Source organism: Telmatherina bonti, assembly GCF_933228915.1.
Source record: "Telmatherina bonti genome assembly, chromosome: 12".
NCBI lineage: Eukaryota > Metazoa > Chordata > Actinopteri > Atheriniformes > Telmatherinidae > Telmatherina > Telmatherina bonti.
This window is the reverse complement of record NC_136610.1, coordinates 1265929-1409736: the sequence shown is the minus strand read 5'-3', so window position 1 is coordinate 1409736 and position 143808 is coordinate 1265929. Positions and strand designations below refer to the sequence as shown.

Genomic DNA, 143808 nt, shown 5'->3' with positions numbered 1-143808 from the left:
GTCCACCAGTAGAAAGGGTCTGGGTCGGTCCAGCAGTAGAAAAGGTCTGGGTCGGTCCACCAGTAGAAAGGGTCTGGGTCGGTCCAGCGGTAGAAAGGGTCTGGGTCGGTCCAGCGGTAGAAAGGGTCTGGGTCGGTCCACCAGTAGAAAGGGTCTGGGTCGGTCCAGCGGTAGAAAGGGTCTGGGTCGGTCCACCAGTAGAAAGGGTCTGGGTCGGTCCAGCGGTAGAAAGGGTCTGGGTCGGTCTAGCGGTAGAAAGGGTCTGGGACAGTCGAGCGGGTCTGGGTCGGTCCAGCAGTAGAAAGGGTCTGGGTCGGTCCAGCAGTAGAAAAGGTCTGGGTCGGTCCACCAGTAGAAAGGGTCTGGGTCGGTCCAGCAGTAGAAAAGGTCTGGGTCGGTCCACCAGTAGAAAGGGTCTGGGTCGGTCCAGCAGTAGAAAAGGTCTGGGTCGGTCCACCAGTAGAAAGGGTCTGGGTCGGTCCAGCGGTAGAAAGGGTCTGGGTCGGTCCACCAGTAGAAAGGGTCTGGGTCGGTCCACCAGTAGAAAGGGTCTGGGTCAGTCCAGCAGTAGAAAGGGTCTGGGTCGGTCCAGCGGTAGAAAGGGTCTGGGTCGGTCCACCAGTAGAAAGGGTCTGGGTCGGTCCAGCGGTAGAAAGGGTCTGGGTCGGTCCAGCAGCAGAAAGGGTCTGGGTCGGTCCACCAGTAGAAAGGGTCTGGGTCGGTCCAGCGGTAGAAAGGGTCTGGGTCGGTCTACCAGTAGAAAGGGTCTGGGTCGGTCCAGCAGTAGAAAGGGTCTGGGTCGGTCCAGCAGTAGAAAGGGTCTGGGTCGGTCTACCAGTAGAAAGGGTCTGGGTCGGTCCAGCAGTAGAAAGGGTCTGGGTCGGTCTACCAGTAGAAAGGGTCTGGGTCGGTCCAGCGGTAGAAAGGGTCTGGGTCGGTCTACCAGTAGAAAGGGTCTGGGTCGGTCCAGCGGTAGAAAGGGTCTGGGTCGGTCTACCAGTAGAAAGGGTCTGGGTCGGTCCAGCAGTAGAAAGGGTCTGGGTCGGTCCAGCGGTAGAAAGGGTCTGGGTCGGTCTACAAGTAGAAAGGGTCTGGGTCGGTCCAGCAGCAGAAAGGGTCTGGGTCGGTCCAGCAGTAGAAAGGGTCTGGGTCGGTCCACCAGTAGAAAGGGTCTGGGTCGGTCCAGCTGTAGAAAGGGTCTGGGTCGGTCCACCAGTAGAAAGGGTCTGGGTCGGTCCAGCTGTAGAAACGGTCTGGGTCGGTCCAGCTGTAGAAACGGTCTGGGTCGGTCCACCAGTAGAAAGGGTCTGGGTCGGTCCACCAGTAGAAAGGGTCTGGGTCGGTCTACAAGTAGAAAGGGTCTGGGACGGTCCAGCAGTAGAAAGGGTCTGGGTCGGTCCAGCAGTAGAAAGGGTCTGGGTCGGTCCAGCTGTAGAAAGGGTCTGGGTCGGTCCACCAGTAGAAAGGGTCTGGGTCGGTCCACCAGTAGAAAGGGTCTGGGTCGGTCCAGCGGTAGAAAGGGTCTGGGTCGGTCTACCAGTAGAAAGGGTCTGGGTCGGTCCAGCAGTAGAAAGGGTCTGGGTCGGTCCAGCGGTAGAAAGGGTCTGGGTCGGTCCACCAGTAGAAAGGGTCTGGGTCGGTCCAGCGGTAGAAAGGGTCTGGGTCGGTCTACCAGTAGAAAGGGTCTGGGTCGGTCCAGCAGTAGAAAGGGTCTGGGTCGGTCCAGCGGTAGAAAGGGTCTTGGTCGGTCCACCAGTAGAAAGGGTCTGGGTCGGTCCAGCGGTAGAAAGGGTCTGGGTCGGTCCAGCAGTAGAAAAGGTCTGGGTCGGTCCAGCAGTAGAAAGGGTCTGGGTCGGTCCAGCAGTAGAAAAGGTCTGGGTCGGTCCAGCAGTAGAAAGGATCTGGGTCGGTCCAGCAGTAGAAAAGGTCTGGGTCGGTCCACCAGTAGAAAGGGTCTGGGTCGGTCCAGCTGTAGAAAGGGTCTGGGTCGGTCCAGCGGTAGAAAGGGTCTGGGTCGGTCCAGCGGTAGAAAGGGTCTGGGTCGGTCCAGGGGTAGAAAGGGTCTGGGTCGGTCCAGCTGTAGAAAGGGTCTGGGTCGGTCCAGCGGTAGAAAGGGTCTGGGTCGGTCCAGCGGTAGAAAGGGTCTGGGTCGGTCTAGCGGGTCTGGGTCAGTCCAGCGGTAGAAAGGGTCTGGGTCAGTCCAGCGGGTCTGGGTCAGTCCAGCGGTAGAAAGGGTCTGGGTCGGTCCAGCAGTAGAAAGGGTCTGGGTAGGTCCAGCAGTAGAAAGGGTCTGGGTCGGTCCAGCAGTAGAAAGGGTCTGGGATAGTCGAGCGGGTCTGGGTCGGTCCAGCAGTAGAAAGGGTCTGGGTCGGTCCAGCAGTAGAAACGGTCTGGGTCGGTCCAGCGGTAGAAAGGGTCTGGGTCGGTCCACCAATAGAAAGGGTCTGGGTCGGTCCAGCGGTAGAAAGGGTCTGGGTCGGTCCAGCGGTAGAAAGGGTCTGGGTCGGTCCAGCAGTAGAAAGGGTCTGGGTCGGTCCAGCGGTAGAAAGGGTCTGGGTCGGTCTACCAGTAGAAAGGGTCTGGGTCGGTCCAGCAGTAGAAAGGGTCTGGGTCGGTCCAGCGGTAGAAAGGGTCTGGGTCGGTCCAGCGGTAGAAAGGGTCTGGGTGGGTCCAGCAGTAGAAAGGGTCTGGGTCGGTCCAGCAGTAGAAAGGGTCTGGGTCGGTCCACCAGTAGAAAGGGTCTGGGTCGGTCCAGCAGCAGAAAGGGTCTGGGTCGGTCCAGCGGTAGAAAGGGTCTGGGTCGGTCTACCAGTAGAAAGGGTCTGGGTCGGTCCAGCAGTAGAAAGGGTCTGGGTCGGTCCAGCAGCAGAAAGGGTCTGGGTCGGTCCAGCAGTAGAAAGGGTCTGGGTCGGTCCAGCAGTAGAAAGGGTCTGGGTCGGTCCAGCGGTAGAAAGGGTCTGGGTCGGTCCAGCTGTAGAAAGGGTCTGGGTCGGTCTACCAGTAGAAAGGGTCTGGGTCGGTCCAGCGGTAGAAAGGGTCTGGGTCAGTCCAGCGGTAGAAAGGGTCTGGGTCGGTCCAGCGGTAGAAAGGGTCTGGGTCGGTCCAGCGGTAGAAAGGGTCTGGGTCGGTCCAGCAGTAGAAAGGGTCTGGGTCGGTCTACCAGTAGAAAGGGTCTGGGTCGGTCCAGCAGTAGAAAGGGTCTGGGTCGGTCCAGCAGTAGAAAGGGTCTGGGTGGGTCCAGCAGTAGAAAGGGTCTGGGTCGGTCCAGCGGTAGAAAGGGTCTGGGTCGGTCCAGCTGTAGAAAGGGTCTGGGTCGGTCCAGCTGTAGAAAGGGTCTGGTTCGGTCCAGCGGTAGAAAGGGTCTGGGTCGGTCTACCAGTAGAAAGGGTCTGGGTCGGTCCAGCGGTAGAAAGGGTCTGGGTCGGTCTACCAGTAGAAAGGGTCTGGGTCGGTCCAGCGGTAGAAAGGGTCTGGGTCGGTCCAGCAGTAGAAAGGGTCTGGGTCAGTCCAGCGGTAGAAAGGGTCTGGTTCGGTCCAGCAGTAGAAAGGGTCTTGGTCGGTCCAGCAGTAGAAAGGGTCTGGGTCGGTCCAGCGGTAGAAAGGGTCTTGGTCGGTCCAGCAGTAGAAAGGGTCTGGGTCAGTCCAGCAGTAGAAAGGGTCTGGGTCGGTCCAGCAGTAGAAAGGGTCTTGGTCGGTCCAGCAGTAGAAAGGGTCTGGGTCAGTCCAGCAGTAGAAAGGGTCTGGGTCGGTCCAGCGGTAGAAAGGGTCTGGGTCGGTCCAGCGGTAGAAAGGGTCTGGGTCGGTCCAGCGGTAGAAAGGTTCTGGGTCGGTCTACCAGTAGAAAGGGTCTGGGTCGGTCCAGCAGTAGAAAGGGTCTGGGTCAGTCCAGCAGTAGAAAGGGTCTGGGTCGGTCCAGCGGTAGAAAGGGTCTGGGTCGGTCCAGCGGTAGAAAGGGTCTGGGTCGGTCCAGCGGTAGAAAGGGTCTGGGTCGGTCTACCAGTAGAAAGGGTCTGGGTCGGTCCAGCGGTAGAAAGGGTCTGGGTCGGTCTACCAGTAGAAAGGGTCTGGGTCGGTCCAGCGGTAGAAAGGGTCTGGGTCGGTCCAGCGGTAGAAAGGGTCTGGGTCGGTCCACCAGTAGAAAGGGTCTGGGTCAGTCCAGCGGTAGAAAGGGTCTGGGTCGGTCCAGCAGTAGAAAGGGTCTGGGTCGGTCCAGCAGTAGAAAGGGTCTGGGTCGGTCCAGCAGTAGAAAGGGTCTGGGTCAGTCCAGCAGTAGAAAGGGTCTGGGTCGGTCCAGCAGCAGATAGGGTCTGGGTCGGTCCAGCAGTAGAAAGGGTCTGGGTCGGTCCAGCAGTAGAAAGGGTCTGGGTCGGTCCAGCGGTAGAAAGGGTCTGGGTCGGTCTACCAGCGGAAAGGGTCTGGGTCGGTCCAGCAGTAGAAAGGGTCTGGGTCGGTCCAGCAGTAGAAAGGGTCTGGGTCGGTCCAGCGGTAGAAAGGGTCTGGGTCGGTCCAGCTGTAGAAAGGGTCTGGGTCGGTCTACCAGTAGAAAGGGTCTGGGTCGGTCCAGCGGTAGAAAGGGTCTGGGTCAGTCCAGCGGTAGAAAGGGTCTGGGTCGGTCCAGCGGTAGAAAGGGTCTGGGTGGGTCCAGCAGTAGAAAGGGTCTGGGTCGGTCCAGCAGTAGAAAGGGTCTGGGTCAGTCCAGCGGTAGAAAGGGTCTGGGTCGGTCCAGCGGTAGAAAGGGTCTGGGTGGGTCCAGCAGTAGAAAGGGTCTGGGTCGGTCCAGCTGTAGAAAGGGTCTGGGTCGGTCCAGCTGTAGAAAGGGTCTGGGTCGGTCCAGCAGCAGAAAGGGTCTGGGTCGGTCCAGCGGTAGAAAGGGTCTGGGTCGGTCTACCAGTAGAAAGGGTCTGGGTCGGTTCAGCAGTAGAAAGGGTCTGGGTTGGTCCAGCTGTAGAAAGGGTCTGGGTCGGTCCAGCAGTAGAAAGGGTCTGGGTCGGTCCAGCAGTAGAAAGGGTCTGGGTCGGTCCAGCAGTAGAAAGGGTCTGGGTCGGTCCAGTGGTAGAAAGGGTCTGGGTCGGTCCAGCAGTAGAAAGGGTCTGGGTCGGTCCACCAATAGAAAGGGTCTGGGTCGGTCCAGCAGTAGAAAGGGTCTGGGTCGGTCCAGCAGTAGAAAGGGTCTGGGTCGGTCCAGTGGTAGAAAGGGTCTGGGTCGGTCCAGCAGTAGAAAGGGTCTGGGTCGGTCCAGTGGTAGAAAGGGTCTGGGTCGGTCCAGCGGTAGAAAAGGTCTGGGTCGGTCCAGCGGTAGAAAGGGTCTGGGTCGGTCCACCAATAGAAAGGGTCTGGGTCGGTCCAGCAGTAGAAAGGGTCTGGGTCGGTCCAGCAGTAGAAAGGGTCTGGGTCGGTCCAGTGGTAGAAAGGGTCTGGGTCGGTCCAGCAGTAGAAAGGGTCTGGGTCGGTCCAGTGGTAGAAAGGGTCTGGGTCGGTCCAGTGGTAGAAAGGGTCTGGGTCGGTCCAGCAGTAGAAAGGGTCTGGGTCGGTCCAGTGGTAGAAAGGGTCTGGGTCGGTCCAGTGGTAGAAAGGGTCTGGGTCGGTCCAGTGGTAGAAAGGGTCTGGGTCGGTCCAGCAGTAGAAAGGGTCTGGGTCGGTCCACCAATAGAAAGGGTCTGGGTCGGTCCAGCAGTAGAAAGGGTCTGGGTCGGTCCAGCAGTAGAAAGGGTCTGGGTCGGTCCAGTGGTAGAAAGGGTCTGGGTCGGTCCAGCAGTAGAAAGGGTCTGGGTCGGTCCAGTGGTAGAAAGGGTCTGGGTCGGTCCAGCAGTAGAAAGGGTCTGGGTCGGTCCAGTGGTAGAAAGGGTCTGGGTCGGTCCAGCAGTAGAAAGGGTCTGGGTCGGTCCAGTGGTAGAAAGGGTCTGGGTCGGTCCAGTGGTAGAAAGGGTCTGGGTCGGTCCAGCGGTAGAAAAGGTCTGGGTCGGTCCAGCGGTAGAAAAGGTCTGGGTCGGTACAGCAGTATAAAGGGTCTGGGTCAGTCCAGCAGTAGAAAGGGTCTGGGTCGGTCCAGCAGTATAAAGGGTCTGGGTCGGTCCAGCAGTAGAAAGGGTCTGGGTCGGTCCAGCAGTATAAAGGGTCTGGGTCGGTCCAGCGGTAGAAAGGGTCTGGGTCGGTCCAGCGGTAGAAAGGGTCTGGGTCGGTCCACCAGTAGAAAAGGTCTGGGTCGGTACAGCAGTATAAAGGGTCTGGGACGGTCCAGCGGTAGAAAGGGTCTGGGTCAGTCCAGCGGGTCTGGGTAGGTCCAGCGGTAGAAAGGGTCTGGGTCGGTCCAGCGGTAGAAAGGGTCTGGGTCGGTCCAGCGGTAGAAAGGGTCTGGGTCGGTCCAGCAGTAGAAAAGGGTCTGGGTCGGTCCAGCGGTAGAAAGGGTCTGGGTCGGTCCAGCAGTAGAAAAGGTCTGGGTCGGTCCAGCAGTAGAAAGGATCTGGGTCGGTCCACCAGTAGAAAGGGTCTGGGTCGGTCCACCAGTAGAAAGGGTCTGGGTCGGTCCACCAGTAGAAAGGGTCTGGGTCGGTCCAGCGGTAGAAAGGGTCTGGGTCGGTCCAGCTGTAGAAAGGGTCTGGGTCGGTCCAGCGGTAGAAAGGGTCTGGGTCGGTCCAGCGGTAGAAAGGGTCTGGGTCGGTCCAGCGGTAGAAAGGGTCTGGGTCGGTACAGCAGTATAAAGGGTCTGGGTCGGTCCACCAGTAGAAAGGGTCTGGGTCGGTACAGCAGTATAAAGGGTCTGGGACGGTCCAGCGGTAGAAAGGGTCTGGGTCGGTCCACCAGTAGAAAAGGTCTGGGTCGGTACAGCAGTATAAAGGGTCTGGGACGGTCCAGCGGTAGAAAGGGTCTGGGTCAGTCCAGCGGGTCTGGGTAGGTCCAGCGGTAGAAAGGGTCTGGGTCGGTCCAGCGGTAGAAAGGGTCTGGGTCGGTCCAGCGGTAGAAAGGGTCTGGGTCGGTCCAGCAGTAGAAAAGGGTCTGGGTCGGTCCAGCGGTAGAAAGGGTCTGGGTCGGTCCAGCAGTAGAAAAGGTCTGGGTCGGTCCAGCAGTAGAAAGGATCTGGGTCGGTCCACCAGTAGAAAGGGTCTGGGTCGGTCCACCAGTAGAAAGGGTCTGGGTCGGTCCACCAGTAGAAAGGGTCTGGGTCGGTCCAGCGGTAGAAAGGGTCTGGGTCGGTCCAGCTGTAGAAAGGGTCTGGGTCGGTCCAGCGGTAGAAAGGGTCTGGGTCGGTCCAGCGGTAGAAAGGGTCTGGGTTGGTCCTGGGGTAGAAAGGGTCTGGGTCGGTCCAGCTGTAGAAAGGGTCTGGGTCGGTCCAGCTGTAGAAAGGGTCTGGGTCGGTCCAGCGGTAGAAAGGGTCTGGGTCGGTCCAGCTGTAGAAAGGGTCTGGGTCGGTCCAGCTGTAGAAAGGGTCTGGGTCGGTCCAGCGGTAGAAAGGGTCTGGGTCGGTCCAGCGGTAGAAAGGGTCTGGGTCGGTCCAGCTGTAGAAAGGGTCTGGGTCGGTCCAGCTGTAGAAAGGGTCTGGGTCGGTCCAGCGGTAGAAAGGGTCTGGGTCGGTCCAGCGGTAGAAAGGGTCTGGGTCGGTCCAGCAGTAGAAAGGGTCTGGGTCGGTCCAGCGGTAGAAAAGGTCTGGGTCGGTCCAGCTGTAGAAAGGGTCTGGGTCGGTCCAGCTGTAGAAAGGGTCTGGGTCGGTCCAGCGGTAGAAAGGGTCTGGGTCGGTCCAGCTGTAGAAAGGGTCTGGGTCGGTCCAGCAGTAGAAAGGGTCTGGGTCGGTCCAGCAGTAGAAAGGGTCTGGGTCGGTCCAGTGGTAGAAAGGGTCTGGGTCGGTCCAGCGGGTCTGGGTCAGTCCAGCGGTAGAAAGGGTCTGGGTCGGTCCAGCGGTAGAAAGGGTCTGGGTCGGTTCAGCGGTAGAAAGGGTCTGGGTCGGTCCAGCAGTATAAAGGGTCTGGGACGGTCCAGCGGTAGAAAGGGTCTGGGTCAGTCCAGCGGGTCTGGGTCGGTCCAGCGGTAGAAAGGGTCTGGGTCGGTTCAGCGGTAGAAAGGGTCTGGGTCGGTCCAGCAGAAGAAAGGGTCTGGGTCGGTCCAGCAGTAGAAAGGGTCTGGGTCGGTCCAGCAGAAGAAAGGGTCTGGGTCGGTCCAGCGGTAGAAAGGGTCTGGGTCGGTCCAGCTGTAGAAAGGGTCTGGGTCGGTCCAGCTGTAGAAAGGGTCTGGGTCGGTCCAGCGGTAGAAAGGGTCTGGGTCGGTCCAGCGGTAGAAAGGGTCTGGGTCGGTCCAGCTGTAGAAAGGGTCTGGGTCGGTACAGCAGTATAAAGGGTCTGGGACGGTCCAGCGGTAGAAAGGGTCTGGGTCGGTCCAGCTGTAGAAAGGGTCTGGGTCGGTCCAGCGGTAGAAAGGGTCTGGGTCGGTCCAGCGGTAGAAAGGGTCTGGGTCGGTCCAGCGGTAGAAAGGGTCTGGGTCGGTCCAGCGGTAGAAAGGGTCTGGGTCGGTCCAGCGGTAGAAAGGGTCTGGGTCGGTCCAGCGGTAGAAAGGGTCTGGGTCGGTCCAGCAGTAGAAAGGGTCTGGGTCGGTCTGCAGTAGAAAAGGTCTGGGTCGGTCCAGCAGTAGAAAGGATCTGGGTCGGTCCAGCAGTAGAAAAGGTCTGGGTCGGTCCACCAGTAGAAAGGGTCTGGGTCGGTCCAGCTGTAGAAAGGGTCTGGGTCGGTCCACCAGTAGAAAAGGTCTGGGTTGGTCCAGCGGTAGAAAGGGTCTGGGTCGGTCCAGCGGTAGAAAGGGTCTGGGTTGGTCCAGCGGTAGAAAGGGTCTGGGTCGGTCCACCAGTAGAAAAGGTCTGGGTTGGTCCAGCGGTAGAAAGGGTCTGGGTCGGTCCACCAGTAGAAAGGATCTGGGTCGGTCCAGCAGTAGAAAAGGTCTGGGTTGGTCCAGCGGTAGAAAGGGTCTGGGTCGGTCCAGCGGTAGAAAGGGTCTGGGTCGGTCCAGCAGTAGAAAGGGTCTGGGTCGGTCCAGCGGTAGAAAAGGTCTGGGTCGGTCCAGCTGTAGAAAGGGTCTGGGTCGGTCCAGCTGTAGAAAGGGTCTGGGTCGGTCCAGCGGTAGAAAGGGTCTGGGTCGGTCCAGCTGTAGAAAGGGTCTGGGTCGGTCCAGCAGTAGAAAGGGTCTGGGTCGGTCCAGCAGTAGAAAGGGTCTGGGTCGGTCCAGTGGTAGAAAGGGTCTGGGTCGGTCCAGCGGGTCTGGGTCAGTCCAGCGGTAGAAAGGGTCTGGGTCGGTCCAGCGGTAGAAAGGGTCTGGGTCGGTTCAGCGGTAGAAAGGGTCTGGGTCGGTCCAGCAGTATAAAGGGTCTGGGTCAGTCCAGCGGGTCTGGGTCGGTCCAGCGGTAGAAAGGGTCTGGGTCGGTTCAGCGGTAGAAAGGGTCTGGGTCGGTCCAGCAGAAGAAAGGGTCTGGGTCGGTCCAGCAGTAGAAAGGGTCTGGGTCGGTCCAGCAGAAGAAAGGGTCTGGGTCGGTCCAGCGGTAGAAAGGGTCTGGGTCGGTCCAGCTGTAGAAAGGGTCTGGGTCGGTCCAGCTGTAGAAAGGGTCTGGGTCGGTCCAGCGGTAGAAAGGGTCTGGGTCGGTCCAGCGGTAGAAAGGGTCTGGGTCGGTCCAGCTGTAGAAAGGGTCTGGGTCGGTACAGCAGTATAAAGGGTCTGGGACGGTCCAGCGGTAGAAAGGGTCTGGGTCGGTCCAGCTGTAGAAAGGGTCTGGGTCGGTCCAGCGGTAGAAAGGGTCTGGGTCGGTCCAGCGGTAGAAAGGGTCTGGGTCGGTCCAGCGGTAGAAAGGGTCTGGGTCGGTCCAGCGGTAGAAAGGGTCTGGGTCGGTCCAGCGGTAGAAAGGGTCTGGGTCGGTCCAGCGGTAGAAAGGGTCTGGGTCGGTCCAGCAGTAGAAAGGGTCTGGGTCGGTCTGCAGTAGAAAAGGTCTGGGTCGGTCCAGCAGTAGAAAGGATCTGGGTCGGTCCAGCAGTAGAAAAGGTCTGGGTCGGTCCACCAGTAGAAAGGGTCTGGGTCGGTCCAGCTGTAGAAAGGGTCTGGGTCGGTCCACCAGTAGAAAAGGTCTGGGTTGGTCCAGCGGTAGAAAGGGTCTGGGTCGGTCCAGCGGTAGAAAGGGTCTGGGTTGGTCCAGCGGTAGAAAGGGTCTGGGTCGGTCCACCAGTAGAAAAGGTCTGGGTTGGTCCAGCGGTAGAAAGGGTCTGGGTCGGTCCACCAGTAGAAAGGATCTGGGTCGGTCCAGCAGTAGAAAAGGTCTGGGTTGGTCCAGCGGTAGAAAAGGTCTGGGTTGGTCCAGCGGTAGAAAGGGTCTGGGTTGGTCCAGCGGTAGAAAGGGTCTGGGTCGGTCCAGCGGTAGAAAGGGTCTGGGTTGGTCCAGGGGTAGAAAGGGTCTGGGTCGGTCCAGCTGTAGAAAGGGTCTGGGTCGGTCCAGCGGTAGAAAGGGTCTGGGTCGGTCCAGCTGTAGAAAGGGTCTGGGTCGGTCCAGCGGTAGAAAAGGTCTGGGTCGGTCCAGCAGTAGAAAGGGTCTGGGTCGGTCCAGCTGTAGAAAGGGTCTGGGTCGGTCCAGCTGTAGAAAGGGTCTGGGTCAGTCCAGCGGTAGAAAGGGTCTGGGTCGGTCCAGCAGTAGAAAGGGTCTGGGTCGGTCCAGCAGTAGAAAGGGTCTGGGTCGGTCCAGTGGTAGAAAGGGTCTGGGTCGGTCCAGCAGTAGAAAGGGTCTGGGTCGGTCCAGTGGTAGAAAGGGTCTGGGTCGGTCCAGCAGTAGAAAGGGTCTGGGACGATCTAGGAGTAGAAAGGGTCTGGGTCGGTCCAGCGGGTCTGGGTCAGTCCAGCTGTAGAAAGGGTCTGGGTCGGTCCACCAGTAGAAAGGGTCTGGGTCGGTCCAGCAGTAGAAAGGGTCTGGGTCAGTCCAGCGGGTCTGGGTCGGTCCAGAGGTAGAAAGGGTCTGGGTCAGTCCAGCGGGTCTGGGTCGGTCCAGCGGTAGAAAGGGTCTGGGTCGGTTCAGCGGTAGAAAGGGTCTGGGTCGGTCCAGCAGTAGAAAGGGTCTGGGTCGGTCCACCAGTAGAAAGGGTCTGGGTCGGTCCATCAGTAGAAAAGGTCTGGGTCGGTCCAGCGGTAGAAAGGGTCTGGGTCAGTCCAGCGGGTCTGGGTCGGTCCAGCGGTAGAAAGGGTCTGGGTCGGTTCAGCGGTAGAAAGGGTCTGGGTCGGTCCAGCAGAAGAAAGGGTCTGGGTCGGTCCAGCAGTAGAAAGGGTCTGGGTCGGTCCAGCAGTATAAAGGGTCTGGGTTAGTCCAGCGGGTCTGGGTCGGTCCAGCGGTAGAAAGGGTCTGGGTCGGTTCAGCGGTAGAAAGGGTCTGGGTCGGTTCAGCGGTAGAAAGGGTCTGGGTCGGTCCAGCAGAAGAAAGGGTCTGGGTCGGTCCAGCAGTATAAAGGGTCTGGGTCGGTCCAGCAGTAGAAAGGGTCTGGGTCGGTCCAGCAGTATAAAGGGTCTGGGTCAGTCCAGCGGGTCTGGGTCGGTCCAGCGGTAGAAAGGGTCTGGGTCAGTCCAGCGGGTCTGGGTCGGTCCAGCGGTAGAAAGGGTCTGGGTCAGTCCAGCTGTAGAAAGGGTCTGGGTCGGTCCAGCTGTAGAAAGGGTCTGGGTCGGTCCAGCGGTAGAAAGGGTCTGGGTCGGTCCAGCGGTAGAAAGGGTCTGGGTCGGTCCAGCAGTAGAAAAGGGTCTGGGTCGGTCCAGCGGTAGAAAGGGTCTGGGTCGGTCCAGCGGTAGAAAGGGTCTGGGTCGGTTTAGCGGTAGAAAGGGTCTGGGTCGGTCCAGCAGTAGAAAGGGTCTGGGTCGGTCCAGCGGTAGAAAGGGTCTGGGTCGGTCCAGCGGTAGAAAGGGTCTGGGTCAGTCCAGCGGGTCTGGGTCGGTCCAGCGGTAGAAAGGGTCTGGGTCGGTTCAGCGGTAGAAAGGGTCTGGGTCGGTCCAGCAGAAGAAAGGGTCTGGGTCGGTCCAGCGGTAGAAAGGGTCTGGGTCGGTCCAGCTGTAGAAAGGGTCTGGGTCGGTCCAGCGGTAGAAAGGGTCTGGGTCAGTCCAGCTGTAGAAAGGGTCTGGGTCGGTCCAGCTGTAGAAAGGGTCTGGGTCGGTCCAGCGGTAGAAAGGGTCTGGGTCGGTCCAGCGGTAGAAAGGGTCTGGGTCGGTCCAGCGGTAGAAAGGGTCTGGGTCGGTCCAGCAGTAGAAAGGATCTGGGTCGGTCCAGCAGTAGAAAGGGTCTGGGTCGGTCCAGCAGTAGAAAGGGTCTGGGTCGGTTCAGCGGTAGAAAGGGTCTGGGTCGGTCCAGCAGTAGAAAGGGTCTGGGTCGGTCCACCAGTAGAAAGGGTCTGGGTCGGTCCACCAGTAGAAAGGGTCTGGGTCGGTCCAGCTGTAGAAAGGGTCTGGGTCGGTCCAGCAGTAGAAAGGGTCTGGGTCGGTCCAGCGGTAGAAAGGGTCTGGGTCGGTCCAGCTGTAGAAAGGGTCTGGGTCGGTCCAGCAGTAGAAAGGGTCTGGGTCGGTCCAGCAGTAGAAAGGGTCTGGGTCGGTCCAGCAGTAGAAAGGGTCTGGGTCGGTCCAGCTGTAGAAAGGGTCTGGGTCAGTCCAGCAGTAGAAAGGGTCTGGGTCGGTCCAGCAGTAGAAAGGGTCTGGGTCGGTCCAGCGGTAGAAAGGGTCTGGGTCGGTCCAGCGGTAGAAAGGGTCTGGGTCGGTCCAGCGGTAGAAAGGGTCTGGGTCGGTCCAGCGGTAGAAAGGGTCTGGGTCGGTCCAGCAGTAGAAAAGGTCTGGGTCGGTCCAGCAGTATAAAGGGTCTGGGACGGTCCAGCGGTAGAAAGGGTCTGGGTCAGTCCAGCGGGTCTGGGTCGGTCCAGCAGTAGAAAGGGTCTGGGTCGGTCCAGCGGTAGAAAGGGTCTGGGTCGGTTCAGCGGTAGAAAGGGTCTGGGTCGGTCCAGCAGAAGAAAGGGTCTGGGTCGGTCCAGCGGTAGAAAGGGTCTGGGTCGGTTCAGCGGTAGAAAGGGTCTGGGTCGGTCCAGCTGCAGAAAGGGTCTGGGTCGGTTCAGCGGTAGAAAGGGTGTGGGTCAGTCCAGCAGTAGAAAGGGTGTGGGTCAGTCCAGCAGTAGAAAGGGTCTGGGTCGGTCCAGCGGTAGAAAGGGTCTGGGTCGGTTCATCGGTAGAAAGCGTCTGGGTCGGTCCACCAGTAGAAAAGGTCTGGGTCGGTCCAGCGGTAGAAAGGGTCTGGGTCGGTTCAGCGGTAGAAAGGGTCTGGGTCGGTCCAGCGGTAGAAAGGGTCTGGGTCGGTTCAGCGGTAGAAAGGGTCTGGGTCGGTCCAGCAGAAGAAAGGGTCTGGGTAGGTCCAGCGGTAGAAAGGGTCTGGGTCGGTTCAGCGGTAGAAAGGGTTTGGGTCGGTCCAGCGGTAGAAAGGGTCTGGGTCGGTCCAGCGGTAGAAAGGGTCTGGGTCGGTCCAGCGGTAGAAAGGGTCTGGGTCGGTCCAGCGGTAGAAAGGGTCTGGGTCGGTTCAGCAGTAGAAAGGGTCTGGGTCGGTCCGGCAGTAGAAAGGGTCTGGGTCGGTTCAGCAGTAGAAAGGGTCTGGGTCGGTCCAGTGGTAGAAAAGGTCTGGGTCGGTCCAGCGGTAGAAATGGTCAGGGTCAGTCCAGCGGTAGAAAGGGTCTGGGTCGGTCCAGCGGGTCTGGGTCAGTCTAGCTGTTGAAAGGTTCTGGGAAAGTCCAGCAGCAGGAAGGGTCTGGGTCAGTCCAGCAGGAGGAAGGGTCTGGGCCAGTCGAGCGGGTCTGGGTCGGTCCAGCAGTAGAAAGGGTCTGGGTCGGTCCAGCGGTAGAAAGGGTCTGGGTCGGTCTAGCGGTAGAAAGGGTCTGGGTCGGTTCAGCAGTAGAAAGGGTCTGGGTCGGTCCAGCGGTAGAAAGGGTCTGGGTCGGTCCAGCGGATCTGGGTCAGTCCAGCGGTAGAAAGGGTCTGGGTCGGTCCAGCGGGTCTGGGTCAGTCCAGCGGTAGAAAGGGTCTGGGTCGGTCCAGCTGTAGAAAGGGTCTGGGTCAGTCCAGCAGTAGAAAGGGTCTGGGTCGGTCCAGCGGGTCTGGGTCAGTCCAGCGGTAGAAAGGGTTTGGGTCGGTCCAGCGGTAGAAAGGGTCTGGGTCGGTCCAGCGGTAGAAAGGGTCTGGGTCGGTCCAGCAGTAGAAAAGGTCTGGGTCCGTCCACCAGTAGAAAGGGTCTGGGTCAGTCCAGCTGTAGAAAGGGTCTGGGTCAGTCCAGCGGTAGAAAGGGTCTGGGTCGGTCCAGCTGTAGAAAGGGTCTGGGTCGGTCCAGCGGTAGAAAGGGTCTGGGTCGGTCCAGCGGTAGAAAGGGTCTGGGTCGGTCCAGAGGTAGAAAGGGTCTGGGTCAGTCCAGCGGTAGAAAGGGTCTGGGTCGGTCCACCGGTAGAAAGGGTCTGGGTCGGTCCAGCAGTAGAAAGGGTCTGGGTCGGTCCACCAGTAGAAAGGGTCTGGGTCGGTCCACCAGTAGAAAGGGTCTGGGTCGGTCCAGCTGTAGAAAGGGTCTGGGTCAGTCCAGCGGTAGAAAGGGTCTGGGTCGGTCCAGCGGTAGAAAGGGTCTGGGTCGGTCTAGCGGTAGAAAGGGTCTGGGTCAGTCCAGCGGTAGAAAGGGTCTGGGTCGGTCCAGCGGTAGAAAGGGTCTGGGTCGGTCTAGCGGTAGAAAGGGTCTGGGTCAGTCCAGCAGGAGGAAGGGTCTGGGACAGTCGAGCGGGTCTGGGTCGGTCCAGCAGTAGAAAAGGTCTGGGTCGGTCCAGCAGCAGAAAGGGTCTGGGTCGGTCCACCAGTAGAAAGGGTCTGGGTCGGTCCAGCAGTAGAAAGGGTCTGGGTCGGTCCAGCGGTAGAAAGGGTCTGGGTCGGTCCAGCGGTAGAAAGGGTCTGGGTCGGTCCAGCGGTAGAAAGGGTCTGGGTCGGTCCACCAGTAGAAAGGGTCTGGGTCGGTCCACCAGTAGAAAGAGTCTGGGTCGGTCCAGCGGTAGAAAGGGTCTGGGTCAGTCCAGCGGTAGAAAGGGTCTGGGTCGGTCCAGCGGTAGAAAGGGTCTGGGTCGGTCTAGCGGTAGAAAGGGTCTGGGTCAGTCCAGCAGGAGGAAGGGTCTGGGACAGTCGAGCGGGTCTGGGTCGGTCCAGCAGTAGAAAGGGTCTGGGTCGGTCCAGCAGTAGAAAAGGTCTGGGTCGGTCCACCAGTAGAAAGGGTCTGGGTCGGTCCAGCGGTAGAAAGGGTCTGGGTCGGTCCAGCGGTAGAAAGGGTCTGGGTCGGTCCAGCGGTAGAAAGGGTCTGGGTCGGTCCAGCGGTAGAAAGGGTCTGGGTCGGTCCAGCGGTAGAAAGGGTCTGGGTCGGTCCACCAGTAGAAAGGGTCTGGGTCGGTCCACCAGTAGAAAGGGTCTGGGTCGGTCTAGCGGTAGAAAGGGTCTGGGTCGGTCCAGCAGTAGAAAGGGTCTGGGTCAGTCCAGCGGGTCTGGGTCAGTCCAGCGGTAGAAAGGGTCTGGGTCAGTCCAGCTGTAGAAAGGGTCTGGGTCAGTCCAGCAGTAGAAAGGATCTGGGTCGGTCCAGCGGTAGAAAGGGTCTGGGTCGGTCCAGCGGTAGAAAGGGTCTGGGTCGGTCCAGCTGTAGAAAGGGTTTGGGTCGGTCCAGCAGCAGAAAGGGTCTGGGTCGGTCCAGCGGTAGAAAGGGTCTGGGTCGGTCTACCAGTAGAAAGGGTCTGGGTCGGTCCAGCAGTAGAAAGGGTCTGGGTCGGTCCAGCAGTAGAAAAGGGTCTGGGTCGGTCCAGCAGTAGAGAGGGTCTGGGTCGGTCCAGCAGTAGAGAGGGTCTGGGTCGGTCCAGCAGTAGAAAGGGTCTGGGTCGGTCCAGCTGTAGAAAGGGTCTGGGTCGGTCCAGCAGTAGAAAGGGTCTGGGTCGGTCCACCAGTAGAAAGGGTCTGGGTCGGTCCAGCGGTAGAAAGGGTCTGGGTCGGTCTACCAGTAGAAAGGGTCTGGGTCGGTCCAGCGGTAGAAAGGGTCTGGGTGGGTTCAGCGGTAGAAAGGGTCTGGGTCGGTCCAGCGGTAGAAAGGGTCTGGGTCGGTCCAGCGGTAGAAAGGGTCTGGGTCGGTCCAGCGGTAGAAAAGGTCTGGGTCGGTCCAGCAGTAGAAAAGGTCTGGGTCGGTCCAGCAGTAGAAAGGGTCTGGGTCGGTCCAGCGGTAGAAAGGGTCTGGGTCGGTCCAGCAGTAGAAAGGGTCTGGGTCGGTCCAGCAGTAGAAAAGGTCTGGGTCGGTCCAGCAGTAGAAAGTGTCTGGGTCGGTCCAGCAGTAGAAAGGGTCTGGGTCGGTCCAGCAGTAGAAAGGGTCTGGGTCGGTCCACCAGTAGAAAGGGTCTGGGTCGGTCCAGCGGTAGAAAGGGTCTGGGTCGGTCCAACGGTATAAAGGGTCTGGGTCGGTCCAGCGGTAGAAAGGGTCTGGGTCGGTCCAGCGGTAGAAAGGGTCTGGGTCGGTCCAGCGGTAGAAAGGGTCTGGGTCGGTCCAGCGGTAGAAAGGGTCTGGGTCGGTCCAGCGGTAGAAAGGGTCTGGGTCGGTCCAGCGGTAGAAAGGGTCTGGGTCGGTCCAGCGGTAGAAAGGGTCTGGGTCGGTTCAGCGGTAGAAAGGGTCTGGGTCGGTCCAGCAGTAGAAAGGGTCTGGGTCGGTCCAGCTGTAGAAAGGGTCTGGGTCGGTCCAGCGGTAGAAAGGGTCTGGGTCGGTCCAGCTGTAGAAAGGGTCTGGGTCGGTCCAGCTGTAGAAAGGGTCTGGGTCGGTCCAGCGGTAGAAAGGGTCTGGGTCAGTCCAGCGGTAGAAAGGGTCTGGGTCGGTCCAGCGGTAGAAAGGGTCTGGGTCGGTCCAGCGGTAGAAAGGGTCTGGGTCGGTTCAGCGGTAGAAAGGGTCTGGGTCGGTCCAGCAGTAGAAAGGGTCTGGGTCGGTCCACCAGTAGAAAAGGTCTGGGTCGGTCCAGCGGGTCTGGGTCGGTCCAGCGGTAGAAAGGGTCTGGGTCGGTCCTCCAGTAGAAAGGGTCTGGGTCGGTCCAGCAGTAGAAAGGGTCTGGGTCGGTCCAGCTGTAGAAAGGGTCTGGGTCGGTCCAGCGGTAGAAAGGGTCTGGGTCGGTCCAGCGGTAGCAAGGGTCTGGGTCGGTCCAGCGGTAGAAAGGGTCTGGGTCGGTTCAGCGGTAGAAAGGGTCTGGGTCGGTCTAGCGGTAGAAAGGGTCTGGGTCGGTCCAGCGGTAGAAAGGGTCTGGGTCGGTCCAGCGGTAGAAAGGGTCTGGGTCAGTCCAGCGGGCCTGGGTCAGTCCAGCGGTAGAAAGGGTCTGGGTCGGTCCAGCGGTAGAAAGGGTCTGGGTCGGTCCAGCAGTAGAAAAGGTCTGGGTCGGTCCAGCGGTAGAAAGGGTCTGGGTCGGTCCAGCGGTAGAAAGGGTCTGGGTCGGTCTAGCGGTAGAAAGGGTCTGGGTCGGTCTAGCGGTAGAAAGGGTCTGGGTCGGTCTAGCGGTAGAAAGGGTCTGGGTCGGTCCAGCTGTAGAAAGGGTCTGGGTCGGTCCAGCTGTAGAAAGGGTCTGGGTCGGTCTACCAGTAGAAAGGGTCTGGGTCGGTCCTCCAGTAGAACCGGTCTGGGTCGGTCCAGCAGTAGAAAGGGTCTGGGTCGGTCCAGCTGTAGAAAGGGTCTGGGTCGGTCCAGTGGTAGAAAGGGTCTGGGTCGGTCCAGCGGTAGAAAGGGTCTGGGTCGGTCCAGCAGTAGAAAGGGTCTGGGTCAGTCCAGCGGTAGAAAGGGTCTGGGTCGGTCTACCAGTAGAATGGGTCTGGGTCGGTCCTCCAGTAGAAACGGTCTGGGTCGGTCCAGCTGTAGAACAGGTCTGGGTCGGTCCACCAGTAGAAAGGGTCTGGGTCGGTCCACCAGTAGAAAGGGTCTGGGTCGGTCCAGAGGCTCTGGGTCAGTCCAGCGGTAGAAAGGGTTTGGGTCGGTCCAGCGGTAGAAAGGGTCTGGGTCGGTCCAGCGGTAGAAAGGGTCTGGGTCGGTCCAGCAGCATAAAGGGTCTGGGTCAGTCCAGCGGTAGAAAGGGTTTGGGTCGGTCCAGCGGTAGAAAGGCTCTGGGTCGGTCCAGCGGTAGAAAGGGTCTGGGTCGGTCCAGCGGTAGAAAGGGTCTGGGTCGGTCCAGCGGTAGAAAGGGTTTGGGTCGGTCCAGCGGTAGAAAGGGTCTGGGTCGGTCCAGCGGTAGAAAGGGTCTGGGTCGGTCCAGCGGTAGAAAGGGTCTGGGTCGGTTCAGCGGTAGAAAGGGTCTGGGTCGGTCCAGCGGTAGAAAGGGTCTGGGTCGGTCCAGCAGTAGAAAAGGTCTGGGTCGGTCCACCAGTAGAAAAGGTCTGGGTCGGTCCAGCAGCAGAAAAGGTCTGGGTCGGTCCAGCAGTAGAAAAGGTCTGGGTCGGTTCAGCGGTAGAAAGGGTCTGGGTCGGTCCAGCAGTAGAAAAGGTCTGGGTCGGTTCAGCGGTAGAAAGGGTCTGGGTCGGTCCAGCTGTAGAAAGGGTCTGGGTCGGTCCAGCGGTAGAAAGGGTCTGGGTCGGTTCAGCGGTAGAAAGGGTCTGGGTCGGTCCAGCGGGTCTGGGTCAGTCCAGCGGTAGAAAGGGTCTGGGTCGGTCCACCAGTAGAAAGGGTCTGGGTCGGTCCACCAGTAGAAAGGGTCTGGGTCAGTTCAGCTGTAGAAAGGGTCTGGGTCAGTCCAGCTGTAGAAAGGGTCTGGGTCGGTCCAGCGGTAGAAAGGGTCTGGGTCGGTCCAGCGGTAGAAAGGGTCTGGGTCGGTCCACCAGTAGAAAGGGTCTGGGTCAGTCCAGCAGTAGAAAGGGTCTGGGTCGGTCTAGCGGTAGAAAGGGTCTGGGTCGGTCCAGCAGTAGAAAGGGTCTGGGTCGGTCCAGCAGTAGAAAGGGTCTGGGTCGGTCCAGCAGTAGAAAGGGTCTGGGTCGGTCCACCGTTAGAAAGGGTCTGGGTCGGTCCAGCTGTAGAAAGGGTCTGGGTCGGTCCAGCGGTAGAAAGGGTCTGGGTCGGTCCAACCGTATAAAGGGTCTGGGTCGGTCCAGCAGGAGAAAGGGTCTGGGTCAGTCCAGCGGTAGAAAGGGTCTGGGTCGCTCCAGCGGTAGAAAGGGTCTGGGTCGGTCCAGCAGTAGAAAGGGTCTGGGTCGGTCCAGCAGTAGAAAGGGTCTGGGTCGGTCCAGCGGTAGAGAGGGTCTGGGTCGGTCCAGCGGTAGAAAGGGTCTGGGTCGGTCCAGCGGTAGAAAGGGTCTGGGTCGGTCCAACCGTATAAAGGGTCTGGGTCGGTCCAGCAGGAGAAAGGGTCTGGGTCGGTTAAGCGGTAGAAAGGGTCTGGGTCGGTTAAGCGGTAGAAAGGGTCTGGGTCGGTCCAGCGGTAGAAAGGGTCTGGGTCGGTCCAACCGTATAAAGGGTCTGGGTAAGTCCAGCGGTAGAAAGGGTCTGGGTCGGTCCAGCAGTAGAAAGGGTCTGGGTCGCTCCAGCAGGAGAAAGGGTCTGGGTCGGTTAAGCGGTAGAAAGGGTCTGGGTCGCTCCAGCAGTAGAAAGGGTCTGGGTCGGTCCAGCAGGAGAAAGGGTCTGGGTCGCTCCAGCAGTAGAAAGGGTCTGGGTCGCTCCAGCGGTAGAAAGGGTCTGGGTCGCTCCAGCGGTAGAAAGGGTCTGGGTCAGTCCAACCGTATAAAGGGTCTGGGTCGGTCCAGCAGTAGAAAGGGTCTGGGTCAGTCCAGCAGTAGAAAGGGTCTGGGTCGCTCCAGCGGTAGAAAGGGTCTGGGTCGCTCCAGCGGTAGAAAGGGTCTGGGTCAGTCCAACCGTATAAAGGGTCTGGGTCGGTCCAGCGGTAGAAAGGGTCTGGGTCAGTCCAGCGGGTCTGGGTCGGTCCAGCGGTAGAAAGGGTCTGGGTCGGTTCAGCGGTAGAAAGGGTCTGGGTCGGTCCACCAGTAGAAAGGGTCTGGGTCAGTCCAGCAGTAGAAAGGGTCTGGGTCAGTCCAGCAGTAGAAAGGGTCTGGGTCGCTCCAGCGGTAGAAAGGGTCTGGGTCGGTCTAGCGGTAGAAAGGGTCTGGGTCAGTCCAGCGGGTCTGGGTCGGTCCAGCAGTAGAAAGGGTCTGGGTTGGTTCAGCGGTAAAAGGGTCTGGGTCGGTCCAGCGGGTCTGGGTCAGTCCAGCGCTAGAAATGGTTTGGGTCGGTCCAGCAGTAGAAAGGGTCTGGGTCGGTCCAGCAGAAGAAAGGGTCTGGGTCGGTCCAGCGCTAGAAATGGTTTGGGTCGGTCCAGCAGTTGAAAGGGTCTGGGTCGGTCCAGCAGGAGAAAGGGTCTGGGTCGCTCCAGCAGTAGAAAGGGTCTGGGTCAGTCCAGCAGTAGAAAGGGTCTGGGTCGCTCCAGCAGTAGAAAGGGTCTGGGTCGGTTAAGCGGTAGAAAGGGTCTGGGTCGGTCCAGCAGGAGAAAGGGTCTGGGTCGGTCCAGCTGTAGAAAGGGTCTGGGTCAGTCCACCAGTAGAAAGGGTCTGGGTCGGTCCAGCAGTAGAAAGGGTCTGGGTCAGTCCAGCAGTAGAAAGGGTCTGGGTCAGTCCAGCAGTAGAAAGGGTCTGGGTCGGTCCAGCAGTAGAAAGGGTCTGGGTCGGTCCAGCAGTAGAAAGGATCTGGGTCGGTCCAGCAGTAGAAAGGGTCTGGGTCGGTCCAGCAGTAGAAAGGGTCTGGGTCGGTCCAGCAGTAGAAAGGGTCTGGGTCAGTCCAGCAGTAGAAAGGGTCTGGGTCAGTCCAGCAGTAGAAAGGGTCTGGGTCAGTCCAGCAGTAGAAAGGGTCTGGGTCAGTCCAGCGGTATAAAGGGTCTGGGTCGGTCCAGCTGTGAAAAGGGTCTGGGTCGGTCCAGCAGTAGAAAGGGTCTGGGACGATCTAGGAGTAGAAAGGGTCTGGGTCAGTCCAGCGGGTCTGGGTCGGTCCAGCGGTAGAAAGGGTCTGGGTCGGTCTAGCGGTAGAAAGGGTCTGGGTCGGTCCAGCAGTAGAAAGGGTCTGGGTCAGTCCAGCGGTAGAAAGGGTATGGGTCGGTCCAGCGGTAGAAAGGGTCTGGGTCGGTCCAGCGGTAGAAAGGGTCTGGGTCGGTCCACCAGTAGAAAGGGTCTGGGTCGGTCCAGCGGTAGAAAGGGTCTGGGTCGGTCCAGCGGTAGAAAGGGTCTGGGTCGGTCCAGTGGTAGAAAAGGTCTGGGTCGGTCCAGCGGGTCTGGGTCAGTCCAGCGGTAGAAAGGGTATGGGTCGGTTCAGCGGTAGAAAGGGTTTGGGTCGGTCCAGCGGGTCTGGGTCGGTCCAGCGGTAGAAAAGGGTTTGGGTCGGTCCAGCGGGTCTGGGTCAGTCCAGCGGTAGAAAGGGTTTGGGTCGGTCCAGCAGTAGAAAGGGTCTGGGTCGGTCCAGCGGGTCTGGGTCGGTCCAGCAGTAGAAAGGGTCTGGGTCGGTGCAGCAGTAGAAAGGGTCTGGGTCGGTCCAGCGGGTCTGGGTCAGTCCAGCGGTAGAAAGGGTCTGGGTCGGTCCAGCGGGTCTGGGTCAGTCCAGCGGTAGAAAGGGTCTGGATCGGTCCAGCAGTAGAAACGGTCTGGGTCGGTCCACCAGTAGAAAGGGTCTGGGTCGGTCCAGCGGGTCTGGGTCAGTCCAGCGGTAGAAAGGGTCTGGATCGGTCCACCAGTAGAAAGGGTCTGGGTCAGTCCAGCGGTAGAAAGGGTCTGGGTCGGTTCAGCGGTAGAAAGGGTCTGGGTCGGTCCAGCGGTAGAAAGGGTCTGGGTCGGTCCAGCGGTAGAAAGGGTCTGGGTCGGTCCAGCGGTAGAAAGGGTCTGGGTCGGTCCAGCAGTAGAAAGGGTCTGGGTCGGTCCAGCAGTAGAAAGGGTCTGGGTCGGTCCAGCGGTAGAAAGGGTCTGGGTCGGTCCAGCGGTAGAAAGGGTCTGGGTCGGTCCAGCAGTAGAAAGGGTCTGGGTCGGTCCAGCTGTAGAAAGGGTCTGGGTCGGTCCAGCGGTAGAAAGGGTCTGGGTCGGTCCAGCTGTAGAAAGGGTCTGGGTCAGTCCAGCGGTAGAACGGGTCTGGGTCGGTCCAGATGTAGAAAGGGTCTGGGTCGGTCCAGCAGTAGAAAGGGTCTGGGTCGGTCCAGCAGTAGAAAGGGTCTGGGTCATTCCAGCTGTAGAAAGGGTCTGGGTCGGTCCAGCGGTAGAAAGGGTCTGGGTCGGTCCAGCGGTAGAAAGGGTCTGGGTCAGTCCAGCGGTAGAACGGGTCTGGGTCGGTCTAGCGGTAGAAAGGGTCTGGGTCAGTCCAGCAGTAGAAAGGGTCTGGGTCGGTCTAGCGGTAGAAAGGGTCTGGGTCAGTCCAGCGGTAGAACGGGTCTGGGTCGGTCCAGCGGTAGAAAGGGTCTGGGTCAGTCTAGCTGTAGAAAGGTTCTGGGAAAGTCCAGCAGCAGGAAGGGTCTGGGTCAGTCCAGCAGGAGGAAGGGTCTGGGTCGGTCCAGCGGGTCTGGGTCAGTCCAGCGGTAGAACGGGTCTGGGTCGGTCCAGCGGTAGAAAGGGTCTGGGAAAGTCCAGCAGTAGAAAGGGTCTGGGTCGGTCCAGCGGTAGAAAGGGTCTGGGAAAGTCCAGCAGTAGAAAGGGTCTGGGTCAGTCCAGCGGTAGAACGGGTCTGGGTCGGTCCAGCGGTAGAAAGGGTCTGGGAAAGTCCAGCAGTAGAAAGGGTCTGGGTCGGTGCAGCGGTAGAAAGGGTCTGGGTCGGTCCAGCGGTAGAAAGGGTCTGGGTCGGTCCAGCAGTAGAAAGGGTCTGGGTCGGTCCAGCTGTAGAAAGGGTCTGGGTCGGTCCAGCGGTAGAAAGGGTCTGGGTCGGTCCAGCTGTAGAAAGGGTCTGGGTCAGTCCAGCGGTAGAACGGGTCTGGGTCGGTCCAGATGTAGAAAGGGTCTGGGTCGGTCCAGCAGTAGAAAGGGTCTGGGTCGGTCCAGCAGTAGAAAGGGTCTGGGTCATTCCAGCTGTAGAAAGGGTCTGGGTCGGTCCAGCGGTAGAAAGGGTCTGGGTCGGTCCAGCGGTAGAAAGGGTCTGGGTCAGTCCAGCGGTAGAACGGGTCTGGGTCGGTCTAGCGGTAGAAAGGGTCTGGGTCAGTCCAGCAGTAGAAAGGGTCTGGGTCGGTCTAGCGGTAGAAAGGGTCTGGGTCAGTCCAGCGGTAGAACGGGTCTGGGTCGGTCCAGCGGTAGAAAGGGTCTGGGTCAGTCTAGCTGTAGAAAGGTTCTGGGAAAGTCCAGCAGCAGGAAGGGTCTGGGTCAGTCCAGCAGGAGGAAGGGTCTGGGTCGGTCCAGCGGGTCTGGGTCAGTCCAGCGGTAGAACGGGTCTGGGTCGGTCCAGCGGTAGAAAGGGTCTGGGAAAGTCCAGCAGCAGGAAGGGTCTGGGTCGGTTCAGCAGTAGAAAGGGTCTGGGTCAGTCCAGCAGTAGAAAGGGTCTGGGTCGGTCCAGCAGTAGAAAGGGTCTGGGTCGGTCCAACCGTATAAAGGGTCTGGGTCGGTCCAGGTGGTCTGGGTCAGTCCAGCAGTATAAAGGGTCTGGGACGATCTAGGAGTAGAAAGGGTCTGGGTCAGTCCAGCGGGTCTGGGTCGGTCAAACGGTAGAAAGGGTCTGGGTCGGTCCAGCAGTAGAAAGGGTCTGGGTCGGTCCAGCAGTAGAAAGGGTCTGGGTCGGTCCAGCAGTAGAAAGGGTCTGGGTCGGTCCAACCGTATAAAGGGTCTGGGTCGGTCCAGGTGGTCTGGGTCAGTCCAGCAGTATAAAGGGTCTGGGACGATCTAGGAGTAGAAAGGGTCTGGGTCAGTCCAGCGGGTCTGGGTCGGTCAAACGGTAGAAAGGGTCTGGGTCGGTCCAGCAGTAGAAAGGGTCTGGGTCGGTCCAGCAGTAGAAAGGGTCTGGGTCAGTCCAGCAGTAGAAAGGGTCTGGGTCGGTCCAGCAGTAGAAAGGGTCTGGGTCGGTCCAACCGTATAAAGGGTCTGGGTCGGTCCAGGTGGTCTGGGTCGGTCAAACGGTAGAAAGGGTCTGGGTCGGTCCAGCGGTAGAAAGGGTCTGGGTCGGTTCAGCGGTAGAAAGGGTCTGGGTCGGTCCAGCAGTAGAAAGGGTCTGGGTCGGTTCAGCGGGTCTGGGTCAGTCCAGCGGTAGAAAGGGTCTGGGTCGGTCCAACAGTATAAAGGGTCTGGGTCAGTCCAGCAGTATAAAGGGTCTGGGTCGGTCCAGCGGTAGAAAAGGTCTGGGTCGGTCCAGCAGTAGAAAGGGTCTGGGTCGGTCCAGCAGTAGAAAGGGTCTGGGTCGGTCCAGAGGTAGAAAAGGTCTGGGTCGGTCCAGCAGTAGAAAGGGTCTGGGTCGGTCCAGAGGTAGAAAAGGTCTGGGTCGGTCCAGCTGTAGAAAGGGTCTGGGTCGGTCCAGCGGGTCTGGGTCAGTCCAGCGGTAGAAAGGGTCTGGGTCGGTCCAGCAGTAGAAAGGGTCTGGGTCGGTCCAGAGGTAGAAAGGGTCTGGGTCGGTCCAGCAGTAGAAAGGGTCTGGGTCGGTCCAGGAGTAGAAAGGGTCTGGGTCGGTCCAGATGGTCTGGGTCAGTCCAGCAGTGGAAAGGGTTTGGGTCAGTCCAAAAGGAGAAAGGGTCTGGGTCGGTCCAGCAGTAGAAAGGGTCTGGGTCGGTCCAGATGGTCTGGGTCAGTCCAGCAGTAGAAAGGGTCTGGGTCGGTCCAGATGGTCTGGGTCGGTCCAGCAGTAGAAAGGGTCTGGGTCGGTCCAGCAGTAGAAAGAGTCTGGGTCGGTCCAGCAGTAGAAAGGGTCTGGGTCGGTCCAGCAGTAGAAAGGGTCTGGGTCGCTCCAGCGGTAGAAAGGGTCTGGGTCGGTCTACCAGTAGAAAGGGTCTGGGTCGGTCTAGCGGTAGAAAGGGTCTGGGTCAGTCCAGCGGGTCTGGGTCGGTCCAGCAGTAGAAAGGGTCTGGGTTGGTTCAGCGGTAAAAGGGTCTGGGTCGGTCCAGCGGGTCTGGGTCAGTCCAGCGCTAGAAATGGTTTGGGTCGGTCCAGCAGTAGAAAGGGTCTGGGTCGGTCCAGCAGAAGAAAGGGTCTGGGTCGGTTCAGCGGTAGAAAGGGTCTGGGTCGGTCCAGCGGGTCTGGGTCAGTCCAGCGCTAGAAATGGTTTGGGTCGGTCCAGCAGTTGAAAGGGTCTGGGTCGGTCCAGCAGGAGAAAGGGTCTGGGTCGCTCCAGCAGTAGAAAGGGTCTGGGTCAGTCCAGCGGTAGAAAGGGTCTGGGTCAGTCCAGCAGTAGAAAGGGTCTGGGTCGCTCCAGCAGTAGAAAGGGTCTGGGTCGGTTAAGCGGTAGAAAGGGTCTGGGTCGGTCCAGCAGGAGAAAGGGTCTGGGTCGGTCCAGCTGTAGAAAGGGTCTGGGTCAGTCCACCAGTAGAAAGGGTCTGGGTCGGTCCAGCAGTAGAAAGGGTCTGGGTCAGTCCAGCAGTAGAAAGGGTCTGGGTCGGTCCAGCAGTAGAAAGGGTCTGGGTCGGTCCAGCAGTAGAAAGGGTCTGGGTCGGTCCAGCAGTAGAAAGGATCTGGGTCGGTCCAGCAGTAGAAAGGGTCTGGGTCGGTCCAGCAGTAGAAAGGGTCTGGGTCGGTCCAGCAGTAGAAAGGGTCTGGGTCAGTCCAGCAGTAGAAAGGGTCTGGGTCAGTCCAGCAGTAGAAAGGGTCTGGGTCAGTCCAGCAGTAGAAAGGGTCTGGGTCAGTCCAGCAGTAGAAAGGGTCTGGGTCAGTCCAGCGGTATAAAGGGTCTGGGTCGGTCCAGCTGTGAAAAGGGTCTGGGTCGGTCCAGCAGTAGAAAGGGTCTGGGACGATCTAGGAGTAGAAAGGGTCTGGGTCAGTCCAGCGGGTCTGGGTCGGTCCAGCGGTAGAAAGGGTCTGGGTCGGTCCAGCAGTAGAAAGGGTCTGGGTCGGTTCAGCGGTAGAAAGGGTCTGGGTCGGTCTAGCGGTAGAAAGGGTCTGGGTCGGTCCAGCAGTAGAAAGGGTCTGGGTCGGTTCAGCGGGTCTGGGTCAGTCCAGCGGTAGAAAGGGTATGGGTCGGTCCAGCGGTAGAAAGGGTCTGGGTCGGTCCAGCGGTAGAAAGGGTCTGGGTCGGTCCAGTGGTAGAAAAGGTCTGGGTCGGTCCAGCGGGTCTGGGTCAGTCCAGCGGTAGAAAGGGTATGGGTCGGTTCAGCGGTAGAAAGGGTTTGGGTCGGTCCAGCGGGTCTGGGTCGGTCCAGCGGTAGAAAAGGGTTTGGGTCGGTCCAGCGGGTCTGGGTCAGTCCAGCGGTAGAAAGGGTTTGGGTCGGTCCAGCAGTAGAAAGGGTCTGGGTCGGTCCAGCGGGTCTGGGTCGGTCCAGCAGTAGAAAGGGTCTGGGTCGGTGCAGCAGTAGAAAGGGTCTGGGTCGGTCCAGCGGGTCTGGGTCAGTCCAGCGGTAGAAAGGGTCTGGGTCGGTCCAGCGGGTCTGGGTCAGTCCAGCGGTAGAAAGGGTCTGGATCGGTCCAGCAGTAGAAACGGTCTGGATCGGTCCACCAGTAGAAAGGGTCTGGGTCGGTCCAGCGGTAGAAAGGGTCTGGGTCGGTTCAGCGGTAGAAAGGGTCTGGGTCGGTCCAGCGGTAGAAAGGGTCTGGGTCGGTCCAGCGGTAGAAAGGGTCTGGGTCGGTCCAGCGGTAGAAAGGGTCTGGGTCGGTCCAGCAGTAGAAAGGGTCTGGGTCGGTCCAGCAGTAGAAAGGGTCTGGGTCAGTCCAGCGGTAGAAACGGTCTGGATCGGTCCACCAGTAGAAAGGGTCTGGGTCATTCCAGCTGTAGAAAGGGTCTGGGTCGGTCCAGCGGTAGAAAGGGTCTGGGTCGGTCCAGCTGTAGAAAGGGTCTGGGTCAGTCCAGCGGTAGAACGGGTCTGGGTCGGTCCAGATGTAGAAAGGGTCTGGGTCGGTCCAGCAGTAGAAAGGGTCTGGGTCGGTCCAGCAGTAGAAAGGGTCTGGGTCATTCCAGCTGTAGAAAGGGTCTGGGTCGGTCCAGCGGTAGAAAGGGTCTGGGTCGGTCCAGCGGTAGAAAGGGTCTGGGTCAGTCCAGCGGTAGAACGGGTCTGGGTCGGTCTAGCGGTAGAAAGGGTCTGGGTCAGTCCAGCAGTAGAAAGGGTCTGGGTCGGTCTAGCGGTAGAAAGGGTCTGGGTCAGTCCAGCGGTAGAACGGGTCTGGGTCGGTCCAGCGGTAGAAAGGGTCTGGGTCAGTCTAGCTGTAGAAAGGTTCTGGGAAAGTCCAGCAGCAGGAAGGGTCTGGGTCAGTCCAGCAGGAGGAAGGGTCTGGGCCAGTCGAGCGGGTCTGGGTCAGTCTAGCTGTAGAAAGGGTCTGGGTCAGTCCAGCAGTAGAAAGGGTCTGGGTCGGTCCAGCGGGTCTGGGTCAGTCCAGCGGTAGAACGGGTCTGGGTCGGTCCAGCGGTAGAAAGGGTCTGGGAAAGTCCAGCAGCAGGAAGGGTCTGGGTCAGTCCAGCAGGAGGAAGGGTCTGGGCCAGTCGAGCGGGTCTGGGTCGGTCCAGCAGCAGAAAGGGTCTGGGTCGGTTCAGCAGTAGAAAGGGTCTGGGTCAGTCCAGCAGTAGAAAGGGTCTGGGTCGGTCCAGCAGTAGAAAGGGTCTGGGTCGGTCCAACCGTATAAAGGGTCTGGGTCGGTCCAGGTGGTCTGGGTCAGTCCAGCAGTATAAAGGGTCTGGGACGATCTAGGAGTAGAAAGGGTCTGGGTCAGTCCAGCGGGTCTGGGTCGGTCAAACGGTAGAAAGGGTCTGGGTCGGTCCAGCAGTAGAAAGGGTCTGGGTCGGTCCAGCAGTAGAAAGGGTCTGGGTCGGTCCAGCAGTAGAAAGGGTCTGGGTCGGTCCAACCGTATAAAGGGTCTGGGTCGGTCCAGGTGGTCTGGGTCAGTCCAGCAGTATAAAGGGTCTGGGACGATCTAGGAGTAGAAAGGGTCTGGGTCAGTCCAGCGGGTCTGGGTCGGTCAAACGGTAGAAAGGGTCTGGGTCGGTCCAGCTGTAGAAAGGGTCTGGGTCGGTCCAGCAGTAGAAAGGGTCTGGGTCGGTCCAGCAGTAGAAAGGGTCTGGGTCAGTCCAGCAGTAGAAAGGGTCTGGGTCGGTCCAGCAGTTGAAAGCGTCTCGGTCGGTCCAACCGTATAAAGGGTCTGGGTCAGTCCAGCAGTATAAAGGGTCTGGGACGATCTAGGAGTAGAAAGGGTCTGGGTCGATCCAAAGGTAGAAAGGGTCTGGGTCGGTCCAGCGGTAGAAAGGGTCTGGGTCGGTTCAGCGGTAGAAAGGGTCTGTGTCGGTCCAGCAGAAGAAAAGGTCTGGGTCGGTCCAGCAGTAGAAAGGGTCTGGGTCGGTTCAGCGGGTCTGGGTCAGTCCAGCGGTAGAAAGGGTCTGGGTCGGTCCAACAGTATAAAGGGTCTGGGTCAGTCCAGCAGTATAAAGGGTCTGGGTCGGTCCAGCGGTAGAAAGGGTCTGGGTCGGTCCAGCAGTAGAAAGGGTCTGGGTCGGTCCAGCAGTAGAAAGGGTCTGGGTCGGTCCAGAGGTAGAAAAGGTCTGGGTCGGTCCAGCTGTAGAAAGGGTCTGGGTCGGTCCAGCGGGTCTGGGTCAGTCCAGCGGTAGAAAGGGTCTGGGTCGGTCCAGCAGTAGAAAGGGTCTGGGTCGGTCCAGAGGTAGAAAGGGTCTGGGTCGGTCCAGCAGTAGAAAGGGTCTGGGTCGGTCCAGGAGTAGAAAGGGTCTGGGTCGGTCCAGATGGTCTGGGTCAGTCCAAAAGGAGAAAGGGTCTGGGTCGGTCCAGCAGTAGAAAGGGTCTGGGTCGGTCCAGATGGTCTGGGTCAGTCCAGCAGTAGAAAGGGTCTGGGTCGGTCCAGATGGTCTGGGTCGGTCCAGCAGTAGAAAGGGTCTGGGTCGGTCCAGCAGTAGAAAGAGTCTGGGTCGGTCCAGCAGTAGAAAGGGTCTGGGTCGGTCCAGATGGTCTGGGTCGGTCCAGCAGTAGAAAGGGTCTGGGTCGGTCCAGCAGTAGAAAGGGTCTGGGTCGGTCCAGCAGTAGAAAGGGTCTGGGTCGGTCCAGCAGTAGTAACGGTCTGGGTCGGTCCAGCGGGTCTGGGTCAGTCCAGCAGTAGAAAGGGTCTGGGTCGGTCTAGATGGTCTGGGTCGGTTCAGCAGTAGAAAGGGTCTGGGTCAGTCCAGCAGTAGAAAGGGTCTGGGTCGGTCCAGATGGTCTGGGTCGGTCCAGCAGTAGAAAGGGTTTGGGTCGGTCCAGCGGGTCTGGGTCAGTCCAGCAGTATAAAGCGTCTTGGACGATCTAGGAGTAGAAAGGGTCTGGGTCGGTCCAGCGGTACACAGGGTCTGGGTCAGTCCAGCGGGTCTGGGTCGGTCCTCCATTAGAAAGGGTCTGGGTCAGGCCAGCGGCTCTGGGTCGTTCCAGCGGTAGAAAGGGTCTGGGTCTTTCCTCCATTAGAAAAGGGGGTCCGATACCCCCTACTCCCACTGGGTCCGACACCCCCTACTCCCACTGGGTCCAGTGCCCCCTACTCCCACTGGATCCGGTCCCTCCTACTCCCACTGGGTCCGGTACCGCCTACTCCCACTGGGTCCAGTACCGCCTACTCCCACTGGGTCCAGTACCGCCTACTCCCACTGGGTCCGGTACCGCCTACTCCCACTGGGTCCGGTCCCCCCTACTCCCACTGGCTCCAGTACCCCCTACTCCCACGGGGTCCAGTCCCCCCTACTCCCACTGGCTCCAGTCCCCCCTACTCCCACTGGGTCCAGTCCCCCCTAGTCCCACAGGGTCCGGTACCCCCTGCTCCCACTAGGTCCGGTCTCCCACTGGATCCGGTACCCCCTACTCCCACTGGGTCCGGTCCCCCCTACTCCCACTGGATCCGGTACCCCCTACTCCCACTGGATCCGGTACCCCCTACTCCCACTGGGTCCGATACCCCCTATTCCCACTGGGTCCGATACCCCCTACTCCCACTGGGTCCAGTGCCCCCTACTCCCACTGGATCCGGTCCCTCCTACTCCCACTGGGTCCGGTACCGCCTACTCCCACTGGGTCCGATACCCCCTACTCCCACTGGATCCGGTCCCTCCTACTCCCACTGGGTCCGGTACCGTCTACTACCACTGGGTCCGATACCCCCTACTCCCACTGTGTCCAGTGCCCCCTACTCCCACTGGATCCGGTCCCTCCTACTCCCACTGGGTCCGGTACCGCCTACTCCCACTGGGTCCGGTACCGCCTACTCCCACTGGGTCCGGTCCCCCCTACTCCCACTGGGTCCGGTACCGCCTACTCCCACTGGGTCCGGTCCCCCCTACTCCCACTGGGTGCGATACCCCCTACTCCCACTGGATCCGGTCCCTCCTACTCCCACTGGGTCCGGTACCGCCTACTCCCACTGGGTCCGATACCCCCTACTCCCACTGTGTCCAGTGCCCCCTACTCCCACTGTGTCCAGTGCCCCCTACTCCCACTGGATCCGGTCCCTCCTACTCCCACTGGGTCCGGTACCGCCTACTCCCACTGGGTCCGGTACCGCCTACTCCCACTGGGTCCGGTCCCCCCTACTCCCACTGGGTCCGGTCCCCCCTACTCCCACTGGGTCCGGTCCCTAAATGTGACTAAAATGTGACTAAAAACTAAAATGTGTCCATGTTATTTTTTAAAAACTTAAAGTCAGTTACAAATGCTCACTAATTTCCACAAAAGTTTAGAACTTTTGTGATAAAGGTTTTTTTCTAATTCACAAATATTGCAGTAATACACAAGGAAATGTTTTTTCTTTTCCACGAGCAAGTGACCAGAATTTTCCTCTAAATTTTTACATTTTTTCTTCAGTGAATAGTCTTCCGTACCCAACTCTGTTTTAACAAAACACTCATTTCAGTCATGAAACTGGGCCCAGTTACAGAATCTGCTGAATGATTCAGTTCTAGATTAACGTCCTGCTGACTTTTATCCACTAATTTCTCAGATTTCTTCTCTCATGTCAATTTACCTGTAGATTTTATCTGCAGGTATCTGATGATGCAGTCTTGAGTTTCTTTGTATTTCTTTGTATCTGTCGAAACAATAGTTTCATCCCACGATTCACAATCGGGAAGAGTTTCTGAGCTGCAGTACAAGTAAACTAAAGTCTGGGAGCATGAGGGCCGCCATGGTCTCACTTTCATGTTCTGTGTCGCCATCAAGTGGTCAAAATGCTTTGGGTTTAACGTCACTTTGCCAGACAGAGCGAGAAGGTCAAATATGCTTTAGTGTTTTGCATTAACTTGAACTGAACTATGCGTGCAAAAGTGCTTTGAGATGACTTTGTTGTGGCTTGTTCTGTATAAATAAAGCTCAGTTGAATGGAGTGAAATTGCATGCCCTGGCAGAGGGTGGCAGACATAGACATACATGCCTCAGTGTGCACTAGTGAGTGAACCAGCATCGCCGCCATATTGGATGGGTCGCCACCATATTGGATGGGTCTCCGCCATATTGGATGGGCCTCCGCCATATTGGATGGGCCTCCGCCATATTGGATGGGCCTCCGCCATATTGGATGGGTCTCCGCCATATTGGATGGGTCGCCACCATATTGGTTAGGTCTCAGCTTTTGAGTCTTGCTGCAGAGTCAACATAGTTTCTCCACATAATTGTTTTCTGGCGAACAACGCGTATATATTACACACAAACAAAACACTTTTCTACATAAATAATGTTAACACAGTGAATAATCCACTAAATGCAAATGATAAATTTTACTCCGATGAGGCATTTATGGAAAAGCATGATATTGATGCTTCACAAAGAGTTTTAGATGGTAGCATAATTACCTCCGCCAAGGAGGTTATGTTTTTACCGCCTTTATCTGTTTGTGTTCAAGATAACTTAAAAAGTTCTGGACAGATATTCATGGAATTTTCAGGACTTGTTGGAAACGGGAAAAGGAAGAACTGATTTAATTTTGGTGGTGATCCAGATCACCGTTTGGATCCAGGAACTTTTTAAAGGCCTTGGATGTTACCTACGTAACGGATGGTTACGCAGGTTTACACTCTCTGAGTGTTTTTCTGGGTAATTTCTGAATTGCACAGTTTTGATACAATACTTTATTTTCAGACTTTGTACAACTGTATCTCTATATTGATAAATTAATAAATGTAAATAAAAGAAAGAGTCAACCGTAATCAAGAGACAGCAGCAACTATTCCCGTATTTTGTTCAGCATACAGTTGCAATAACTGCCGAAATATTGAAAGCAGATTGTGTGGAATTACATTTTACAATAATTTAATATAAAATAATAATAGTTCAATAGCACAATAATAGACAATATAAAAACAGGTGAATCTGAATGCATCAATAAACAATCAAACATGTTAGTATCAGCTTTATTTATACATTATTTATATTGTAGCTACATTATGTCTGTTAAATAGCGTGAAAAAATTTTTTCGCACGTAGTTTTTAATGTTTTACAGTGATCTGTATCATAACAATATCTCTGCCCTTTGTAACAAACCAAACTTTGAGAAAAATCTGGTAAAATTCAGTGAAGTTATTGTTGTGGTTGGATCTACACCTTACAGATAAATGCATTGGAGGCGCATGGAGACTCATCCGAGATGGCGGCGCGATGAGACTCTACTTATATTATGTCTATGGTAGCAGTGCTAATGTAACACATGAAGAAGAGCGGGTGCCCAAAACAAACAAGAGAAGAAGAACCACAAACATGGCGTCTGTTTGGTCCACTTTCAGCTTTTTTTCTGTTTTTCTCTTGATTATTTCCGTTTCTGCAGACAGCCCGACAACAAGCAATTACTTTGATACGACTGCTCTGGACTACCAAAGTTTTACTTATAATGCTACAGATCATGATACCACCACAGACCCTCCAACGAGCCCGACACCGAACCCAGAGGAGCCTGTCCGCCACGCCGAGCCGCTGCCCGCCTCCAGCGGCCTCCTCACCCCGATGGCCGGAGGTAAACACCGGATCCTCCTCTTAGTGCTGTTCTAGAGACGGGGACATGTAGGACTACTCTACATGAACCCGTCAGAAAACGTAGTTCCAGAGACGGGGACGTGATTACCATACTTCTCTTAGTGATCATCCGCCCAGTCCGAATGACATTCCGATGGCCCTGCTGTAGATCCTGGTGGTGTGGATCAGTGAGTCGATGTCCCGCTCACTCTTGATGGATCTACATGGATGACACTCTTGATGTCATCCAGTTAGAGGATGTGGCTGATGGTGGTTCCATTCCTGGGTCGGTATCCATAGCCAGTCTTGTTGATGAATTGACTGAGGGGGTTTAGGGCCTTTACAGAACAGCAGCGGGGACAGGGCATGTCCTTGATATGTGCCACATTTGATGGAGACTTGTGCAATTGGCTTGAAGTTGGCCTCCAACGTGGTCTGCCACAGCCTCATAGAGTTTGCAACGAAGGCTCTTAGACTCTGTGTGTGTGGCAGCGAGTCGTAGGCTTACCGGTAGTCAATCCAGGAGCTGGTGTTTGGCTCCTCTAATACACAATGTGACCCCGCCCACACAATGTGACCCCGCCTACACAATGTGACCCCGCCCATACAATGTGACCCCGCCTACAAAATGTGACCCCCGCCCACACAATGTGACCCGCCTACACAAAGGCCAGGGACAGGCCAAAGAGACCCATCCTCTATCTTTCACCCTTTACCCACCTCCTTAAAAATTATTTTATTATTATATAGAAATTATTAAAAAATAATCAGCCGTTTTTTTCCCCAGCTTTTATAAAAGTAAAGTGAAATTTACTGTAAAAGCAATTTGTATCTGCTGTGTTTACATGACTGAATACTGCCATATTGCTGGATTATGATATGTGTGTTTGTTTAGTTGACAGGTTGTGTCCTTGTGATGACCACCAGGGTGTGTGTGATATGAACTGCTGCTGTGACAGAGAGTGTCAAGATGAGGTGTCCTTGTTTACAAGCTGCTCCGTCGGTTCTGTCAAGTAAGTATTGTTTAATATTATTATTTTTAGGATTATTTTTTTAAGGGGTTTAACAGTAGAAAATGGAGCAAATCACAGGGCCAGTGTTGCACAACTCGTGCCACTGGGAAAAGGATCAAACAGGAGGAACAGGACGATGTCAACTGCAGGAGGAGAATAATAACATCCACAACTGCAGACATGATGGGAGCATTTGCAGAGAGGCTGTGTGTGTGTACAGCCAACCACATGTCCAAACCATTCTTGGTTGCGTCGTCCGATGGCAGCACACTGTAGTATCTCTGACTTGCCATCTTGATTTTTTTTTTAAAGTACAAACTCTTCTCACATAGATATTACCTCATATTAGGTCTTTTTCTCTGAGGATTTCATGCCGGTTCGGAGGGTGTGCTGCAAGGAAGATTTTTCTGCATTTTTTTGGCTCTTTCAAGGCTTGTTATGATGAGTCTCCATGGCAACAAAAGACTTGATTTACAATCGGGATCAACTGATTAACCTCTCCAAAATCAGGATTATCAGCAAAACAACACATCAAATCCTGATGGAGTTTAAAAGAAAGAGAAGAGGATGCAGAGCGGGAGTGAGACAGAGGAGAAAGTGATGGAGATTTAAACCATTTCTCCCGACCGTCATCATGGGTAATGTGAGATCGCTAGCTAACAAAACGGACGAGCTGGAGATGCTAACAAGGTGTCAGAAAGAATACAGAGAGTGCAGTATTATGTGCTTCACCGAGACATGGCTGCATGAACACATCCCTGACTGTAATGTGTCTGTACCGGGCTTTAAAACGGTCCGTGCAGACCGCAGTAGACAACACAGCAGAAAGCTAAAGGGTGGTGGAATTGCAGTGGTGGTTAACCAGCGTTGGTGTCATCCTGGACATGTTACTGTCAAGGAGAAGATATGCACAGGGGACATGGAACTGTTAGCTGTGAGCTTCCGTCCATATTATTTACCCAGAGAGTTTACCTGTGTTATTCTGGTAGCGGTTTATATAATACCTGGTACCGCACCGGACACAGCCTGTGATGTCATCAGCTCCGTCGTTGCTCGGCTACAAACACAGCATCCAAACTCATTCATGGCGATCTCCGGAGACTTCAACAACGTCTCCCTCTCTGCAACTCTACCAACATTCCAGCAGTTTGTCAGCTGCTCCACCAGAGAAAATAAGATGTTGGACTTATTTTATGCAAATATGAATAATGGATCCAGTTGTTCTGCCCTGCCTCCTTTAGGAAGATCTGACCATAATCTGGTTCTTCTCACCTCCACCTACAAGCCCATCGTTCAGCAGCAACCAGTCATCACAAAGACTATCAAAATCTGGTCTGCTGAAGCTGAAGATGCTCTTAGAGGAGGCTTTGAGGCTACAGACTGGAACGTCCTCTGTGAACCTCATGGAGACGACATCAACGCCATGACTGAGTGTGTGACAGATTACATAAACTTCTGTGTGGACAGCATCGTCCCAACAAGAACAGTGTTCCCCATCTGCAGAAATACTCTGATGACTCTGCAGTTGTGGGGTGTATCAGGGATGGACAAGAAGCAGAGTACAGAGAACTGGTCAGTCAGTTTGTTAAATGGTGCGGTGACAATCATCTCATATTAAATAGCAGCAAAACAAAAGAGATGATTGTTGACTTCAGGAGGAAGAAGAATAAACAAAGCACTGTTTCCATCCTGGGAGAGGAGGTGGAGGTGGTGGAGGAATACAAGTATCTTGGAGTTCAGCTGGACAACAAACTGGACTGGAAATGCAACACTGACTACATCTACAAGAAAGGTCAGAGCAGACTGGACTTCTTAAGGAAGCTGAGATGGTTTAACGTCTGCACCAAGATGTTGCATATCTTCTAGAAGTCTGTTGTGGAGAGTGCAGTCAGCTTTGCAGCATCTGCTGGGGTAGTAGCATCAGAACCAGAGACTTGAAGAGAATCAACAAACTGATCCAGAAAGCTGCTTCTGTGCTTGGAGTAACTCTGGAGCCGCTGGAGCTGATTGTCCAAAGAAGAATGCTGCTCAAGCTGATGAAGATGATGGAGGATTCTTCACACCCTCTCCACAACACAGTGATGAAACAACAAAGTGTGTTCAGTGAGAGGCTTCTTCAGGTCCGATGTAAGACTGAAAGATACAGAAGATCATTCCTGCCAGCAGCCATCAGCCTCCGGAACAAGACCTCCTCTAGTTATTATTATATACTACAATGTTGGAATTCCCTGCAATGGTTTGGCGAGTTGTCCAGGGTATACCCTGCCTTTCGCCCAAAGACTGCTGGGATAGGCTCCAGCTTCCCGTGACGCTGATGGATTAAGCGGTTAGGAAAATGAATGAATGAATATAGATTCCCCTTTGGGGATTAATGAAGTATTTTTAATTTATTTTCATTTTTCATTTAATTTCAAACCATAGACTATATAAAAGATAGGCTAACCCGGAGATAACAGGAGCTAACCAGCTAACGGAGGTAAGCGGGCTAAAGCTAAGTCATGCTGTTAACCGGCTAAAAACCGCGGTTGTTCTACGTTCTTCTGACTTGAAGCGGGAAATCCGGTACCTGTCAATCAAAAGGACACGCCCCTAAATATGCTGAATTCCGAGATTAAATTACTTTTAAACGGACGAGTTAAAAAAAAATTCACTCCCCCCACAGTTGTCATGAAGGTAAACCTGACCTATTAAACCTAAAATGGAGTTTTGTACCAGGTTTATTTCTGCTGTTAACGTGTTTATTTCAGCTGTAAACATGAAGTCAGCACTGCCCACCAGTTTATTCTATATTCACTTGTTGGGAAAGTGACCTCCATCTTGGAGGAAGCCAGAGGATCCGGAGAGAAGCCAAACAGGAAGAACATGCAAACGCTGCTGAAACACCACCGTTCAAGCTCGAACCAGCGACCTTCTTGCTGTGAACACTACGCCACTGGGCTGCCATGTAGCCATGGCAAGCTGAAAGAAGCCTTTCAGTGTGAGAGGTGGCATGTGACAAGCAGAGGCACTGATGACGATATCTGCCGATTCCAGGGTTCTTTTAGCGGCTGGGGTTTCTGAACCCTTTAGAAATATGACTTTTTTCTGCTAGGTTTATGACAGAACTGGGATAACTGGGAAGCTGGAATGGAAGCAGAGTCGTGTTCCTGCAGAAAGCTTATCACATGCAGGAGAGAGATCTGAAATAATGACTTTTTTTCTGTTTTTAGTCACAGAAACATAAATCCTTCATTACATGCACCATAGCAGCATTTCCTATGTTTGTGTACGTGTTTTTCTCCATGGTTCTGCAGAGGCAGCAGGCAGCGGTGCAGCCAGGACGTTGCTTCCTACACATTACGGACAACCATAGACGGTTACGCTGAGCTGACGTCGTTGGTCCAGGAGGAGACAAACTGGCACGTCTTCTGTCTTCAGTCGCAGAACCGTGAGTCCTCAGAGTTTCACCATTAGAGCAGTAACCACATCAGAAGACATACATTTACTAGACTGTGTGTGAATATTGTAGTTAAATCAATCAGTGTTTATTTCCTCATGAAGAAAACAGCAGCTGAGCTGATTATGGTCAGCGAGGGCAAACCAGTTTAACTTACTCGGCCCGGGCGCGTGACGGATCGGACCGTGACGGATTGGACCGGGACGGATCGGACCGGGACGGATCGGACCGGGACGGATCGGCCCGGGACGGATCGGACCGGGACGGATCGGACCGTGACGGATCGGACCGGGACGGATCGGACCGGGCGCGTGACGGATCGGCCCGGGACGGATCGGACCGGGCGCGTGACGGATCGGACCGGGACGGATCGGACCGGGCGCGTGACGGATCGGACCGTGACGGATCGGACCGGGCGCGTGACGGATCGGCCCGGGACGGATCGGACCGGGCGCGTGACGGATCGGCCCGGGACGGATCGGACCGGGCGCGTGACGGATCGGACCGTGACGGATCGGACCGGGCGCGTGACGGATCGGACCGTGACGGATCGGCCCGGGACGGATCGGCCCGGGACGGATCGGACCGGGACGGATCGGACCGTGACGGATCGGCCCGGGACGGATCGGACCGTGACGGATCGGCCCGGGACGGATCGGCCCGGGACGGATCGGACCGGGCGCGTGACGGATCGGACCGTGACGGATCGGCCCGGGACGGATCGGACCGGGACGGATCGGCCCGGGCGCGTGACGGATCGGCCCGGGACGGATCGGACCGGGCGCGTGACGGATCGGACCGTGACGGATTGGACCGGGCGCGTGACGGATCGGCCCGGGACGGATCGGACCGGGCGCGTGACGGATCGGACCGTGACGGATCGGACCGGGCGCGTGACGGATCGGCCCGGGACGGATCGGACCGGGCGCGTGACGGATCGGCCCGGGACGGATCGGACCGGGCGCGTGACGGATCGGACCGTGACGGATCGGACCGGGCGCGTGACGGATCGGACCGTGACGGATCGGCCCGGGACGGATCGGCCCGGGACGGATCGGACCGGGACGGATCGGCCCGGGACGGATCGGACCGGGACGGATCGGACCGGGCGCGTGACGGATCGGCCCGGGACGGATCGGCCCGTGACGGATCGGACCGGGACGGATCGGGCCGGGACGGATCGGGCCGGGACGGATCGGGCCGTGACGGATCGGACCGGGCGCGTGACGGATCGGACCGGGAAGGATCGGACCGGGACGGATCGGACCGGGCGCGTGACGGATCGGACCGGGACGGATCGGGCCGTGACGGATCGGACCGGGACGGATCGGCCCGTGACGGATCGGGCCGTGACGGATCGGGCCGTGACGGATCGGACCGGGACGGATCGGACCGGGCGCGTGACGGATCGGACCGGGACGGATCGGACCGGGACGGATCGGCCCGTGATCGGGCCGTGACGGATCGGACCGGGACGGATCGGACCGGGACGGATCGGCCCGTGACGGATCGGGCCGGGACGGATCGGCCCGTGACGGATCGGGCCGTGACGGATCGGACCGGGACGGATCGGACCGGGCGCGTGACGGATCGGCCCGTGACGGATCGGGCCGTGACGGATCGGGCCGTGACGGATCGGACCGGGACGGATCGGCCCGTGACGGATCGGGCCGGGACGGATCGGCCCGTGACGGATCGGACCGGGACGGATCGGACCGGGCGCGTGACGGATCGGACCGGGACGGATCGGACCGGGACGGATCGGCCCGTGACGGATCGGGCCGTGACGGATCGGGCCGTGACGGATCGGGCCGGGACGGATCGGGCCGGGCGCGTGACGGATCGGACCGGGAAGGATCGGACCGGGACGGATCGGACCGGGCGCGTGACGGATCGGACCGGGACGGATCGGACCGGGACGGATCGGCCCGTGACGGATCGGGCCGGGACGGATCGGCCCGTGACGGATCGGGCCGTGACGGATCGGACCGGGACGGATCGGACCGGGCGCGTGACGGATCGGCCCGTGACGGATCGGGCCGTGACGGATCGGGCCGTGACGGATCGGACCGGGACGGATCGGCCCGTGACGGATCGGGCCGGGACGGATCGGCCCGTGACGGATCGGACCGGGACGGATCGGACCGGGCGCGTGACGGATCGGACCGGGACGGATCGGACCGGGACGGATCGGCCCGTGACGGATCGGGCCGTGACGGATCGGGCCGTGACGGATCGGGCCGGGACGGATCGGGCCGTGACGGATCGGACCGGGACGGATCGGACCGGGCGCGTGACGGATCGGACCGGGAAGGATCGGACCGGGACGGATCGGACCGGGCGCGTGACGGATCGGACCGGGACGGATCGGGCCGTGACGGACATCTTTAATATTTCTCTCCACCTGCCTGAAGATAATAATCCCATTGGGAAGGTCTCTGCAGTGACGTGCCTGAATGACTGTGGACCAGTATCCCCCACTCCGATCGTCATGAAGCGCTTTGAGAGACTGGTCATGACTCGTGTTAAAGACAGCGCTATGGGCCCACGCCAGCATCCATGTAGGAAGAACCGGTCCGCAGAGGGTGCCGTTTCTTCTGTGGTCCATACAGCCCTCACTTACTTACAGAACGAGGACTCCTAAGTCCGTCAGCTCTGGGGCTTTTACATCAGCGTTTAACACCATCATTCCACCAACACTGATCCACAAACTCAGGACTGTCGGACTGTTAGAAACCGTAGGCTTCTCAGCGGAGACTGGGTAGCGCATCAGCCGAATCATCCTCAGTCAGAAGGGACAGGCAGACTCCAGTTTAGCTGAATTTACTGAAGGTTCAATGGGAGGGGTTACAGGTATGGAGGAACAGGTTGTTGGTGGTTTGTATACCTGTGTATGTGTGTGTGTGTGTGTGGTTATCTGCAACAGAAAGAACAAAATGTGTACCTCAATAGCCTTCGGTAAGAAATGCAATACACAGCAATGCGACAGAAGATGAGCCGCATTACTACAGAGATCCCACAGAGGGAGCTCTAACCCCTAAAATGAAACTCACTAAAACTGAGTTCGAATTGAGAATGAGATGAACATTTACAGCATGAAGGTAATAACTGACATTATAGTAGATGTGACTGATGACTTTTTACCAGCACGCATGTGGTTTAGCTGTGGGCAGAAACAAATGGCCACGCCAGGTAACAACGCCAAATAAACACATTTACCACAAACCTTTGTACAGTTTGTTAAATGTGGTGAAAGATGTGAACAGTAGAGTATGGAATGAATTTTTTATTGCTGTTTCCAAGTAACATCATCTTTTTCTTCAGTTTAATGATTGTTTTTATTCCATATTGTCATTTCCTTGTTGATGTTATCCAACATCGGTAAATTGTCCCTGGATAAAAAATATTTGTGTCACCTGTATATAATTTGAACTTAATTCACTTGGGTTGAATCCAGTTTCAGTCCTTGGCGGGAGTCCTCCTACGACTGCGCGTTCGCGTCTAGTGGTCTATAGGGTGTCTCAGTTTCTGTTTGGACGATAGATATGGTCATATACCTGTTCAAACAAAACAAGCACATTTCACAAGGAGGGGCATAAAAATTTCACACAATGCCTAGCGAATCACTGGCAAGATGGCTGCTACCAAGTTGAAAGAAATTTGAAAATGTAAGTATTTTCTCATTCATTTTCATTCATTCATTCATTTTAAATTACACTGTACACCTGCCCTTTCATGTCGTCGCTGCCTGATAGCAATCCAATCACCCACATTTTAATGCTCGGTGTAAACAGACCCAGGCTGAAAAATCTGCTGCAGTTAAGTTTTGAATTCAGGTTATGGTCATTATTATTACCATATTTTATTGATTTATGTTTGTGTGTTGAAGGATTGTTGCAGTTTATATCAGCATTTACATACTCTCTTTTATTTACCTATTTTTTATTTTATCTGTGTTTTTTAACTTTTGTATTGTATTGTATTTAAAAATATTCATTCATTCATTCATTCATTTTCCTAACCGCGTAATCCAGTTCAGGGTCGCAAGGAAGCTGGAGCCTATCCCAGCAGTCCAGCAGGGTGAAAGGCAGGGTACACCCTGGACAGCTCGCCAGTCCATCACAGGAACACACAGAGACAAACAACCACTCCCTCCTAGGGACAATTTAGTCACCAATCAACCTAACAAGCATGTCTGTGGATGGTGGGAGGAAGCCGGAGAACCCCGAGAGAACCCACGCATACACGGGGAGAACATGCAGACTCCACACAGAAAGGCCACTGTCCAAACCTCACCCAAGCTGAGGATCGAACCAGCGACCTTCTTGCTGTGAGTGCTAACCACTATGCCACCGTACAGCCCTACTAAAAAATATATTTAATAAATTAACATAAATATAATATCCTTGTGTTGTGTTTGAGTTTGCCGATGGGTGGACCACCTCTGCACTTATACATATTCATATACACATACATACATGTGTGTTTACCAGTAGTTCAAAATTCATAAATGTTCTTACAAATGTATGATGAAACAAAAAATAAAATCAATTTTTTTCTTTTTTAAAAAGCGGCTTAGTGACCCTTACTGAATATTAAATCTCTTCTGCAATAAGTTAAATACAACAGAATAAGTGAACAATAAAGAGTGGTGCAAAAATTCCTTTGCTTTGTGTAATACTGAAATGCTCCTTAAAATTTTATTTTCTATGTAATAAATTTATGTGGAAATAAAATTAATCATTATTTTGATACCAAGAAATTTGACTTCTTGAACCTTTTCTATGTGTGCCCCATTTATGTGAACCTGTACCCATGCACCCGTACCACACCGACCAAACAACATTAATGTAGTCTTGCTTAAGCTTAGTGATAACTTGTTGTAATCAAACCATCTTTTCAACATTTCCACATTGATCCCCTCAACCAGCTGATTCCAAATTTTCTCTAGAACAAAAAACATTTGTCATCCGAAAATAATACCAGTTTTAATATTTTGGAAATCTTAGATATTGATGTCAAGAATAAATCATTTTGGTCCCAGCACTGACCCCTGGGGGACACCAGACACAATGTTCAGATATGAAGACATGGAATCACATAATTTCCCAAACTGTTGTCTATTGCGGATAAAACTTTTAAACCAATCCAAAACTAGTCCTCTGATGCCGTATCCCTCAAGTTTATTTAGTAAAATCTCATGATTAATGGTGTCAAATGCTTTTTTAAGATCTATAAATAGCCCAACTGCATACTGCTTATGGTTTAATGCTTTTGTAATTGCCTCAACAGCATCAATTATTGCTATTGATGTTGATCTATTCCTTCTAAAACCATACGGACGATCGGTTAGCAGCTTGTATTTGTCTATAAATTTGTCCAATCTGTCTGTAAAAAATTTTTCTAGGATTTTAGAGAATTGTGGCAGTGGTCTGTAATTTGTAAAACAGTGTTTGTTCCCTATTTTCATCTTATTTGGAAATTTACCAGTTTAAAAGGATAAGTTGCAGATATGTTCATGGTTTTTAAATGCTATGTATAACCTTCCTCACAATAGTCAAATCAATATCATTGCAATTTGTTGATGTTTTGCTTTCACAGTTCACAGCAATGTTTACCACTTCTTTTTCATCCACAGTTGACAAAAACAAATAATTTGGGTTCCCATTAATCCAACTATCCATACTTTCTTTGGGCCATGCAGAGACCGGGATTTGTGCTGCTCGGTCAAGTCCAACATTTACAAAAAATTTGTCAAAGTACACAACCACGTCATTCATGTCTTATATTTCTGTACTATTTTCAATAAAATAAAATGTCATTAGACTGTTCTGATGTTCACCTCAGATGTTCTCAGGACAAGTTTAAGACAATGCGTGAGTCTCCATGGGAGTTTCAATTTCTGTTTAATTCCAAATAAAAGTTAATTCCGCTTTAAACTGATGAAAAATGACCATGTAAACACTTAATTCTGAATGCAAATTTCTATTCAGAATTAAACTTCATTCCAATGTAAGTGGGGCGCGCTCAGCCCGAAAGGGTTACATGGGCCCCACCTCCCGTGGGCTCACCATCTGCGGGAGGAGCCGTAGGGGTCGGGTGCAGTGTGAGCTGGGCGGCAGCAAGAGGCGGGGACCCTGGCGGTCCGATCCCCGGCTGCAGAAGCTGGCTCTAGGGACGTGGAACGTCACCTCTCTGGTGGGGAAGGAGCCTGAGCTTGTGCGCGAGGTTGAGCGGTTCCGGCTAGATATAGTTGGACTCACCTCGACGCATGGCTTGGGCTCTGGAACCAGTACCCTCGAGAGGGGCTGGACCTTCTTCCACTCTGGAGTTGCTCATGGTGAGAGGTGCCGAGCAGGTGTGGGCATTCTCATCAGCCCCCAGCTTGGTGCCTGCACGTTGGGGTTTACCCCGGTGGATGAAAGGGTGTTTCCCTCTGCCTCCGGGTGGGGGGACGGGTCCTGACTGTTGTCTGTGCTTATGCACCGAACAGCAGTTCAGAGTACCCACCCTTTCTGGAGTCCTTGGAGGGAGTGCTGGAGGGTGCTCCTTCTGGGGACTCCATTGTTCTGCTGGGGGACTTCAATGCTCACGTGGGCAATGACAGTGAGGCCTGGAGGGTTGTGAGGGTCTGCTGGGAACGGCTGGCAGAGTCCTCCTGTCAGAGCGAATATCAACTCCTACCTTCAGCAGAGCTTCAACCATGTCCCGAGTGAGGCGGGGGACATTGAGTCTGAATGGGCTGTGTTTCGTGCCTCTATTGCTGAGGCGGCCAGCCGGAGCTGTGGCTGTAAGGTCGTTGGTGCCTGTCATGGCGGTAATCCCAGGACTCGTTGGTGGACACCAGCAGTGAGGGATGCCATCAAGCTGAAGAAGGAGTCCTATCGGGCCTTCTTGGCCTGTGGAACTCTGGAGGCAGCTGTTAGGTACCAACAGGCTAAGCGGCATGCGGCTTCGGTTGTCGACTGGGGTGGTGGTCCCCCTTTTTAAGAAGGGGGACTTGAGGCTGTGTTCCAATTACAGGGGAATCACACTCCTCAGCCTCCCTGGTAAGGTCTATTCAGGGGTCCTGGAGAGGAGGGTCTGCTGGATAGTCGCATCTCAGATTGAGGAAGAGCAGTGTGATTTTCGCCCTGACCAGCTCTATACCCTCTTTGGGGTCCTGCAGGGGGCATGGGAGTTTGCCCAACAAGTCTACATGTTCTTTGTGGACTTGGAGAAGGCGTTCGATCCCCTGGGGGCTCCTGTGGGGGGCACTCCAGGATCATGGGGTACCGGACCTCATACCGGACCCCGATGAGGGCTGGACTGTCCCAAGGCTTATCATCAATTATGTTCATCACTTTTATGGACAGAATTTCTAAGGGCAGCCAAGGTGTTGAGGGGATCCGGCTTGGTGGCCTCAGGATTGGGTCCCATAGGATGACATTGTCCTGTTCGCTGTTGGCTTGATCTGGCCATGGTCTCCAGTTCTTGCTTGAGCAATTTGCAGCTTAGTGTGAAGCTGCTGGGATGAGAATGAGCACCTCCAAATCTGAGACCATGGTCCTCAGCCGGAATAGGGTGGTTTGCCCTCTCCGGGTCGGGAGTCAGGTCCTGCCTCAAGTGGAGGAGTTTAAATATCTCGGGGTCTTGTTCACGAGTGAGGGAAGGATGGAGTGCGAGATGGACAGACGGATCGGTGCGGCGTCTGCAGTAATGCGGGCTCTGCGCCGGTCTGTCGTGGTGAAGAAGGAGCTGAGCCAGAAGGTGAAGCTCTCGATTTATCAGTCGATCTACGTTCCTACCCTCACCTATGGTCATGAGCTGTGGGTCGTGACCGAAAGAAGGAGATCTCGTATACAGGCGGCTGAAATGGGTTTCCTCTGCAGGGTGGCCGGGCTCTCCCTTAGAGATAGGGTGAGGAGCTCGGTCATCCTGGAGGAGATCAGAGTAGAGCCGTTGCTCCTCCGCATCGAGAGGAACCAGTTGAGGTGGCTCGGGCATCTGGTCAGGATGCCTCCTGGACCTCCCTGGTGAGGTGTTCCAGGCACGTCCCTCTGGGAGGAGACCCCGGGGAAGACCCAGGACACGTTGGAGGGATTATATCTCTCGGCTGGCCTGGGAACGCCTCAGGATCCCCCCCGCAGAGTTGGCAAATGTGGCTGGTGAGAGGGAAGTCTGGGCTTCCCTGCTTAGGCTGCTGCCCCCGCGACCCGACCCCGGAAGAGTGGCAGAAGATGGATAGAAAATAACTAGGTTTGGGACTCAATTAAAAAAAATAATCTATGGATGGAGGTAGTTTTCTTTCCATCATTCTGGTTTAACTGGTTAGTTTCTTGTGCTCCTGACAGTTGTTGGCTGTGTCCTCCTGCAGGGGGACAATGAATCTATGGTTGGCTTGTATGTGTATGTACATGTGTATATACATATATATATATATATATATATACATATATATATATATATATATATATATGTTTATATGTATATACACATATATATACACATATATACACATAAGCACACACACACACACACACATATATATATATATATATATATATATATAATGTGTGTGTGTGTGTGTGTGTGTGTGTGTGTGTGTGTGTGTGCTTATGTGTGTATGTTTCTTTCTCTCTGTCTACGAGGTGTTTTCTTCATTTTCTCTTCTTTCTTTGTTCTCTTTGTGTCCCTCTTCTATCCTCTCCAGTCCGGTCCAGCAGTAAAAGGTCTGTAATACAAACAATTATGCAAAATAAACAAACAAAATAAGAATCCAGAATATAAAGGGGATCATTCTATCTGTAAAGCTCCTCTTGGTAAAGTGAATGTGATCAGCAGAACAGCATCCAGACCATCTTTCTGCTGCTGGACTGCTGGACTGCTGGACAGGACAAAAAAAAAAAATCAAATTATGATGTGTGATTCTGTGACCTCTGCATCATATTTAAAGCCTTTAAATGGTGTGGGTATGTGTAATATGCACATCATAGATGTCAGATAAAATGTTTGGTAAGTTTGGCTTTGATAGCAGCGGCTGTCTATTTACTCTATGCAGGTGTTGACGGGTTGTCTCATCCCTCACCGACACTTCCAACTGAAACTAACTTTGAAGAGCTCTTTAAACGATTCACCAGCTTCATGTTTGGTTCAGTCAGCAGTGACGAGATGCTCCCTGCAGAGCTCCAGGTCTCATCTGGATACCAGGTGAGAATCAATGTACTAATCTGTCAGTCATTTTCTGAACTGCTTAGTCCAATTAAGGGTCGCGGGTAAGCTGGAATCTATCCCAGCATTCATTGGGCGAAAGGCAGATACACCAGGACAGGTCACACAGAGCCCAATATACTAATAAGTATTACCGTAGTTACCAAAAAGTAAACAATTGTGAAAGCACCCACTGATTACATGTCTTTCCTTTAGTTTTTACAGGTTGCACCTTTTATATTTTCATTAAACTCTTCATAAAGTCTGTTTTACCTTGTCTGGGGGTTGCATGCGGCAATATACATGTATGCTCAAATGGTACACAGCCCTTGTATATACAAGGGCCAAGTATGGCCCACATATGAAATACCATTGCTCTATAGTAAATCAACTTGACAGGTCCAAATGCACCCTGGAAACAAAAGACAGTACAGAGAGGACGAAACCATGCTGGAAGAAACTTCAGAAGCAAATGCTAACAAAGACGTCCTACTAGATCCGCTCTCATCACTCCACAGAGTTAAAAGACCTTAAACAAGACATAAGACGAGACCTCGGTGAATTAAAAAAGGAAATCAAGAAAACCATGAAAGAAAACCTTGCTGATTTTAAAGGAGAGGTTTTGAGAGAACTTCAAAGTCAAAGTGCCAATATCTCAGAAGGAAACATGGATAGCTGACCTGGAGTCGGCCTGCTCAGTGATGAAAGACACTGTTGGCAGTGGCGAAAGAGAACACAGAGATGTGTGTGGGACAAAATGGTAGATTTGGAGAGCCGCTCCAGAAGAAATAACACAACTAGAACAACAAGAATATATGGCATTCCAGAAGAAAAAGAATGGAATTGTGTTATCGACTTTGTGAATGAGCTGCTTAAAAAGCACCTCTCCCTGCCAGAAAGCTACAAATACAGCGGGCGCACAGAGCTTTGCTTCCAAAACTGACCAGTACATCAACCCCGAGGTCAGTAATTGTAAACTTTCCACAATTTCACATCAAGGAGCTGGTTCTTAAGAAAGCATGGCAACAGAAGATCGAATTGAATGGCCAACGGATATATTTTGATAATGGCATTTGGTCCCATCAAAGTAGCTTTGAAGGAGAAAGGAATTCGGTTCCAGACCCCTTACACAAAAATGCGAGTGTCCTGGGATTGTAGATTGAAGATCTATGGGTCAGCGTAGGAGGCAGGGCAAGATCTGAACCGATGCGGAGTCAAGGTGATGGTGGAAACCAGGATGGACACCTCAGCAGCTGCAGGAGATCAACTTGATGCAGCGCTGCTATAGAAATGTCTCAATGCCCCTTCAGACACAGTTCTGTGCGCGCAAGAGAAGTTGACGGAGTTCAGATTGGAGCAGGGACAGTGAAATAACACAGCACAAGTTCATGAAACTTTATTAACAGTACATTATTGGGAAGAATAATTTGTTTTAAATGTTTTCTTAATATGAACAATGAAGGGTGAACCACACCGAATGTGAGAAGCGTTTCTTTTTTGTAAAGTAGCACAAATGTTGGACAATTCTAGTTTGAGTCTTATCTCACCACTAGAAAGGGTTCCTTCTGTAACAAGGTTTTTTACCCTCCTCCCACCAACAGGGACGTTAAGGGTTGGTCAAACACACTTTGTTCGGAAGTCATTTTGTTCTGTGTTCAACTGTTTTAGGATAGTTAAACCTCATGTTCGGGTTGGATTGTCATACAAGCATATAACTATGTCAGAGTATACCATTAAGATACTGTCGTTGAATGTTAATGGTCTAAATAACCTGGTGAAACGACAAAAGGTAATGAGCAAACTGGGGAAAAGTACATGACAGATAATTTATCTGTAGGAAACCCACCTGTCCAGACAGGAAAGTGAAAAGCTGTAAAGGTTTGGCTATGATAAAAAATTTTATAGTTCATTCAATCAAGGGAGTAGAAGAGATGTTATCATACTCACCCGAACTTGTTTAAATTGAACCGTGTCAAAGAAATTAGAGATAAAGTAGGGAGACTTGTCCTTCTGAAAGGAAAACTGGAAAATGAAATGGTCACAATAGTCAATGTATATGTTCCACCAACACTGGAAAACAATTTTTTAAAACCCTGTTTGATAGCATAATATTGGAAATGGAAGGATTATTGATATTTGGTGGGGATTTTAACTTAGTGATGAACAGAAAGCTGGATACGATGAACAGGGGAAAAAAACCACAAATTCTACAACTAAAATTATTAAGACAGCACTCAAAGAATTTGGGATAGTTGACATTTTGGGGGCACTACACCCATCTAAAAAGGACCATGCACTACTCGGCCCATAAGAACAGTCTTTCAAGAACTGACTATTTTTATACTGCTCAAATGGACTTAAATAGCTAAAAGAAAAGTGAAATTCAAGAAGCAGACATTTCACACCACTGTGGGGTTTATCTTCAAGTCAAACTAAATGGTGAAAATTACATTATGGAGACTAAACATTGGTATTCTAAATACCAAAACTGTATTAGAAGAACTAAAGAATATTATAATTTTATACCAAGAATAGAATGACAATGGAGAGGTTACACCTGTCATTTTATGGGATGCTCTGAAAGTGGTTATGAGAGGAAAACTTATAGCAAAGATGTCAGCAATGGAATAAAACAGAGTATAAACAAGAAAAGGCTAAGGTGTTTAAAATTAAACAACATAAAAACACTCGAGACCCTAAACTGCTTACAGGCATGGAAAAAATTAGGAATAATCTGGATCAATTACTAATTGCAGAGCTTGAAAAAAAATGTTTAAAACAAGCCTATTATGAAGTGGGATCTTGATCAACTAAACTATTGGCAAAAAGGTTAAAAAAGCAACAGAATGACAGAACAATCTACAAGATGAAATATGTTGATAATAATCAATTCATAAAAGACCATAATATAAATTTGTGAATTATTATGGACAGCTGTATAGCCAGCCCCTTTCTTTTAGCACAGATCAAATGAAAGCTTTTCTTGATGAGCTAGACTTGCCATCAATTGGGAAAAACAAGATGAACATCTGATCTCAAGAATTACAAGATCAGAGGTAGAGATAGCAGTAACTAAACTAAAACTGAACAAATCCCCAGGAAATGATGGCCTACCCAGTGAGTTGAATGAAACATTTGGTGAGCAACTAGTACCACTCCTAGAACAGCCATTTATTCATACACTAGAATTTGGAGAAATACCCCCATTTTGGAGGGAAGCAGTAATAATAGTGATCCCTAAGAAAATAACTGACTTGTTCAGACTACTGGCATATCACTGCTCAATGTAGATTACTTTATAAACTATATACCTCAGTCATTGCCAAAAGATGTGAACTCCTTATTTGTGATATTATTGATGAAAACCAGAAAGGCTTCATGAAAAGACGCTAAAACTCAGGACAGGATAAGGAGCCATACATATTATTGATTCCATCAAAACAAATAAGAAAAGTGCAGTCATAATAAGCCTCAACGCAGAAAAAGCATTCAATTGTGTGAATTTGGGCATTTCTGTTCATAGTTCTAGATAAATTTGGATTTATTAACAAAGCCATTGATTCCATTGGAACACTACCAAAAACCGACTGCAAGGATTAAAATAAACGCCAGCCTGACTGGGAGCATAACCTTAGAGCGGTCGACGAGACAGGCCTGTTGTCTGTCCCTAACCTTGTTTGCAATCTTTATCCAGCCCCAAATACTTATGTGCAGCAGTAACATACAAATAAGTTATTTAAAGAAACATACAATTCCAGATTTATTTTTAGGTTATGTCTCACAGTGGACGTTCACCTGACGCTCCATCATTTCTAAGTGGAACAACTTGCAAAATCACAGGCTCTTCAAATTCTTAGTTGCCTGACTTTATATAACTAACTAACCAACTACATAAAAGTAGATAAAACGTTAAGGAGGGACTTGGATAGGTGGAATATTATTTCATTAGATATCAGTTCAAGAATAGAAATCATAAAGATGATTAAAACCGCAAGCGGTGATATAGGCCCTCGCACCATGGCGCCGCTCGGCATAATGCCACCGCCTCCCCTGCCAACATCCTTCCCATGCCTCTCTCAACCTAAAGTGCAGCCAGACTGCACTTCAGGCCATTTAGGCCTTATGAAGGGTCACTTCCTGTCACCAAGGGGCGGGGCTAACTTATCATCTAATTATTGACATACAGAAATGTAAAGGATATGACTGGCATCATCTGTAGCAAATTTGGTGCAGGTCGGTTGTTTTTTGTGGGAGTTATGTCAGTTTTCCTTTTCGTTGCATCACATCTGCTTTGCTGCCCCGCCTCTCCTAAACGATATCCCCTATTAAAAGAAATAGCACAACTTTTAATCACACATGCCTCTTGAGCATCCTGACTCATTTGGGTTAAAGTTCTTAGGAGGAACTTCTCAAAATGCATGGCAAAGAAAATGACAGAAATGACCCCAAAAATGGCACCTTTTTCAACATGGCCGACTTCCTGTTTGATTTAGCCCATATGTCCAAGAGACTTTTTTGAAGGTACTGGAAGGTTCTACAAGTGTGCTGAATTTTATCCATGTCAGTCAATGTAGTGGGCGGGGCTGGGTACGCAAAATTTGGTGAGTTTTCGAGCACGTTCAGGCCTCCAAAAAAGCACGCGAAGTGTCCGAATAAAAATAATAATAATAATAATAACAATAATAATAATAATAATAATAATAATAATAAACACTGCAATTACAATAGGCCTTCGCACCTCCAAGGTGCTCGGGCCTAAATATACGCCACCTGTTTCAGTCATTCCCGACTGAGATAGCAGAAAAACAAACTAATTTCTCAATATAAGTGGAATGGTCGGGAAGCAAGAATTAAATGTGAAATGCTACAAATAAGTAAAGATAAAGGTGGAATGGCATTGCCAAACTTTAGGGAATATTTCTATGCAGCACAAATTAGACCTGTAATCTGCTGGTGTGAACAAGATTGTTTCCAAATGAAAAAACTTCACTTGTACAGGGAAGGGAACTCCAAAGTCTTATTGGAGATAGGGAACAGACAATAAAAGTAATCGACCAACTCGGTAGTGTCACACAATTCACACTAAAACTGGTTCAAAGTAGTAAACAAACATAAATTAGAGAAGAACCTTGAGATACTGCGATGGGCAGCCTATGACAGGCGCTTCATTCCTAGTCTCCATGATGTCACGTTCCAACAGTGGATTCAAAGTGACATAAATGCAATATTAGTAAAAATGGGAACTTGCTGGGAAGTTTTTTTGCCCAATGTTTTTGATTATTGTTGTCAATGTGATTATTAGAATCCTATCGACAGTTAATGGAGACGAGAGGGCGTACAGCCACATATGTAAAGTTGAGAAGGGAAGGAGAACTCAGAGTGGATATATCATTGGAAGAACTTGATCAGACACCCAGGAGCAGAAATAAACGCAATCAGAAATGTGAGTCATCTTCTCATTCTGCACAAAAATCATGCACTTTTAGGAGGAAATTTACCAGATAATAGTCAAAATATTGGGCTATAAAATACTGAAGTCTTACACATTAATGTCTTCGGGAAACATTTCAATGTGTCAACAGAAGACAGATATCTGATGAAAATAAAGTTAGCAGCCTGCAAATAAGCAATCAGAAGGAAATGGTACAACGTGGACCCGCCAACACAGCATGAGTGGCACAAAGTTGAGATATGTAAGGTAGCTGCTGACCCACAGGATGGGGACTCCAGAAGAGTTATGCTGGGAAAGATGGTTGAAGTGGACTGCTTACGCAATGTCAACCTAAAGACAACTGCACGGCTCAGAAAGAGACTCAGGGCAACCCCACCCCCCCATCTTCCTCTGCCAAATGAAAAAAGGACAGAATAAAGAAAAAGTATTAATAAATGTAAATCTCCTCTAAAAGAAAAACTCATCACTTTCAGTGAAAACCAGATATTAGCAGAGATAAGCCCAATGTCTCTCAGGATGAGTAACGTAGCCCTAATGCCGGGCGGACACTGTGCAATTCTAGAAATCTGACTGTCGGGGAAATGCTCCCTCTGCACGACCGGGTTTGTCCCTCCTACTCTATCTGACCCGACGACATGTGTACTCATACTGTAAGACTCCTGTCAGCCACGATTATTGACAACCACGACGAGTTGTCGGCGTCAGTCGGCGCGTGACGGCACGACGTGCTCGAGTGTGAACAACGAAAAACAAAGGTTCCTAGTTCCTATGACAACCACAGCGTGCCTGACAACAAGATGGCGAGCAGGCAGCCAGTTGTTGCAGTTGTGTGCGCTGTCTTGTGCACTGAAACGAAAAAACAAAAGAAAACCTCGTCTTCTCTCCATAGCTCTACTAATCTCTCTTCTAGCAGCTGTGTCCACCGCACACGTCTGAAGTTGGGCTTGCCCGTCATTGTTTAAAGCTCCGCCGGTGTCTTCTGCGCAGGTGCGAACGTAGAATCGTGACGTATCACCGCTCACACTGTACGAGCGACGGCGAACATTTCTGACATGCCAGAAGTTTGATCGGGAGGTCGCAGCATCATTGTTAGAACGTAGCAGCAATTAATCCTTCCTCATGAGTGTTCTCACACTGTACGGCTCCCGACCTCCCGACCGGACATCCCGACGCTGCCATGTTTCCACCATGACGCAGCGCGGTCTGCGACAGCAAAATCCTGGTGAAATCCCCTCGAAATCGCACAGTGTCCGCCCAGCATAAGAAGTAATAAAGTCGTCACCAGGAGTAATAGTCGGAATAAAGTAGTCCCAGGCGTGCAGTAGTCTGGAACTAAATAGAAAATGAGTGGAAATGGTGTTACTATCAGAACTTTTATGGTGGAGGTAAGAGGCCACCCTGTTGGAGATTTAGACTGTGTGTCTTGAAACTGGCCATCGTTGTTTGAATTGTTCCCTCAGTGACTGACCTGATGTTGTCATTAATGACAATTATGTATTTTATTTAAAAACACCTTTCATGTTACTCAAACACACTACAGTAAAGGAAGAAATGGGCAGAGAATAAAACAATGGCAAAAGAGAATAAACTACAGGCATAAGATATGCGGGACAGTGTGAGACTGAAGTGGTGAGTCTGAACTTAAAGGGTTGATGTTCCGGATGCTGGCCGGTAGCAGAGCTGCTCTCTTCCTCGGAGGCTGATGGAGGGGGGGCAGTGTGTCGACGATCTGACAGGAAGGGGGGCCAGGATGAGCCTGTGCAGCTGCTGCAGGATGATGTGGGGAAAGAAAAATGCCAGAATTCAGCAGCATCTGAAGCTGGGCCAGACCGAATAGTTCAGAACAGATGTGGTGTGGAGGAGAAGGGAGACGACGATATGCAGAGGGAGGGGCATCGGTGATGCGAGCATGAAATGATGAAGGTCGAGGGTGACACCCAGACTCTGACCTCGAAAGGAGAGGGAAAAACTCTCAGAGAGTGTACATCTGGATTCTATGAGATTCCATTCCCTTTAAGACAGATGGAGGTGAAGCAGGATTTTATTTCCAGTAAGCAGGGAGCGGAACTGGGCTAGATGGAGCGCTACAGCTGGGTGTCAGTTAGTGGAAAATATCACAAAGGAGAAGAAGGTAGAAGATTCACCCAGAAATCCCACAATAAGCAGCGTAATAAAAGCCTCCATATGAAACAGCCGTCGTAACTCCTGCCATGGCCTGCCGAGCTCCAGCTCCCTGCCTGCTCCTTGCTGGGAGAGGCTCCAGCTTCCCCAAGATGGACGGCTTGGGGACGGAAAGAATGAGCAGCAATGATAATAAAAAACATTACAAGAACAGTATGGTTCTGACCTGCTGGACCGCCGGGTCCCAGGATGTTCCGGTCCGCTGGGAGCCAGGATGTTCCGGTCCGCTGGACCGCCGGGTCCCAGGATGTTCCGGTTCGCTGGGACCCAGGATGTTCCGGTCCGCTGGGAGCCAGGATGTTCCGGTCCGCTGGACCGCCGGGTCCCAGGATGTTCCGGTTCGCTGGGACCCAGGATGTTCCGGTCCGCTGGGACCCAGGATGTTCCGGTCCGCTGGGAGCCAGGATGTTCCGGTTCGCTGGGACCCAGGATGTTCCGGTCCGCTGGGACCCAGGATGTTCCGGTCCGCTGGGAGCCAGGATGTTCCCGTCCGCTGGGACCCAGGATGTTCCCGTCCGCTGGGACCCAGGATGTTCCGGTCCGCTGGGAGCCAGGATGTTCCGGTCCGCTGGGAGCCAGGATGTTCCCGTCCGCTGGGACCCAGGATGTTCCCGTCCGCTGGACCGCTGGGACCCAGGATGTTCCCGTCCGCTGGACCGCTGGGACCCAGGATGTTCCGGCCCGCTGGACCGCTGGGACCCAGGATGTTCCCGTCCGCTGGACCGCTGGGAGCCAGGATGTTCCGGTCCGCTGGGACCCAGGATGTTCCGGTCCGCTGGGAGCCAGGATGTTCCCGTCCGCTGGGACCCAGGATGTTCCGGCCCGCTGGACCGCTGGGACCCAGGATGTTCCCGTCCGCTGGACCGCTGGGACCCAGGATGTTCCGGTCCGCTGGGACCCAGGATGTTCCGGTCCGCTGGGACCCAGGATGTTCCGGTTCGCTGGGACCCAGGATGTTCCGGTCCGCTGGACCGCCGGGTCCCAGGATGTTCCGGTCCACTGGGAGCCAGGATGTTCCGGTTCGCTGGGACCCAGGATGTTCCGGTCCGCTGGGAGCCAGGATGTTCCCGTCCGCTGGGACCCAGGATGTTCCCGTCCGCTGGGACCCAGGATGTTCCCGTCCGCTGGGACCCAGGATGTTCCCGTCCGCTGGGACCCAGGATGTTCCGGTCCGCTGGGAGCCAGGATGTTCCCGTCCGCTGGGACCCAGGATGTTCCCGTCCGCTGGACCGCTGGGACCCAGGATGTTCCCGTCCGCTGGACCGCTGGGACCCAGGATGTTCCCGTCCGCTGGACCGCTGGGACCCAGGATGTTCCGGCCCGCTGGACCGCTGGGACCCAGGATGTTCCCGTCCGCTGGACCGCTGGGAACCAGGATGTTCCGGTCCGCTGGGAGCCAGGATGTTCCGGCCCGCTGGACCGCTGGGAGCCAGGATGTTCCGGTCCGCTGGGAGCCAGGATGTTCCGGTCCGCTGGGAACCAGGATGTTCCGGTCCGCTGGGACCCAGGATGTTCCGGTCCGCTGGACCGCTGGGACCCAGGATGTTCCGGTCCGCTGGGAGCCAGGATGTTCCGGTCCGCTGGGACCCAGGATGTTCCGGTCCGCTGGGAGCCAGGATGTTCCCGTCCGCTGGGACCCAGGATGTTCCGGTCCGCTGGGAGCCAGGATGTTCCCGTCCGCTGGACCGCTGGGACCCAGGATGTTCCGGTCCGCTGGGAGCCAGGATGTTCCGGTTCGCTGGAACCCAGGATGTTCCGGTTCGCTGGGACCCAGGATGTTCCGGCCCGCTGGGACCCAGGATGTTCCCGTCCGCTGGACCGCTGGGAGCCAGGATGATCCGGCCCGCTGGGAACCAGGATGTTCCGGTCCGCTGGTCTGTTGTGTGCAGAGCACATCATGACTTAGACCTGGTGCATGAAACTATTCAATACTAGGAATAACAGCAGTATTTATTTTAAGAAAAAGAAATAAAAATGTGACTGCTAAGTTTGAGAAAAATATCAATGTCTTAGTTGTTTTTTCATCTGTGCTTAATGCACACATTAAAATTCTGACAGTAATGTCACCATCTGCTCCTTGAATAAAGAGGATTTGCAGAAAACTGCAGTTCCTACTTCATCCGCTAGAGGCTGCAACACAGGAAATCCCCATAGACTCCCATGTTAAAAAGACCAACTTTACAGCAGAAATAAATATGTTTACAGCTGGAATAAACATGTTTACAGCAGGAATAAACAAGTTTATAGCAGGAATAAACATGTTTACAGCAGAAATAAACATGTTTACAGCAAAAATAAACATGTTTACAGCAGGAATAAACAAGTTTACAGCTGAAATAAACATGTTTACAGAAGGAATAAACGTGTTTACAGCAGAAATAAACATGTTTACAGCAGGAATAAACATATTTACAGCAGAAATAAACATATTTACAGCAGAAATAAACATGTTTACAGAAGGAATAAACATGTTTACAGCAGGAATAAACATGTTTACAGCAGAAATAAACATGTTTACAGCAGGAATAAACATGTTTACATCAGAAATAAACATGTTTAGAGCAGAAATAAACATGTTTACAGCAGGAATAAACACGTTTACAGCAGAAATAAACACGTTTACAGCAGGAATAAACATGTTTACAGCAGGAATAAACATGTTTACAGCAGAAATAAACATGTTTACAGCAGGAATAAACACGTTTACAGCAGGAATAAACATGTTTACAGCAGAAATACATGTTTACAGCAGAAATAAACATGTTTACAGAAGGAATAAACATGTTTACAGCAGAAATACACACGTTTACAGCTAGAATAAACATGTTTACAGCTAGGATAAACATGTTTACAGCAGGAATAAACATGTTTACAGCAGAAATAAACATGTTTACAGCAGAAATAAACATGTTTACAGAAGGAATAAACATGTTTACAGCAGAAATACACGTTTACAGCAGAAATAAACATGTTTACAGAAGGAATAAACATGTTTACAGCAGAAATACACACGTTTACAGCTAGAATAAACATGTTTACAGCAGAAATACACGTTTACAGCAGAAATAAACATGTTTACAGAAGGAATAAACATGTTTACAGCAGAAATACACGTTTACAGCAGAAATAAACATGTTTACAGAAGGAATAAACATGTTTACAGCAGAAATACACACGTTTACAGCTAGAATAAACATGTTTACAGCAGGAATAAACATGTTTACAGCAGAAATACACATGTTTACAGCAGAAATAAACATGTTTACAGCAGGAATAAACATGTTTAGAGCAGAAATAAACATGTTTACAGCAGGAATAAACACGTTTACAGCAGAAATAAACATGTTTACAGCAGAAATACATGTTTACAGCAGAAATAAACATGTTTACAGAAGGAATAAACATGTTTACAGCAGAAATACACACGTTTACGGCTAGAATAAACATGTTTACAGCTAGGATAAACATGTTTACAGCAGGAATAAACATGTTTACAGCAGAAATAAACATGTTTACAGCAGGAATAAACATGTTTACGGCAGAAATAAACATGTTTACAGCAGGAATAAACATGTTTACAGCAGAAATAAACATGTTTACAGCAGGAATAAACATGTTTACAGCAGAAATAAACATGTTTACCGAAGGAATAAACATGTTTACAGCAGAAATACACACGTTTACAGCAGGAATAAACATGTTTACAGCAGAAATACATGTTTACAGCAGAAATACACACGTTTACAGCTAGAATAAACATGTTTACAGCAGAAATACACATGTTTACAGCAGAAATAAACATGTTTACAGCAAGAATAAACATGTTTACAGCAGAAATAAACATGTTTACAGCAGGAATAAACATGTTTACAGCAGGAATAAACATGTTTACAGCAGAAATACATGTTTACAGCAGAAATAAACATGTTTACAGAGGGAATAAACATGTTTACAGCAGAAATAAACATGTTTACAGCAGGAATAAACATGTTTACAGCAGAAATAAACATGTTTACAGCAGGAATAAACATGTTTACAGCAGAAATACACGTTTACAGCAGAAATAAACATGTTTACCGAAGGAATAAACATGTTTACAGCAGAAATACACACGTTTACAGCTAGAATAAACATGTTTACAGCAGAAATACACATGTTTACAGCAGAAATAAACATGTTTACAGCAGGAATAAACATGTTTACAGCAGAAATAAACATGTTTACAGCAAGAATAAACATGTTTACAGCAGGAATAAACATGTTTACAGCAGAAATACATGTTTACAGCAGAAATAAACATGTTTACAGAGGGAATAAACATGTTTACAGCAGAAATAAACATGTTTACAGCAGGAATAAACATGTTTACAGCAGAAATAAACATGTTTACAGAAGGAATAAACATGTTTACAGCAGAAATACACGTTTACAGCAGAAATAAACATGTTTACAGAAGGAATAAACATGTTTACAGCAGAAATACACACGTTTACAGCTAGAATAAACATGTTTACAGCAGAAATAAACATGTTTACAGCAGGAATAAACACGTTTACAGCAGGAATAAACATGTTTACAGCAGAAATACATGTTTAGAGCAGAAATAAACATGTTTACAGAAGGAATAAACATGTTTACAGCAGAAATACACACGTTTACAGCTAGAATAAACATGTTTACAGCTAGGATAAACATGTTTACAGCAGGAATAAACATGTTTACAGCAGAAATAAACATGTTTACAGCAGGAATAAACACGTTTACGGCAGAAATAAACATGTTTACGGCAGGAATAAACATGTTTACGGCAGAAATAAACATGTTTACAGAAGGAATAAACATGTTTACAGCAGAAATACACACGTTTACAGCTAGAATAAACATGTTTACAGCTAGGATAAACATGTTTACAGCAGAAATAAACATGTTTACAGCAGAAATAAACATGTTTACAGCAGGAATAAACACGTTTACGGCAGAAATAAGCATGTTTACGGCAGGAATAAACATGTTTACGGCAGAAATAAACATGTTTACGGCCAGGTACAAAAATCCATATACACACACACATACATATATATATATATATATATATATGTATATATATATATATATATATATATATATATATATATATATATATATATATATATATATTTATGGATTATGGAAACAGTTTTGCACAGTGGAGCATAGTTTGGGGAGCGCACAAGCACAATGAACCACCACAACTGACTGAGCCTGATTTACTGTCCATTGAAGAAGGCCTTGGTTGAGCAGGAACAGTTTGACTCTGTTCTGGTTGTTATGATGAAGAAACTCCACGAGGATCCAGACAGAAGGGGAGCCTGAGATAGTGTATGATAGGAAGAGGGATCATTTCATCCCCTTCATCTCGATGGAAACCACCAGAACCTTCCTGATTAAATTCAAACAAACATACAAGAATACTTTCTTCATCCCAGAGAGGAAATTCATCAGCTTCATCCGGCGCCGCCTTTCAGCAGAGAGGAGAGAAACATCACCAGGTAAACGTGGGCTGGAGGAGTTTCTCTGTACCGCCCTACAGGCCATCTAGACATTCCCAACAAAACAACAAACAAAACAACAAAACCCTCAAAACAGAAAAAAGGAAAAATTCAGACAATCACAAGGAAAAGACACAGGAGGGCGTGGCCACGGTGGGATCTCCCAGCATAGCCAATCAGTTCGCAGCCGAGAGGGGCGCCTCCAACCAACTCGCAGGCCAGACTGGTATCCAGTTTACGCTCCAGCTCCATCACCGCATGAGTTCCAGTGCTGCTAGTTGCTCTCCATCGTCCATCACAGATCCTCCAGACTTAGAGACACACCAGGAAACCCCACTCCAAACAGCGGAAACCAGTTATCATAAGTCCAGTTGTGTAGAAATCCCCCACAGAAAGAAGCAGCAGACACATGACCTTCATCACGTTTCCAGCAGCATGCACTCCGTGAGGACCAGGTCACGACCTGCAGGTCCAGTTCGCCCGCGAGACCAGATGATTCTGATTCAGGAGGAAATGCAGAAAGAGACGGACGGTATGAAGGAGCAGAGTGGGAACAGAGGGAGGGAAGAAGCATCCGTCCTCTCAGAGAGCAGACAGAAAAGGTCGTGGAGCAGAAGAGGAACCAGCCGTGTGGCAACAGGCCAATGCTATCAGTCTGTATCGTTGCTTTTGGTCCGGCCGTGGTGAGCAGACCCAGTTGGAGGTCTGGCCTTCCATGATGGGCAGACCCAGTTGGAGGTCTGGTCTTTCATGATGGGCAGACCCAGTTGGAGGTCTGGTCTTTCATGATGGGCAGACCCAGTTGGAGGTCTGGCCTTTCATGATGGGCAGACCCAGTTGGAGGTCTGGCCTTTCATGATGGGCAGACCCAGTTGGAATGGTAAATGGACTTGTACTTCTATAGCGCTTTTCTAGTCATACAGACCACTCAAAGCGCTTTACACTACTTGTCACATTCACCCATTCGCACACACACTCACTCAACACACTCATACCCCGATAGGCACATCGGGGGGCAGTTTGGGGTTCAGTGTCTTGCCCTAGGACACTTCGGCATTTCAGGGGAAGCCTGGAATTGATCCCCCAACTTACCAGTTGAAGGACAACTGCTCTTCCTCCTGAGCTACAGCCGCCCCGAGGTCTGGCCTTTGGGCAGACCCAGTTGGAGGTCTGGCCTTTCATGATGGGCAGACCCAGTTGGAGGTCTGGCCTTTCATGATGGGCAGACCCAGTTGGAGGTCCGGTATTTCATGATGAGCAGACCCAGTTGGAGGTCTGGCCTTTCATGATGGGCAGACCCAGTTGGAGGTCTGGCCTTTGGGCAGACCCAGTTGGAGGTCTGGCCTTTCATGATGGGCAGACCCAGTTGGAGGTCTGGCCTTTCATGATGGGCAGACCCAGTTGGAGGTCTGGCCTTTCATGATGGGCAGACCCAGTTGGAGGTCTGGCCTTTCATGATGGGCAGACCCAGTTGGAGGTCTGGCCTTTCATGATGGGCAGACCCAGTTGGAGGTCTGGCCTTTCATGATGGACAGACCCAGTTGGAGGTCCGGTATTTCATGATGGGCAGACCCAGTTGGAGGTCTGGCCTTTCATGATGGGCAGACCCAGTTGGAGGTCTGGCCTTTCATGATGGGCAGACCCAGTTGGAGGTCTGGCCTTTCATGATGGGCAGACCCAGTTGGAGGTCCGGTATTTCATGATGGGCAGACCCAGTTGGAGGTCCGGTATTTCATGATGGGCAGACCCAGTTGGAGGTCTGGCCTTTCATGATGGGCAGACCCAGTTGGAGGTCCGGTATTTCATGATGGGCAGACCCAGTTGGAGGTCCGGTATTTCATGATGGGCAGACCCAGTTGGAGGTCCGGTATTTCATGATGAGCAGACCCAGTTGGAGGTCTGGCCTTTCATGATGGGCAGACCCAGTTGGAGGTCTGGCCTTTCATGATGGGCAGACCCAGTTGGAGGTCTGGCCTTTCATGATGGGCAGACCCAGTTGGAGGTCTGGCCTTTCATGATGGGCAGACCCAGTTGGAGGTCTGGCCTTTCTTGCTGTGTTGGGTTTGCCTGCAGCAGAGAAACCATCAGTGGGACCTTCTTCCATCCTGATGGCAAGCTAACGGCATTTCAGGAGGTTTGTTGTCCTGTTGCTTTTAGTTTGGAGACGTGATGCTGACGGCAGGACCAGGCGAGGACGTAGGGATGTTCTACCTTCCAGCTGCTGGCGTCTCCACTGACTGTCTGAACAACAGTCCTGCAGGTAGGTGGACACAGAGAACCTGAGGTCAGCCAGACGCCTTCATCCCTGCAAGCTGATTGGATCGCTTCACATCTACGACATCGTGTTCCCCCGTTCTAAACATTCAGACATAAAAACTGGTTTTTCACTCAGACTGTAAACCTCATGTTAGCTTCCTTGTAGAGTGGGTGGGAGTTGTGGGTGTGTGGTGTAGTCAGAAGGATTCAGAGCCTTTCTAAAGCCTTAAACTCGTATCCTGAACAAGGAAACCAAACCAAAAAGTCCTCCACAGCGAGAAACAAAGTGTGTTTCAGCTCCATGATGGAACCAGGCGGTGTTGTGTCTGATTAGTCCTCTGGACAGGCAGGTAGGAGCGGAACATGCCGGCCTTCAGGCTGCTCCTGAAACCTTATAGAAGTTGGAACACACGATGCAGTGTGAAACTGCAAAGTTAAATTTCTTCTGTTATCATCAGCGCTTTTGTTTTCCTGCTTTCATGTCCAGCGTTCCTGCAGGATCAGAGGAGTGTGTGTGGTCAGCGTGTGGTGGTGGAGCAGGACTGCAGCTCCCTGCCGGCGCTCAGCGTGGACACCTACACCGACATCCGTCTGTCTTCTGTGAGTTTCCCAGCAGCACCGCGCATCACTGCACCTTCGCTGTGATTAAAGGAACATGTGTACACATTTACACGTCCCAAGTAGGAAGTAAACACAAAGAGAAAGCAGGGATTTCCACGTTTCACCAGGCCACATCTGTCCCGGTAGAACGGCAGAAAAACATGACGTCATTGTGAATCTGATGGTGGAACAGGAGAACCGGTCCAGCAGGACCACGCTGAACCACATCCTGATGATGGAACAGTAGAACTGGTCCAGTAGGACCACGCTGAACCACATCCTGATGGTGGAACAGCAGAACTGGTCCAGTAGGACCACGCTGAACCACATCCTGATGGTGGAACAGCAGAACTGGTCCAGTAGGACCATGCTGAACCACATCCTGATGGTGGAACAGCAGAACTGGTCCAGTAGGACCATGCTGAACCACATCCTGATGGTGGAACAGCAGAACTGGTCCAGTAGGACCACGCTGAACCACATCCTGATGCTGGAACAGGAAAACTGGTTCAGCGGGACCACGTTGAACCACATCCTGATGGTGGGACAGTAGAACTGGTCTGCATTGGACCAGCAGCATGGTGGGACAGGAGAACTGGTCTACATCAGACCAGCAGCATGGTGGGACAGGAGAACTGGTCTACATCAGACCAGCAGCATGGTGGGACAGGAGAACTGGTCTACATCAGACCAGCAGCATGGTGGGACAGGAGAACTGGTCTACATCAGACCAGCAGCATGGTGGGACAGGAGAACTGGTCTACATCAGACCAGCAGCATGGTGGGACAGAGAACTGGTCTACATCAGACCAGCAGCATGGTGGGACAGGAGAACTGGTCTACATCAGACCAGCAGCATGGTGGGACAGGAGAACTGGTCTACATCAGACCAGCAGCATGGTGGGACAGGAGAACTGGTCTACATCAGACCAGCAGCATGGTGGGACAGGAGAACTGGTCTACATCAGACCAGCAGCATGGTGGGACAGGAGAACTGGTCTACATCAGACCAGACCTTTCACCAGTATAAAACATCTGGAGCTTCATGGAAGCAGAAATCCAGCAACAAGGTCCAGCAGAGCATCTGGAATCCTGGACCAGACCAGATGGGACGATATTCCAGCAGCTGGTCTCCTCACCTCCCAGATGTTTACAGATGTTATTCTTCATAAGTTCTGAATAGTCCAGTCCTCCGAGGAGGAGGAGGGGGAGAAGTACAAGCCCTCATGCCTGCTGCTTAGCCCTTCCCCACACGGCTTATGTGGCAGGTTTGATTAGTTTCCATCCTGGATCCAGGCCATTTCAGGAGATCTCAGTCAGTGCTGGTTCTTCTGGAAAGGAAGGTTTATTCAGCAACATGAGCAGAGTTGTCTTTCAAACCTCCACTCCATGAAAAATGTTCCTGAATTTTACTTTCTGTTCAAGATAATAAACATTGTCCCTTCTGGTCCACAGGGGAAGAAAACACACGCAGATGTGAGTATTCTGTCATTTTATAAGTTTTTCTGCACGTTCAGCTCTTCTGGTCTCATTAGCAGCTAGAGTTCAGGAGCGGAAGGATTTAATGTGACCAGTTAGCTAGCATGCAGGTATTTTTATGGTGCAAGGAAGCTGAAGTACCCACAGAAAACCCACACAGACAGGACGACTGAGTGTTGACCCTCAGGCTCAGCTGTAGGGAACGTCCCTCCACTTTCCTCTGCACCGTGTCTTCTACACTACACTGACCCTGAGGGGTCAATGCATTGAACCAGAAAAACTTCCGGGCCTGGCACGGGAGGCCTGTTGGTCCCAACCAAGTAAGATTGCTTAAAACCGAACCAGATTTTTCCCACGACTAAATTTCAGTCGTCGCTAAAGACAACAGTTCTGTGAAGTCAGGGGGGAAAAAGCAGGACAGAGACTGAGGAGGCTACAAGGGAGTAGGGAAGGGACCAGACAGAGGAGGAGAGAGGGGGGAGTCCTGAAGGAGGGTGCGGAAAGATACAGATTTCTGGATGGGTAGATGGATGTTTAGATGGATGGATGGGTAGATGAATGGATGGATAGATAGATGGATGGATGGATGGATGGGTAGATGAATGGATGGATAGATAGATGGATGGATGGGTAGATGGATGGATATGTAGATGTATGGACGTTTAGATGGATGGTTTGGTGCATAGACAGGTAGATGGATGGATGTTTAGGTGGATGGATGGGTAGATGGATGGATAGGTAGATGGATGGATGTTTAGATGGATTAATGGATGGATGGATGTTTAGATGGATGGATGGGTAGATGGATGGATGTTTAGATGGATTAATGGATGGATGGATGTTTAGATGGATGGATGGGTAGATGGATGGATAGGTAGATGGATGGATGTTTAGATGGATTAATGGATGGATGGATGTTTAGATGGATGGATGGGTAGTTGTGTGGCTGTTCAGATGGATGGGTGGGTATATGTATGTATGGATGGATGTTTAGATGGATGGATGGATGAATGAATGGGTAAATGGGTGGACGTTCAGATGGATGGATGGATGTTTAGATGGATGGATGGGTATATGTATGGATGTTTGGATGGAATGATGGATGTATGGATGTACAGATGCATAGATGGATAGATGGGTAGATTGATGGGTGGATGGGTAGATGGATGAATGGATGGATGGGTAGATGAATGGATGGATGGATAGATGGGTAGATGGATGAATGGATGGATGGGTAGATGGATGGATGGATGGGTAGATGTTTAGATGAATGGATGGATGGATAGATGTATGGCTGTTTAGATGGATGGATGGGTAGATGTCTGGATGTTTAGATGGATGGATGGATGGGTAGATGTATGGATGGATGGATGAATGAATGGATATTTAGATGGATGGATGGGTAGATGTATGGATGTTTAGATGGATGGATGGATATTTAGATGGATGGATGGGTAGATGTATGGATGTTTAGATGGATGGATGGATGGATGGATGGGTAGATGTATGGATGTTTAGATGGATGGATGGGTTGATGGAGAGATAGATGGATGGCGATATGAGCAGGTAGATCTTCTGCTCTGCTGTCAGTCTCTCTTTAAAAACCTTGAAGCTCCAACATGAACAAAAGGCAGAAAAACTACGGTGGCAGTAGCAACATGTCCACATAATTAATCTTTAAATGAAATTTGGAATAATGCAACAAGAAAAATCAGTAGCCGACTGTGTTCCTGCAGACTGTTCCTGTGGAGGTGAAATCAGTCATCCTGCAGTCTGCAGAGGGGATGCAGACGGAGTTGACCATTGGTGGTGGAGAAGACCTCCATCCTATTCTTCTCAGTCCCACCCACTGTGCTAATGTGGTGCTGAAGGTGAGTCCTCCAGGTTTCTGTATTAAAATCTGCTTCTTCCACACATTCAATTTCTTTTCTGACCAAACGATACAAAGCTTCAGGTTTTAATCTTTCAGCATTGTGCTGGTGTCAGTAGGTATGGTGTTGTACTGCACAGTGACTGAGCTCATGGTTACTTCATACTTACAGGTCACCCATTAAGTATTGAGCAGTTAAAGACACATTCTGTACCTTTCTGACCTGAAAAGTCCACGTTCCGGACTTGTTCAATGACATAGTGAAATCTACCATGTTTATTTCTAGAGCTGCTGCTGCCCAGCAGCATCACGAGGCTTAGAAACTGACACTGTACAACCACACTTGTGTGTTTTGAACACACAATGTCACTGATTTATCAAAGAAATGCAAGAAGATTAAATGAGAGAGATAACAGGTCAGAGGTAGGATGCAGGATGGAGGCTGGATTGGCCATTGTTAGGGGGCGCTGACAGGAAAATGACAAAAATTCTGTAGGGGGTCGTCATAGAAAAAATATTAATGTAACCTGTAATCACAAAGTGTTTGGATGATAAGTAAAACAATACAGTTGACTTAACTGAGCATATTAAATGATTTTTCAATTAATCTGATACGTGAAGATTTATCAATTTTTACATCTCAGACCTGATTCATTCCAGACAAAGTTGATTTAACTATCTTTCTGTAACATTCCTACCCCCAACACTTACGGGCTTGTTTCCCCCACTCCAATAAGTGAAAACCTTTTTCCTGCTCTCAAAGCCTCATAAACAGTTTCCACAAGAAACTTAACTGCAGAAGCTGAGAACAACCTGCAAGATGTCGGCAACAGCGTCCCGTGGCCTAGAGAACAACCTGCAAGATGTCGGCAACAGCGTCCCGTGACCTAGAGAACAACCTGCAAGATGTCGCCGACAACGTCCCGTGGCCTAGAGAACAACCTGCAAGATGTCGCCGACAGCGTCCCGTGGCCTAGAGAACAACCTGCAAGATATCGCCAACAGCGTCCCGTGGCCTAGAGAACAACCTGCAAGATGTCGCCAACAGCGTCCCGTGGCCTAGAGAACAACCTGCAAGATGTCGCCAACAGCGTCCCGTGGCCTAGAGAACAACCTGCAAGATGTCACCAACAGCGTCCCGTGGCCTAGAGAACAACCTGCAAGATGTCCGTCAACAACGTCCAGTGGCCTAGAGAACAACCTGCACGATGTCCGTCAACAGCGTCCCATGGCCTAGAGAACAACCTGCAAGATGTCCGTCAACAACATCCCGTGGCCTTGAGAACAACCTGCAAGATGTTGCCAACAGCGTCCCGTGGCCTAGAGAACAACCTGCAAGATGTCGCCAACATCCCGTGGCCTAGAGAACAACCTGCAAGATGTCGCCAACAGCGTCCCGTGGCTTAGAGAACAACCTGCAAGATGTCGCCAACAGCGTCCCGTGGCCTAGAGAACAACCTATACAACCCTGATCATTATCCAACCCCATACTGTCAGACATGTTGCTCATTGAAGTTGGTTTTCTGTCACATCTTGTTTTGGAAACAATTTAGCTGTGAAATGAAGAATGTTAACAAGTGAATTTGGCAAGAGAAGAAACCGAGTTAATGTGCCTGCTGTGTAGAAATCACAGTTTCCCCGTACTGTCTCAGCTTTTTATGGTGGTTGATGTTAAATTATAGAAAGACTTTGATCAAAAGTGTCAAAAGTAAAAACAGAAAGAAAGTACAAATGACCTGATAGAATAATAGAAAGCCAAAGAGAAGAGGTGAGACATCATACTCCTCAAAACAGGTCTGTGGACAAATGGGTCTCAGCAGAGGGAGTTTCTCCAGGGGAACAACTGGTGGCAACAAGGAAAGTAAACAACAACAACCAAAACCTGTTAATTCAAGTTAAAAAATAAACTGTGGGGAAATTACCTTAACGGTCATATAACATTTTTATTGTTAAAATGCTTCAAAAAGAACGAAGTTGTCTTTCCTGCAAGAAATGTTACTCCTCATACACCTTCAGTCTCACTTCAACCATTCAAGCATCAAACTCTTCAGCCAATTCAGGAGATGCAGTATGTGCTGTGACTTTTGGTCTTTGTAACACTTATAGTTTTCAAGTTATTCAAGTATTTGTAAATTTTTAAATACCGTTCCTGTGATTGGACAAAACGGAAAAGGAAGCTCAGCGATTGGTCCATTTTTTGCAACGGTACACAGGTACACATTGGGTCGGGTTCAAATCCAGTTTTGAACATTGTGCATCATGATGGTGTGCTAGTAGTTGCACACAGAATGTTGTATACCTTTCCATCAGAGTGTTCAGTTTCAGCTACAAGGTGTGCGGTTAATTTGTGGACTACCTGCACAAAAAGTCAATCTCTGTAAAATATCTGAAGACAGATTTATACAGATGTGGAAGGAGGTAATAAGTTGTACTGTGTGGTAATATTTGGTGAAATGTTACTGTTTGGATTCAAATCTACAATATCCAGTACGAAGGCCCATTCTCATAACCACTAGGCCACCATTTTGCCCCAATATACATGTGTGGAAAAAAGGAAAACATTTCTATTGAAAAGAGGATGTTCAAGGTACTGGTAGAACTGTTGAAGAGTTTGCTCTTGGCATAAAAATGCCTTTTTAGAATTTCCACCAGCGTGTCATCAGCAGGATTGCTAAAAGAGAATGGCTGAACTAAATTGCTGTGAAGAAGGAGAAGCCATTGATCTTTTGGTCAACTGAAAAGCACCATAGACTGAAAAGCGCAGAGTTTCTTTTAATTCCTGGTCTTAGAGTGCTATTTAGTGGCGATAAAGTAAATGTTCATTTTAGGTGCCATCAATAGGTACTACTAATAGGTACAGAGCTGACTTGATATAACAGGCCCTCTTGTTATATCATTATTTTTATAAAAAAAAATAAAATTAAAAAAGCCTTAGCTGATACTAACTATGCTGATTTAGTTGGTAACAAACAGACTTTGCTGGTTGCACTACACACAAAAAAGCCAATCACAAAAAAGGGAAAGGTTGAACTAAACTGCTGTTGGTCAACTGAAAAGCACCATGGACTGAAAAGCAGAGTTTCTTTACATTTCTGGTCTTAGAGCGCCATCTAGTGACCATGTATAGGAACACTTATCTTCTTTTGGTGCTATGAATAGGTACTATTAAGAGGTACTAAGCTGACTTGATATTTTTTCAAAGAAAATGGGAGTCATGACCACAATGTACCAGATACTGAGAACCGGTGAAGACTTTTGAACCAGCTAAAAAAGTTTGACTTGATAATAAAATTTAAAATTTGTGTTTGGTTGTTAAAATCACTGTGAACAATCACTTAAATCTGCTGGTCTTTTAAAATACCTGTATTCTCAAATAATAACATTATCTTTTTTCTACATCAATAATGATATTGCAATTTGCACTGTAATACTCAGGTATATTTTGCCTCCTCTTAGAGCCGTAACCTTGATTTTACAAAGTTACGCCCCCTTATTTTAAAAAAAAAAAAACCAAAACATTGCAAAAACTCTGAGCCTACGCTACCTATGCTAATTTATATAGTAACAAACAGACCCTGCTGGTTGAAGAACACAGCTGGGAGCAATAATCTAACTTGACACATTGTGAATGAAAACAGGTTTGAAAAAAGTAAAGTTCCACCATGCATTTATGTAAAACCTGTTGGATTTTAAGAAGCACAAAGCAGATTTACATTTAGAAACATCTTTATTTGTACACGACAGTTATAAAACTCTGCCAAACCAGTAATAAAGTGGAAGTTGTCAGTATTTATATGGCTGCCATGTACCGGCCACTGGAAACTGGTGCAGAGCTCTGACCTTGTTGAAGCAATTTCCTGCTCATTATGCAAAAACTGAGCTGAGCTGCATTTTTTCAGTGTCCAATCTGCATTTGGTTTGAAGGGCTCTCAGCCAATCACAAGCCTGAATTTATTTCACAAAATGCTAAATATCTCAAAATCAACAAAAGTTTGCCATAACAAAAGTCATTCTCATGAATGTTCAACCTTGCACATGTTTTTGCAATCCCACTGATTACACCCTGCTGCAAGTGGAAAAAAAAGGTGTTCCCATCCCAACTGGAAAAATTTCAACACTTTTTCCAAGGTCTAACTAAGAACTAGCAGTGTAGTGAGTTAGTCAATGTGCTTCAATACAGGAGATCATGGGTTCAAACCGGATGTGAGGTAATTAGAAAAAATGTCAGTTGTGCATTTTTTTTTTCAATTTCTTATACTTTTACAATTTCATTTGAATCATTCAGCATAGTTCAATAAATTGGCATTCACAGTTGCTATTATTTCAATAATAGCTGTTTCTAGTTATTTATTAGTTTTTTATTTTAGAATTAAGTTACACAAGTGAAGTGAGGCCTATTCATAAATGTATGATCAAAAGTTAAAAAACTATCTCACAGTGGAAACACACTAAGTACAAACATGTTGTTTCTTATAATGTTTACAGCGGCAGCGCCTGCATCTCTTTTTATAATCTAGTTTAACAGCTTGTTTAGTTGCACTTTAAATTCAGGTAAATTCCTCGGCTGACTGCATTAAAAGGATTTTTGCAAAAGAATCATTTTTGACGTTTGTAATTTATTATTATTATTTTCTTTACAGTAAGCAGGAAAAAAAATCAATTAAAATCGGAAATCGGATTTGGTTTAAAACAATTGGAGATTTTAGTTTTCGGCCATATCGCCCAGCCCTACTTTTGACTTCATCACTTTCAAACTGTGCTTCTCGTGAACACTTTCAAGGGACCAAACAACTGAAAGTCTGAAGGGGGCAAGGTCTGGGCTGTGGTTGAGACACTGCTGGGACCACTTGACCCTCCTCTGTTCTAAGCATCTTTGGCACCCACCAGCAGCTGACCTTCGAGTATCTAAGGTCATAATGGACAATTTTGTGTGCTGTCCCAACAGATAAGCTTAAAGTCCTTGCAATGTCATCTTGGTCCCCCCTCTGTCAGACTGAATGAGGTCACTGACTGATTCGATCACCTCAGGAGACCTTACTTCTGTAGGCCTCCCAGGCCTGTCTTCATCTTCAACACTGTTCCGGCCTTCTTCAAACAATTTAGCCCACTTGTAGACATTCTTTTGGCTGAAACATGTGGCACCATACACAGCTGACATTCTCCTATGAATTTCAACTGATTTGCTGCCTTCAGCAACCAAAAACTTACCGCTGACCACTGTTCAATCCTGGAGCATGCTTCTTGGTCGGCCATCTTTGTTAATCGCCAAAACTCTCAAAGTTTTTTTTTAATCTGCAAAAGAAATTAAATCCATGTGAAAAAGAAGTAAAACAAAACACATTTTAAAAAGTAAGCTTCTATCTGTATTGGAAGTCCTTATACGAAAAATTCACCTTATTTATTGAATGACCCTCATATACATAATAAAACAGGGAGGAGGGGGCAACTCTGGTCCTTGAGGACCGTAGTCCCACAAGTTTCTCCACTGAAACACACCTGACTCACATCCGACTTAATTAGCAGACTTATGCAGAGCCTGACATCAAACTCTTTACTAATGGATTTGAGTTAGGTGTGTTGTAGCAGCAAAACTCTGAACATCTGCAGGATTGTGTGGCGTTCAAAGACCTGAGTTCCCCCCCGCCCCCTTGGTGTGCCAATCAATGCCAAACAAAAAACATATCAGCCAAAACTTAGACCGCAAGCAACTCAACACCAAAGTTACAAACGGTTAGTAACCATAGCGGTTCACCAAACCAGTTTGAGTCACTGGCCGTGATGGAGTGGCAAGCTGTGGCATAACGTCCAAGCCAAACACAGCTGCTATGTGTGGGGACGACGTCAGCTTTTATATCGCCGCTCAGCAGAGATCCAGCCAGCCACAGGCAGGCGTGAGCGTGGCCGACCAATTATAGCAGCAACATCACTCTGAGGGCAGCACAAGCACTAATACAGGAGCAGCCAATCCCAGGAAGCTCCATCACAGTCTTCATTTGCATGGCGACATGCCATGGACTGTCACAAGAACGTTAGTGACTCAGCAGACCCACCCGTGAGTCTGACGTTGCCTGAACTAGGAACCTGTTGCTGGTCTAAGAACAGTTAGACCGTTTTTGTGTTGTCAGGTCGTCTATGTGATAACACACACTTCGGCTGGAATGGTGGTGAATGCAACGGTGTCTCTGGTTCTGGGATCCATCCGTGAAGCGACAGTACAGCTGAAACAGGAGTTCCAGCTCTCGTTCATCCAGGTACTTTCTATCAGCCAATGTATTTATTAAATCCATGGCCGGTCTGAGTTCTATGCAGAGGTTTTCTGAGTGTATCGCCCCATCTGGAGGAAAAACTCTGAACTTTTCAGAAATTTCTCATGTTTTCATGAAACTGAAACCATTCATCTCGAATCTGAGTGACACTTTCTGTCTTGTGTGCCCTGAAAAGGAGGGCCAAGGAGACGTGGTCGTGCAGTACAGTGGAAATCCAGGTTACGTTGTGGGAATGCCGCTTGTGTCCGGAACAAGAACAACAGAATATCCTTCTCTTTTCTCTCCCAGCAAGATCTCGTAAAAGCACAACGCCAGTCCACAGCTGCCTTCTCTCTGGATGAATGTAGAATTAGAACCTGCAGTTTTTCTTCTTCAGTATTTTTATTGGCTTCTTCATGAAAAAGGCAACAGGCATGGCAGCAGATACAGTACTAGACTGGAGACGCAAAGCCTAAACAAGCAGAAAAAGACATTTACATTCTGTGGTTGCAGAAAATGAAGGAGATTAGCATGTTGCGGAGAGCTATGAGGTGACTGGATGCAGGATAGTAAATAATCTGAGGTGCCTCAAAAAGAATCAGTCTGGTTCTGATAGGGTCCAGGAAAGTCCTGTAAGGTGCCGCCTCATGTTCATCTTTTCAGGATTATTTAATTTGCTTCAGCCAGGGAGACCAGAAAAGATCTGCTGACTTTGACTAAAAGATGGAAGTTAATCTCCGGTGTGGTGTTCTGGGACTGAATGAGCTCCACAGACCAGGATTGATCCTTGACCAACTCGCCACTGGGATCAGCAGAAGCGGACATCTCAGAGACACTCTGTCTGTCCTCCACAGCAGTCCAGACCAGGACTGTCTGCAGAGTCCACATCGGCGCTCTGCCATCCTGTTTGGCGTGGACTCTTTGTCTGCCTGCACCTTAAGGCACGGCATTCTTCCACTCAACACATCATGGACTTGGGAACTGATACTGTGGTCTCTGTGGGTCTCATTGTGTTTGTAATTGTGTCTTCTCTTGTTGTTGCAGACTGGAGGACATGGCTAACTGCTCCCTGGTCTCCCAGCTGCTTCTGGAAGTTCTCAGAGGACCGGAGTATCCCCAGTACGTGGCCTCGTTTGGAAACTCTCCACTAGAGAGTCCACCGGACTGGGTGGAGATTAGGAGTGTGGTCCATTCGTCGGTGAGTCTAGAAACAGAGCTTCAGCGATTCAGGGGTTCAGGAAGTTCCTGTTTCCAGAGTTTGCAGGTCAGGACTCAAACCGTCAGTCATCCCAAGTAGTGTCATCATCAACACTCTCTTGCAAAGCACAATGAAATGTCTTCACCAGCTTTCGGCCAAGGCACACAGTAAAACACTCAGGAGAAGAAAATCACATTTAAAATCGATCTACATGTCAGAACATATCCATCCTTTTTCTGAACCAGTAAAGGTTGTCGGACAGGTTGTTGGTCCATCACAGGACCACACAGAGACAAGCGCAAAATTAACCTCTGAAGGGACTGGCGTAGATTTAACGCACATGTTGCAGCATAGCGGAGTTTTAATGTTCAGTCCACGGGTGGGTGTGAATATGGGGCCATGACAACAAGACTGTGTGATGGGTTGTGTGTGTGATGAGTGTGCTGTGACTGCAGTTCACTCTATAATATAATATACATACACTGCTCAGAAAACTAAAGGGAACACTAAAGTACCACGTTGTAGCTCTGAATGAATTAAATATTTTTATTAAATACTTTGTTCTTTCCATAGCAGAATGTGCTGACAACAAAATCACAAAAATTATCAATGAAAACCAAACATATCAACCCATGGAGGTCTGGATTTGGAGTTCTACTCCAAATGAAAGTGGAAAAACACACTACAGGCTGATCCAACTTTGATGTAATGTCCTTTAAACAAGTCAGAATGAGGCTCAGTAGTGTGTGTGGCCTCCGCGTGCCTGTATGACCTCCCTACAACGCCTGGGCATGCTCCTGATGAGGCGGTGGATGTTCTCCTGAGGGATCTCCTCCCAGACCTGGACTAAAGCATCCGCCAACTCCTGGACAGTCTGTGGTGCAACTTGGCGTTGGTGGATGGAGCGAGACATGATGTCCCAGATGTTCTCAGCTGGATCCAGGTCTGGGGAACGGGCGGGCCGGTCCATAACATCAATGCCTTGGTGTTGCAGGAACTGCTGACACACTCCAGCCACATGAGGTCTAGCATTGTCTTGCATTAGGAGGAACCCAGGGCCAACCGCACCAGCATATGGTCCCACAAGGGGTCTGAGGATCTCATCTCGGTACCTAATGGCAGTCAGGCTACCTCTGGCGAGCACATGGAGGGCTGTGCTGCCCTCCAAAGAAATGCCCCCCCACACTATTACTGACCCACTGCCAAACCGGTCCTGCTGGAGGATGTTGCAGGCAGCAGAACGTTCTCCACGGCGTCTCCAGACTCTGTCACGTCTGCCACATGTGCTCAGTGTGAACCTGCTTCCATCTGTGAAGAGCTCAGGGCGCCAGTGGAGAATTTACCAATCTTGGTGTTTCTCTGGCAAACGCCAAACGTCCTGCACGGTGTTGGGCTGGAAGCACAACCCCCACCTGTGGACGTCGGGTCCTCATACCACCCTCATGGAGTCTGTTTCTGACTGTTGGAGCAGACACATGCACATTTGTGTCCTGCTGGAGCTCATTCTGCAGGGCTCTGGCAGTGCTCCTCCTGTTCCTCCTTGCACAAAGAAGGAGGTAGCGGTCCTGCTGCTGGGTTGTTGTCCTCCCACGGCCTCCTCCACGTCTCCTGATGTACTGGCCTGTCTCCTGGTAGCGCCTCCATGCTCTGGACACTACGCTGACAGACACAGCAAACCTTCTTGCCACAGCTGGCATTGATGTGCCATCCTGGATGAGCTGCACTACCTGAGCCACTTGTGTGGGTTGTAGACTCCGTCTCATGCTACCACTAGAGTGAAAGCACCTCCAGCATTCAGACCAAAACATCAGCCAGAAAGCATCGGAACTGAGAAGTGGTCTGTGGTCTCCACCTGCATAACCACTCCTTTATTGGGTGTGTCTTGCCAGTTGCCTCTAATTTCCACCTGTTGTCTGTTCCATTTGCACAACAGCAGGTGGAACTGATTGTCAATCAGTGTTGCTTCCTAAGTGGACAGTTCCATTTCACAGAAGTCTGGTTGACTTGGAGTTACATCGTGTTTTTTAGGTGTTCCCTTTATTTTTTGAGTAGTGTATAATATAATATAAATATAATATAATGATGTTTTGCTGTATCTTATACTTAATAGTGAAAAAATTATAACTATATAATCTAGTAATGTTGCTATTACATAGCAGCAAGTGTGAATGCAATAATGTTTAAATACTGATGAGTAATGCAAAAAAGCTGAAGATGTCTCTGAAATTAGTGGTAACACATTCCAGCTGCGAGCAGGGGTGCAGCATTTATTGCTGGAAGCGATGCGTGAAATCAAGTAATTTGACACAGTGTGAATGGAAGCAGCTTCAATAGAAGTAAAGTTCCACCATGAATTTATGTCAAACTGAATAGCTTTCAAGCAGGACAGATCAAGGTTAAAGCTTGCTGTTACTCCAAAGTTAGGACTGCAATGTACCAGACACTGGAAACGGGTGCGGACCTCTAAACCCTGTTGAAGTAGTTTGCAGCTCGTTATGTACAAACTGACAAATGTCTGAGCTGAATTTTTTATTGTCCACAGCATTTGGTTTGACGGGCTTTTATCCAATCACAAGCCTGTTTTGTTTTTTTTTAAAATGCAGAATAACTCAAAATGTACAAAAGTTTACCATGACAAATTCATAGCATAATTCTGCTGAATGAAGAGTTTAATATTTGAATGGCTGAAGTGACACAAACAGTCAAAGAGGAATGGGTGCCGAAATTTGGCAGAATAATAATAACTATAAAATGTGCTGTTATTGAAAGAACAGCAACTGTGAATGCATTATTACTTAATTATGCTCAATAATTGAAATTAAATTGTATTAGCTTCACCACTTGGAGAAGACCACAATAACCTTCTGACATTATTTGTTAAGCTGCAGCATCTCGTATTGAACCCGTGAACTTCTGAACCACAGCCTTTTGCATTTAACTACAGCAACAGCTCTTACCTGCAAGCTATTAGAAGCATTGCAATATTTTGCCATTGGAATGGGAATGCTTGACCTCTATGACGACGACAAACCTGGGCATGAATGTTCCCTTGCCCGGACGCGGGTCACCGGGACCCCCCTCTGGAGCCAGGCCTGGAGGTGGGGTACGAGAGCGAGCGTCTGGTGGTCAGGCCTTTGCCCATGGGGCCCGGTCGGGCTCAGCCCAAAAGGGTTACAAGGGCCCCACCTCCCGTGAGCTCACCATCTGGAGGAGCCGTAGGGGTCAGGTGCAATGTGAGCTGGGCGGCAGCAAGAGGCGGGGACCCTGGCGGTCGGATCCCCGGCTGCAGAAGCTGGCTCTAGGGACGTGGAACGTCACCTCTCTGGTGGGGAAGGAGCCTGAGCTTGTGCACGAGGTTGAGCGATTCCGGCTAGATATAGTTGGACTCACCTCGACGCATGGCTTGGGCTCTGGAACCAGAACCCTCGAGAGGGGCTGGACCATCTTCCACTCTGGAGTTGCTCATGGTGAGAGGCGCCGAGCAGGTGTGGGCATTCTCATCAGTCCCCAGCTTGGTGCCTGCACGTTGGGGTTTACCCCGGTGGATGAAAGGGTAGTTTCCCTCCGCCTCCGGGTGGGGGGACGGGTCCTGGCTGTTGTCTGTGCTTATGCACCGAACAGCAGTTCAGAGTACCCACCCTTTCTGGAGTCCTTGGAGGGAGTGCTGGAGGGTGCTCCTTCTGGGGACTCCATTGTTCTGCTGGGGGACTTCAATGCTCACGTGGGCAATGACAGTGAGACCTGGAGGGGAGTGATTGGGAGATATGGTCTCCCCCCCCTCTGAACCCAAATGGTGTTTTGTTATTGGAGTTTTGTGCTCATCATGGATTGTCCACAACGAACACCATGTTCCAACATAAGAGTGGCCATATGTGCACCTGGCATCAGGATTCCCTGGGCCGCAGTTCGATGATCGATTTTGTAGTCGTATCGTCGGACCTGCGGCCACATGCCTTGGACACTCGGGTGAAGAGGGGGGCGGAGCTTCAACTGATCACCACCTGGTGGTGAGTTGGCTCAGATGGTGGGGGAGGAAGCCGGTCAGATCTGGCAGGCCCAAACGTGTTGTGAGGGTCTGCTGGGAACGTCTGGCTGAGTCCCCCGTCAGAGCGAGCTTCAACTCCCACCTTCAGCAGAGCTTCAACCATGTCCCGAGTGAGGCGGGGGACATTGAGTCCGAATGGGCTGTGTTCCGTGTCTCTATTGCTGAGGCGGCCAGCCGGAGCTGTGGTTGTAAGGTCGTTGGTGCCTGTCGTGGCGGTAATCCCAGGACTGGTTGGTGGACACCAACAGTGAGGCAAACCGTCAAGCTGAAGAAGGAGTCCTATCGGCCTTCTTGGCCTGTGGGACTCTGGAGGCAGCTGATGGGTACCGACAGGCTAAGCAGCATGCGGCTTCGGCTGTCGCCAAGGCAAAAACTCGGGCATGGGAGGAGTTCGGCGAGGCCATGGAGAAAGACTTCCAGACGGCTTCGAGGTGATTCTGGTCACCTCGAAGCCGTGACCAGAATCACCATCCGGCGGCTCAGGAGGGGGAAGCAGTGCTCCATCAATACTGTGTACAGTGGAGATGGGGTGCTGCTGACCTCAGCTCGGGACGTTGTGGGTCGGTGGAAGGAATACTTCGAAGACCTCCTCAATCCTACCAACACGTCTTCCCATGAGGGAGCAGAGCTGGTGGACTCAGGGGTGGACTCTCCTATCTCTGGGGCTGAAGTCGCTGAGGTGGTTAAAAAGCTCCTTGGCGGCAAGGCCCCGGGGGTGGATAAGATCCGCCCGGAGTTCCTTAAGGCTCTGGATGCTGTGGGGCTGTCCTGGCTGACACGCCTCTGCAGCATCGCGTGGACATCGGGGGCAGTGCCTCTGGACTGGCAGACTGGGGTGGTGGTCCCCCTTTTTAAGAAGGGGGACCGAAGGGTGTGTTTCAATTACAGGGGAATCACACTCCTCAGCCTCCCTGGTAAGGTCTATTCAGGGGTCCTGGAGAGGAGGGTCTGCCGGATAGTCGAATCTCGGATTGAGGAGGAGCAGTGTGGTTTTCGTCCTGGTCACGGAGCAGTGGACCAGCTCTATACCCTCTTTGGGGTCCTGGAGGGGACATGGGAGTTTGCCCAACCAGTCTACATGTGCTTTGTGGACCTGGAGAAGGCGTTCGACGGTGTCCCCCGGGGGCTCCTGTGGGGGGTACTCTGGGAGTATGGGGTACCGGACGTCCTTGTACGAACTGTCCGGTCCCTGTACGACAGGTGTCAGAGCTTGGTCCGCATTGCTGGTAGTAAGTCGGATTAGTTTCCAGTGAGGGTTGGACTCCGCCAAGGCTGCCCTTTATCATCGATTCTGTTCATAACTTATATGGACAGAATTTCTAGGTGCAGCCGAGGTGTTGAGGGGATCCGGCTTGGTGGCCTCAGGATTGGGTCCCTGCTTTTTGCAGATGATGTGGTCCTGTTGGCTTCGTCTGGTCGTGATCTCCAGCTCTCGCTTGAGCGATTCGCAGCCGAGTGTGAAGCGGCTGGGATGAGAATCAGCACCTCCAAATCTGAGACCATGGTCCTCAGCCGGAATAGGGTGGATTGCCCTCTCCGGGTCGGGAGTCAGGTCCTGCCTCAGGTGGAGGAGTTTAAATATCTCGGGGTCTTGTTCACGAGTGAGGGAAGGATGGAGCATGGGATGGACCGACGGATCAGTGCGGCGTCTGCAGTAATGTGGAGTCTGCGCCGATCTGTCGTGGTGAAGAAGGAGCTGAGCCAGAAGGCGAAGCTCTCGATTTACCAGTCGATCTACGTTCCTACCCTCACCTATGGTCATGAGCTGTGGGTCGTGACCAAAAGAAGGAGATCTCGTATACAGGCGGCTGAAATGAGTTTCCTCCGCAGGGTGGCCGGGCTCTCCCTTAGAGATAGGGTGAGGAGCTCGGTCATCCGGGAGGAGATCAGAGTAGAGCCGCTGCTCCTCCGCATCGAGAGGAACCAGTTGAGGTGGCTCGGGCATCTGGTCAGGATGCCTCCTGGACCTCCCTGTTGAGGTGTTCCAGGCACGTCCCTCGGGGAGGAGACCCCGGGGAAGACCCAGGACACGCTGGAGGGATTATATCTCTCAGCTGGCCTGGGAACGCCTCGGGATCCCCCCGCAGAGTTGGCAAATGTGGCTGGGGAGAGGGAAGTCTGGGCTTCCCTGCTTAGGCTGCTGCCCCCGCGACCCGACCCCGGATAAGCAGCATGAAGACGGGAATGGGAATGCCTTTTTGAAACTTCCACCACTGTGTTATCAGCAGGATTGAATAAAGATGTGGACTATTTTGAATAGTTTGTAAAAACAACAAGAATTCTGAAGTCAGTAGTGACACTGCATTCATCATTGCAAAAACTCATTCAAAATTGCTTATGTAATCAGTTCAAGACTTATTGTTCAAAGTGAACAATTTTGTTTCATTTCATTTGTTTTATTTTAAGTATTGTAACAAAAATTTAACGCTGAACTGTGATTTCTCAAGTTTATTTTTTAACTTTGTATTAAAAATTTGTATTATTTGTACAACTTTTGGAGACATAGACCTTACAACAAACACATTTCATTTTATTTGTGCACATTCCAGACACTTGAACTGCAGAGTTTGCAACTGTTGCCTATTGAAGCACAGCTGAAGTGAGGACCTTTGATGGAACAGCATGCAGCACTGTGTGCAACAACTGACATGCCATAACTGCGCACAATGTTAGATGCTGGGTTTGAACCTGTGCCTTGTATATGCGTACTTGTGTACCGGCGCACATTGGTGACCAATCCCTGAGCTGAATTTCTGTTTTCTCCAATCACAGGAACAGATTTGAAAATTTGACAAAAGCTTGAAAAACTTCAAAAGTTTAAATGTTAGAAAAAGCGAATAATTGAAGTGAGACAAAAGGTGTAGGAGGAATGGTGTGCCAAACTTTTTGCAGGAAAGAACTGAGATGAGACTGAGACGAACCGGACACTGGGAACCGGTGCAGAGCTCTGAACCCTGTTAGAACAGTTTTCAGCTCATTATGAAAAAACTGGCCAATCGCCAAGCTAATATTTTTTCAACGTCCTTTGAAGGACTTTCACAAGGCTGAGTTTATTTGCGCGATCGGGCGACTGTGAATGCCCTTTTACTGAACGATACCGAATGACTGAAATCATATTGCATCAGCAGTATGATCTGCATCTGGAGAAGCAGCACAACTATCTGACTTGATTTATCAAGATGCAGCATCAGGGTTTCACCTCATGACCATCCCACTCATTTACCTCTACACCAGCAGAGCTCCTATCTGCACCTTGGCAGAAGCGTTAAATTGTTTTGCTATTAGGATAGGAATGCTCTTTTGCAACTTCCAGCAGCAGTGAATCATATTCACGCTGATTAACATCAACATTAATATTAGTAACAATCCTCGTCCAATCTTAACCAGCACTACCAGTAAGATCTGTAAGCAGCTGTACATGTTGCAGGCTGTCAGGTTGATAGTTGACAAACCACACTAACTTGTTAAGCAGAAGGTTGATGTTTGCTGTTGCATCATGAGGCTTAAGTGAACCACATGGTCATCTTGCAGGACTCTCTGGGCTGCAGCATACCTCTGTCACGTCATTTTGAAGTTGAATGGCGCAAGTATGGATCTCTGCTGAACCCCCAGGCTCGGATAGTGAGCATCAGAGACGCTGTCCAGACCAACACCAGCAGTTTGGTAAGACCTGAAGTTACACATGGATGGTAGTCTCTTGCCTGTTACAGCTAACATAATAAGAGGTTTGTGTTGGTTCAGTATGTTTGTTTCATTGCCACAGGTCCCAATATGTATTTAGTAATGATTAATTCATTTATTTTTTCTTAAATGCAGAGTATGTAAGATTTCAAGGCGATTCTGCCCAAAACCAGGTGGCAAACACCAGGTAGTGAGCAAAACCACAAAACTGCTGCCTCCACAACCCACCACAGGGTGGCAGTAAATAGGAAATACCCCTGGCCCCTCCCATCCCCTAAACACAGCATCTTTCATCATCACCTTTTATCATCACCTTTCACAAGACTCAAACTTTATTATCCCAAAAAGCTATGATGAAATCCAGTATTTCAGCTTCAAGTGAACCAGGAAGTAACTGTTAACACAGCAGGTTCCTCCTCACCCTGAAAATCATCATAATTTATTATGTTGTTTTGCAAAGTAGTACGTAAAAATTACAATATAGCAAATGGAATTGAAGGTGCTAGTAAGAAGAGGCTAAATTTATTGCAATTTATAACACAAAATACAAAATACACAGAACTAACAGCGGCAACAGTGTGTGTGTATAAACACACCACAAACCCCACAGAGCAAAGTCCAGGATCCACAAACAGACACAACTACCTGCAAAGGATGTGATGTTTAGATTCCACAACAGACGGTCAATAACTCCTGTTGTCCATATTTTATTTTGCTGCTGACTTTATACACATTTGTCACCTTTTTGGTTAATTACAGTTATGGAAATTATTATAGGATGCAGTAAAGGGGGTTGAGGGCTTTTACTGGGGCAGATCGTCTAGTGTGAAGTCACTGGTATGGGCATCAGCTCCATACCAGTGTCATCGTAGATCTGACAGCGTCCCGACTGGTCGTCATCGTAGGTCTGACAACGTCCCGATTGGTTGTCATCATAGCTCTGACAGCGTCCCGATTGGTCGTCATCGTAGATCTGATAACATCCCGATCGGTCGTCATCGTAGGTCTGACAACGTCCCGATTGGTTGTCATCGTATTTCTGACAACATCCAGATCGGTCTTCATCGTATTTCTGACAATGTCCAGATCGGTCTTCATCGTAGGTCTGACAATGTCCCGATCGGTCTTCATCATAGGTCTGACAACGTCCCGATTGGTTGTCATTGTAGGTGTGACAACGTCCCGATCGGTTGTCATCGTATTTCTGACAACGTCCCGATCGGTCGTCATCGTAGGTCTGACAACGTCCCGATTGGTTTTCATCGTATTTCTGACAACGTCCAGATCGGTCTTCATCGTAGGTCTGAAAACGTCCCGATCGGTTGTCATTGTAGATCTGACAACGTCCCGATCAGTCGTCATCGTAGGTCTGACAACGTCCCAATCGGTCGTCATCGTAGTTCTGACAACGTCCCGATCGGTCATCATCATCATAGGTCTGACAACGTCCCAATTGGTCGCCATCGTAGGTCTGACAACGTCCCGATCGGTCGTCATCGTAGGTCTGACAACGTCCCGATTTGTTGTCATCGTAGGTCTGACAACGTCCCGATCGATCGTCATCGTAGATATGACAACGTCCCGATCGGTCGTCATCGTAGGTCCGACAGCGTCCCGATTTGTTGTCATCGTAGGTCTGACAACGTCCCGATTGGTTGTCATCGTAGGTCTGATAACGTCCCAATTGGTCGCCATCGTAGGTCTGACAACGTCCCAATCGGTCTTCATCGTAGGTCTGACAATGTCCTGATTGGTCGCCATCGTAGGTCTGACAACGTCCCGATCGGTTGTCATCCTAGGTCTGACAATGTCCCGATCGGTTGTCTTCGTATTTCTGACAAGGTCCAGATCGGTCTTCATCGTAGGTCTGACGATGTCCCGATTGGTTGTCATGGTATTTCTGACAACGTTCCGATCGGTCGTCATCGTAGGTCTGACAACGTCCCGATTGGTTGTCATCCTAGGTCTGACAATGTCCCGATCGGTTGTCTTCGTATTTCTGACTAAGGTCCAGATCGGTCTTCATCGTAGGTCTGACGATGTCCCGATCGGTTGTCATCATATTTCTGACAACGTTCCGATCGGTCATCATCGTAGGTCTGACAACGTCCCGATTGGTTGTCATCGTATTTCTGACAACGTCCAGATCGATCGTCATCATATTTCTGACAATGTCCCGATCGGTCGTCATCGTAGGTCTGACAACGTCCCGATTTGTTGTCATCGTAGGTCTGACAACGTCCCGATCGATCGTCATCGTAGATATGACAACGTCCCGATCGGTCGTCATCGTAGGTCCGACGGCGCCCCGATTTTTTGTCATCGTAGGTCTGACAACGTCACGATTGGTTGTCATCGTAGGTCTGACAACGTCCCAATCGGTCGTCATCGTAGGTCTGACAACGTCCTGATTGGTTGTCATCGTATTTCTGACAACGTCCAGATCGGTCTTCATCGTAGGTCTGACAATGTCCTGATCGGTCGCCATCGTAGGTCTGACAACGTCCCGATCGGTTGTCATCGTATTTCTGACAACGTCCAGATCGGTCTTCATCGTAGGTCTGACAACGTCCCGATTGGTTGTCATCGTATTTCTGACAACGTCCAGATCGATCGTCATCGTATTTCTGACAACGTCCCGATCGGTCGTCATCGTAGGTCTGACAACGTCCCGATTTGTTGTCATCGTAGGTCTGACAACGTCCCGATCGATCGTCATCGTAGATATGACAACGTCCCGATCGGTCGTCATCGTAGGTCCGACAGCGTCCCGATTTGTTGTCATCGTAGGTCTGACAACGTCCCGATTGGTTGTCATCGTAGGTCTGATAACGTCCCAATTGGTCGCCATCGTAGGTCTGACAACGTCCCAATCGGTCTTCATCGTAGGTCTGACAATGTCCTGATTGGTCGCCATCGTAGGTCTGACAACGTCCCGATCGGTTGTCATCCTAGGTCTGACAATGTCCCGATCGGTTGTCTTCGTATTTCTGACAAGGTCCAGATCGGTCTTCATCGTAGGTCTGACGATGTCCCGATTGGTTGTCATCGTATTTCTGACAACGTTCCGATCGGTCGTCATCGTAGGTCTGACCACGTCCCGATTGGTTGTCATCCTAGGTCTGACAACGTTCCGATCGGTCGTCATCGTGTTTCTGACAACGTCCAGATCGATCGTCATCGTAGGTCTGACAACGTCCCGATTTGTTGTCATCGTAGGTCTGACAACGTTCCGATCGGTCGTCATCGTAGGTCTGACAACGTCCCGATTTGTTGTCATCGTAGGTCTGACAACGTCCCGATCGATCGTCATCGTAGGTCTGACAATGTCCTGATTGGTCGCCATCGTAGGTCTGACAACGTCCCGATCGGTTGTCATCCTAGGTCTGACAATGTCCCGATCGGTTGTCTTCGTATTTCTGACAAGGTCCAGATCGGTCTTCATCGTAGGTCTGACGATGTCCCGATTGGTTGTCATGGTATTTCTGACAACGTTCCGATCGGTCGTCATCGTAGGTCTGACAACGTCCCGATTGGTTGTCATCCTAGGTCTGACAATGTCCCGATCGGTTGTCTTCGTATTTCTGACTAAGGTCCAGATCGGTCTTCATCGTAGGTCTGACGATGTCCCGATCGGTTGTCATCATATTTCTGACAACGTTCCGATCGGTCGTCATCGTAGGTCTGACAACGTCCCGATTGGTTGTCATCGTATTTCTGACAACGTCCAGATCGATCGTCATCATATTTCTGACAATGTCCCGATCGGTCGTCATCGTAGGTCTGACAACGTCCCGATTTGTTGTCATCGTAGGTCTGACAACGTCCCGATCGATCGTCATCGTAGATATGACAACGTCCCGATCGGTCGTCATCGTAGGTCCGACGGCGCCCCGATTTTTTGTCATCGTAGGTCTGACAACGTCACGATTGGTTGTCATCGTAGGTCTGACAACGTCCCAATCGGTCGTCATCGTAGGTCTGACAACGTCCTGATTGGTTGTCATCGTATTTCTGACAACGTCCAGATCGGTCTTCATCGTAGGTCTGACAATGTCCTGATCGGTCGCCATCGTAGGTCTGACAACGTCCCGATCGGTTGTCATCGTATTTCTGACAACGTCCAGATCGGTCTTCATCGTAGGTCTGACAACGTCCCGATTGGTTGTCATCGTATTTCTGACAACGTCCAGATCGATCGTCATCGTATTTCTGACAACGTCCCGATCGGTCGTCATCGTAGGTCTGACAACGTCCCGATTTGTTGTCATCGTAGGTCTGACAACGTCCCGATCGATCGTCATCGTAGATATGACAACGTCCCGATCGGTCGTCATCGTAGGTCCGACAGCGTCCCGATTTGTTGTCATCGTAGGTCTGACAACGTCCCGATTGGTTGTCATCGTAGGTCTGATAACGTCCCAATTGGTCGCCATCGTAGGTCTGACAACGTCCCAATCGGTCTTCATCGTAGGTCTGACAATGTCCTGATTGGTCGCCATCGTAGGTCTGACAACGTCCCGATCGGTTGTCATCCTAGGTCTGACAATGTCCCGATCGGTTGTCTTCGTATTTCTGACAAGGTCCAGATCGGTCTTCATCGTAGGTCTGACGATGTCCCGATTGGTTGTCATCGTATTTCTGACAACGTTCCGATCGGTCGTCATCGTAGGTCTGACCACGTCCCGATTGGTTGTCATCCTAGGTCTGACAACGTTCCGATCGGTCGTCATCGTGTTTCTGACAACGTCCAGATCGATCGTCATCGTAGGTCTGACAACGTCCCGATTTGTTGTCATCGTAGGTCTGACAACGTTCCGATCGGTCGTCATCGTAGGTCTGACAACGTCCCGATTTGTTGTCATCGTAGGTCTGACCACGTCCCGATCGATCGTCATCGTAGATATGACAACGTCCCGATCGGTCGTCATCGTAGGTCCGACAGCGCCCCGATTTTTTGTCATCGTAGGTCTGACAACGTCACGATTGGTTGTCATCGTAGGTCTGACAACGTCCCAATCGGTCGTCATCGTAGGTCTGACAACGTCCTGATTGGTTGTCATCGTATTTCTGACAACGTCCAGATCGGTCTTCATCGTAGGTCTGACAATGTCCTGATCGGTCGCCATCGTAGGTCTGACAACGTCCCGATCGGTTGTCATCGTATTTCTGACAACGTCCAGATCGGTCGTCATCCTAGGTCTGACAACGTCCCGATCGGTCGCCATTGTAGGTCTGACAATGTCCTGATCGGTCGCCATTGTAGGTCTGACAACGTCCCGATCGGTTGTCATCATATTTCTGACAACGTTCCGATCGGTCGTCATCGCAGGTCTGACAACGTCCCGATTGGTTGTCATCGTATTTCTGACAACGTCCAGATCGATCGTCATCGTATTTCTGACAACGTCCCGATCGGTCGTCATCCTAGGTCTGACAACGTCCCGATTTGTTGTCATCGTAGGTCTGACAACGTCCCGATTGGTTGTCATCGTAGATATGACAACGTCCCGATCGGTCGTCATCGTAGGTCCGACAGCGTCCCGATTTGTTGTCATCGTAGGTCTGACAACGTCCCGATTGGTTGTCATCGTAGGTCTGATAACGTCCCAGTTGGTCGCCATCGTAGGTCTGACAACGTCCCAATCGGTCTTCATCGTAGGTCTGACAATGTCCTGATTGGTCGCCATCGTAGGTCTGACAACGTCCCGATCGGTTGTCATCCTAGGTCTGACAATGTCCCGATCGGTTGTCTTCGTATTTCTGACAAGGTCCAGATCGGTCTTCATCGTAGGTCTGACGATGTCCCGATTGGTTGTCATGGTATTTCTGACAACGTTCCGATCGGTCGTCATCGTAGGTCTGACAACGTCCCGATTGGTTGTCATCCTAGGTCTGACAATGTCCCGATCGGTTGTCTTCGTATTTCTGACAAGGTCCAGATCGGTCTTCATCGTAGGCCTGACGATGTCCCGATCGGTTGTCATCATATTTCTGACAACGTTCCGATCGGTCGTCATCGTAGGTCTGACAACGTCCCGATTTGTTCTCATCGTAGGTCTGACAACGTCCCGATCGGTCGTCATCGTAGGTCCGACAGCGTCCCGATTTGTTGTCATCGTAGGTCTGACAACGTCCCGATTGGTTGTCATCGTAGGTCTGATAACGTCCCAATTGGTCGCCATCGTAGGTCTGACAACGTCCCAATCGGTCTTCATCGTAGGTCTGACAATGTCCTGATTGGTCGCCATCGTAGGTCTGACAACGTCCCGATCGGTTGTCATCCTAGGTCTGACAATGTCCCGATCGGTTGTCTTCGTATTTCTGACAAGGTCCAGATCGGTCTTCATCGTAGGTCTGACGATGTCCCGATTGGTTGTCATCGTATTTCTGACAACGTCCAGATCGGTCTTCATCGTAGGTCTGACAATGTCCCGATTGGTCTTCATCGTAGGTCTGACAACGTCCCAATTGGTTGTCATGGTATTTCTGACAACGTCCAGATCGGTCTTCATCGTAGGTCTGACAACGTCCCAATCGGTCGTCATCGTAGGTCTGACAACGTCCTGATTGGTTGTCATCGTATTTCTGACAACGTCCAGATCGGTCTTCATCGTAGGTCTGACAATGTCCTGATCGGTCGCCATCGTAGGTCTGACAACGTCCCGATCGGTTGTCATCGTATTTCTGACAACGTCCAGATCGGTCTTCATCGTAGGTCTGACAACGTCCCGATTGGTTGTCATCGTATTTCTGACAACGTCCAGATCGATCGTCATCGTATTTCTGACAACGTCCCGATCGGTCGTCATCGTAGGTCTGACAACGTCCCGATTTGTTGTCATCGTAGGTCTGACAACGTCCCGATCGATCGTCATCGTAGATATGACAACGTCCCGATCGGTCGTCATCGTAGGTCCGACAGCGTCCCGATTTGTTGTCATCGTAGGTCTGACAACGTCCCGATTGGTTGTCATCGTAGGTCTGATAACGTCCCAATTGGTCGCCATCGTAGGTCTGACAACGTCCCAATCGGTCTTCATCGTAGGTCTGACAATGTCCTGATTGGTCGCCATCGTAGGTCTGACAACGTCCCGATCGGTTGTCATCCTAGGTCTGACAATGTCCCGATCGGTTGTCTTCGTATTTCTGACAAGGTCCAGATCGGTCTTCATCGTAGGTCTGACGATGTCCCGATTGGTTGTCATCGTATTTCTGACAACGTTCCGATTGGTTGTCATCCTAGGTCTGACAACGTTCCGATCGGTCGTCATCGTGTTTCTGACAACGTCCAGATCGATCGTCATCGTAGGTCTGACAACGTCCCGATTTGTTGTCATCGTAGGTCTGACAACGTTCCGATCGGTCGTCATCGTAGGTCTGACAACGTCCCGATTTGTTGTCATCGTAGGTCTGACAACGTCCCGATCGATCGTCATCGTAGATATGACAACGTCCCGATCGGTCGTCATCGTAGGTCCGACAGCGCCCCGATTTTTTGTCATCGTAGGTCTGACAACGTCACGATTGGTTGTCATCGTAGGTCTGACAACGTCCCAATCGGTCGTCATCGTAGGTCTGACAACGTCCTGATTGGTTGTCATCGTATTTCTGACAACGTCCAGATCGGTCTTCATCGTAGGTCTGACAATGTCCTGATCGGTCGCCATCGTAGGTCTGACAACGTCCCGATCGGTTGTCATCGTATTTCTGACAACGTCCAGATCGGTCGTCATCCTAGGTCTGACAACGTCCCGATCGGTCGCCATTGTAGGTCTGACAATGTCCTGATCGGTCGCCATTGTAGGTCTGACAACGTCCCGATCGGTTGTCATCATATTTCTGACAACGTTCCGATCGGTCGTCATCGCAGGTCTGACAACGTCCCGATTGGTTGTCATCGTATTTCTGACAACGTCCAGATCGATCGTCATCGTATTTCTGACAACGTCCCGATCGGTCGTCATCCTAGGTCTGACAACGTCCCGATTTGTTGTCATCGTAGGTCTGACAACGTCCCGATTGGTTGTCATCGTAGATATGACAACGTCCCGATCGGTCGTCATCGTAGGTCCGACAGCGTCCCGATTTGTTGTCATCGTAGGTCTGACAACGTCCCGATTGGTTGTCATCGTAGGTCTGATAACGTCCCAGTTGGTCGCCATCGTAGGTCTGACAACGTCCCAATCGGTCTTCATCGTAGGTCTGACAATGTCCTGATTGGTCGCCATCGTAGGTCTGACAACGTCCCGATCGGTTGTCATCCTAGGTCTGACAATGTCCCGATCGGTTGTCTTCGTATTTCTGACAAGGTCCAGATCGGTCTTCATCGTAGGTCTGACGATGTCCCGATTGGTTGTCATGGTATTTCTGACAACGTTCCGATCGGTCGTCATCGTAGGTCTGACAACGTCCCGATTGGTTGTCATCCTAGGTCTGACAATGTCCCGATCGGTTGTCTTCGTATTTCTGACAAGGTCCAGATCGGTCTTCATCGTAGGCCTGACGATGTCCCGATCGGTTGTCATCATATTTCTGACAACGTTCCGATCGGTCGTCATCGTAGGTCTGACAACGTCCCGATTTGTTCTCATCGTAGGTCTGACAACGTCCCGATCGATCGTCATCGTAGATATGACAACGTCCCGATCGGTCGTCATCGTAGGTCCGACAGCGTCCCGATTTGTTGTCATCGTAGGTCTGACAACGTCCCGATTGGTTGTCATCGTAGGTCTGATAACGTCCCAATTGGTCGCCATCGTAGGTCTGACAACGTCCCAATCGGTCTTCATCGTAGGTCTGACAATGTCCTGATTGGTCGCCATCGTAGGTCTGACAACGTCCCGATCGGTTGTCATCCTAGGTCTGACAATGTCCCGATCGGTTGTCTTCGTATTTCTGACAAGGTCCAGATCGGTCTTCATCGTAGGTCTGACAATGTCCCGATTGGTTGTCATCGTATTTCTGACAACGTCCAGATCGGTCTTCATCGTAGGTCTGACAATGTCCCGATTGGTCTTCATCGTAGGTCTGACAACGTCCCAATTGGTTGTCATGGTATTTCTGACAACGTCCAGATCGGTCTTCATCGTAGGTCTGACAACGTCCCGATCGGTTGTCATCGTAGGTCTGACAACGTCCTGATCGGTCGTCATCGTAGGTCCGACAGCGCCCCGATTTTTTGTCATCGTAGGTCTGACAACGTCACGATTGGTTGTCATCGTAGGTCTGACAACGTCCCAATCGGTCGTCATCGTAGGTCTGACAACGTCCTGATTGGTTGTCATCGTATTTCTGACAACGTCCAGATCGGTCTTCATCGTAGGTCTGACAACTTCCCGATCGGTCGTCATCGTAGGTCTGACAACGTCCCGATCGGTTGTCATCCTAGGTCTGACAATGTCCCGATCGGTCTTCATCGTAGGTCTGACAACGTCCCGATTGGTTGTCATCGTAGGTCTGACAACGTCCCGATCGGTCGTCATCGTAGGTCTGACAACGTCCCAATTGGTCGCCATCGTAGGTCTGACAACGTCCCGATTTGTTGTCTTTGTAGGTCTGACAACGTCCCGATTGGTTGTCATCGTATTTCTGACAACGTCCAGATCGGTCTTCATCGTAGGTCTGATAATGTCCCGATCAGTCGTCATCGTAGGTCTGACAATGTCCTGATCGGTTGTCATCGTAGGTCTGACAACGTCCCGATCGGTCTTCATCATAGGTCTGACAACGTCCCGATCGGTTGTCATCGTAGGTCTGACAATGTCCTGATTGGTTGTCATCGTATTTCTGACAACGTCCCGATTGGTTGTCATCATAGGTCTGACAACGTCCCAATTGGTTGTCATCGTATTTCTGACAACGTCCAGATCGGTCTTCATCGTAGGTCTGACAATGTCCCAATCGGTCGCCATTGTAGGTCTGACAACGTCCCGATCGGTTGTCATCGTATTTCTGACAACGTTCCGATCGGTCGTCATCGTAGGTCTGACAACGTCCCGATTGGTTGTCATCGTATTTCTGACAACTTCCAGATCGATCGTCATCATATTTCTGACAACGTCCCGATCGGTCGTCAACGTAGGCCCGACAGCGCCCCGATTTTTTGTCATCGTAGGTCTGACAACGTCACGATTGGTTGTCATCGTAGGTCTGACAACGTCCCAATCGGTCGTCATCGTAGGTCTGACAACGTCCTGATTGGTTGTCATCGTAGGTCTGACAACGTCCCGATTGGTCGTCATCGTAGGTGTGACAACGTCCCGATCGGTCGTCATCGTAGGTCTGATAACGTCCCAGTTGGTCGCCATCGTAGGTCTGACAACGTCCCAATCGGTCTTCATCGTAGGTCTGACAATGTCCTGATTGGTCGCCATCGTAGGTCTGACAACGTCCCGATCGGTTGTCATCCTAGGTCTGACAATGTCCCGATCGGTTGTCTTCGTATTTCTGACAAGGTCCAGATTGGTCTTCATCGTAGGTCTGACGATGTCCCGATTGGTTGTCATGGTATTTCTGACAACGTTCCGATCGGTCGTCATCGTAGGTCTGACAACGTCGCGATTGGTTGTCATCCTAGGTCTGACAATGTCCCGATCGGTTGTCTTCGTATTTCTGACAAGGTCCAGATCGGTCTTCATCGTAGGCCTGACGATGTCCCGATCGGTTGTCATCATATTTCTGACAACGTTCCGATCGGTCGTCATCGTAGGTCTGACAACGTCCCGATTTGTTCTCATCGTAGGTCTGACAACGTCCCGATCGATCGTCATCGTAGATATGACAACGTCCCGATCGGTCGTCATCGTAGGTCCGACAGCGTCCCGATTTGTTGTCATCGTAGGTCTGACAACGTCCCGATTGGTTGTCATCGTAGGTCTGATAACGTCCCAATTGGTCGCCATCGTAGGTCTGACAACGTCCCAATCGGTCTTCATCGTAGGTCTGACAATGTCCTGATTGGTCGCCATCGTAGGTCTGACAACGTCCCGATCGGTTGTCATCCTAGGTCTGACAATGTCCCGATCGGTTGTCTTCGTATTTCTGACAAGGTCCAGATCGGTCTTCATCGTAGGTCTGACGATGTCCCGATTGGTTGTCATCGTATTTCTGACAACGTCCAGATCGGTCTTCATCGTAGGTCTGACAATGTCCCGATTGGTCTTCATCGTAGGTCTGACAACGTCCCAATTGGTTGTCATGGTATTTCTGACAACGTCCAGATCGGTCTTCATCGTAGGTCTGACAACGTCCCGATCGGTTGTCATCGTAGGTCTGACAACGTCCTGATCGGTCGTCATCGTAGGTCCGACAGCGCCCCGATTTTTTGTCATCGTAGGTCTGACAACGTCACGATTGGTTGTCATCGTAGGTCTGACAACGTCCCAATCGGTCGTCATCGTAGGTCTGACAACGTCCTGATTGGTTGTCATCGTATTTCTGACAACGTCCAGATCGGTCTTCATCGTAGGTCTGACAACTTCCCGATCGGTCGTCATCGTAGGTCTGACAACGTCCCGATCGGTTGTCATCCTAGGTCTGACAATGTCCCGATCGGTCTTCATCGTAGGTCTGACAACGTCCCGATTGGTTGTCATCGTAGGTCTGACAACGTCCCGATCGGTCGTCATCGTAGGTCTGACAACGTCCCAATTGGTCGCCATCGTAGGTCTGACAACGTCCCGATTTGTTGTCTTTGTAGGTCTGACAACGTCCCGATTGGTTGTCATCGTATTTCTGACAACGTCCAGATCGGTCTTCATCGTAGGTCTGATAATGTCCCGATCAGTCGTCATCGTAGGTCTGACAATGTCCTGATCGGTTGTCATCGTAGGTCTGACAACGTCCCGATCGGTCTTCATCATAGGTCTGACAACGTCCCGATCGGTTGTCTTCGTATTTCTGACAAGGTCCAGATCGGTCTTCATCGTAGGTCTGACGATGTCCCGATTGGTTGTCATCGTATTTCTGACAACGTTCCGATCGGTCGTCATCGTAGGTCTGACAACGTCCTGATTGGTTGTTATCCTAGGTCTGACAATGTCCCGATCGGTTGTCTTCGTATTTCTGACAAGGTCCAGATCGGTCTTCATCGTAGGCCTGACGATGTCCCGATCGGTTGTCATCGTATTTCTGACAACGTTCCGATCGGTCGTCATCGTAGGTCTGACAACGTCCCGATTTGTTGTTATCGTAGGTCTGACAACGTCCCGATCGATCGTCATCGTAGATATGACAACGTCCCGATCGGTCGTCATCGTAGGTCCGACAGCATCCCGATTTGTTGTCATCGTAGGTCTGACAACGTCCCGATTGGTTGTCATCGTAGGTCTGATAACGTCCCAATTGGTCGCCATCGTAGGTCTGACAACGTCCCAATCGGTCTTCATCGTAGGTCTGACAATGTCCTGATTGGTCGCCATCGTAGGTCTGACAATGTCCCGATCGGTTGTCTTCGTATTTCTGACAAGGTCCAGATCGGTCTTCATCGTAGGTCTGACGATGTCCCGATTGGTTGTCATCGTATTTCTGACAACGTCCAGATCGGTCTTCATCGTAGGTCTGACAATGTCCCAATCGGTCGCCATTGTAGGTCTAACAACGTCCCGATCGGTTGTCATCGTATTTCTGACAACGTTCCGATCGGTCGTCATCGTAGGTCTGACAACGTCCCGATTGGTTGTCATCGTATTTCTGACAACTTCCAGATCGATCGTCATCATATTTCTGACAACGTCCCGATCGGTCGTCAACGTAGGTCCGACAGCGCCCCGATTTTTTGTCATCGTAGGTCTGACAACGTCACGATTGGTTGTCATCGTAGGTCTGACAACGTCCCAATCGGTCGTCATCGTAGGTCTGACAACGTCCTGATTGGTTGTCATCGTATTTCTGACAACGTCCAGATCGGTCTTCATCGTAGGTCTGACAACGTCCCGATCGGTCGTCATCGTAGGTCTGACAACGTCCCGATTGGTCGTCATCGTAGGTGTGACAACGTCCCGATCGGTCGTCATCGTAGGTCTGACAATGTCCCGATTTGTTGTCATCGTAGGTCTGACAACGTCCCGATCAGTCGTCATCGTAGGTCTGACAGCGTCCCGATTTGTTGTCATCGTAGGTCTGACAATGTCCCGATTGGTTGTCATCGTAGGTCTGACAATGTCCCAATTGGTCGCCATCGTAGGTCTGACAACGTTCCGATCGGTCGTCATCGTAGGTCTGACAACGTCCCGATTGGTTGTCATCGTAGGTCTGACAACGTCCCGATTGGTTGTCATCGTATTTCTGACAACGTCCAAATCGGTCTTCATCGTAGGTCTGACAATGTCCCGATCAGTCGTCATCGTAGGTCTGACAATGTCCTGATCGGTTGTCATCGTATTTCTGACAACGTCCAGATTGGTCTTCATCGTAGGTCTGACCACGTCCCGATTGGTTGTGATCGTAGGTCTGACAACGTCCCGATCGGCCGTCATCGTAGGTCTGACAACGTCCCGATCAGTTGTCATTGTAGGTCTGACAATGTCCCGATCGGTTGTCGTCGTATTTCTGACAACGTCCCGATTGGTTTTCATCGTAGGTCTGACAACGTCCCAAATGGTTGTCATGGTATTTCTGACAACGTCCAGATCGGTCTTCATCGTAGGTCTGACAACGTCCCGATCGGTTGTCATCCTAGGTCTGGCAATGTCCCTATCGGTTGTCATCGTATTTCTGACAACGTCCAGATCGGTCTTCATCGTAGGTCCGACAATGTCCTGATTGGTTGTCATCGTATTTCTGACAACGTCCCGATCGGTTGTCATCATATTTCTGACAACGTTCCGATCGGTCGTCATCGTAGGTCTGACAACGTCCCGATTGGTTGTCATCGTATTTCTGACAACGTCCAGATCGATCGTCATCGTATTTCTGACAACGTCCCGATCGGTCGTCATCCTAGGTCTGACAACGTCCCGATTTGTTGTCATCGTAGGTCTGACAACGTCCCGATCGATCGTCATCGTAGATATGACAACGTCCCGATCGGTCGTCATCGTAGGTCCGACAGCGTCCCGATTTGTTGTCATCGTAGGTCTGACAACGTCCCGATTGGTTGTCATCGTAGGTCTGATAACGTCTCAGTTGGTCGCCATCGTAGGTCTGACAATGTCCTGATTGGTCGCCATCGTAGGTCTGACAACGTCCCGATCGGTTGTCATCCTAGGTCTGACAATGTCCCGATCGGTTGTCTTCGTATTTCTGACAAGGTCCAGATCGGTCTTCATCGTAGGTCTGACGATGTCCCGATTGGTTGTCATCGTATTTCTGACAACGTTCCGATCGGTCGTCATCGTAGGTCTGACAACGTCCTGATTGGTTGTCATCCTAGGTCTGACAATGTCCCGATCGGTTGTCTTCGTATTTCTGACAAGGTCCAGATCGGTCTTCATCGTAGGCCTGACGATGTCCCGATCGGTTGTCATCGTATTTCTGACAACGTTCCGATCGGTCGTCATCGTAGGTCTGACAACGTCCCGATTTGTTGTTATCGTAGGTCTGACAACGTCCCGATCGATCGTCATCGTAGATATGACAACGTCCCGATCGGTCGTCATCGTAGGTCCGACAGCGTCCCGATTTGTTGTCATCGTAGGTCTGACAACGTCCCGATTGGTTGTCATCGTAGGTCTGATAACGTCCCAATTGGTCGCCATCGTAGGTCTGACAACGTCCCAATCGGTCTTCATCGTAGGTCTGACAATGTCCTGATTGGTCGCCATCGTAGGTCTGACAATGTCCCGATCGGTTGTCTTCGTATTTCTGACAAGGTCCAGATCGGTCTTCATCGTAGGTCTGACGATGTCCCGATTGGTTGTCATCGTATTTCTGACAACGTCCAGATCGGTCTTCATCGTAGGTCTGACAATGTCCCAATCGGTCGCCATTGTAGGTCTAACAACGTCCCGATCGGTTGTCATCGTATTTCTGACAACGTTCCGATCGGTCGTCATCGTAGGTCTGACAACGTCCCGATTGGTTGTCATCGTATTTCTGACAACTTCCAGATCGATCGTCATCATATTTCTGACAACGTCCCTATCGGTCGTCAACGTAGGTCCGACAGCGCCCCGATTTTTTGTCATCGTAGGTCTGACAACGTCACGATTGGTTGTCATCGTAGGTCTGACAACGTCCCAATCGGTCGTCATCGTAGGTCTGACAACGTCCTGATTGGTTGTCATCGTATTTCTGACAACGTCCAGATCGGTCTTCACCGTAGGTCTGACAACGTCCCGATCGGTCGTCATCGTAGGTCTGACAACGTCCCGATTGGTCGTCATCGTAGGTGTGACAACGTCCCGATCGGTCGTCATCGTAGATCTGACAATGTCCCGATTTGTTGTCATCGTAGGTCTGACAACGTCCCGATCAGTCGTCATCGTAGGTCTGACAGCGTCCCGATTTGTTGTCATCGTAGGTCTGACAATGTCCCGATTGGTTGTCATCGTAGGTCTGACAATGTCCCAATTGGTCGCCATCGTAGGTCTGACAACGTTCCGATCGGTCGTCATCGTAGGTCTGACAACGTCCCGATTTGTTGTCTTTGTAGGTCTGACAACGTCCCGATTGGTTGTCATCGTATTTCTGACAACGTCCAGATCGGTCTTCATCGTAGGTCTGACAATGTCCCGATCAGTCGTCATCGTAGGTCTGACAATGTCCTGATCGGTTATCATCGTATTTCTGACAACGTCCAGATTGGTCTTCATCGTAGGTCTGACCACGTCCCGATTGGTTGTGATCGTAGGTCTGACAACGTCCCGATCGGCCGTCATCGTAGGTCTGACAACGTCCCGATCAGTTGTCATTGTAGGTCTGACAATGTCCCGATCGGTTGTCATCGTATTTCTGACAACGTCCCGATCGGTCGTCATCGTAGGTCTGACAACGTCCCGATTTGTTGTTATCGTAGGTCTGACAACGTCCCGATCGATCGTCATCGTAGATATGACAACGTCCCGATCGGTCGTCATCGTAGGTCCGACAGCATCCCGATTTGTTGTCATCGTAGGTCTGACAACGTCCCGATTGGTTGTCATCGTAGGTCTGATAACGTCCCAATTGGTCGCCATCGTAGGTCTGACAACGTCCCAATCGGTCTTCATCGTAGGTCTGACAATGTCCTGATTGGTCGCCATCGTAGGTCTGACAATGTCCCGATCGGTTGTCTTCGTATTTCTGACAAGGTCCAGATCGGTCTTCATCGTAGGTCTGACGATGTCCCGATTGGTTGTCATCGTATTTCTGACAACGTCCAGATCGGTCTTCATCGTAGGTCTGACAATGTCCCAATCGGTCGCCATTGTAGGTCTAACAACGTCCCGATCGGTTGTCATCGTATTTCTGACAACGTTCCGATCGGTCGTCATCGTAGGTCTGACAACGTCCCGATTGGTTGTCATCGTATTTCTGACAACTTCCAGATCGATCGTCATCATATTTCTGACAACGTCCCGATCGGTCGTCAACGTAGGTCCGACAGCGCCCCGATTTTTTGTCATCGTAGGTCTGACAACGTCACGATTGGTTGTCATCGTAGGTCTGACAACGTCCCAATCGGTCGTCATCGTAGGTCTGACAACGTCCTGATTGGTTGTCATCGTATTTCTGACAACGTCCAGATCGGTCTTCATCGTAGGTCTGACAACGTCCCGATCGGTCGTCATCGTAGGTCTGACAACGTCCCGATTGGTCGTCATCGTAGGTGTGACAACGTCCCGATCGGTCGTCATCGTAGGTCTGACAATGTCCCGATTTGTTGTCATCGTAGGTCTGACAACGTCCCGATCAGTCGTCATCGTAGGTCTGACAGCGTCCCGATTTGTTGTCATCGTAGGTCTGACAATGTCCCGATTGGTTGTCATCGTAGGTCTGACAATGTCCCAATTGGTCGCCATCGTAGGTCTGACAACGTTCCGATCGGTCGTCATCGTAGGTCTGACAACGTCCCGATTGGTTGTCATCGTAGGTCTGACAACGTCCCGATTGGTTGTCATCGTATTTCTGACAACGTCCAAATCGGTCTTCATCGTAGGTCTGACAATGTCCCGATCAGTCGTCATCGTAGGTCTGACAATGTCCTGATCGGTTGTCATCGTATTTCTGACAACGTCCAGATTGGTCTTCATCGTAGGTCTGACCACGTCCCGATTGGTTGTGATCGTAGGTCTGACAACGTCCCGATCGGCCGTCATCGTAGGTCTGACAACGTCCCGATCAGTTGTCATTGTAGGTCTGACAATGTCCCGATCGGTTGTCGTCGTATTTCTGACAACGTCCCGATTGGTTTTCATCGTAGGTCTGACAACGTCCCAAATGGTTGTCATGGTATTTCTGACAACGTCCAGATCGGTCTTCATCGTAGGTCTGACAACGTCCCGATCGGTTGTCATCCTAGGTCTGGCAATGTCCCTATCGGTTGTCATCGTATTTCTGACAACGTCCAGATCGGTCTTCATCGTAGGTCCGACAATGTCCTGATTGGTTGTCATCGTATTTCTGACAACGTCCCGATCGGTTGTCATCATATTTCTGACAACGTTCCGATCGGTCGTCATCGTAGGTCTGACAACGTCCCGATTGGTTGTCATCGTATTTCTGACAACGTCCAGATCGATCGTCATCGTATTTCTGACAACGTCCCGATCGGTCGTCATCCTAGGTCTGACAACGTCCCGATTTGTTGTCATCGTAGGTCTGACAACGTCCCGATCGATCGTCATCGTAGATATGACAACGTCCCGATCGGTCGTCATCGTAGGTCCGACAGCGTCCCGATTTGTTGTCATCGTAGGTCTGACAACGTCCCGATTGGTTGTCATCGTAGGTCTGATAACGTCTCAGTTGGTCGCCATCGTAGGTCTGACAATGTCCTGATTGGTCGCCATCGTAGGTCTGACAACGTCCCGATCGGTTGTCATCCTAGGTCTGACAATGTCCCGATCGGTTGTCTTCGTATTTCTGACAAGGTCCAGATCGGTCTTCATCGTAGGTCTGACGATGTCCCGATTGGTTGTCATCGTATTTCTGACAACGTTCCGATCGGTCGTCATCGTAGGTCTGACAACGTCCTGATTGGTTGTCATCCTAGGTCTGACAATGTCCCGATCGGTTGTCTTCGTATTTCTGACAAGGTCCAGATCGGTCTTCATCGTAGGCCTGACGATGTCCCGATCGGTTGTCATCGTATTTCTGACAACGTTCCGATCGGTCGTCATCGTAGGTCTGACAACGTCCCGATTTGTTGTTATCGTAGGTCTGACAACGTCCCGATCGATCGTCATCGTAGATATGACAACGTCCCGATCGGTCGTCATCGTAGGTCCGACAGCGTCCCGATTTGTTGTCATCGTAGGTCTGACAACGTCCCGATTGGTTGTCATCGTAGGTCTGATAACGTCCCAATTGGTCGCCATCGTAGGTCTGACAACGTCCCAATCGGTCTTCATCGTAGGTCTGACAATGTCCTGATTGGTCGCCATCGTAGGTCTGACAATGTCCCGATCGGTTGTCTTCGTATTTCTGACAAGGTCCAGATCGGTCTTCATCGTAGGTCTGACGATGTCCCGATTGGTTGTCATCGTATTTCTGACAACGTCCAGATCGGTCTTCATCGTAGGTCTGACAATGTCCCAATCGGTCGCCATTGTAGGTCTAACAACGTCCCGATCGGTTGTCATCGTATTTCTGACAACGTTCCGATCGGTCGTCATCGTAGGTCTGACAACGTCCCGATTGGTTGTCATCGTATTTCTGACAACTTCCAGATCGATCGTCATCATATTTCTGACAACGTCCCGATCGGTCGTCAACGTAGGTCCGACAGCGCCCCGATTTTTTGTCATCGTAGGTCTGACAACGTCACGATTGGTTGTCATCGTAGGTCTGACAACGTCCCAATCGGTCGTCATCGTAGGTCTGACAACGTCCTGATTGGTTGTCATCGTATTTCTGACAACGTCCCGATCGGTCGTCATCGTAGGTCTGACAACGTCCCGATTGGTCGTCATCGTAGGTGTGACAACGTCCCGATCGGTCGTCATCGTAGGTCTGACAATGTCCCGATTTGTTGTCATCGTAGGTCTGACAACGTCCCGATCAGTCGTCATCGTAGGTCTGACAGCGTCCCGATTTGTTGTCATCGTAGGTCTGACAATGTCCCGATTGGTTGTCATCGTAGGTCTGACAATGTCCCAATTGGTCGCCATCGTAGGTCTGACAACGTTCCGATCGGTCGTCATCGTAGGTCTGACAACGTCCCGATTTGTTGTCTTTGTAGGTCTGACAACGTCCCGATTGGTTGTCATCGTATTTCTGACAACGTCCAGATCGGTCTTCATCGTAGGTCTGACAATGTCCCGATCAGTCGTCATCGTAGGTCTGACAATGTCCTGATCGGTTATCATCGTATTTCTGACAACGTCCAGATTGGTCTTCATCGTAGGTCTGACCACGTCCCGATTGGTTGTGATCGTAGGTCTGACAACGTCCCGATCGGCCGTCATCGTAGGTCTGACAACGTCCCGATCAGTTGTCATTGTAGGTCTGACAATGTCCCGATCGGTTGTCATCGTATTTCTGACAACGTCCCGATTGGTTTTCATCGTAGGTCTGACAATGTCCCAAATGGTTGTCATGGTATTTCTGACAACGTCCAGATCGGTCTTCATCGTAGGTCTGACAACGTCCCGATCGGTTGTCATCCTAGGTCTGGCAATGTCCCTATCGGTTGTCATCGTATTTCTGACAACGTCCAGATCGGTCTTCATCGTAGGTCCGACAATGTCCTGATTGGTTGTCATCGTATTTCTGACAACGTCCCGATCGGTTGTCATCATATTTCTGACAACGTCCCGATCGGTCGTCATCGTAGGTCCGACAGCGTCCCGATTTGTTGTCATCGTAGGTCTGACAACGTCCCGATTGGTTGTCATCGTAGGTCTGATAACGTCCCAGTTGGTCGCCATCGTAGGTCTGACAACGTCCCAATCGGTCTTCATCGTAGGTCTGACAATGTCCTGATTGGTCGCCATCGTAGGTCTGACAACGTCCCGATCGGTTGTCATCCTAGGTCTGACAATGTCCCGATCGGTTGTCTTCGTATTTCTGACAAGGTCCAGATCGGTCTTCATCGTAGGTCTGACGATGTCCCGATTGGTTGTCATCGTATTTCTGACAACGTTCCGATCGGTCGTCATCGTAGGTCTGACAACGTCCTGATTGGTTGTTATCCTAGGTCTGACAATGTCCCGATCGGTTGTCTTCGTATTTCTGACAAGGTCCAGATCGGTCTTCATCGTAGGCCTGACGATGTCCCGATCGGTTGTCATCATATTTCTGACAACGTTCCGATCGGTCGTCATCGTAGGTCTGACAACGTCCCGATTTCTTGTCATCGTAGGTCTGACAACGTCCCGATCGATCGTCATCGTAGATATGACAACGTCCCGATCGGTCGTCATCGTAGGTCCGACAGCGTCCCGATTTGTTGTCATCGTAGGTCTGACAACGTCCCGATTGGTTGTCATCGTAGGTCTGATAACGTCCCAATTGGTCGCCATCGTAGGTCTGACAACGTCCCAATCGGTCTTCATCGTAGGTCTGACAATGTCCTGATTGGTCGCCATCGTAGGTCTGACAATGTCCCGATCGGTTGTCTTCGTATTTCTGACAAGGTCCAGATCGGTCTTCATCGTAGGTCTGACGATGTCCCGATTGGTTGTCATCGTATTTCTGACAACGTCCAGATCGGTCTTCATTGTAGGTCTGACAATGTCCCTATTGGTCTTCATCGTAGGTCTGACAACGTCCCAATTGGTTGTCATGGTATTTCTGACAACGTCCAGATCGGTCTTCATCGTAGGTCTGACAACGTCCCGATCGGTTGTCATCCTAGGTCTGGCTATGTCCCTATCGGTTGTCATCGTATTTCTGACAACGTCCAGAACGGTCTTCATCGTAGGTCCTACAACGTCCTGATTGGTTGTCATCGTAGGTCTGACAACGTCCTGATCGGTCGTCATCGTAGGTCCGACAGCGCCCCGATTTTTTGTCATCGTAGGTCTGACAACGTCCTGATTGGTTGTCATCGTATTTCTGACAACGTCCCAATCGGTCGTCATCGTAGGTCTGACAACGTCCCGATCGGTCGTCATCGTATTTCTGACAACGTCCAGATCGGTCTTCATCGTAGGTCTGACAACGTCCCGATCGGTCGTCATCGTAGGTCTGACAACGTCCCGATCGGTCGTCATCGTAGGTCTGACAACGTCCCGATCGGTCGTCATCGTAGGTCTGACAACGTCCCGATCGGTCGTCATCGTAGGTCTGACAACGTCCCAATTGGTCGCCATCGTAGGTCTGACAACGTTCCGATCGGTCGTCATCGTAGGTCTGACAACGTCCCGATTTGTTGTCTTTGTAGGTCTGACAACGTCCCGATTGGTTGTCATCGTATTTCTGACAACGTCCAGATCGGTCTTCATCATAGGTCTGATAATGTCCCGATCAGTCGTCATCGTAGGTCTGACAATGTCCTGATCGGTTGTCATCGTAGGTCTGACAACGTCCCAATCGGTCTTCATCATAGGTCTGACAACGTCCCGATCGGTTGTCATCGTAGGTCTGACAATGTCCTGATTGGTTGTCATCGTATTTCTGACAACGTCCCGATTGGTTGTCATCATAGGTCTGACAACGTCCCAATTGGTTGTCATCGTATTTCTGACAACGTCCAGATCGGTCTTCATCGTAGGTCTGACAATGTCCCAATCGGTCGCCATTGTAGCTCTGACAACGTCCCGATCGGTTGTCATCGTATTTCTGACAACGTTCCGATCGGTCGTCATCGTAAGTCTGACAACGTCCCGATTGGTTGTCATCGTATTTCTGACAACTTCCAGATCGATCGTCATCATATTTCTGACAACGTCCCGATCGGTCGTCAACGTAGGTCCGACAGCGCCCCGATTTTTTGTCATCGTAGGTCTGACAACGTCACGATTGGTTGTCATCGTAGGTCTGACAACGTCCCAATCGGTCGTCATCGTAGGTCTGACAACGTCCTGATTGGTTGTCATCGTATTTCTGACAACGTCCAGATCGGTCTTCATCGTAGGTCTGACAACGTCCCGATCGGTCGTCAACGTAGGTCTGACAACGTCCCGATTGGTCGTCATCGTAGGTGTGACAACGTCCCGATCGGTCGTCATCGTAGGTGTGACAACGTCCCGATCGGTCGTCATCGTAGGTCTGACAATGTCCCGATTTGTTGTCATCGTAGGTCTGACAACGTCCCGATCAGTCGTCATCGTAGGTCCGACAGCGTCCCGATTTGTTGTCATCGTAGGTCTGACAATGTCCCGATTGGTTGTCATCGTAGGTCTGACAATGTCCCAATTGGTCGCCATCGTAGGTCTGACAACGTTCCGATCGGTCGTCATCGTAGGTCTGACAACGTCCCGATTTGTTGTCTTTGTAGGTCTGACAACGTCCCGATTGGTTTTCATCGTATTTCTGACAACGTCCAGATCGGTCTTCATCGTAGGTCTGACAATGTCCCGATCAGTCGTCATCGTAGGTCTGACAATGTCCTGATCGGTTGTCATCGTATTTCTGACAACGTCCAGATTGGTCTTCATCGTAGGTCTGACCACGTCCCGATTGGTTGTCATCGTAGGTCTGACAACGTCCCGATCGGCCGTCATCGTAGGTCTGACAACGTCCCGATCAGTTGTCATTGTAGGTCTGACAATGTCCCGATCGGTTGTCATCGTATTTCTGACAACGTCCCGATTGGTTTTCATCGTAGGTCTGACAACGTCCCAAATGGTTGTCATGGTATTTCTGACAACGTCCAGATCGGTCTTCATCGTAGGTCTGACAACGTCCCGATCGGTTGTCATCCTAGGTCTGGCAATGTCCCTATCGGTTGTCATCGTATTTCTGACAACGTCCAGATCGGTCTTCATCGTAGGTCTGACAATGTCCCAATCGGTCGCCATTGTAGGTCTGACAACGTCCCTATCGGTTGTCGTCGTATTTCTGACAACTTCCAGATCGATCGTCATCATATTTCTGACAACGTCCCGATCGGTCGTCAACGTAGGTCCGACAGCGCCCCGATTTTTTGTCATCGTAGGTCTGACAACGTCACGATTGGTTGTCATCGTAGGTCTGACAACGTCCCAATCGGTCGTCATCGTAGGTCTGACAACGTCCTGATTGGTTGTCATCGTATTTCTGACAACGTCCAGATCGGTCTTCATCGTAGGTCTGACAACGTCCCGATCGGTCGTCAACGTAGGTCTGACAACGTCCCGATTGGTCGTCATCGTAGGTGTGACAACGTCCCGATCGGTCGTCATCGTAGGTCTGACAATGTCCCGATTTGTTGTCATCGTAGGTCTGACAACGTCCCGATCAGTCGTCATCGTAGGTCCGACAACATCCCGATTTGTTGTCATCGTAGGTCTGACAACGTCCCGATTGGTTTTCATCGTAGGTCTGACAACGTCCAGATCGGTCTTCATCGTAGGTCTGACAATGTCCCGATCAGTCGTCATCGTAGGTCTGACAATGTCCTGATCGGTTGTCATCGTATTTCTGACAACGTCCAGATTGGTCTTCATCGTAGGTCTGACCACGTCCCGATTGGTTGTCATCGTAGGTCTGACAACGTCCCGATCGGCCGTCATCGTAGGTCTGACAACGTCCCGATCAGTTGTCATTGTAGGTCTGACAATGTCCCGATCGGTTGTCATCGTATTTCTGACAACGTCCCGATTGGTTTTCATCGTAGGTCTGACAACGTCCCAAATGGTTGTCATGGTATTTCTGACAACGTCCAGATCGGTCTTCATCGTAGGTCTGACAACGTCCCGATCGGTTGTCATCCTAGGTCTGGCAATGTCCCTATCGGTTGTCATCGTATTTCTGACAACGTCCAGATCGGTCTTCATCGTAGGTCCGACAACGTCCTGATTGGTTGTCATCGTAGGTCTGACAACGTCCCGATCGGTCTTCATCATAGGTCTGACAACGTCCCAATCGGTCGTCATCGTATTTCTGACAATGTCCAGATCGGTCGCCATCGTAGGTCTGACAACGTCCTGATCGGTCGTCATCGTAGGTCTGACAACGTCCCGATTTGTTGTCATCGTAGGTCTGACAACGTCCCGATTGGTTGTCATCGTATTTCTGACAACGTCCAGATCGGTCTTCATCGTTGGTCTGACAACGTCCCGATTGGTTGTCATCGTAGGTCTGACAACGTTCCGATCGGTCGTCATCGTAGGTCTGACAACGTCCCGATTTGTTATTTTCGTAGGTCTGACAACGTCCCCTTTGGTTGTCATCGTAGGTCTGACAACGTCCCGATCGGTCTTCACCGTAGGTCTGACAACGTCCCGATCGGTTGTCATCGTAGGTCTGACAATGTCCCGATTGGTTCTCATCGTATTTCTGACAACGTCCAGATCGGTCTTCATTGTAGGTCTGACAACGTCCCGATCGGTTGTCATCGTATTTCTGACAACGTCCCGATTGGTTGTCATCGTATTTCTGACAACGTCCAGATCGGTCTTCATCGTAGGTCTGACAACGTCCTGATCAGTCGCCATCGTAGATCTGACAACGTCCCGATCGGTATTCATCGTATTTCTGACAACGTCCAGATCGGTCTTCATCGTAGGTCTGACAACGTCCCGATTGGTTGTCATCGTAGGTCTGACAACGTCCCGATCGGTCTTCACCGTAGGCCTGACAACGTCCCGATTGGTTGTCATCGTAGGTCTGACAACGTCCCGATTTGTTGTCATCGTAGGTCTGACAACGTCCTGATCGGTTGTCATCGTAGGTCTGACAACGTCCCGATTTGTTGTCATCGTAGGTCTGACAACGTCCCGATTAGTTGTCATCGTAGGTCTGACAACGTCCCGATCGGTCTTCACCGTAGGTCTGACAACGTTCCGATCGGTTGTCATCGTAGGTCTGACAGGTCCCGATTGGTTGTCATCGTATTTCTGACAACGTCCAGATCGGTCTTCATCGTAGGTCTGACAATGTCCTGATCGGTCATCATCATAGGTCTGACAACGTCCCGATCGGTCGCCATCGTAGGTCTGACAACTTCCCAATTGTTCGCCATCGAAAGTCTGACAACGTTCCGATCGGTCGTCATCGTAGGTCTGACAACGTCCCTATTTGTTGTTTTCGTAGGTCTGACAACGTCCCCTTTGGTTGTCATCATAGGTCTGACAACGTCCCGATTTGTTGTCATCGTAGGTCTGACAACGTCCTGATCGGTCGTCATCGTAGGTCTGACAACGTCCCGATCGGTCTTCATCGTAGGCCTGACGATGTCCCGATCGGTTGTCATCATATTTCTGACAACGTTCCGATCGGTCGTCATCGTAGGTCTGACAACGTCCCGATTTCTTGTCATCGTAGGTCTGACAACGTCCCGATCGATCGTCATCGTAGATATGACAACGTCCCGATCGGTCGTCATCGTAGGTCCGACAGCGTCCCGATTTGTTGTCATCGTAGGTCTGACAACGTCCCGATTGGTTGTCATCGTAGGTCTGATAACGTCCCAATTGGTCGCCATCGTAGGTCTGACAACGTCCCAATCGGTCTTCATCGTAGGTCTGACAATGTCCTGATTGGTCGCCATCGTAGGTCTGACAATGTCCCGATCGGTTGTCTTCGTATTTCTGACAAGGTCCAGATCGGTCTTCATCGTAGGTCTGACGATGTCCCGATTGGTTGTCATCGTATTTCTGACAACGTCCAGATCGGTCTTCATTGTAGGTCTGACAATGTCCCTATTGGTCTTCATCGTAGGTCTGACAACGTCCCAATTGGTTGTCATGGTATTTCTGACAACGTCCAGATCGGTCTTCATCGTAGGTCTGACAACGTCCCGATCGGTTGTCATCCTAGGTCTGGCTATGTCCCTATCGGTTGTCATCGTATTTCTGACAACGTCCAGATCGGTCTTCATCGTAGGTCCTACAACGTCCTGATTGGTTGTCATCGTAGGTCTGACAACGTCCTGATCGGTCGTCATCGTAGGTCCGACAGCGCCCCGATTTTTTGTCATCGTAGGTCTGACAACGTCCTGATTGGTTGTCATCGTATTTCTGACAACGTCCCAATCGGTCGTCATCGTAGGTCTGACAACGTCCCGATCGGTCGTCATCGTATTTCTGACAACGTCCAGATCGGTCTTCATCGTAGGTCTGACAACGTCCCGATCGGTCGTCATCGTAGGTCTGACAACGTCCCGATCGGTCGTCATCGTAGGTCTGACAACGTCCCGATCGGTCGTCATCGTAGGTCTGACAACGTCCCAATTGGTCGCCATCGTAGGTCTGACAACGTTCCGATCGGTCGTCATCGTAGGTCTGACAACGTCCCGATTTGTTGTCTTTGTAGGTCTGACAACGTCCCGATTGGTTGTCATCGTATTTCTGACAACGTCCAGATCGGTCTTCATCATAGGTCTGATAATGTCCCGATCAGTCGTCATCGTAGGTCTGACAATGTCCTGATCGGTTGTCATCGTAGGTCTGACAACGTCCCGATCGGTCTTCATCATAGGTCTGACAACGTCCCGATCGGTTGTCATCGTAGGTCTGACAATGTCCTGATTGGTTGTCATCGTATTTCTGACAACGTCCCGATTGGTTGTCATCATAGGTCTGACAACGTCCCAATTGGTTGTCATCGTATTTCTGACAACGTCCAGATCGGTCTTCATCGTAGGTCTGACAATGTCCCAATCGGTCGCCATTGTAGCTCTGACAACGTCCCGATCGGTTGTCATCGTATTTCTGACAACGTTCCGATCGGTCGTCATCGTAAGTCTGACAACGTCCCGATTGGTTGTCATCGTATTTCTGACAACTTCCAGATCGATCGTCATCATATTTCTGACAACGTCCCGATCGGTCGTCAACGTAGGTCCGACAGCGCCCCGATTTTTTGTCATCGTAGGTCTGACAACGTCACGATTGGTTGTCATCGTAGGTCTGACAACGTCCCAATCGGTCGTCATCGTAGGTCTGACAACGTCCTGATTGGTTGTCATCGTATTTCTGACAACGTCCAGATCGGTCTTCATCGTAGGTCTGACAACGTCCCGATCGGTCGTCAACGTAGGTCTGACAACGTCCCGATTGGTCGTCATCGTAGGTGTGACAACGTCCCGATCGGTCGTCATCGTAGGTGTGACAACGTCCCGATCGGTCGTCATCGTAGGTCTGACAATGTCCCGATTTGTTGTCATCGTAGGTCTGACAACGTCCCGATCAGTCGTCATCGTAGGTCCGACAGCGTCCCGATTTGTTGTCATCGTAGGTCTGACAATGTCCCGATTGGTTGTCATCGTAGGTCTGACAATGTCCCAATTGGTCGCCATCGTAGGTCTGACAACGTTCTGATCGGTCGTCATCGTAGGTCTGACAACGTCCCGATTTGTTGTCTTTGTAGGTCTGACAACGTCCCGATTGGTTTTCATCGTATTTCTGACAACGTCCAGATCGGTCTTCATCGTAGGTCTGACAATGTCCCGATCAGTCGTCATCGTAGGTCTGACAATGTCCTGATCGGTTGTCATCGTATTTCTGACAACGTCCAGATTGGTCTTCATCGTAGGTCTGACCACGTCCCGATTGGTTGTCATCGTAGGTCTGACAACGTCCCGATCGGCCGTCATCGTAGGTCTGACAACGTCCCGATCAGTTGTCATTGTAGGTCTGACAATGTCCCGATCGGTTGTCATCGTATTTCTGACAACGTCCCGATTGGTTTTCATCGTAGGTCTGACAACGTCCCAAATGGTTGTCATGGTATTTCTGACAACGTCCAGATCGGTCTTCATCGTAGGTCTGACAACGTCCCGATCGGTTGTCATCCTAGGTCTGGCAATGTCCCTATCGGTTGTCATCGTATTTCTGACAACGTCCAGATCGGTCTTCATCGTAGGTCTGACAATGTCCCAATCGGTCGCCATTGTAGGTCTGACAACGTCCCTATCGGTTGTCGTCGTATTTCTGACAACTTCCAGATCGATCGTCATCATATTTCTGACAACGTCCCGATCGGTCGTCAACGTAGGTCCGACAGCGCCCCGATTTTTTGTCATCGTAGGTCTGACAACGTCACGATTGGTTGTCATCGTAGGTCTGACAACGTCCCAATCGGTCGTCATCGTAGGTCTGACAACGTCCTGATTGGTTGTCATCGTATTTCTGACAACGTCCAGATCGGTCTTCATCGTAGGTCTGACAACGTCCCGATCGGTCGTCAACGTAGGTCTGACAACGTCCCGATTGGTCGTCATCGTAGGTGTGACAACGTCCCGATCGGTCGTCATCGTAGGTCTGACAATGTCCCGATTTGTTGTCATCGTAGGTCTGACAACGTCCCGATCAGTCGTCATCGTAGGTCCGACAACATCCCGATTTGTTGTCATCGTAGGTCTGACAACGTCCCGATTGGTTTTCATCGTAGGTCTGACAACGTCCAGATCGGTCTTCATCGTAGGTCTGACAATGTCCCGATCAGTCGTCATCGTAGGTCTGACAATGTCCTGATCGGTTGTCATCGTATTTCTGACAACGTCCAGATTGGTCTTCATCGTAGGTCTGACCACGTCCCGATTGGTTGTCATCGTAGGTCTGACAACGTCCCGATCGGCCGTCATCGTAGGTCTGACAACGTCCCGATCAGTTGTCATTGTAGGTCTGACAATGTCCCGATCGGTTGTCATCGTATTTCTGACAACGTCCCGATTGGTTTTCATCGTAGGTCTGACAACGTCCCAAATGGTTGTCATGGTATTTCTGACAACGTCCAGATCGGTCTTCATCGTAGGTCTGACAACGTCCCGATCGGTTGTCATCCTAGGTCTGGCAATGTCCCTATCGGTTGTCATCGTATTTCTGACAACGTCCAGATCGGTCGTCATCGTATTTCTGACAATGTCCAGATCGGTCGCCATCGTAGGTCTGACAACGTCCTGATCGGTCGTCATCGTAGGTCTGACAACGTCCCGATTTGTTGTCATCGTAGGTCTGACAACGTCCCGATTGGTTGTCATCGTATTTCTGACAACGTCCAGATCGGTCTTCATCGTTGGTCTGACAACGTCCCGATTGGTTGTCATCGTAGGTCTGACAACGTTCCGATCGGTCGTCATCGTAGGTCTGACAACGTCCCGATTTGTTATTTTCGTAGGTCTGACAACGTCCCCTTTGGTTGTCATCGTAGGTCTGACAACGTCCCGATCGGTCTTCACCGTAGGTCTGACAACGTCCCGATCGGTTGTCATCGTAGGTCTGACAATGTCCCGATTGGTTCTCATCGTATTTCTGACAACGTCCAGATCGGTCTTCATTGTAGGTCTGACAACGTCCCGATCGGTTGTCATCGTATTTCTGACAACGTCCCGATTGGTTGTCATCGTATTTCTGACAACGTCCAGATCGGTCTTCATCGTAGGTCTGACAACGTCCTGATCAGTCGCCATCGTAGATCTGACAACGTCCCGATCGGTATTCATCGTATTTCTGACAACGTCCAGATCGGTCTTCATCGTAGGTCTGACAACGTCCCGATTGGTTGTCATCGTAGGTCTGACAACGTCCCGATCGGTCTTCACCGTAGGCCTGACAACGTCCCGATTGGTTGTCATCGTAGGTCTGACAACGTCCCGATTTGTTGTCATCGTAGGTCTGACAACGTCCTGATCGGTTGTCATCGTAGGTCTGACAACGTCCCGATTTGTTGTCATCGTAGGTCTGACAACGTCCCGATTAGTTGTCATCGTAGGTCTGACAACGTCCCGATCGGTCTTCACCGTAGGTCTGACAACGTTCCGATCGGTTGTCATCGTAGGTCTGACAGGTCCCGATTGGTTGTCATCGTATTTCTGACAACGTCCAGATCGGTCTTCATCGTAGGTCTGACAATGTCCTGATCGGTCATCATCATAGGTCTGACAACGTCCCGATCGGTCGCCATCGTAGGTCTGACAACTTCCCAATTGTTCGCCATCGAAAGTCTGACAACGTTCCGATCGGTCGTCATCGTAGGTCTGACAACGTCCCTATTTGTTGTTTTCGTAGGTCTGACAACGTCCCCTTTGGTTGTCATCATAGGTCTGACAACGTCCAGATCGGTCTTCATCGTAGGTCTGATAATGTCCCGATCAGTCGTCATCGTAGGTCTGACAACGTCCTGATCGGTTGTCATCGTAGGTCTGACAACGTCCCGATTTGTTGTCATCGTAGGTCTGACAACGTCCCGATTAGTTGTCATCGTAGGTCTGACAACGTCCCGATCGGTCTTCACCGTAGGTCTGACAACGTTCCGATCGGTTGTCATCGTAGGTCTGACAGGTCCCGATTGGTTGTCATCGTATTTCTGACAACGTCCAGATCGGTCTTCATCGTAGGTCTGACAATGTCCTGATCGGTCATCATCATAGGTCTGACAACGTCCCGATCGGTCGCCATCGTAGGTCTGACAACTTCCCAATTGTTCGCCATCGAAAGTCTGACAACGTTCCGATCGGTCGTCATCGTAGGTCTGACAACGTCCCTATTTGTTGTTTTCGTAGGTCTGACAACGTCCCGATTGGTTGTCATCGTAGGTCTGACAACGTCCCGATTTGTTGTCATCGTAGGTCTGACAACGTCCCGATCAGTTGTCATTGTAGGTCTGACAATGTCCCGATCGGTTGTCATCGTAGGTCTGACAACGTCCCGATCGGTCATCATCGTAGGTCTGACAACGTCCCGATCGGTCGTCATCGTAGGTCTGACAACGTCCAGATCAATCGTCATCGTAGATCTGACAACGTCCCGATCGGTCGTCATCGTAGGTCCGACAGCGCCCCGATTTTTTGTCATCGTAGGTCTGACAACGTCACGATTGGTTGTCATCGTAGGTCTGACAACGTCCCAATCCGTCGTCATCGTAGGTCTGACAACGTCCCGATCGGTTGTCATCCTAGGTCTGACAATGTCCCGATCGGTCTTAATCGTAGGTCTGACAACGTCCTGATCGGTCGTCATCGTAGGTCTGACAACGTCCCGATCGGTCGTCATCGTAGGTCTGACAACGTCCCAATCCGTCGTCATCGTAGGTCTGACAACGTCCCGATCGGTTGTCATCCTAGGTCTGACAATGTCCCGATCGGTCTTAATCGTAGGTCTGACAACGTCCCAATTGGTCGCCATCGTAGGTCTGACAACGTTCCGATCGGTCGTCATCGTAGGTCTGACAACGTCCCGATTTGTTGTCTTTGTAGGTCTGACAACGTCCCGATCGGTTGTCATCGTATTTCTGACAACGTCCAGATCGGTCTTCATCGTAGGTCTGATAAAGTCCCGATTGGTTGTCATCGTATTTCTGACAACGTCCAGATCGATCGTCATCGTAGGTCCGACAGCACCCCGATTTTTTGTCATCGTAGGTCTGACAACGTCACGATTGGTTGTCATCGTAGGTCTGACAACGTCCCAATCGGTCGTCATCGTAGGTCTGACAACGTCCTGATTTGTTGTCATCGTATTTATGACAACGTCCAGATCGGTCTTCATCGTTGGTCTGACAACGTCCCGATTGGTTGTCATCGTAGGTCTGACAACGTCCCGATCGGTCGTCATCGTAGGTCTGACAATGTCCCAATTGGTCGCCATCGTAGGTCTGACAACGTTCCGATCGGTCGTCATCGTAGGTCTGACAACGTCCCGATTTGTTGTCTTTGTAGGTCTGACAACGTCCCGATTGGTTGTCATCGTTTTTCTGACAACGTCCAGATCGGTCTTCATCGTAGGTCTGACAATGTCCCGATCAGTCGTCATCGTAGGTGTGACAATGTCCTGATCGGTTGTCATCGTATTTCTGACAACGTCCAGATTGGTCTTCATCGTAGGTCTGACAACGTCCCGATCGGCCGTCATCGTAGGTCTGACAACGTCCCGATCAGTTGTCATTGTAGGTCTGACAATGTCCCGATCGGTTGTCATGGTATTTCTGACAACGTCCCGATTGGTCTTCATCGTAGGTCTGACAACGTCCCAATTGGTTGTCATGGTATTTCTGACAACGTCCAGATCGGTCTTCATCGTAGGTCTGACAACGTCCCGATCGGTTGTCATCCTAGGTCTGGCAATGTCCCTATCGGTTGTCATCGTATTTCTGACAACGTCCAGATCGGTCTTCATCGTAGGTCCTACAACGTCCTGATTGGTTGTCATCGTAGGTCTGACAACGTCCCGATCGGTCTTCATCATAGGTCTGACAACGTCCCGATCGGTTGTCATCGTAGGTCTGACAATGTCCTGATTGGTTGTCATCGTATTTCTGACAACGTCCCGATTGGTTTTCATCATAGGTCTGATAACGTCCCAGTTGGTTGTCATCGTAGGGCTGACAACGTCCCGATTGGTTGTCATCGTATTTCTTACAACGTCCAGATCGATCGTCATCGTAGATCTGACAACGTCCCGATCGGTCGTCATCGTAGGTCCGACAGCGCCCCGATTTTTTGTCATCGTAGGTCTGACAACGTCACGATTGGTTGTCATCCTAGGTCTGACAATGTCCCGATCGGTTGTCTTCGTATTTCTGACTAAGGTCCAGATCGGTCTTCATCGTAGGTCTGACGATGTCCCGATCGGTTGTCATCATATTTCTGACAACGCTCCGATCGGTCGTCATCGTAGGTCTGACAACGTCCTGATTTGTTGTCATCGTACTTATGACAACGTCCAGATCGGTCTTCATCGTTGGTCTGACAACGTCCCGATTGGTTGTCATCGTAGGTCTGACAACGTCCCGATCGGTCGTCATCGTAGGTCTGACAATGTCCCAATTGGTCGCCATCGTAGGTCTGACAACGTTCCGATCGGTCGTCATCGTAGGTCTGACAACGTCCCGATTTGTTGTCTTTGTAGGTCTGACAACGTCCCGATTGGTTGTCATCGTATTTCTGACAACGTCCAGATCGGTCTTCATCGTAGGTCTGACAATGTCCCGATCAGTCGTCATCGTAGGTCTGACAATGTCCTGATCGGTTGTCATCGTATTTCTGACAACGTCCAGATTGGTCTTCATCGTAGGTCTGACAACGTCCCGATTGGTTGTCATCGTATGTCTGACAACGTCCCGATCGGCCGTCATCGTAGGTCTGACAACGTCCCAATTGGTTGTCATGGTATTTCTGACAACGTCCAGATCGGTCTTCATCGTAGGTCTGACAATGTCCCGATCAGTCGTCATCGTAGGTCTGACAATGTCCCTATCGGTTGTCATCCTAGGTCTGGCAATGTCCCTATCGGTTGTCATCGTATTTCTGACAACGTCCAGATTGGTCTTCATCGTAGGTCCGACAACGTCCTGATTGGTTGTCATCGTAGGTCTGACAACGTCCCGATCGGCCGTCATCGTAGGTCTGACAACGTCCCGATCAGTTGTCATTGTAGGTCTGACAATGTCCCGATCGGTTGTCATCGTATTTCTGACAACGTCCCGATTGGTTTTCATCGTAGGTCTGACAACGTCCCAATTGGTTGTCATGGTATTTCTGACAACGTCCAGATCGGTCTTCATCGTAGGTCTGACAACGTCCCGATCGGTTGTCATCCTAGGTCTGGCAATGTCCCGATCGGTCTTCATCATAGGTCTGACAACGTCCCGATCGGTTTTCATCGTAGGTCTGACAATGTCCTGATTGGTTGTCATCGTATTTCTGACAACGTCCCGATTGGTTGTCATCATAGGTCTGACAACGTCCCGATTGGTTGTCATCATAGGTCTGACAACGTCCCGATCGGTCGTCATCGTAGGTCTGACAATGTCCCAATTGGTCGCCATCGTAGGTCTGACAACGTTCCGATCGGTCGTCATCGTAGGTCTGACAACGTCCCGATTTGTTGTCTTTGTAGGTCTGACAACGTCCCGATTGATTGTCATCGTATTTCTGACAACGTCCAGATCGGTCTTCATCGTAGGTCTGACAATGTCCCGATCAGTCGTCATCGTAGGTCTGACAATGTCCTGATCGGTTGTCATCGTATTTCTGACAACGTCCAGATTGGTCTTCATCGTAGGTCTGACAACGTCCCGATTGGTTGTCATCGTAGGTCTGACAACGTCCCGATCGGCCGTCATCGTAGGTCTGACAACGTCCCGATCAGTTGTCATTGTAGGTCTGACAATGTCCCGATCGGTTGTCATCGTATTTCTGACAACGTCCCGATTGGTCTTCATCGTAGGTCTGACAACGTCCCAATTGGTTGTCATGGTATTTCTGACAACGTCCAGATCGGTCTTCATCGTAGGTCTGACAACGTCCCGATCGGTTGTCATCCTAGGTCTGGCAATGTCCCTATCGGTTGTCATCGTATTTCTGACAACGTCCAGATCGGTCTTCATCGTAGGTCCGACAACGTCCTGATTGGTTTTCATCGTAGGTCTGACAACGTCCCGATCGGTCTTCATCATAGGTCTGACAACGTCCCCATCGGTTGTCATCGTAGGTCTGACAATGTCCTGATTGGTTGTCATCGTATTTCTGACAACGTCCCGATTGGTTGTCATCATAGGTCTGATAACGTCCCAATTGGTTGTCATCGAAGGTCTGACAACGTCCCGATTGGTTGTCATCGTATTTCTTACAACGTCCAGATCGATCGTCATCGTAGATCTGACAACGTCCCGATCGGTCGTCATCGTAGGTCCGACAGCGCCCCGATTTTTTGTCATCGTAGGTCTGACAACGTCACGATTGGTTGTCATCCTAGGTCTGACAATGTCCCGATCGGTTGTCTTCGTATTTCTGACTAAGGTCCAGATCGGTCTTCATCGTAGGTCTGACGATGTCCCGATCGGTTGTCATCATATTTCTGACAACGTTCCGATCGGTCGTCATCGTAGGTCTGACAACGTCCTGATTTGTTGTCATCGTACTTATGACAACGTCCAGATCGGTCTTCATCGTTGGTCTGACAACGTCCCGATTGGTTGTCATCGTAGGTCTGACAACGTCCCGATCGGTCGTCATCGTAGGTCTGACAATGTCCCAATTGGTCGCCATCGTAGGTCTGACAACGTTCCGATCGGTCGTCATCGTAGGTCTGACAACGTCCCGATTTGTTGTCTTTGTAGGTCTGACAACGTCCCGATTGGTTGTCATCGTATTTCTGACAACGTCCAGATCGGTCTTCATCGTAGGTCTGACAATGTCCCGATCAGTCGTCATCGTAGGTCTGACAATGTCCTGATCGGTTGTCATCGTATTTCTGACAACGTCCCGATCGGTATTCATCGTATTTCTGACAACGTCCCAATTGGTTGTCATGGTATTTCTGACAACGTCCAGATCGGTCTTCATCGTAGGTCTGACAACGTCCCGATCGGTTGTCATCCTAGGTCTGGCAATGTCCCGATCGGTCTTCATCATAGGTCTGACAACGTCCCGATCGGTTTTCATCGTAGGTCTGACAATGTCCTGATTGGTTGTCATCGTATTTCTGACAACGTCCCGATTGGTTGTCATCATAGGTCTGACAACGTCCCGATTGGTTGTCATCATAGGTCTGACAACGTCCCGATCGGTCGTCATCGTAGGTCTGACAATGTCCCAATTGGTCGCCATCGTAGGTCTGACAACGTTCCGATCGGTCGTCATCGTAGGTCTGACAACGTCCCGATTTGTTGTCTTTGTAGGTCTGACAACGTCCCGATTGATTGTCATCGTATTTCTGACAACGTCCAGATCGGTCTTCATCGTAGGTCTGACAATGTCCCGATCAGTCGTCATCGTAGGTCTGACAATGTCCTGATCGGTTGTCATCGTATTTCTGACAACGTCCAGATTGGTCTTCATCGTAGGTCTGACAACGTCCCGATTGGTTGTCATCGTAGGTCTGACAACGTCCCGATCGGCCGTCATCGTAGGTCTGACAACGTCCCGATCAGTTGTCATTGTAGGTCTGACAATGTCCCGATCGGTTGTCATCGTATTTCTGACAACGTCCCGATTGGTTGTCATCGTAGGTCTGACAACGTCCCGATTTGTTGTCATCGTAGGTCTGACAACGTTCCGATTGGTATTCATCGTAAGTCTGACAACGTCCCAATCGGTCTTCATCGTCGGTCTGACAACGTCCCGATCGGTATTCATCGTATTTCTGACAACGTCCAGATCGGTCTTCATCCTAGGTCTGACAACATCCCGATTGGTCACCATCGTAGGTCTGACAGAGGGAGGATTGGTGTTGGTGGGTGAAGACTAAAACTATTTAATAGTTTCAACTCTTATTGCTTTACTTTTTGACATATGAAAATTATTTTAACATCAGTCTAATGGCAAAAGTATAATTTCTTCTGCATAATTCAGCACAAACAAATAAAAGCATTTTGAGTTCATTTGGAGAACAGTGCATGTACTTTAGATTTTTTTCCAGGACAAACATCATCTACTTCCACACCAACTGACCTGCCATTCCCACTTCTGGAGAAACTGGAAGCGCCGACACTGGCGGCAGAAGAATAAAACCAAAGAAATGGTCTAACATTCTGAGCCGTTGATGAAAGTCGCTCTGCAGTAAATTGGCGTATACTCCCCCTACTGGTGGAAAAGGTACTACAAAATTTAAGGAACCCAAAAGCTGAAGAAGAATCAATAACAAGTTTATTTATATTGAAAATATTGAAAATCTCACATACGCTGCCTTTAAGAATCCCCAGTCTATGGCTTGTGGACCCTGTGTATTGAGATATCCAGATCAAGCCTCAACATGTTGAGGAGACAGTCGTTCCAACATCAGGATGACATCTGAGTCGCCCAACTGTTCCAGAAATATTCACACTCAGAGATCAACTTCAGATTGAGTTTTTTTCCTTTCACCGTGTCGTGTCCAGCAGCAGAATGATGGTCTGGATGTCTGGAGCTGATCTGCTTTACAGATATGATGAGCTGCTTGATATTCTTATTTTATTTGTTTACTTTGCATAATTGTTTGAATTACAGAGTTTGTATAGTACTGCTAGATCAGAGCGGCGAGGACAGAAAGGAAAGTAGAAGAAGGAAAAACAGAAAACAAGCCAACCACAGATTCTGGACCAGAACCCCACAAAGAGCCACTCATGCAGGATCATTTTTAATCTTTTGTAGATTAGTAATTAAAATTTTCTTCTAAATTAAAAGTCATGTAAACACGGCCGTTGTCATACTGACCCTCTCCGTCAGAGTGAAAGTGATCCCATATTTATTCCATGTGTTCATGGAAACAAGCTTCTGTTATCATCAAGGAGCAGGAATGTTCCAGATGTTTACCTGACAGGTGCTTTGACCTCTGCTTAGAATGTGGACTTGAAGTAAACTGACTCTGTGTCCGACAGGCGGCGCTCTCCAGCGGCAGCATCCTCCCCATCAGCACCACCGTCACCTTCCTGCCTGCATCTGCAGCAGCGTTGCCGGGATACAGAGCCACGCCCACCATCCACGCCAAGCTGCCGTTTGACTTCTTCTTCCCGTTTGTCTGACGCTCCATCACCTCCACCTCCACCTCTACCTCCAGCTGCATCATCTGTAAACTGTGTCAATATGATCTATTATTTAATAAACAACCGTTTTATACGTTGGAATCCTTCATTTCCATGTGATCTCATCATGAAACCAGAACCAGATTCTGGATCTGACGTTAGGTGTGAATGTAACCAGAGTCTGGATCTGACGTTAGGTGTGAATGAAACTAGGATTCTGGATTCTGGATCTGATGTTAGGTGTGAACGAAACCAGGATTCTGGATCTGACGTTAGGTGTGAATGAAAGCGGGATTCTGGATCTTACGTTAGGTGTGAATGAAACCAGGATTCTGGATCTGACGTTAAGTGTGAACGAAACCGGGATTCTGGATCTGATGCCGGGTGTGAACGAAACCAGGATTCTGGATCTGACGTTAGGTGTGAATGAAACCGGGATTCTGGATCTGACGTTAGGTGTGAATGAAACCAGGATTCTGGATCTGACATTAGGTGTGAACGCAACCGGGATTCTGGATCTGACATTAGGCATGAATCAAACCAGATTCTGGATCTGACGTTAGGTGTGAATGAAACTGGGATTCTGGATCTGACATTAGGTGTGAATGAAACCAGGATTCTGGATCTGACGTTAAGTGTGAACGAAACCAGGATTCTGGATCTGACGCGAGGTGTGAATGAAACCAGGATTGTGGATTTGACGTTAGGTGTGAACGAAACCGGGATTCTGGATTTGACGTTGGGTGTGAACGAAACCAGGATTCTGGATCTGACGTTAGGTGTGAATGAAACCGGGATTCTGGATCTGACATTAGGTGTGAATGAAACCGGGATTCTGGATCTGACATTAGGTGTGAATGAAACCAGATTCTGAATCTGACGTTTGGTGTGAACGAAACCAGGATTCTGGATCTGACATTAGGTGTGAACGAAACCAGGATTCTGGAGTCTGGATCTCACGTTAGGTGTGAATGAAACTGGGATTCTGGATCTGACATTAGGTGTGAATGAAACCAGGATTCTGGATCTGACGTTAAGTGTGAACGAAACCGGGATTCTGGATCTGATGCCGGGTGTGAACGAAACCAGGATTCTGGATCTGACGTTAGGTGTGAATGAAACCGGGATTCTGGATCTGACGTTAGGTGTGAATGAAACCAGGATTCTGGATCTGACATTAGGTGTGAATGAAACCAGGATTCTGGATCTGACGTTAGGTGTGAATGAAACGGGTATTCTGGATTCTGGATCTGATGCTAGGTGTGAACGCAACCGGGATTCTGGATCTGACATTAGGCATGAATCAAACCAGATTCTGGATCTGACGTTAGGTGTGAATGAAACTGGGATTCTGGATCTGACATTAGGTGTGAATGAAACCAGGATTCTGGATCTGACGTTAAGTGTGAACGAAACCAGGATTCTGGATCTGACGCGAGGTGTGAATGAAACCAGGATTGTGGATTTGACGTTAGGTGTGAACGAAACCGGGATTCTGGATTTGACGTTGGGTGTGAACGAAACCAGGATTCTGGATCTGACGTTAGGTGTGAATGAAACCAGGTTTCTGGATCTGACGTTAGTGTGAACGAAACCAGATTCTGGATCTGACGTTAGGTGTGAATGAAACCAGGTTTCTGGATCTGACGTTAGGTGTGAACGAAACCTGGATTGTGGATCTGACGTTAGGTGTGAACGAAATGGGGATTCTGGATCCGATGCTAGGTGTGAACGAAACCAGGATTCTGGATCTCATACTACGTGTGAATGAAACCAGGATTCTGGATTTGACGTTAGGTGTGAACGAAACCAGGATTCTGGATCTGACGTTAGGTGTGAATGAAACCGGGATTCTGGATCTGACGTTAGGTGTGAATGAAACCGGGATTCTGGATCTGACGTTAGGTGTTAATGAAACCGGGATTCTGGATCTTACGTTAGGTGTGAATGAAACCGGGATTCTGGATCTGACACGAGGTGTGAATGAAACCAGGATTGTGGATTTGACGTTAGGTGTGAACGAAACCGGGATTCTGGATTTGACGTTGGGTGTGAACGAAACCAGGATTCTGGATCTGACGTTAGGTGTGAATGAAACCGGGATTCTGGATCTGACATTAGGTGTGAATGAAACCAGATTCTGAATCTGACGTTTGGTGTGAACGAAACCAGGATTCTGGATCTCATACTACGTGTGAATGAAACCAGGATTCTGGATCTGACATTAGGTGTGAACGAAACCAGGATTCTGGATCTCATACTACGTGTGAATGAAACCAGGATTCTGGATCTGACATTAGGTCTGAACGACACCAGGATTCTAGAATCTGGATCTGACGTTAGGTGTGAATGAAACTGGGATTCTGGATCTGACATTAGGTGTGAATGAAACCAGGATTCTGGATCTGACGTTAAGTGTGAACGAAACCGGGATTCTGGATCTGACGTTAGGTGTGAACGAAACCAGGATTCTGGATCTGACGTTAGGTGTGAATGAAACCGGGATTCTGGATCTGACGTTAGGTGTGAATGAAACCGGGATTCTGGATCTGACGTTAGGTGTGAATGAAACTGGGATTCTGGATCTGACGTTAGGTGTGAATGAAACTGGGATTCTGGATCTGACGTTAGGTGTGAATGAAACCAGGATTCTGGATCTGACGTTAGGTGTGAATGAAACCGGGATTCTGGATCTGACGTTAGGTGTGAATGAAACTGGGATTCTGGATCTGACGTTAGGTGTGAATGAAACTGGGATTCTGGATCTGACATTAGGTGTGAATGAAACCAGGATTCTGGATCTGACATTAGGTGTGAATGAAACCAGGATTCTGGATCTGACGTTAGGTGTGAATGAAACGGGTATTCTGGATTCTGGATCTGATGCTAGGTGTGAACGCAACCGGGATTCTGGATCTGACATTAGGCATGAATCAAACCAGATTCTGGATCTGACGTTAGGTGTGAATGAAACTGGGATTCTGGATCTGACATTAGGTGTGAATGAAACCAGGATTCTGGATCTGACGTTAAGTGTGAACGAAACCAGGATTCTGGATCTGACGCGAGGTGTGAATGAAACCAGGATTGTGGATTTGACGTTAGGTGTGAACGAAACCGGGATTCTGGATCTGACGTTAGGTGTGAATGAAACCAGGATTCTGGATCTGACGTTAAGTGTGAACGAAACCAGGATTCTGGATCTGACGCGAGGTGTGAATGAAACCGGGATTCTGGATTTGACGTTGGGTGTGAACGAAACCGGGATTCTGGATCTGACGTTAGGTGTGAATGAAACTGGGATTCTGGATCTGACGTTAGGTGTGAATGAAACTGGGATTCTGGATCTGACGTTAGGTGTGAATGAAACCAGGATTCTGGATCTGACGTTAGGTGTGAATGAAACCGGGATTCTGGATCTGACGTTAGGTGTGAATGAAACTGGGATTCTGGATCTGACATTAGGTGTGAATGAAACCAGGATTCTGGATCTGACATTAGGTGTGAATGAAACCAGGATTCTGGATCTGACGTTAGGTGTGAATGAAACGGGTATTCTGGATTCTGGATCTGATGCTAGGTGTGAACGCAACCGGGATTCTGGATCTGACATTAGGCATGAATCAAACCAGATTCTGGATCTGACGTTAGGTGTGAATGAAACTGGGATTCTGGATCTGACATTAGGTGTGAATGAAACCAGGATTCTGGATCTGACGTTAAGTGTGAACGAAACCAGGATTCTGGATCTGACGCGAGGTGTGAATGAAACCAGGATTGTGGATTTGACGTTAGGTGTGAACGAAACCGGGATTCTGGATCTGACGTTAGGTGTGAATGAAACCAGGATTCTGGATCTGACGTTAAGTGTGAACGAAACCAGGATTCTGGATCTGACGCGAGGTGTGAATGAAACCGGGATTCTGGATTTGACGTTGGGTGTGAACGAAACCAGGATTCTGGATCTGACGTTAGGTGTGAATGAAACCGGGATTCTGGATCTGACATTAGGTGTGAATGAAACCAGACTCTGAATCTGACGTTTGGTGTGAATGAAACCAGGATTGTGGATTTGACGTTAGGTGTGAACGAAACCGGGATTCTGGATTTGACGTTGGGTGTGAACGAAACCAGGATTCTGGATCTGACGTTAGGTGTGAATGAAAGCGGGATTCTGGATCTGACGTTAGTGTGAATGAAACCAGGATTCTGGATCTGACATATGGTGTGAACGAAACCAGATTCTGGATCTGACGTTAGGTGTGAATGAAACCGGGATTCTGGATCTGACGTTAGGTGTGAATGAAACCGGGACTTTGGGTCTTACGTTAGGTTTGAATGAAACCAGGTTTCTGGATCTGACGTTAGGTGTGAATGAAACCTGGATTGTGGATCTGACGTTAGGTGTGAACGAAATGGGGATTCTGGATCCGATGCTAGGTGTGAACGAAACCAGGATTCTGGATCTCATACTACGTGTGAATGAAACCAGGATTCTGGATCTGACATTAGGTGTGAACGAAACCAGGATTCTGGAGTCTGGATCTGACACTAGGTCTGAATGAAACCAGGATTCTAGAATCTGGATCTGACGTTAGGTGTGAATGAAACTGGGACTTTGGGTCTTACGTTAGGTTTGAATGAAACCAGGTTTCTGGATCTGACGTTAGGTGTGAATGAAACCTGGATTGTGGATCTGACGTTAGGTGTGAACGAAATGGGGATTCTGGATCCGATGCTAGGTGTGAACGAAACCAGGATTCTGGATCTCATACTACGTGTGAATGAAACCAGGATTCTGGATCTGACATTAGGTGTGAACGAAACCAGGATTCTGGAGTCTGGATCTGACACTAGGTCTGAACGAAACCAGGATTCTAGAATCTGGATCTGACGTTAGGTGTGAATGAAACTGGGATTCTGGATCTGACATTAGGTGTGAATGAAACCAGGATTCTGGATCTGACGTTAAGTGTGAACGAAACCCGGATTCTGGATCTGATGCCGGGTGTGAACGAAACCAGGATTCTGGATCTGACGTTTGGTGTGAATGAAACCGGGATTCTGGATCTGACGTTAGGTATGAATGAAAGCGGGATTCTGGATCTGACGTTAGTGTGAATGAAACCAGGATTCTGGATCTGACGTTAGGTATGAATGAAAGCGGGATTCTGGATCTGACATTTGGTGTGAATGAAACCGGGATTCTGGATCTGACGTTAGGTATGAATGAAAGCGGGATTCTGGATCTGACGTTAGGTGTGAATGAAACCAGGATTCTGGATCTGACATTAGGTGTGAACGAAACCAGGATTCTGGATCTGACGTTAGGTGTGAATGAAACGGGTATTCTGGATTCTGGATCTGATGCTAGGTGTGAACGCAACCGGGATTCTGGATCTGACATTAGGCATGAATCAAACCAGATTCTGGATCTGACGTTAGGTGTGAATGAAACTGGGATTCTGGATCTGACATTAGGTGTGAATGAAACCAGGATTCTGGATCTGACGTTAAGTGTGAACGAAACCGGGATTCTGGATCTGATGCCGGGTGTGAACGAAACCAGGATTCTGGATCTGACGTTAGGTGTGAATGAAACCGGGATTCTGGATCTGACATTAGGTGTGAATGAAACCGGGATTCTGGATCTGACGTTAGGTGTGAATGAAACCAGGATTCTGGATCTGACATTAGGTGTGAATGAAACCGGGATTCTGGATCTGACGTTAGGTATGAATGAAAGCGGGATTCTGGATCTGACGTTAGTGTGAATGAAACCAGGATTCTGGATCTGACGTTAGGTATGAATGAAAACGGGATTCTGGATCTGACGTTTGGTGTGAATGAAACCGGGATTCTGGATCTGACGTTAGGTATGAATGAAAGCGGGATTCTGGATCTGACGTTAGTGTGAACGAAACCGGGATTCTGGATCTGACGTTAGGTATGAATGAAAGCGGGATTCTGGATCTGACGTTAGGTGTGAATGAAACTGGGATTCTGGATCTGACATTAGGTGTGAATGAAACCAGGATTCTGGATCTGACGTTAAGTGTGGACGAAACCAGGATTCTGGATCTGACGCGAGGTGTGAATGAAACCAGGATTGTGGATTTGACGTTAGGTGTGAACGAAACCGGGATTCTGGATTTGACGTTGGGTGTGAACGAAACCAGGATTCTGGATCTGACGTTAGGTGTGAATGAAACCGGGATTCTGGATCTGACATTAGGTGTGAATGAAACCAGATTCTGAATCTGACGCGAGGTGTGAATGAAACCAGGATTGTGGATTTGACGTTAGGTGTGAACGAAACCGGGATTCTGGATTTGACGTTGGGTGTGAACGAAACCAGGATTCTGGATCTGACGTTAGGTGTGAATGAAAGCGGGATTCTGGATCTGACGTTAGTGTGAATGAAACCAGGATTCTGGATCTGACATATGGTGTGAACGAAACCAGATTCTGGATCTGACGTTAGGTGTGAATGAAACCAGGATTCTGGATCTGACGTTAGGTGTGAATGAAACCGGGACTTTGGGTCTTACGTTAGGTTTGAATGAAACCAGGTTTCTGGATCTGACGTTAGGTGTGAATGAAACCTGGATTGTTGATCTGACGTTAGGTGTGAACGAAATGGGGATTCTGGATCCGATGCTAGGTGTGAACGAAACCAGGATTCTGGATCTCATACTACGTGTGAATGAAACCAGGATTCTGGATCTGACATTAGGTGTGAACGAAACCAGGATTCTGGAGTCTGGATCTGACACTAGGTCTGAACGAAACCAGGATTCTAGAATCTGGATCTGACGTTAGGTGTGAATGAAACTGGGATTCTGGATCTGACATTAGGTGTGAATGAAACCAGGATTCTGGATCTGACGTTAAGTGTGAACGAAACCGGGATTCTGGATCTGATGCCGGGTGTGAACGAAACCAGGATTCTGGATCTGACGTTTGGTGTGAATGAAACCGGGATTCTGGATCTGACGTTAGGTATGAATGAAAGCGGGATTCTGGATCTGACGCGAGGTGTGAATGAAACCGGGATTCTGGATCTGACGTTAGGTATGAATGAAAGCGGGATTCTGGATCTGATGCCGGGTGTGAACGAAACCAGGATTCTGGATCTGACGTTTGGTGTGAATGAAACCGGGATTCTGGATCTGACGTTAGGTATGAATGAAAGCGGGATTCTGGATCTGACGTTTGGTGTGAATGAAACCGGGATTCTGGATCTGACGTTAGGTATGAATGAAAGCGGGATTCTGGATCTGACGTTTGGTGTGAATGAAACCGGGATTCTGGATCTGACGTTAGGTATGAATGAAAGCGGGATTCTGGATCTGACGTTAGTGTGAATGAAACCAGGATTCTGGATCTGACGTTAGGTGTGAATGAAACCGGGATTCTGGATCTGACGTTAGGTATGAATGAAAGCGGGATTCTGGATCTGATGCCGGGTGTGAACGAAACCAGGATTCTGGATCTGACGTTTGGTGTGAATGAAACCGGGATTCTGGATCTGACGTTAGGTATGAATGAAAGCGGGATTCTGGATCTGACGTTTGGTGTGAATGAAACCGGGATTCTGGATCTGACGTTAGGTATGAATGAAAGCGGGATTCTGGATCTGACGTTAGGTGTGAATGAAACCGGGATTCTGGATCTGACATTAGGCATGAATCAAACCAGATTCTGGATCTGACGTTAGGTGTGAATGAAACGGGGATTCTGGATTCTGGATCTGATGCTAGGTGTGAATGAAACTGGGATTCTGGATCTGACATTAGGTGTGAATGAAACCAGGATTCTGGATCTGACGTTAAGTGTGAACGAAACCGGGATTCTGGATCTGATGCCGGGTGTGAACGAAACCAGGATTCTGGATCTGACGTTAGGTGTGAATGAAACCGGGATTCTGGATCTGACATTAGGTGTGAATGAAACCGGGATTCTGGATCTGACGTTAGGTGTGAATGAAACCAGGATTCTGGATCTGACATTAGGTGTGAATGAAACCGGGATTCTGGATCTGACGTTAGGTATGAATGAAAGCGGGATTCTGGATCTGACGTTAGTGTGAATGAAACCAGGATTCTGGATCTGACGTTAGGTATGAATGAAAACGGGATTCTGGATCTGACGTTTGGTGTGAATGAAACCGGGATTCTGGATCTGACGTTAGGTATGAATGAAAGCGGGATTCTGGATCTGACGTTAGTGTGAACGAAACCGGGATTCTGGATCTGACGTTAGGTATGAATGAAAGCGGGATTCTGGATCTGACGTTAGGTGTGAATGAAACCAGGTTTCTGGATCTGACGTTAGGTGTGAATGAAACCAGATTCTGGATCTGACGTTAGGTATGAATGAAAGCGGAATTCTGGATCTGACGTTAGGTGTGAATGAAACCAGGTTTCTGGATCTGACGTTAGGTGTGAACGAAACCAGATTCTGGATCTGACGTTAGGTGTGAATGAAACCAGGTTTCTGGATCTGACGTTAGGTGTGAATGAAACTGGGATTCTGGATCTGACATTAGGTGTGAATGAAACCAGGATTCTGGATCTGACGTTAAGTGTGAACGAAACCGGGATTCTGGATCTGATGCCGGGTGTGAACGAAACCAGGATTCTGGATCTCATACTACGTGTGAATGAAACCAGGATTCTGGATCTGACATTAGGTGTGAACGAAACCAGGATTCTGGATCTCATACTACGTGTGAATGAAACCAGGATTCTGGATCTGACATTAGGTGTGAACGAAACCAGGATTCTGGAGTCTGGATCTGACACTAGGTCTGAACGAAACCAGGATTCTAGAATCTGGATCTGACGTTAGGTGTGAATGAAACTGGGATTCTGGATCTGACATTAGGTGTGAATGAAACCAGGATTCTGGATCTGACGTTAAGTGTGAACGAAACGGGGATTCTGGATCTGATGCCGGGTGTGAACGAAACCAGGATTCTGGATCTGACGTTAGGTGTGAATGAAACCGGGATTCTGGATCTGACGTTAGGTGTGAATGAAACCAGGATTCTGGATCTGACATTAGGTGTGAATGAAACCAGGATTCTGGATCTGACGCTAGGTGTGAACGAAACGGGGATTCTGGATTCTGGATCTTATTCTAGGTGTTAACGAAACCGGGATTCTGGATCTGACGTTAGGTGTGAATGAAACCAGGATTCTGGATCTGACGTTAGGTGTGAATGAAACGGGTATTCTGGATTCTGGATCTGATGCTAGTTGTGAACGCAACCGGGATTCTGGATCTGACATTAGGCATGAATCAAACCAGATTCTGGATCTGACGTTAGGTGTGAATGAAACTGGGATTCTGGATTTGACATTAGGTGTGAATGAAACCAGGATTCTGGATCTGACGTTAAGTGTGAACGAAACCAGGATTCTGGATCTGATGCTAGGTGTGAATGAAACGGGGATTCTGGATTCTGGATCTGATGCTAGGTGTGAACGAAACCGGGATTCTGGATCTGACGCTAGGTGTGAATGAAACCAGGATTCTGGATCTGACGTTAGGTGTTAATGAAACCGGGATTCTGGATCTTACGTTAGGTGTGAATGAAACCGGGATTCTGGATCTGACGCGAGGTGTGAATGAAACCAGGATTGTGGATTTGACGTTAGATGTGAACGAAACCGGGATTCTGGATTTGACGTTGGGTGTGAACGAAACCAGGATTCTGGATCTGACGTTAGGTGTGAATGAAACCGGGATTCTGGATCTGACGTTAGGTGTGAATGAAACCGGGATTCTGGATCTGACGTTAGGTGTGAATGAAACCGGGATTCTGGATCTTACGTTAGGTGTGAATGAAACCGGGATTCTGGATCTGACACGAGGTGTGAATGAAACCAGGATTGTGGATTTGACGTTAGGTGTGAACGAAACCGGGATTCTGGATTTGACGTTGGGTGTGAACGAAACCAGGATTCTGGATCTGACGTTAGGTGTGAATGAAACCGGGATTCTGGATCTGACGTTAGGTGTGAATGAAAGCGGGATTCTGGATTTGACGTTGGGTGTGAACGAAACCAAGATTCTGGATCTGACGTTTGGTGTGAATGAAAGCGGGATTCTGGATCTGACGTTAGTGTGAACGAAACCAGGATACTGGATCTGACGTTAGGTGTGAACGAAACCGGGATTCTGGATTTGACGTTGGGTGTGAACGAAACCAGGATTCTGGATCTGACGTTAGGTGTGAATGAAACTGGGATTCTGGATCTGACGTTAGTGTGAATGAAACCAGGATTCTGGATCTGACATATGGTGTGAACGAAACCAGATTCTGGATCTGACGTTAGGTGTGAATGACACCAGGATTCTGGATCTGACGTTAGGTGTGAACGAAACCGGGACTTTGGGTCTTACGTTAGGTTTGAATGAAACCAGGTTTCTGGATCTGACGTTAGGTGTGAATGAAACCTGGATTGTGGATCTGACGTTAGGTGTGAACGAAATGGGGATTCTGGATCCGATGCTAGGTGTGAACGAAACCAGGATTCTGGAGTCTGGATCTGACACTAGGTCTGAACGAAACCAGGATTCTAGAATCTGGATCTGACGTTAGGTGTGAATGAAACCAGGTTTCTGGATCTGACGTTAGGTGTGAATGAAACCTGGATTGTGGATCTGACGTTAGGTGTGAACGAAATGGGGATTCTGGATCCGATGCTAGGTGTGAACGAAACCAGGATTCTGGAGTCTGGATCTGACACTAGGTCTGAACGAAACCAGGATTCTAGAATCTGGATCTGACGTTAGGTGTGAATGAAACCAGGTTTCTGGATCTGACGTTAGGTGTGAATGAAACCTGGATTGTGGATCTGACGTTAGGTGTGAACGAAATGGGGATTCTGGATCCGATGCTAGGTGTGAACGAAACCAGGATTCTGGATCTCATACTACGTGTGAATGAAACCAGGATTCTGGATCTGACATTAGGTGTGAACGAAACCAGGATTCTGGAGTCTGGATCTGACACTAGGTCTGAACGACACCAGGATTCTAGAATCTGGATCTGACGTTAGGTGTGAATGAAACTGGGATTCTGGATCTGACATTAGGTGTGAATGAAACCAGGATTCTGGATCTGACGTTAAGTGTGAACGAAACGGGGATTCTGGATCTGATGCCGGGTGTGAACGAAACCAGGATTCTGGATCTGACGTTAGGTGTGAATGAAACCGGGATTCTGGATCTGACGTTAGGTGTGAATGAAACCAGGATTCTGGATCTGACATTAGGTGTGAATGAAACCAGGATTCTGGATCTGACGCTAGGTGTGAACGAAACGGGGATTCTGGATTCTGGATCTTATTCTAGGTGTGAACGAAACCGGGATTCTGGATCTGACGTTAGGTGTGAATGAAACCAGGATTCTGGATCTGACGGTAAGTGTGAATGAAACGGGTATTCTGGATTCTGGATCTGATGCTAGGTGTGAACGCAACCGGGATTCTGGATCTGACATTAGGCATGAATCAAACCAGATTCTGGATCTGACGTTAGGTGTGAATGAAACTGGGATTCTGGATCTGACATTAGGTGTGAATGAAACCAGGATTCTGGATCTGACGTTAAGTGTGAACGAAACCAGGATTCTGGATCTGATGCTAGGTGTGAATGAAACGGGGATTCTGGATTCTGGATCTGATGCTAGGTGTGAACGAAACCGGGATTCTGGATCTGACGCTAGGTGTGAATGAAACCAGGATTCTGGATCTGACGTTAGGTGTTAATGAAACCGGGATTCTGGATCTTACGTTAGGTGTGAATGAAACCGGGATTCTGGATCTGACGCGAGGTGTGAATGAAACCAGGATTGTGGATTTGACGTTAGATGTGAACGAAACCGGGATTCTAGATTTGACGTTGGGTGTGAACGAAACCAGGATTCTGGATCTGACGTTAGGTGTGAATGAAACCGGGATTCTGGATCTGACATTAGGCATGAATCAAACCAGATTCTGGATCTGACGTTAGGTGTGAATGAAACCGGGATTCTGGATCTGACGTTAGGTGTGAATGAAACCGGGATTCTGGATCTTACGTTAGGTGTGAATGAAACCGGGATTCTGGATCTGACACGAGGTGTGAATGAAACCAGGATTGTGGATTTGACGTTAGGTGTGAACGAAACCGGGATTCTGGATTTGACGTTGGGTGTGAACGAAACCAGGATTCTGGATCTGACGTTAGGTGTGAATGAAACCGGGATTCTGGATCTGACATTAGGTGTGAATGAAACCAGATTCTGGATCTGACGTTTGGTGTGAATGAAACCAGGATTGTGGATTTGACGTTAGGTGTGAACGAAACCGGGATTCTGGATTTGACGTTGGGTATGAACGAAACCAGGATTCTGGATCTGACGTTAGGTGAGAATGAAAGCGGGATTCTGGATTTGACGTTGGGTGTGAACGAAACCAGGATTCTGGATCTGACGTTTGGTGTGAATGAAAGCGGGATTCTGGATCTGACGTTAGTGTGAACGAAACCAGGATTCTGGATCTGACGTTAGGTGTGAACGAAACCGGGATTCTGGATTTGACGTTGGGTGTGAACGAAACCAGGATTCTGGATCTGACGTTGGGTGTGAATGAAAGCGGGATTCTGGATCTGACGTTAGTGTGAATGAAACCAGGATTCTGGATCTGACATATGGTGTGAACGAAACCAGATTCTGGATCTGACGTTAGGTGTGAATGAAACCAGGATTCTGGATCTGACGTTAGGTGTGAACGAAACCGGGACTTTGGGTCTTACGTTAGGTTTGAATGAAACCAGGTTTCTGGATCTGACGTTAGGTGTGAATGAAACCGGGATTCTGGATCTGACGTTAGGTGTGAATGAAACCAGGATTCTGGATCTGACATTAGGTGTGAATGAAACCGGGATTCTGGATCTGACGTTAGGTATGAATGAAAGCGGGATTCTGGATCTGACGTTAGTGTGAATGAAACCAGGATTCTGGATCTGACGTTAGGTATGAATGAAAACGGGATTCTGGATCTGACGTTTGGTGTGAATGAAACCGGGATTCTGGATCTGACGTTAGGTATGAATGAAAGCGGGATTCTGGATCTGACGTTAGTGTGAACGAAACCGGGATTCTGGATCTGACGTTAGGTATGAATGAAAGCGGGATTCTGGATCTGACGTTAGGTGTGAATGAAACCAGGTTTCTGGATCTGACGTTAGGTGTGAATGAAACCAGATTCTGGATCTGACGTTAGGTATGAATGAAAGCGGGATTCTGGATCTGACGTTAGGTGTGAATGAAACCAGGTTTCTGGATCTGACGTTAGGTGTGAACGAAACCAGATTCTGGATCTGACGTTAGGTGTGAATGAAACCAGGTTTCTGGATCTGACGTTAGGTGTGAATGAAACCTGGATTGTGGATCTGACGTTAGGTGTGAACGAAATGGGGATTCTGGATCCGATGCTAGGTGTGAACGAAACCAGGATTCTGGATCTCATACTACGTGTGAATGAAACCAGGATTCTGGATCTGACATTAGGTGTGAACGAAACCAGGATTCTGGAGTCTGGATCTGACACTAGGTCTGAACGAAACCAGGATTCTAGAATCTGGATCTGACGTTAGGTGTGAATGAAACTGGGATTCTGGATCTGACATTAGGTGTGAATGAAACCAGGATTCTGGATCTGACGTTAAGTGTGAACGAAACCGGGATTCTGGATCTGATGCCGGGTGTGAACGAAACCAGGATTCTGGATCTCATACTACGTGTGAATGAAACCAGGATTCTGGATCTGACATTAGGTGTGAACGAAACCAGGATTCTGGATCTCATACTACGTGTGAATGAAACCAGGATTCTGGATCTGACATTAGGTGTGAACGAAACCAGGATTCTGGAGTCTGGATCTGACACTAGGTCTGAACGACACCAGGATTCTAGAATCTGGATCTGACGTTAGGTGTGAATGAAACTGGGATTCTGGATCTGACATTAGGTGTGAATGAAACCAGGATTCTGGATCTGACGTTAAGTGTGAACGAAACGGGGATTCTGGATCTGATGCCGGGTGTGAACGAAACCAGGATTCTGGATCTGACGTTAGGTGTGAATGAAACCGGGATTCTTGATCTGACGTTAGGTGTGAATGAAACCAGGATTCTGGATCTGACATTAGGTGTGAATGAAACCAGGATTCTGGATCTGACGCTAGGTGTGAACGAAACGGGGATTCTGGATTCTGGATCTTATTCTAGGTGTGAACGAAACCGGGATTCTGGATCTGACGTTAGGTGTGAATGAAACCAGGATTCTGGATCTGACGTTAGGTGTGAATGAAACGGGTATTCTGGATTCTGGATCTGATGCTAGTTGTGAACGCAACCGGGATTCTGGATCTGACATTAGGCATGAATCAAACCAGATTCTGGATCTGACGTTAGGTGTGAATGAAACCAGGTTTCTGGATCTGACGTTAGGTGTGAATGAAACCTGGATTGTGGATCTGACGTTAGGTGTGAACGAAATGGGGATTCTGGATCCGATGCTAGGTGTGAACGAAACCAGGATTCTGGATCTCATACTACGTGTGAATGAAACCAGGATTCTGGATCTGACATTAGGTGTGAACGAAACCAGGATTCTGGAGTCTGGATCTGACACTAGGTCTGAACGAAACCAGGATTCTAGAATCTGGATCTGACGTTAGGTGTGAATGAAACTGGGATTCTGGATCTGACATTAGGTGTGAATGAAACCAGGATTCTGGATCTGACGTTAAGTGTGAACGAAACCGGGATTCTGGATCTGATGCCGGGTGTGAACGAAACCAGGATTCTGGATCTCATACTACGTGTGAATGAAACCAGGATTCTGGATCTGACATTAGGTGTGAACGAAACCAGGATTCTGGATCTCATACTACGTGTGAATGAAACCAGGATTCTGGATCTGACATTAGGTGTGAACGAAACCAGGATTCTGGAGTCTGGATCTGACACTAGGTCTGAACGACACCAGGATTCTAGAATCTGGATCTGACGTTAGGTGTGAATGAAACTGGGATTCTGGATCTGACATTAGGTGTGAATGAAACCAGGATTCTGGATCTGACGTTAAGTGTGAACGAAACGGGGATTCTGGATCTGATGCCGGGTGTGAACGAAACCAGGATTCTGGATCTGACGTTAGGTGTGAATGAAACCGGGATTCTTGATCTGACGTTAGGTGTGAATGAAACCAGGATTCTGGATCTGACATTAGGTGTGAATGAAACCAGGATTCTGGATCTGACGCTAGGTGTGAACGAAACGGGGATTCTGGATTCTGGATCTTATTCTAGGTGTGAACGAAACCGGGATTCTGGATCTGACGTTAGGTGTGAATGAAACCAGGATTCTGGATCTGACGTTAGGTGTGAATGAAACGGGTATTCTGGATTCTGGATCTGATGCTAGTTGTGAACGCAACCGGGATTCTGGATCTGACATTAGGCATGAATCAAACCAGATTCTGGATCTGACGTTAGGTGTGAATGAAACTGGGATTCTGGATCTGACATTAGGTGTGAATGAAACCAGGATTCTGGATCTGACGTTAAGTGTGAACGAAACCAGGATTCTGGATCTGATGCTAGGTGTGAATGAAACGGGGATTCTGGATTCTGGATCTGATGCTAGGTGTGAACGAAACCGGGATTCTGGATCTGACGCTAGGTGTGAATGAAACCAGGATTCTGGATCTGACTTTAGGTGTTAATGAAACCGGGATTCTGGATCTTACGTTAGGTGTGAATGAAACCGGGATTCTGGATCTGACGCGAGGTGTGAATGAAACCAGGATTGTGGATTTGACGTTAGATGTGAACGAAACCGGGATTCTGGATTTGACGTTGGGTGTGAACGAAACCAGGATTCTGGATCTGACGTTAGGTGTGAATGAAACCGGGATTCTGGATCTGACGTTAGGTGTGAATGAAACCGGGATTCTGGATCTGACGTTAGGTGTGAATGAAACCGGGATTCTGGATCTTACGTTAGGTGTGAATGAAACCGGGATTCTGGATCTGACACGAGGTGTGAATGAAACCAGGATTGTGGATTTGACGTTAGGTGTGAACGAAACCGGGATTCTGGATTTGACGTTGGGTGTGAACGAAACCAGGATTCTGGATCTGACGTTAGGTGTGAATGAAACCGGGATTCTGGATCTGACGTTAGGTGTGAATGAAAGCGGGATTCTGGATTTGACGTTGGGTGTGAACGAAACCAAGATTCTGGATCTGACGTTTGGTGTGAATGAAAGCGGGATTCTGGATCTGACGTTAGTGTGAACGAAACCAGGATTCTGGATCTGACGTTAGGTGTGAACGAAACCGGGATTCTGGATTTGACGTTGGGTGTGAACGAAACCAGGATTCTGGATCTGACGTTAGGTGTGAATGAAACTGGGATTCTGGATCTGACGTTAGTGTGAATGAAACCAGGATTCTGGATCTGACATATGGTGTGAACGAAACCAGATTCTGGATCTGACGTTAGGTGTGAATGAAACCAGGATTCTGGATCTGACGTTAGGTGTGAACGAAACCGGGACTTTGGGTCTTACGTTAGGTTTGAATGAAACCGGGATTCTGGATCTGACGTTAGGTATGAATGAAAGCGGGATTCTGGATCTGACGTTAGGTGTGAATGAAACCGGGATTCTGGATCTGACGTTAGGTATGAATGAAAGCGGGATTCTGGATCTGACGTTAGGTGTGAATGAAACCAGGTTTCTGGATCTGACGTTAGGTGTGAATGAAACCAGATTCTGGATCTGACGTTAGGTATGAATGAAAGCGGAATTCTGGATCTGACGTTAGGTGTGAATGAAACCAGGTTTCTGGATCTGACGTTAGGTGTGAACGAAACCAGATTCTGGATCTGACGTTAGGTGTGAATGAAACCAGGTTTCTGGATCTGACGTTAGGTGTGAATGAAACCTGGATTGTGGATCTGACGTTAGGTGTGAACGAAATGGGGATTCTGGATCCGATGCTAGGTGTGAACGAAACCAGGATTCTGGATCTCATACTACGTGTGAATGAAACCAGGATTCTGGATCTGACATTAGGTGTGAACGAAACCAGGATTCTGGAGTCTGGATCTGACACTAGGTCTGAACGAAACCAGGATTCTAGAATCTGGATCTGACGTTAGGTGTGAATGAAACTGGGATTCTGGATCTGACATTAGGTGTGAATGAAACCAGGATTCTGGATCTGACGTTAAGTGTGAACGAAACCGGGATTCTGGATCTGATGCCGGGTGTGAACGAAACCAGGATTCTGGATCTCATACTACGTGTGAATGAAACCAGGATTCTGGATCTGACATTAGGTGTGAACGAAACCAGGATTCTGGATCTCATACTACGTGTGAATGAAACCAGGATTCTGGATCTGACATTAGGTGTGAACGAAACCAGGATTCTGGAGTCTGGATCTGACACTAGGTCTGAACGACACCAGGATTCTAGAATCTGGATCTGACGTTAGGTGTGAATGAAACTGGGATTCTGGATCTGACATTAGGTGTGAATGAAACCAGGATTCTGGATCTGACGTTAAGTGTGAACGAAACGGGGATTCTGGATCTGATGCCGGGTGTGAACGAAACCAGGATTCTGGATCTGACGTTAGGTGTGAATGAAACCGGGATTCTGGATCTGACGTTAGGTGTGAATGAAACCAGGATTCTGGATCTGACATTAGGTGTGAATGAAACCAGGATTCTGGATCTGACGCTAGGTGTGAACGAAACGGGGATTCTGGATTCTGGATCTTATTCTAGGTGTGAACGAAACCGGGATTCTGGATCTGACGTTAGGTGTGAATGAAACCAGGATTCTGGATCTGACGTTAGGTGTGAATGAAACGGGTATTCTGGATTCTGGATCTGATGCTAGTTGTGAACGCAACCGGGATTCTGGATCTGACATTAGGCATGAATCAAACCAGATTCTGGATCTGACGTTAGGTGTGAATGAAACTGGGATTCTGGATTTGACATTAGGTGTGAATGAAACCAGGATTCTGGATCTGACGTTAAGTGTGAACGAAACCAGGATTCTGGATCTGATGCTAGGTGTGAATGAAACGGGGATTCTGGATTCTGGATCTGATGCTAGGTGTGAACGAAACCGGGATTCTGGATCTGACGCTAGGTGTGAATGAAACCAGGATTCTGGATCTGACGTTAGGTGTTAATGAAACCGGGATTCTGGATCTTACGTTAGGTGTGAATGAAACCGGGATTCTGGATCTGACGCGAGGTGTGAATGAAACCAGGATTGTGGATTTGACGTTAGATGTGAACGAAACCGGGATTCTGGATTTGACGTTGGGTGTGAACGAAACCAGGATTCTGGATCTGACGTTAGGTGTGAATGAAACCGGGATTCTGGATCTGACGTTAGGTGTGAATGAAACCGGGATTCTGGATCTGACGTTAGGTGTGAATGAAACCGGGATTCTGGATCTTACGTTAGGTGTGAATGAAACCGGGATTCTGGATCTGACACGAGGTGTGAATGAAACCAGGATTGTGGATTTGACGTTAGGTGTGAACGAAACCGGGATTCTGGATTTGACGTTGGGTGTGAACGAAACCAGGATTCTGGATCTGACGTTAGGTGTGAATGAAACCGGGATTCTGGATCTGACGTTAGGTGTGAATGAAAGCGGGATTCTGGATTTGACGTTGGGTGTGAACGAAACCAAGATTCTGGATCTGACGTTTGGTGTGAATGAAAGCAGGATTCTGGATCTGACGTTAGTGTGAACGAAACCAGGATACTGGATCTGACGTTAGGTGTGAACGAAACCGGGATTCTGGATTTGACGTTGGGTGTGAACGAAACCAGGATTCTGGATCTGACGTTAGGTGTGAATGAAACTGGGATTCTGGATCTGACGTTAGTGTGAATGAAACCAGGATTCTGGATCTGACATATGGTGTGAACGAAACCAGATTCTGGATCTGACGTTAGGTGTGAATGACACCATGATTCTGGATCTGACGTTAGGTGTGAACGAAACCGGGACTTTGGGTCTTACGTTAGGTTTGAATGAAACCAGGTTTCTGGATCTGACGTTAGGTGTGAATGAAACCTGGATTGTGGATCTGACGTTAGGTGTGAACGAAATGGGGATTCTGGATCCGATGCTAGGTGTGAACGAAACCAGGATTCTGGAGTCTGGATCTGACACTAGGTCTGAACGAAACCAGGATTCTAGAATCTGGATCTGACGTTAGGTGTGAATGAAACCAGGTTTCTGGATCTGACGTTAGGTGTGAATGAAACCTGGATTGTGGACCTGACGTTAGGTGTGAACGAAATGGGGATTCTGGATCCGATGCTAGGTGTGAACGAAACCAGGATTCTGGATCTCTTACTACGTGTGAATGAAACCAGAATTCTGGATCTGACATTAGGTGTGAACGAAACCAGGATTCTGGATCTCATACTACGTGTGAATGAAACCAGGATTCTGGATCTGACATTAGGTGTGAACGAAACCAGGATTCTGGAGTCTGGATCTGACACTAGGTCTGAACGACACCAGGATTCTAGAATCTGGATCTGACGTTAGGTGTGAATGAAACTGGGATTCTGGATCTGACATTAGGTGTGAATGAAACCAGGATTCTGGATCTGACGTTAAGTGTGAACGAAACGGGGATTCTGGATCTGATGCCGGGTGTGAACGAAACCAGGATTCTGGATCTGACGTTAGGTGTGAATGAAACCGGGATTCTGGATCTGACGTTAGGTGTGAATGAAACCAGGATTCTGGATCTGACATTAGGTGTGAATGAAACCAGGATTCTGGATCTGACGCTAGGTGTGAACGAAACGGGGATTCTGGATTCTGGATCTTATTCTAGGTGTGAACGAAACCGGGATTCTGGATCTGACGTTAGGTGTGAATGAAACCAGGATTCTGGATCTGACGGTAAGTGTGAATGAAACGGGTATTCTGGATTCTGGATCTGATGCTAGGTGTGAACGCAACCGGGATTCTGGATCTGACATTAGGCATGAATCAAACCAGATTCTGGATCTGACGTTAGGTGTGAATGAAACTGGGATTCTGGATCTGACATTAGGTGTGAATGAAACCAGGATTCTGGATCTGACGTTAAGTGTGAACGAAACCAGGATTCTGGATCTGATGCTAGGTGTGAATGAAACGGGGATTCTGGATTCTGGATCTGATGCTAGGTGTGAACGAAACCGGGATTCTGGATCTGACGCTAGGTGTGAATGAAACCAGGATTCTGGATCTGACGTTAGGTGTTAATGAAACCGGGATTCTGGATCTTACGTTAGGTGTGAATGAAACCGGGATTCTGGATCTGACGCGAGGTGTGAATGAAACCAGGATTGTGGATTTGACGTTAGATGTGAACGAAACCGGGATTCTGGATTTGACGTTGGGTGTGAACGAAACCAGGATTCTGGATCTGACGTTAGGTGTGAATGAAACCGGGATTCTGGATCTGACATTAGGCATGAATCAAACCAGATTCTGGATCTGACGTTAGGTGTGAATTAAACCGGGATTCTGGATCTGACGTTAGGTGTGAATGAAACCGGGATTCTGGATCTTACGTTAGGTGTGAATGAAACCGGGATTCTGGATCTGACACGAGGTGTGAATGAAACCAGGATTGTGGATTTGACGTTAGGTGTGAACGAAACCGGGATTCTGGATTTGACGTTGGGTGTGAACGAAACCGGGATTCTGGATCTGACATTAGGTGTGAATGAAACCAGATTCTGGATCTGACGTTTGGTGTGAATGAAACCAGGATTGTGGATTTGACGTTAGGTGTGAACGAAACCGGGATTCTGGATTTGACGTTGGGTATGAACGAAACCAGGATTCTGGATCTGACGTTAGGTGAGAATGAAAGCGGGATTCTGGATTTGACGTTGGGTGTGAACGAAACCAGGATTCTGGATCTGACGTTTGGTGTGAATGAAAGCGGGATTCTGGATCTGACGTTAGTGTGAACGAAACCAGGATTCTGGATCTGACGTTAGGTGTGAACGAAACCGGGATTCTGGATTTGACGTTGGGTGTGAACGAAACCAGGATTCTGGATCTGACGTTGGGTGTGAATGAAAGCGGGATTCTGGATCTGACGTTAGTGTGAATGAAACCAGGATTCTGGATCTGACATATGGTGTGAACGAAACCAGATTCTGGATCTGACTTTAGGTGTGAATGAAACCAGGATTCTGGATCTGACGTTAGGTGTGAACGAAACCGGGACTTTGGGTCTTACGTTAGGTTTGAATGAAACCAGGTTTCTGGATCTGACGTTAGGTGTGAATGAAACCGGGATTCTGGATCTGACGTTAGGTGTGAATGAAACCAGGATTCTGGATCTGACATTAGGTGTGAATGAAACCGGGATTCTGGATCTGACGTTAGGTATGAATGAAAGCGGGATTCTGGATCTGACGTTAGTGTGAATGAAACCAGGATTCTGGATCTGACGTTAGGTATGAATGAAAACGGGATTCTGGATCTGACGTTTGGTGTGAATGAAACCGGGATTCTGGATCTGACGTTAGGTATGAATGAAAGCGGGATTCTGGATCTGACGTTAGTGTGAACGAAACCGGGATTCTGGATCTGACGTTAGGTATGAATGAAAGCGGGATTCTGGATCTGACGTTAGGTGTGAATGAAACCAGGTTTCTGGATCTGACGTTAGGTGTGAATGAAACCAGATTCTGGATCTGACGTTAGGTGTGAACGAAACCAGATTCTGGATCTGACGTTAGGTGTGAATGAAACCAGGTTTCTGGATCTGACGTTAGGTGTGAATGAAACCTGGATTGTGGATCTGACGTTAGGTGTGAACGAAATGGGGATTCTGGATCCGATGCTAGGTGTGAACGAAACCAGGATTCTGGATCTCATACTACGTGTGAATGAAACCAGGATTCTGGATCTGACATTAGGTGTGAACGAAACCAGGATTCTGGAGTCTGGATCTGACACTAGGTCTGAACGACACCAGGATTCTAGAATCTGGATCTGACGTTAGGTGTGAATGAAACTGGGATTCTGGATCTGACATTAGGTGTGAATGAAACCAGGATTCTGGATCTGACGTTAAGTGTGAACGAAACGGGGATTCTGGATCTGATGCCGGGTGTGAACGAAACCAGGATTCTGGATCTGACGTTAGGTGTGAATGAAACCGGGATTCTGGATCTGACGTTAGGTGTGAATGAAACCAGGATTCTGGATCTGACATTAGGTGTGAATGAAACCAGGATTCTGGATCTGACGCTAGGTGTGAACGAAACGGGGATTCTGGATTCTGGATCTTATTCTAGGTGTGAACGAAACCGGGATTCTGGATCTGACGTTAGGTGTGAATGAAACCAGGATTCTGGATCTGACGGTAAGTGTGAATGAAACGGGTATTCTGGATTCTGGATCTGATGCTAGGTGTGAACGCAACCGGGATTCTGGATCTGACATTAGGCATGAATCAAACCAGATTCTGGATCTGACGTTAGGTGTGAATGAAACTGGGATTCTGGATCTGACATTAGGTGTGAATGAAACCAGGATTCTGGATCTGACGTTAAGTGTGAACGAAACCAGGATTCTGGATCTGATGCTAGGTGTGAATGAAACGGGGATTCTGGATTCTGGATCTGATGCTAGGTGTGAACGAAACCGGGATTCTGGATCTGACGCTAGGTGTGAATGAAACCAGGATTCTGGATCTGACGTTAGGTGTTAATGAAACCGGGATTCTGGATCTTACGTTAGGTGTGAATGAAACCGGGATTCTGGATCTGACGCGAGGTGTGAATGAAACCAGGATTGTGGATTTGACGTTAGATGTGAACGAAACCGGGATTCTGGATTTGACGTTGGGTGTGAACGAAACCAGGATTCTGGATCTGACGTTAGGTGTGAATGAAACCGGGATTCTGGATCTGACATTAGGCATGAATCAAACCAGATTCTGGATCTGACGTTAGGTGTGAATGAAACCGGGATTCTGGATCTGACGTTAGGTGTGAATGAAAGCGGGATTCTGGATCTTACGTTAGGTGTGAATGAAACCGGGATTCTGGATCTGACACGAGGTGTGAATGAAACCAGGATTGTGGATTTGACGTTAGGTGTGAACGAAACCGGGATTCTGGATTTGACGTTGGGTGTGAACGAAACCAGGATTCTGGATCTGACGTTAGGTGTGAATGAAACCGGGATTCTGGATCTGACATTAGGTGTGAATGAAACCAGATTCTGGATCTGACGTTTGGTGTGAATGAAACCAGGATTGTGGATTTGACGTTAGGTGTGAACGAAACCGGGATTCTGGATTTGACGTTGGGTATGAACGAAACCAGGATTCTGGATCTGACGTTAGGTGAGAATGAAAGCGGGATTCTGGATTTGACGTTGGGTGTGAACGAAACCAGGATTCTGGATCTGACGTTTGGTGTGAATGAAAGCGGGATTCTGGATCTGACGTTAGTGTGAACGAAACCAGGATTCTGGATCTGACGTTAGGTGTGAACGAAACCGGGATTCTGGATTTGACGTTGGGTGTGAACGAAACCAGGATTCTGGATCTGACGTTGGGTGTGAATGAAAGCGGGATTCTGGATCTGACGTTAGTGTGAATGAAACCAGGATTCTGGATCTGACATATGGTGTGAACGAAACCAGATTCTGGATCTGACGTTAGGTGTGAATGAAACCAGGATTCTGGATCTGACGTTAGGTGTGAACGAAACCGGGACTTTGGGTCTTACGTTAGGTTTGAATGAAACCAGGTTTCTGGATCTGACGTTAGGTGTGAATGAAACCTGGATTGTGGATCTGACGTTAGGTGTGAACGAAATGGGGATTCTGGATCCGATGCTAGGTGTGAACGAAATGGGGATTCTGGATCCGATGCTAGGTGTGAACGAAACCAGGATTCTGGATCTCATACTACGTGTGAATGAAACCAGGATTCTGGATCTGACATTAGGTGTGAACGAAACCAGGATTCTGGATCTCATACTACGTGTGAATGAAACCAGGATTCTGGATCTGACATTAGGTGTGAACGAAACCAGGATTCTGGAGTCTGGATCTGACACTAGGTCTGAACGACACCAGGATTCTAGAATCTGGATCTGACGTTAGGTGTGAATGAAACCAGGTTTCTGGATCTGACGTTAGGTGTGAATGAAACCTGGATTGTGGATCTGACGTTAGGTGTGAACGAAATGGGGATTCTGGATCCGATGCTAGGTGTGAACGAAACCAGGATTCTGGATCTCATACTACGTGTGAATGAAACCAGGATTCTGGATCTGACATTAGGTGTGAACGAAACCAGGATTCTGGAGTCTGGATCTGACACTAGGTCTGAACGAAACCAGGATTCTAGAATCTGGATCTGACGTTAGGTGTGAATGAAACTGGGATTCTGGATCTGACATTAGGTGTGAATGAAACCAGGATTCTGGATCTGACGTTAAGTGTGAACGAAACCGGGATTCTGGATCTGATGCCGGGTGTGAACGAAACCAGGATTCTGGATCTCATACTACGTGTGAATGAAACCAGGATTCTGGATCTGACATTAGGTGTGAACGAAACCAGGATTCTGGATCTCATACTACGTGTGAATGAAACCAGGATTCTGGATCTGACATTAGGTGTGAACGAAACCAGGATTCTGGAGTCTGGATCTGACACTAGGTCTGAACGACACCAGGATTCTAGAATCTGGATCTGACGTTAGGTGTGAATGAAACTGGGATTCTGGATCTGACATTAGGTGTGAATGAAACCAGGATTCTGGATCTGACGTTAAGTGTGAACGAAACGGGGATTCTGGATCTGATGCCGGGTGTGAA

General features: G+C 50.0%; 1 protein-coding gene across 2 annotated transcripts; it reads left to right on the top strand.

Moving 5' to 3' along the window:
• The first annotated feature begins 32498 nt into the window (after positions 1-32498).
• tctn1 (tectonic family member 1) lies at positions 32499-118847 on the top strand. 2 transcript variants are annotated; one of them, XM_079249646.1, is made up of 14 exons: positions 32499-33052; positions 33947-34064; positions 37358-37491; positions 46541-46689; positions 62008-62110; positions 62594-62706; positions 64162-64182; positions 65922-66056; positions 72181-72306; positions 72497-72585; positions 73104-73241; positions 73345-73498; positions 81075-81206; positions 118692-118847. In XM_079249646.1, the coding sequence occupies exons 1-14, from the start codon at positions 32701-32703 to the stop codon at positions 118833-118835; spliced, it is 1908 nt and encodes a 635-aa protein (XP_079105772.1). In that variant the 5' UTR covers positions 32499-32700; the 3' UTR covers positions 118836-118847. The 2 variants fall into 2 exon arrangements, with proteins under 2 accessions (XP_079105772.1, XP_079105773.1); XM_079249647.1 differs by lacking the exons at positions 32499-33052; positions 33947-34064; positions 37358-37491 and adding an exon at positions 41597-41830.
• The last annotated feature ends 24961 nt before the right edge of the window (positions 118848-143808 follow it).

Bases quoted from the DNA above. Each gene is read 5' to 3' on its own strand.
- tctn1 (XM_079249646.1), top strand. From the start codon at position 32,701: ATGAGACTCTACTTATATTATGTCTATGGTAGCAGTGCTAATGTAACA. The intron at 64,183-65,921 runs GTGAGTATTCTG...GTGTTCCTGCAG, and splicing joins GGAAGAAAACACACGCAGAT to ACTGTTCCTGTGGAGGTGAA. The intron at 72,586-73,103 runs ATATCCTTCTCT...CCAACTCGCCAC, and splicing joins TCCGGAACAAGAACAACAGA to TGGGATCAGCAGAAGCGGAC.